The sequence below is a fragment of the Streptopelia decaocto genome, assembly GCF_964273445.1.
Source record: "Streptopelia decaocto genome assembly, chromosome: 13".
Taxonomy (NCBI): Eukaryota; Metazoa; Chordata; class Aves; order Columbiformes; family Columbidae; genus Streptopelia; species Streptopelia decaocto.
Genome location: NC_138668.1, coordinates 3,764,544 through 3,878,024, shown reverse-complemented (window position 1 = coordinate 3,878,024; position 113,481 = coordinate 3,764,544). Strand labels below are relative to the sequence as shown.

General features: G+C 51.1%; 2 protein-coding genes across 5 annotated transcripts; one reads left to right on the top strand and one right to left on the bottom strand.

Moving 5' to 3' along the window:
• The first annotated feature begins 226 nt into the window (after nt 1–226).
• On the top strand, nt 227–78,303 carry RNF216 (ring finger protein 216). 4 transcript variants are annotated; one of them, XM_082064364.1, is made up of 18 exons: nt 227–424; nt 10,796–10,892; nt 15,196–15,324; nt 16,473–16,603; nt 17,633–18,472; nt 19,751–19,827; nt 23,250–23,352; nt 24,239–24,403; nt 25,381–25,495; nt 25,773–25,912; nt 26,854–26,904; nt 27,896–28,033; nt 28,978–29,126; nt 29,567–29,645; nt 63,609–63,706; nt 66,156–66,378; nt 74,153–74,222; nt 74,829–78,303. In XM_082064364.1, exons 3-18 carry the CDS (start codon nt 15,258–15,260, stop codon nt 75,146–75,148), a joined length of 2,766 nt encoding a protein of 921 aa, XP_081920490.1. In that variant the 5' UTR covers nt 227–424; nt 10,796–10,892; nt 15,196–15,257; the 3' UTR covers nt 75,149–78,303. The 4 variants fall into 4 exon arrangements, with proteins under 4 accessions (XP_081920490.1, XP_081920491.1, XP_081920489.1 ...); XM_082064365.1 differs by having other exon boundaries at nt 10,796–10,896; XM_082064363.1 differs by lacking the exon at nt 10,796–10,892 and having other exon boundaries at nt 227–930.
• Nucleotides 78,304–79,682: 1,379 nt separating this feature from the next.
• FSCN1 (fascin actin-bundling protein 1) lies at nt 79,683–90,667 on the bottom strand. Its single transcript, XM_082064190.1, has 5 exons — nt 89,824–90,667; nt 83,105–83,261; nt 82,499–82,620; nt 82,057–82,224; nt 79,683–81,965 (listed from the first exon to the last, which is right to left on the bottom strand). Exons 1-5 carry the CDS (start codon nt 90,644–90,646, stop codon nt 81,763–81,765), a joined length of 1,473 nt encoding a protein of 490 aa, XP_081920316.1. The 5' UTR covers nt 90,647–90,667; the 3' UTR covers nt 79,683–81,762.
• Between the last annotated feature and the right edge of the window lie 22,814 nt (nt 90,668–113,481).

Here is a 113,481-nt window from a genome sequence, read left to right as displayed (position 1 = left end):
TGTATCAATAACTCCCGCTGCTGTTTTACATTCGGTGCTTCCCTCTCCCTTCCCTTCTCAGCCTTTCTTCGCTAAAACCGCAGACACCCCGTAGGGACCCGCACCCCCTAAAGCTCCTGCCCCCCCACGAGGAAACACGTGCAGCCCCTGGCCCCGCCCCTTCCCCAGGCCCCGCCCCCTTCCCCTGAAAACACTGGGCGCCCGGAAGGGGGCGGGGCGGGGCCGCCTGGAGGACCGCCCTCCCCGCCGCCTCTATGGTAGGTTTAGCTGAGACGGGACCTGCTCGGGCCGCCCGTCTCTCCCTCGCCGCGCTCCGCTTCCCCGCCGCTCCTCTCTATGGTGCGGGGCGGCGCGGTCACGTGGCGCGGGCCGGCCGGAAGCAGCCGGGCAGCGGCGGCTAAATGAAGCGGGGCGGCCGGGCCCGGTGAGTGCGGGACCGGTGGGTGCTGGACCGCGGGCCCGCGGCCCGGGCGGGGCGGCGGAGACCGGGGGGAGCCAGGCGGCGGGGGAGGGGCTCGCTCCGGACTCCGGGGTTCACGCCGGGGCTCCCCGCCTCGTCCCCCGGGCCTTGCGTGTCCCCTGGGCCGGAGGGCCCGCTCGCCGCCCCTGCCCCTCTCAGGGCTGTGTCCCCGCTCTGGGCCGGGCCCTCCCCGCGCTTCCCCTCAGCGCCGCGTCCTTCCCTCCTCAGGGCCGACACTGCCCTGCTCCCTTCTCCCCGGGGTCGGCGGCTGGTCCCGGCGGGCTCCCACCCCCTCCGGCCCCGCGGTCCTGCCGTGTGCCCCCTCAGGGCGGTGGGGACCCCCAGGTGCGGTTTCCCGCTTCCCGTGGACTCTCCTCACCGGCTGGTTCCAGGTGCCCCGGGCTGTGCGTTCGTGCTCGGGAAGGAAAGCGGCAGCGGTTCCGGCGCTTCTGGAGAAAGGCGGATACAAGGTTGTTCTGGTGCCTTCCTGTCTTGTTGTGGAAACACTTGGTGCCGTTGGGACATCTTGATGTTTCAGGCGTCTGCTGTGGGAGCTGCTGCAGAAAAGAAACCCCAAACACAGCTGTGCTCAGAGCTGAGGGATCTGTTAGGGATCCTCCTCCTCTTCCCCTCGATTGATTTAAGTGCTGGCTCAGCTTGGGGGCAGAGGGCGAAGGCTGCAAGCGGTAACGTACACGTTTGCGTAACGGAGGCGTCTGACGGGTGTTTCTGCTTCTGGTGCCGCGCTCATTCCCCCAAACAGCTGGAGGAAGGTTGGAGTTCAGCAAAGTGTTCCAGGGGTGAAGAACTGGAGGTAAATCCGTGTGCAGGAGGAGGAGCGTGAGGTCGCGCCCACAGCCCCTGCGCACGGGTTTGGGACGGGTTGGCTTGGAAAGTCACCGTCATCCTGTGGATCTCCTGGCTTTGCAGCTGCACTCGTTGGAGCCCTTGTATGACCCCTGAGAAGAGAACAGCTGCTTGCACCTGCAGATCTGGCCAGGAGGGCTTACTTTTCATCTCACCTTCACTTTATGACCTCAAGTGTTGTCTTCTAATACCTTAGGGTGTTATTGAAAAATACTTGTACCAGAAGCATGACTTTCATATTAATAAGTTTGTTTGTTAATGTTTCTATTCGGTTTCCTTCATGCCCATCAAGCAAGGTTCAGTTTCTTATGTGAAATGTTATGGTTTAGTCACTGTTTTGAGACCTCTGATGCTTTTTAAAAAAGAAAAGCTGACATTGCTGGTGTGCACTTTTATTTCTGTTATTGGGGTGTAATGCTGAGGAACTACAGCTTGGTCGTCCGTTGCGCTTTTCACAGCGTCCCTTCTTGTGTTTCTTGTCCAGCTTACCGACTGCTACACAGAGCAGCAGACGCTTCTTGCTTTATTTCAGGCAGCGACCCTAAAAGCAATAGCTAATTGCCGTGGTGGCTGAAAGGCACGGGCAGCGTTAGTGCTGAGACCCACGAGTGGATCCCCATTTCTCTGTTCTGCTCTGTGGTGGTTGGTTCCTCTTTCTTACCATTTTTGCTCCTTCGATCCAAGTACTTTGGAGCTGTTGTGGGTTTCCAGCAGTAGCAATGGAGGAGAAGGCAGGTGTCCCCATGCGGGTAGATAGGCTGAACTTTGCATGCTCAGCAATAAAATGGCCTCCTGCATGCAGAGAGGGTGGTATATGAGGTCTTCTCATCCAGTGGCTTCTTTGGAAGCTGAGGGGGGATGTTTGAGACCCATCACTTTGTAGACCCAACTCTTGAGCAGGTTGTGGTACATCCTTGGACATCCCACCGTGGGAATGTGCAGCACAAACCGTTTGGTGGGACCTGTCTTCTCTAGGACTAGTAGAATTACAGGGACAGCTGTTAATTACAGACCTGTGGGATTTACAGCTTTCCTCAGAGTTTTTCATTTCTAGGATGAATGCTGTGCAAAAATTCCACTGCCTTACATCAGGTCTTTCAATACTGTAAACATCTTAATAGATTTAACGTGCTGGGTGTCTGCATGGTGTGTCTGGATGTTAATGAACAATCGTCGCCACAGGAGTTTGTGCCTGGAATACCAAGACTTGGGAAAGCACTCAGACCCCAAAGAAGATCTTTAGAGATAATCAGCCCATTTGGTAGTGCTACATTTTGGTAAGGGGCTTTCTTCCATCTCTTTTGCTTTCCAGGATGTTTTCCTCTTGGCCTGGCTGCAGGAATCCTTCTCAGGCAACTGTGTCAGTCAGGGCACGAATAACCATTCCTGCAGGAGGGGCTGGGGCAGGTTTTACTCATGATAAGGTACATTTTGGTTTCCAGCAGGGCACCGGCAGCTTGTTCCTGCGCTTGTGTTTCAGAAGCTGCCTCGGAAGTCTAAATTCCTGGGTAGACCAATGCTCTGTCTGCCTGAGAATGCAGTGGGCGTTACTGCCGCAAGCAAGCTACGATCTCTGGCGGCGTGGCTCGTGCTTTCAAATCGAACACAAATCGCTAAAAAGTCCTGTGGCAAAAATAGGTGGAGCGAGCACGCAACTCTGGCGACTTCGGCGCTGCTGGAGAGAGGCAGAAAGTGCATCTCGAGGGCCAGGAGCTGGTTAGAACCCCGAGCTGCACAAACCCAAGTGCGAGAGACGTGGAGCCCCGTGGGTGTTTTTTAGTGCCGGCTGGAAGAAGCTCCCAGTCGTTAATTTGCAATGGGTGTCTTGTTATTTTTTTTTAAGTCATTGTGAGCGGTTTATATGTCGTATGGCCGGCAGCTCGGCGCGGCGATGGGCGTTGGGGCTTGTTGCCGGCCGCATTCTTTTTGGGACAGTCAGAACTGTGCCGCTAATTCCTCTCATCAGAAGCTTGGAGGGTTTTTTTTGCACGTGGATTTGGTCTGGAGATATTTTAAGTCTCCGTTTAAGTTATTGAAATCAGACATCTTCTTAACTACTTCAAGGAGAGGCGCTAGTAGTCTCAGATGTCTGTGTGTGCACTAAAATAAGTGGTGTGTGTTGCCTGCCTTGATCCATGGGTGGGCTTTTCAAGCTGCTGCGTGTAACTTTGGTTACTCTCAGTAGGATCCATCCTTGGTGGGGTAGGTGCCTTTTTTTGACACGGTGAGCAGCAGAAGCTGCAAAACACGCAGCTTGCTGGGCACACCAGCTATCTTCCAGTAACAGCCCAGGAGATAAGGCTATCTGGGTACTGACGTGGGAGTTTCTGTGCTTGAAACAGAGCTGAATAATGTGCTGATCAGCGTTGGTCTGATGAGGAGTACAGGAGTTTTCTTTTAAGCAGGTTACTGGGACAGGGAAATCTGGGAAATTGGGGAAGGGGTCGATGGAGAGAGCAGGAACGAGAGAAAAAGGCCACTTAGCGTTCTGGTGGCTTGAATAAGTTGTCCTTGCCAAAGCACCGTGATGTGAGATAAAAAGGGATGTTTTACTGAGATGGGATAATCTCTCAGCAGCCTTCATGTTGCTTTTATAGAATTTCAGGTTTATTTTGGAATATCTTAGGAGTGATATTTTTCCTCTAGGTCAGCGCTGGAGAACTTGTGGTGGTTTTAAATTCGTAACCATCCTTGAGGAAGCTTAATTCCCAAGGACTAGAAATCATATTCCTGCTGAATGACACCTTTCTCCCAATCACCAGCACTGCAGTGGTTCCTTCTCCGCGTTCGTGAGGGGACCTGGCAGTTTCTGATTAAATGGAAAAAACGTTGGGGAAGGATTTCAACACGGGGCAGCTGCTGCCCTGCGTCACGATGCCATTCTGCAATGTTTGTGACCCAGGCTGAGGGAGATTTAAACTAGATGCGGCTTCCTCACTGGCTTTGGGAGAGCTCAGCTCTTTTGTTGATGCTGACGGTGCCGGTCTCTTCGCTTTTGGAGGCTGTTGTTGTAATGAGAAGCAAAGCTGATGAGCTAAAATAAATTGAGGAGCACATGTAGGTGTCAGGGTGACCTGAAATGTTTTCAGTTGGCTTCTGAGGACAAACTCTGTGTTGCTCGCACTCCCTCTGCTTACCTCTGTAGGGAGGCCAAGCTGCTGTTTGCATTATTTTAGATAAACACTTGGACAAGATGTGTAGAGGCACCACGTGATATCACTTTGTAGTTTAAGGGGATCAGGATTTATAGTAGCTAGTGTCTCTGTTTGGGGAATATAAGGGTGGAAAATGGCCTCAAGTAATATACTTTGACGGAGCAGCACAGAAGAACTTTACACAACACTGTCCTGCTCTTACTGACCCGTGGGTGCTGTTACTGCCGTTCCTTGCCTGGAGAAAGGCCGACAGGCGTTTGCTTCTGCCTTTGCAAAACCAGAGTTGGGAACAGACTTACACTTCTCCTTCCAAATACTATCTTGGAGACACGATATGTTTTTATACTTGATGGAGAAGGGGGAGAACCTCCCTTGCACATCATTTTGCTTGGAGGTACCTAAAGGCCGGTAGCAGGAGTGCTCACCAGGTACCTGTGGCCAGTACAAAATGTTGTTGGGTAAAGGTGTTACCGTGGGGTTGCGAAGTGGAACAGGCAGCGATGTTAAAACTGCCTGCAAGGTTTTCCTTTTCTCCCTGCTCTGCCCGTACTGTGCTGTAATGCAATTTGGAGCAGCTGACAGCAGCAGCAGCATGGAGTGGCAGGAAAAAAGCCTTTTTCTCCCTTGCAGGAAACCAGCGGCGCGGGGTGTTTTTACCTCCCCTGCTGTTGGGATTTCCAGCCATGGATGAACAAGACTGGCAAGACCCATTAGCAGTAACTTGGCTAGTGTAAATAGTTCATGTCCTTTCTATATATTGTTAAACCGGAATCCTACTGTAGTGGAGCATTGTGTATAAACTGGGAGGTGCCCTTGGATCGGCCCCGACTCGTACAGACCAGATTGCAGTGTCTGGAACACACCTCCGGCTCCAACAGTGTCTGCAGAGTCCTCTGCTCAGTGTTTTTGTGTTTGTTTAGCCGTTTGTGGCTGCTTTCACTGACCCTGTGCCCCAGATGGTTAAATAATCTGTTTGATGTTGTACTGTTGCAACACCCAGGGAAAGAATTTATATTCTGCTATGTGATGGCTTAAACAGTGTTGGACACTTGACTACGATGACTAAGGGGTAGGCACATGAATTTGCAGCCTGAAAACATTAGTGTCCTTAGCGAACAGTCTGACTGCAGCCTGTGTAACCTCATAGCTGTGGCCAGTAGTGGTTTTTATAGTCTTGCACATACACAAAATATTTATTTCCCTGGGAGTGAAAATGTTGGGTACCTTGCAGTCTGCTATAGCTGCGTGCCTGTACCTGGAGAATTAATCTGCAGTGCTGCTTTCATTGCTTTTCAGCTGGCCAATTGATAGCTCATCCATTTGTGAATTTAGGGGCAGAAGAGAATTGTGCTGGATGTGAAGCGTCCCCGAACCTGGCCACGATCTGATTTCACTGCTGCCAGCTCTGATGTAGTTACCTCAAATGCAACCTCTTTGCTCTTCTGTTGTTTTGACGCGTTCCACTTACACCCTGTGACGGCCGCTGCCACGCGGCGTGGGTGAAGTCAAAGCGGACGGAGTCGTGAGCCTGGAAAGCTGCCCTGGGCTGGGATCGCTTGGCTGCGAGGCTGACGCGTGGCTGCAAACAAAACCAAACCCGGGCTTACAAAAGCAGTTGTTGGCCGGCTCTAAGCAGTGTTGTAACAACTGGTTATCTGCAGTGATTGAGCTGTAAGGACATGGCCAAGGTTCTTCGAATGGGTTGGTGGGAATCCTCCTTGTGTGGCGGTCGTTGGGTGCAGCTTGCGGCTTTTTCTTTTTCACTCTTTCCAGCGGGAATTGGTGCAGAGCGTGGACTTGCTGCTCAGCTATCGCATGTGCTTTACAACATTTCCACAGGTGTTTTATTCTCAGTACTTAAGGCAGTTTAAGACTCGCTTCAGTGCGGAATAACCTTGGCCTGTGGGCTCAGTGTTGCTCTAAGCTGGCTCTTGTACGTGTTTAAACCCTTCAATTGAAGGTGTAAAAGCTTCTTTCAAAGGCAGTGCTAAGAGCCTGTCCAGTTTAAATGTTAGCTCAGTGTCGGATGTGGTTGCATAGTGTCAACTGTTAGCCTCCAGTTTAACATTTTTCCCCCCTTCTTGCCATTTATTTCAGCATCTTAGTTCTGTTGTCCCACAGTGGATGTGTGAGGAGAGAAGGTACCTGACCTGAATCCTACAAAAACAGTTTTCCAGGGCATTTCTTTTCAAAGCTGTAACAAATGTTGGTGGAACTCGGTGTGAGAGGAAGCAACAAGCTGTGGTGCGGGAACGTGACCATCTTAAGTGGGTATTGCAGTGAAACCCTTATTAATATGAGGCCACAGCTCCTGACCACTGACCTTTGAAATGATGGCAAGTGCAGATGCTTAATATGGCTCAAAACCAGGGTACAGCTGTGACAGCCGGAATACATGACCTGTGAACTCATTCTTTTTGGAAGTCCCTAATTCTGGGTTGTTTGACGCCTAGAATGGTTGGCGGCAACCTTTTAAGTGGATACTTCTAAAAGTACTGTGCAGATGACACAAAACCCTTCCTTTTTGCTAAGGTGGGATACTGCAACAAGTCAGGGGCTTTTCTCCTTCTGTGCCACCTCAAGGTCAAGTCTGAGCTTTTGTGTTGTCAGCAGCTTTGTGAAATGCGGTGAGCTGCGCTTTGCAGGCTGCAGCCATCCTTGGAAGCAAAGTTTCTTGTGATAGCTTCAGGTCACATTTATAAAAAAAAAAAAAAAAAAAACACAAAATAAGAATTAAAAAATGATGCCCCCTTCCTTTGCTCCTGGTCGTGCATTATGTTTTTTTCTGGAGCAAAACTTCCCAAGTGCATTTTAAATGAATGTTTTCAGAGTTGCTCTGCTGGGCAGCAGCTTAACATCTAGGATGCCATCGCAACCTACAAATCCTCTGTGATTTTAAAGTCTTCAGGCTGTTACTGCGCTAAAACTGGCTCTTTGTGCTTTCCAGCCGGTCTAGTTAGTCCCTCGTTGCTGCTTCCGTAGTGCCGGTTGTATGCAGCCGGTCTCTGTTCTTGCTCCCGGTGTCCCCGGCAAGCGGAGCTGCTGGTTGCTCATCTCTGTGGATCCCAGTGCCGCAGCCCGTCCCAGGGTTACTCTAACCAGCAACCTTGCTCCTTTATTTTTCTGTTTCCAGTGAAAAACGGTGCCGAGATGGCAACCCGAAGGTTCTTGAAGATGCGCATCCAACTTGTTAAATAACTACTTAAAAGGTTGCGCTTGGTTTTCTTTGCTCTGTTATACCTTTTAAAGGTGACATTAAGGATCCCCTAAAAAAAAAAAAAAAAAAGGAAAGAAAAAAGGAAAAAAAACCCAAACTACTAAGGATTTGGAGAGGAAACGCTGTGTCCTTTCTCCAGGAGAGCTCTGTGAAGCACAGGAACAGGAGCGCTCTGATCTCTGTCCTGGGGCACAGAGGACGTTTCTCTGGTTCTTTTCTGTGTGGCTGCTGGGTTAATGGGGCAGAGAAGGCGGTTGCGATTAGTGTTCTGTAGAGCCGTGACAGGTACGTGCAGCACCTCGTAGTCGGTGGAATCTGGCTCCTCCAGACAGCAGTGGGGTTAATAATTGTGCTGCCTGGAGAAAGAAGCCTCTGCCCCTTCTTGGGGGGGTACATGTGGTTTTGGAGAAAGAAATCTGAAAGTAAAACTCGCTCTGGAAGTGGCAAAGCTGTAAATCACGTGGTTTCACGTGCTCTTTTGTTCATCCCCACCCTTGCACCACAGAATCAGAATGAAACGTTGCTTTAAAGCGATGGTTTGGGAGATGGGCTGGGAACCCATGGAGCTTTAGTCTGTGTGTGTGCTGTCCCGGCAGTGCTGAGCTGCCGGGCTCTGAGTTCCTGCTTGGACACAAAATGCCAAGCTGGCACTTACGTTTCTGATGTGGGAGGGAGGTTTTGGATTTTGGGGATTATACCATGCGATCTCTCACGTGCCACAAGTCTGAGGCAGGCCGAGTAGTAACCTTTACAGGAGCTAACTGCAGAGGTGCCTTTCCCCCCCTAAAGCCTTGAATTTTCACTTGGCTCTTAAAACAAGCTGCTCAAGGCAATGGCATTTACACCCCTTTCTAACCAGACCTTGTAAACGTAACCTTTGTTTCAGGACTCATTTTGATAGGGGAGGCAAACGACTGATCCAAAGCTCTTGTGCAGAGCGTGGGCTTTTCTTTGCGTATGTCAAAATTAGCAGTTTCATGCTGGTCAGCGATGTGACGATATGGAGCCCAGTTATTTAGCAGAAGGACTGACAGGGGTCATGGGAAGGCACTGAAATTTGGGCGGTTGACCTTGATGCCAGTGCTGGGGAACAGCTTGAAGGCATCAGAAACTTGTAGTTGGGTTGAATTAGTAGCTGTCCATTTTTGGAGAACGAATGTATCTGTTTCCAAACAGTCTTACATTTTAGAAGAGAGATTGGTTTTGTCAGGAAAACTGGGATTGTTGTAGGTGGCCAGCTGTTAGGTGAAGAAGATAAAACCAGGCACGTTTCTTTCCTCTTGTACTTTGTGTTAATAGATGCAATAAAACAGAGATTAGGTGTTTTTTTTTAAAAAAAGATTAAGTGATACTGTCACCTTAATGGAATGATGAACTGGAAGTGAGGTGGTTTAGCTTTGTGATGTACAACAGTCGAGGTGTTTCATCTAAGACCTGCATTGACTTGCAAAATAGGGAGAGTATAGTTAGAGATTTGAATCTTAGTTATCCCTAAAAATCTGCTCTCTTAATTGCTCCCGACTAAGCAATTTTCATTAAACTGCAGCAGTGACATATAAATGTAGCTTGTACCCTGTTAAACCATAACCTCTCTTTTCACAACATCTTCTGATGCATTCTTGGTAATGCTGTTGACTGAGAATTGACTGTAAAGGACACAGGAGAGCTCTGCACGGAGCTACAACAGCCAGCCCTGGTTCAAGCCACAAGCAGGGTTTTGGTAAAGCTGGACAGCCCCATGTTAGAGAGCTCATCGTTGATTTTTTTTGTCATTCTGGTTATCCAGAGCTCGCGCTGATGGTGTGCTGGGGTGGAAATGGCCATCGCTCGCTTTGGTGCGTGTTTCACGTGGTGGCTTTCCTTCTGTGACAAACAGGGAGCTTTCGTGAGACATCTAGAAGTTGTGGTTGCTGCCAGAGAAGTTTATAGACTTGTTGTCCCTGTGAATAGCGCTCTGTCCCGGGGCACCGTTGCTGGAGCGGGTTAGGATGCTGATGTGGCCGCAGAAATAGCGGTGGCTCTTCCGAGATGCTTTCCAAACAACGTGTGTGCTGGCCATCTTGTATGTATGGGGAGGCAAACATTCAGTTTTGATTTATTTGCCACAAGACGGTTCCAGTGTTATATATCGTTTTATGTTTTAGTGTGATGAAACCAATTCTCCGGCTTTCTGGAGTAGAACTGTGTTACCTGGCTCTTAATGGAGACAAAAGTGTTCAGCTTCAGTTTCAGTTCTTGATTTTTCTCAGATCTCAGGAATCGTGTCGTCATCGTCAGGGGCACGTCTGTCTGAAGTCATTTGGTAAACCAATCCAGCCGCAAATGTCTTGCGAAACACTTAGGGAGTGTTATAAAACTTAAAAGCCAATTCTGTTATTAGATGATCTTCTGGTGTGATGTTCCTCTTCAGCACAAGCTACGGGTCCAAACCTTGGTGGCAGAGCTATGGGGGATGCAGTTGTGAGTTCACCCCTGTTCTGTGCTCCTGAGAGGAGCTTTTGTGTGAGATCTGGAGCCAATTGTGCTGGTTTTCGGAGCAAACAGAGTGGCTGCTGGAAACCAGGTGGTGTTGCCTGTGTGTCTCTGCCCACACGCTCCCGCCTTCAGGAGGCCGGGGGAAGGTTTTTGGGCTGGGGCTGGTGGGTTTTGGTTTGGTGTGATTTCCCACTTTTGCCTGAGCAGAAGCTGTGCCGCAGGTCCTCGTTTTAACCTCTGACTTTATTCCTTTGCGAGGTGCGATGCAGCGGGGGTAGATGCCGTGTGTATAGCAAATAGAACCCTTTTGTGCCCGGCAGTTCTTGTTGAGCTTATGATCAGGGGATTTCTAATTTTCAGTTGGGCTGATGCCGCTTAAAAGGGCCAACCGCAGTTAAACTCTCCCTGCTCTTGCTAAGTGACTGTTACAAGGAGCAAGCCCCCAGCAAACCGTGAACCCTTTGAAATATTCCGATGAAATACTCAACAGTAAGTTGGACGGGTTTATTTCCCTTCTGCTGTGCTATTTTATTTTATTTTTAAGGGCTGAATTTTTAGCTTTTCATTTTGCTGCTTGTCACCAGCCATGCATTATTTAAGCAGCTTCTCTTTGTTTTACAGCTTGAAACGAGCCAGCGATTCACCTTGCTCGCAGGCTACCAGCAGCCACGTTTGCTGCCCGCAGGCAGAAAGTAGGAGCTGATGCTCTTCTGACAATGTAGGTGAGCAAAAGTGGTGTTGCTGAATGGGGGAGAGGCTAAATCACACGATCTGATGTTGCTGACATCTCTTTCAAGTTATGTTATTTTTTTCTTTCCCCCCGATTCGATTGGGATTTCAATTCCTACCTCTCCTGCAGTGCTTTCTATCTAGTGCTGTTGCCTTGAGCTAGAGCCAGAAAAGAGCACTTTGAGTCTGGTCCCATCTTGGGTATGTGGGAGTTCAAGATTTCTAATGCTGTAATTGGAGGAAAAAATACATTACGCTGTGTCCGGGAGGGGGGTCTCCCCTCGCCTGTCGGATTAAATTCCAGCACCGTCTGAAGATGCTCATTGCAGCACAAATGCGAGGTGGAGGGAGCGGATTTGAGTTCTGCTCCAATTACCGCAGTCCAGAAACGCCTGCATATACCAGGAATTTAAATATAGGCACAGTACCAATGCTTGCTATTTTTAGGTCAGGCTAAAAATATGTAATGTGGTGTTTGCAGGGATTTTGGGAAGGTTTTGGAAATCCTTGTGTAAGCGTTCTGGCTGCACCTGAGACCCACTTTACCTCTTAGCAGCAGATCTGTCAGCTGGTTGGGACCAGTGGTTTTGTAGATTATATTTTTGCATGTATGAGAAGCTTGTTTGGGAAGTACATGCGACTTCGACTGTCAGTCAGAGATCTGGTCAGTCCAGAGAACAGTTATACATAAGTCCCCGATGGTCTCTGACTTTTTTCCAGTAGCTGTTCTGTTAATGGCTTGTTCTCTTTTCAAGTCATTGTAGCAAAAACCTTAATGGGGAGGATTTTATTGCCTGTGCAGTGAAACAACTTGGATGTGCAGAGTTGTGAATACGTGGAGTAAAGTGGAGAACGGAGGGGAGATTTGGTGGTCTTCATTGTGTTGTCAGCATGTGGCTTCGAGATCGTGACAAGGGTTTTGTGTCACCCCGATGCTGCACAGGGATTCCAGTCCCAGGTTCAGTTTATGGGCTGCAGTGCAGGTGGGAGTTCTTAAGGAAAAGGAGAGCAAAAAAGAAAGAAGCCTGCAAAGTGTGTATCTATCTGCTGCCAGGTCTTTTTCTTTTGGAACTGTTCTGGTATCCTGCCCTTGACTGTATTGCAAAAAAGCTGATGGTCATTGTTAAGCTTGGTTATAGGTAGCCTTATTCTTTACCTATAAATGAGCACTAAAATCACAGAGATAGTGTGGGGCAGCTTCTTTGCATCCATCTTGCTTGCTTTTTATGATATTGTTTATGTAGGGCAAGACCCCAAGGTGCCTTTGATCTTGTTATTTTGCGTTGTTGGTGGCCTAGTGCTGTAAGCACGAATAAACTACTTACTCATGCCACTAGATGGGACTGGCCCATGCTTTTAGATATTTGTTCAAAGTTGAGCTCTGGATTGAGTATTGACAAAAGGAAATGCTAGCTCTTGGTGGAAGCTTGGCCCTTACCCTCAAAGCAGTGCTTTATTAAGCTGCTTGGGTTCTTACACAGCATGTGTTATCTCCTGTACCTCTTTCTTGATGCTCAAGTTTGAAGTTTGCAAGTTCTGCTCTGCAGGAACCTGAGCTGCCTGTAGAGAATATGGTCTTAACGTTGGTCTTGTGGCTTATCCCTTGTTGTTGGATGTGAATGGCTATGGTTTAGCCAGTGCTGGACAAAGCACTGTTTGAGCTATTTGAGAGGTGTGTTTGTGGTGTGAACCCGCCCGCACGTACGTACAGACCCAGCTCTGCTAACGCATTGCACGCACCTGACGGGAAGATATATCCAACCCACTTAGCTTTGCTCAGAGCAGATCTGAGCAGACACCTGTCTGGCCTCTGTCCGCACCGCTCCATGCTGCGAGGGCTGATTTGCGGCTTTCACGAGCGTTCCTGAACCATTTTTCCCTGCCAAGAGGTTCCTTGGAGCGTGAGTCTGCGTGAAGGCGGCTGAGACGCGGCGGCCGCCAGCTGTGCAGGGCTGGTGCGTGTTGCTGTGGGTGGAAATATGCTGTGTGGGACTCGGTGGTAGCTGTTCGTGAGTAGCAGGGAAAATACCACTGCAGTAATGTGGATGTGACCTTTTCGAAAGGCCGGGTCGTCACCCAGTATGCTCACAGCGTCCCAGCTTCTGAGCTGCCGTTCCAGCACCTGTCTGCAGCGATGCGAACTGCGCTTCATGCCGTTCTGCCAAATGAAGATTTATTTCTCCTTGCTTATGAGGCAGAAGCTGAAGAACCTAGTGGAAGCGTTCCCAAAATCTTGCTTTTGAAGTGTTTCCGAAGCATCGATATGGCCGTGATACTCTTGGAGCTGTTTACCAGAAACAGAGTGTGTTACTGAAGTTTTAGGGCTCACATATAGGGGTGGTTGTGTATTTGTAGTGATGCTGGTTAGAAGAGGTGCCTGCAGTTCTCTAGCACCATGTCCCAGTAAAATCTGAACCATCACCAGTGCTGGGACCAGCTGAGTGTGGCTGTTTGTAGCCAAGTCTTGAAAACCTTTATGGTGGAGGTTCTGTCTGAGGAGGCTGATTCAGGCAAAGCTGTGCTGCTGGCACCTATTGTGTGTGGTGGGTGAGTGTTCTGCCCTGCAAATGGGAAAGCACCACCGTCTTCCTCGCGTGTCCCGCCGTCTTCCTCGCCCACAGAACAAGGCTGCAAACAGTGTCTGTGAAGGCCGTCCTGCAGCAGGAGGGTGCCCTCCTGCCCAAAGCCACTTTCTGGGAAATGTGACTTGGGTTTTGGCTTTAAGTGCTAAATTACACTTTTATTTCTTTTGTTCTATCCTGTGTTAAAATATTTTGAAGATGGTAATGTCTAGTTCCTTGTAGAAGGGATACAGATATGAGTATGCAGTGTGCATCTGAACCAATTTCATTTTGCTGTCCTAGCTGCAAATCCTGCTCCCTGCAGAGGAGGTTAAGTAGAATTATCGAGGAGGAATTTATACTGCTCTTACATACTAGCAAACAGGATTTTATAGCAGACACATCATTTTCCTCCAACTTAAGCATCAGTAAATATTTAAAAATGCATATTCTTCTGTGTTGTAATAATGAGATGAATGCTTCTCAATAAAAAGACCTTCCTCGTTCCAGTGATCAAATTGTGGTCGGAGTTCCCGTATGTATTCAGCTGCTCTGCGATAGCGGGAATTGAGAGCTATAAGCTGACAGAGCATAAAATGGAAACCTACTGTTCAGGTTGCAGTGATTCCTCTGATCTCCTAATCCTGTTCGGGAGCCTCCAGCTGGCTCATTGTGCCTCTCCGAGAACAGGTGGGGGTAGCAAATTTTAGTCCCAAAAGCTCCGTCCTGTGAAGGAACTTGATCCCTCTTGTGCTCTCGTTTTGGTTTGAGAGCAGGTGGCTTATTCTGGAATTTGTACCAAACCCTCGCTGAGGAGGGAAGGTGGTGTAGATCAGGGAAGTCTCTTAAAAATAGCAGGTGGTGGCAGGAAAGTGTGCTCTGTAAATTTGATTTGTTCCCATTGTTCATAGTGCAGACACAAAACACACACTTACTTAATCCCCTGCCAGGGGGTGCAGCTTCTGACATGCCAACAACGTGGACGTTGTAGAACTGAGCTCGAAGCATCTCTGGTCCCTCTCGAGTTGTGCTTCTGCTTGGCAGCACACGAGGGAATTTGGGGTGTGATGCTGGTGTCTCCGTTTCAGCAGAGTGGCTCATTCCGCGGTTCAGCTCCTCAACAGCCAGGCTGTCAGGTCTGACCCGTAATATTGGCTTTTCACCTCAGTGCTGGCGTTTCTGCGGTGTTTGTGCCTGGTATGACTAATGGTATTAAGTGTGGCAGGGGATGGTTGTAATGACATCAACCGGTAGGTCTGAGATGCAGGTTACACCATGTTGCCCCGTGGCAGCTCAGGCAAGTGGCTTTTGCTCCTCTCACCAGTAGATGGTGGCAGAAACACCGGAATGGGAGTTCGTGCAGCAGGTTTTTGACTTGTTGGAAACAGAAAGAGATCCACATCTGGGGAGGGTTTGAGTCCTGGCCGGACAGAGTTGTATCTGCTCATGGTTTCTGTGATTGCATTGCTATGAGCGTCTTTGTCTTCTCCACAGAGGCTTCTCAGGCCTGACTGCGCTCTTCAGTCGCCTGTCTTTACCGTTGAACAAAAGACAACAGAAACATGTCTGATTTTAGGCACTGAGAAGGTGGTACAGAAAAATATCCTCACAGAGAGGCTGTGCTGAGAGGGCCAGGAGAGCCCCCAAAATAATGGAGTGGCTTAGTCTTGGGAAAGATGGATTAGGGTACTGCTGAGCTGAACTTACCTTACTCCTGTTTTTGTCTTCTAGTTTGTCCTGCAAGCCTGACTGCCATGCCTGCACATTGACACTTCTGGATACAGCTGTTTAAAATGGCAGAGAGAGGTAGGAAGGAAGGAGTAATTAACTTGAACAGCTTCTGTAATCACAGAGGCAAAGGTGAGTACTGATCTGTGTGTATTTCTGAAACTCTTTGTAAAACTCTGCTTACAAACAGCAGGATTCATGGATACTACACTTGCAAGAGTGTTCTTAGTTGGAACCTGCTCGTGGTCTGTTCCGCCGTGTCAGACGCTGCTCTGTTACACTTATTTCACAGCCGCCCACAGAAAATTCTCTCCTTTTATGCTGACGTGCAAAATATTTGGTTCGTCTTTCTCATGTTGTACTGCCTTAAGGCACACCGCGAACTTCCTGAGAAGACCATGTAAAGGTATTTCAGCAGATCGGAGGAGCTCAAGGAGAGAGGCTGGTTCTGCATTTGTATCCTCAGAGGGCCATACATGTTGGTACCTATGTCTCTAAGAGCGGAATTCAAAATGATGCTTTCTGTGTATGCCTGAAAAGTGATAAATAAATACTCATGAATACTTATGCTAAAGCGTAAGGCAAAATGTTGTGTTAAATCATAGGGAAAGCACGATTGTATGCTGTCTCTGCAGTACAGAAACCCTCTGGTTCTGGCTGCAGTGTCTCTCCTGAGTTCCAGCAGCTGCACTCAGTAGCCTCTATATTCCACTCTTGACAAGCCTTGAGGGACAAGCTTGTCATCTAATAGCAGGATATCTTCTGCACCCACTGTTGGCCCCATCTGAGTTTTGCATCAGGTACCCTGCAAAGTCACACTCTTTCAGAAGAGACTGAATGGCACAGGGACCCTTATCGCTCCTCTGGAGCGCACTGCACATTACTAGAAGAAAATGTTTTATCCCTGAGATCCTGAAAGTTCAGGACTTCTCTGCAAAAATTAGGAGCCCCTCTGTACACGGCTTCGTCAGAGTAATTTTTGCAGCAGCTTGACTCGTGCTGAAGTTTGGGACAGAAGAATCTCTGCAGAAGTGTCAGTGACTGTTTGCATGTGCTGTTGTGGTGAGCTGTGGTTCGTGCAGCTGTTTTGCTCAGAGAAGGGGGGATGTAGGAGCGGCTGTAACAGGAGCTTGCAGAGGCACCCATGACCTTTGAGTGCTTCTTCCCTCTTGCTGCAATGCCAATGTGAAGATTGCTTTTTCAGGCGTTTCGGTGCTCTTGCCCTGTAATTTTGGTTATTTCCCTTTAGCAAACAGCTAACTTTACTCACTTTACTGCAGACCGGATAAACCGCAGGGACGAAGGTCTTATCACGATATCAGATTCCTCAGATGAAGAATCACCTTCACTGGAAACATCAGCAGAGCAGCAGCATGAGGAAGATGACGATGACGTAGTTGTCTTGGCAGAGGTAATTTTTCATTCTTGTACTTGCCTTGCCTTATTCATGGCCTTTCCAGTCAACTCCTGTGTAAATATCTGATACATTCCTTTGAGAGTCCCGTCTGGTTACAGTAATTTACTTAGGATGTGTGAAATGAAACTTGAAATGATGGCATTTTGCTGGCTTTAAGTGTTTAATTTTGAGCACAAGAGGTGAGAACTAGACTGTTAAACTGCATTGTATTTAAAGTTCTTTTTAATGAAAGTTGTAACTTCCATAAAGTTATCTAAATCCAAAAAGGTGGAGTGCTTTGTAAGAGGATTTGATGTTGCTCAGAAGGTGGGTTTTCAAAACATGCCCTGTTTTACCCTATATGCTTTATATTCTTCCATGCTATTTGGACTTTGGGGCTGTCACAGGCCCTTACATTTTTGCAGTTTTACAAAGCCAGCCCACCTGATAAATCTCTTTCCACTGGCTCAGGCACCCACACGGAGGAAGGCCAAAGGTTTTAGCTATATTAAGAATATATTTTACTTTTCCGTTAAATTAACCAGAGGCATTGAGAAAATGGGTTGCGAAGCTGACCTTTCTGTTTCTCAGTTGAAAACAGTAGCAGAGAATATTCAGACTCTGGCATACAGCAGTGTGTCTGCTGGAGGCAAAAACAAGGCCAGAGATTAATGTTTTGAGCTTTGATTCTTGCTTGTTTGTTTAAATTGGTGAGAAGGCCAATGTGCCATCAGTTAGTTCCTCCTTCCCAAAGTGTTTTGCTGGAGGGGAAGGGGGTACCAAGGCGAGCTTAAGGACTCTGAAAGTCCTGTGCATCCCCAGTTCTGCCAAATGTTCTCTTAGTACGTGGAGACAGACTGAGGATGGAGTTCAGTGAAACAAAGATACATGGATGGCAGTTTTATGGCTTATTAAGCACTTTGCTAAGCAGACTTTTTGCCTTTTTCCCATCAGAAATTTGATTAGATGCAAAAGATCATCTGGAGCAAGGATTTTGACATACAGACCAAAATTCTTCCTAATTTTTGTCTGTCTTCTTTTTAGAACCCAAAGCATCAGCAGCTTCTGCGTCCCAATGTCATCAGACCTGCTGCTCAGTGGCAGGGTGCAAACACTGTGGGAGAAGGAGGATGTAAAAGCACTGTCAAGCCCTTGAGGAGCATGTATCTGCAAGATGAGAGCTCAGCTCTGCGGTGCCAGGGAGACCAGTATAATCTCATGGGGGAAAACAGTGCTGGACCAAGCAGGGGTGAGAATATGAACTTTGCCTTGCAGCAGCCTGGACTATCTGAGCTTAATGGCCCCAGGTTTGAACTTAAAAGTAACCAGGAGCCTGGCCCAGCAATAAAGACAAATCCACAGTCTGTTGTTAACAGAGACACCGTTAGTCTGGAGAAAGCAGACCTTCCACCACAACAGGAGGAGAAGGTGGAAGCCCAGGAATGTCAAGAAGAGGACTTGTCGCCAGAGCAGCAAAACCTCAGAGGAACAGCTGCTGCAGCTACTACAGAGCAGGAGATCCAGGAGAACAGCCAGCTCTCCTTCCAGCCGCTGGAAGGTGAACCCCACGCTGTCATCAGTGGTCGTGCTCCTCAGCAAGGGCAGCCTGAAGCAGATCTGGGATCGTTGAGGGCATTTGGAGAGGAGGCTCCCGGGCCAGCCTTCCCCCGACCTGACCCGCAGCAGGATGGGATTCCAGGTCCTGCTTCGCCCCAGCCGGCACATCCACCAGAAGAAACGGGTCAGCAGGCAGCGATAGACAACGAGCAGCCAGGTCCAGCATTCCCGGCTCAGGGCTTTCAGGAACTTGGCTCTAGCAACGTGCCGGAACAAGGAGCTGCTGGGCAGGACCAAGAGCTCATTGCACTGCTCATCAGAGAGACAGTAAGTATTCCCAAGGTTTGTTTGCTTTCTGTGTGTATGTTATTTTCAGACAGGTTTTTCAAGGTGTGTAGTGTTTCACATGCTCAAAGCGCAGCCCTGTTGACTTCAGCTGCAAATCCTCTTTGTTCTGGCTGAACCTTGGATATGCACCAGGTGAGGAGCTGCAGTGAACTGTCTTGGAAAACTCTCGTTTGAGAGACTAAGCCCAGCACTGCGGCAGAAGTGGTGAGAGGATGCAGGTCTTGAGGGCACTGTTTGCTTTGGGATGGGCTCTTGGCCAGAGAGATTGAGCAGAACTGATTGCAGGGTCTCGAGGGCACAGTGAGGTGCCATAACATAGGTCTCTTCACTAAAAGGCTACTTACTACCCTCTCAGTAGAGCTGGTTTAGGGATGGATCTAAAGTTTGCCTTATGAAACACTTTTTTGCAAACAAGTGTATTTTACTGCGTCTGTATCATGCACCACCACCCCCACCCTCTCCAAGTCTTCTCTTCACATCCCAGATCTAATTCAATTTGGGGAAAACTACGGTTGAGGAAAATACTCTTTAAGAAGCAGTCCAACAAAATTCAATTCTTTCCAAGTAAGACTGTGTTGATCAGTGACTTGCTTTGAGATGGGCAAGTAGATACTCTTGCATTGTCAGGGTTGCTTGACAACCATGACCAGTCCGGTCTTGCAAAGCAAAATATGATATGGTGCAATCAATTGTGATACCTGTACAGAAACCCCAACGAGAGAGCAGCAATTGGCCCCCTTTGCTATGTGGCTAATGCTGGGAGAGCTTGCACAGCAATGCCAGTAAATGTTTGTTGTCTGTTCTGATCTCACTGCTAGTCTGTCTGGGCGCTTTGGGTGGGTATGTGGATTGTTGGGATTTTTTTGCTTTTGCTTTGGAATGTTGTGTTTCAGCACACAATCTGGAACTCCTTCATCTTCTGTCTGAAGGTAAATATTAGCTTTGCTTGTGTTGTAAATCATACCTATGTGCCTCTCCTCTTTCCAGCCTGAATCGCTCGTTAGGCCATTCTCATCACTGCCCATATTCTTCCTGGCAGAAAGAGCTGTTAGCAATCATCCTGTGGAGGAAAAGAAAGGCAGCAGCTTGCAGTATCCAGGCTGGGTGGATATAAATGGTCTTTTGAAATCTATTTTGGCCCTTGTCTCAGGAGAATGCTAGATAATTACCTGCAAATCTCTGGTTTTGGTGCTGTTGCTATGTTGTGCTACACAACTACTCCAATATCTATGTCACCTTTAGTGTTTCCTACTACAGGAGGCAAGATTCCCAGATGTGGAGAAGGAATATATTGAAGAGTTAATCAGCCTCAAGAACTGCTATGATTTAAATGTGTAAGTATGGAGCTCAGAGGCAGGTGTATCATGCTGCAGTCACATTTCCATTTCCGCACCTGCTAACGATGCTGTTCTAGAGCACGTCCAGGCTGGGAGGCAGCACCACATTGATAGTACCAAAGAGCAGAGAGGTTTTTTTCCTACTAGTAGAGCTTTTCTTAAATCCTCTCTAATTCTGATGTTGTGCTGTAGCTTCTCTGCTTTTAAGATCATTTGCTCATTTAAAGATATTGCATATAATTTCTTCTTAACTACTTCTAAGGTTCTTAGAAAGGGCGAGTAGCAGGATTAGGGTGTTGAGATGACTTCTATAAAACACAGCACAAAGGTGGGTTGGTGAGTTTTCAGTTGAAGAAAATATTTTCCTACCTCTTCATTTCACTGACTTTTAGCTTTTTCCAGGTAAAGCTGACACTGTTTTGGACTCCTGTATTTAGTGTCATAATGCTGGTGTTTATCCCCTTAATCAAGTAGCAGTGGTACTGTTTGAGTTCTCTCTTATTGCCTTTTGCAGACAGACTAGAACAAGCACATTTAAGGGCTGGTAGGATTGATTCTAGATACCAGTGGAGGGGCTGATTTGGGTCAAACTGAGCAGAAGTGTGAGCCAAGAAGGGAAGTAAAAGGAATGGGACAAATAGCGTGAGGACTGTTGCTTTCCCGTTTGAGTTAGCAGCTCCAGAATACCGGAGTGTGCATCATGCTGGATATCTCTGGGACTCATGTTAGAAGCAAAAATGTTTTAAAAGTCATTAACCTTAACTCTCTACCCTCTTGGGTAAAGCTTGCACAGCTGAAGAGCTGTGGAGCACCAGCAGCACAGAGGAAAGTGGATTGAAGTAAATCTCTTGTGACTTGCCTGGTGCAAGGTGTCCCCTCTCTCTGCAGCCGTCACTGCCATCGCAAACATATCGAAACTACTTATTATGTGATACAAGTATGAAGAATAGGTGTTGGTTGCCAGAGTATTCACTTTATCTTGTATGAATCTGATGGCCTTTCCAGTTAACCAGGGCACTAATTAAGCAGTATTTAAGTGTGTGAGGCTTAGAATTAGTTATTGGACCATAAATAAGTTAACTGGCAAGGAACTAAGGACGATCCCATCCATCTGGCATAAGTTTCCTATTTTGCTGCCATTGCCTGTGTTGTGAGTTATGTCTCCATAGCAGGGCTGCTTGGTTAGAAAGTTCTTTCTTGTCATTGGAAAATTCTTTCCCTGTGGCGGTGGTGTGGTCAGTGGGAGAAAAGCTTTTGGGTGCCCGCACCACATACTGGTGCACCTCGGTGTGGATGGTTGCGTTGGGAGAGTAGAAGACACTCCTGGGGGCAATTGGGCCATTGAAGTTGGGCATCTGGCCACAAGACCCTCTCAGGGGTTGTGTGCGAAAACTCAGTATTATGTCCTGCAGGGATTTAGCGAAGCCTGATAAAATTCAATCCCAGTATTGGCTTCTATCAGTCTTAATGTGTTCCTTCCCTTTTTGCTCCCGAAATCTCTTCTCTCCCATTGTGTGCCACAGACACATGGAGATGAAAAGGTGCTTACAGGCTTCCCTGGAGGCCATCTACAGTGTCTGCTCAGCGGTGCGTTACCCGCTCACTGGATGATAAAGATTTCTTCTCCATATTTTTATTCTTTTAACCAAACTATCTTTTGAGTTGTCACTGCGTCTTTTGTATGAGAACAAATGGGTCAAAGCGCTGGTCAGCCTCGCTGGCGGGGTCTCTTTGATCTCCATGGTGTGTCAAGCCGAATCAGGCTTGAAATATAATAAATAAGGGTGGCTGGGTTTGGGTAGGGATGAGGCTTTTAACTGTCTCCGTGTCCTGCGGTGCAGATATTAATGAACAGGGCTGCAAGGGTGCGTGTGGTGCGCGCTGGGACCCACTTAACTAATTGTCAGGCATTGAAGGTGAACGTCTCCGAAAATCCCGAGCATTGAAATGGCAACATGCGGAATAGTTCAAATGTATTCTGACTGCGCCCCAGCTGAAACCCTCCCCTTAGAGCTGCACTGATTTGAGCTCCTTGAAGTTTATTTTGTTGGATTAAAACAGGGGGTTTTTTAGTGGGGTGCATGGGGACTGGAAGCTATTAAATGCTCAGCGCCGAGATATTTTGTTGTTTTCCGAAATGATCTTAAAACTTTTGAACTGATGTGAAAGATAAGATGTGGGAGCTCCTCTTAGCAGGGTATCATCTATTCAGCTTTTGTGTGCAGAAGCTTTCACGCTCAGTCAAAAGCTTCTGGCTCAATATGTCATTACCTGATTAAACAAAAAGAAATGCCTCTGCTTTGAATGTGAAAGCAGGGCTAAAGTAATCATGCCTCGATAGTGGATTAATGCTTCAAGCCAGTTCAGATTTCTTAATTAGGGACTGATTTCTGACATTAGGAATGTAAATTAGCTGCAATTATGTCTTTGCTGCAACCTAGGACCTTCTCATTCAAACAGTTTTACAAATGTTAATTGCTTGTCCTGGCTCCTTTTGGAAGGATGTTATTCTACAGCTGGGGAAACTGAGGAACAGCTTCTGTTACCTGACGCAGGCAGCACAGCTGGTTAGCGGTGGTTCAGAATAAGCTGGAACAGTCGGATTCCAACCCAGCCTACAGCAAGACGAGGCTTCCTTTGCAGAACGGCTTCCCAAGGATTCGTGGATCTCCAGCAATGGGCTATTCCGGAGCTACTTGCTAGAGTCTTTTCTAAGCTGAAATACTCAGTTAAACTAAATTTACCTGAACAAGTTATGGTTGGTTGTAGTAGGACCTCACGTATGCTGCATTTACAGGCTAGTATGCATTTTTTTCAGCAATTTTTCTCACTAGACCAGTTTCTAGTGGGAGTTGGACACTGCTGGTGCCATTTCAAGCTTTATTACAATGAAACCTGTGTTCAGACTATATATTGTATTTAACCACAATTTAAACATCTTTCTGTCTCTGCTGTAAGGTGAAAGTAGATCAAGACTGGAGCCTTTAATTCAAATTTGAATCTCTAATCTTCTGTTGAGGAAGACGTAACTTTTCACAGGTTTTGTAGGGGTTTATATGCTTTTTCTTTTCCATAAATGCATTTGTATTAGCCACAGCAGATGACAGCTAGATTTTAATTAATGCTGCTAATATTATGACTGTTGCTTTTTGTATGGTCTTCCTAACGTTAATTCTGGAGTAGCAGAACCTTAACTCTTAGTCATGCAGGATTTGACACATTCTCACAGGAGGTACCACCTTACATGGTGTTTCATTGTACACTTAATTCTCAGTTGCAGTTTGCTCTACTCTAGGACCTCCCTTGGTTCTTACAGGGCTTGCCTGCCCAGCCTTGTAATTATAGAATACTAAAAACTGGACAAGTGAGGAATAAACCTGATCTCCCAAACCCTGAAGTAACTATATTTATCTTTTCAGACTCTGCAACTATCTTCTGGAAAATCCAGATTACCCAAAGAAAGAAGGCAGAATGGTTTTAAATCCCAGCAGCAGCCTGCTTGCCAGCCAAGATGAGACAAAGGCAAGTGAGAGTATTCTCATCTACAGCATGTCTCTCATCCAGTCCGTTCAACCCAAGTGGACCTTGGGATGTCTGGTTCTTAGTGCATCTTGGTGGAGTGCCTGGTTGAGCCAGGCTTTCATAGGAGGCCTCTGGGTGCATTTAAAACTGTTAAATAGCACTAGTTAGTTGCTTGGAAGGTGACTTCCAAGTCTTTCCTGTTTTGCTGTTGCGTAGCTGCACCGTGTCTGGTCTTTTGCCTTCAGCGAGACCTTCTGCCCTGCCTGCCTGTCAGCCGCCCCCTCTGAAATGTTCATGTTGATAATTGATACAAGAATCCCATGGTCATTCAGTCACCTGAAGTAGATTTGGCCCTCAGGTCTCTCTTGTGTGGCCTTTAAGCATTGCCTTTCAGCCTCTTAACTGCAAATCTTCCTGTCGCTTCTTGGTTTATTTCTTTTTAATATCCGTTTGACAAAAAAATCCCTCTGAGCTGATTTGTGTATGTTGAACTAACTGTGCATGGCCTGAGAGGGAGAAAAGTTGAATACCTCCATCTACTCTTGGAAGCATCTCTCAACCTCAAGCCAGTGAAGTCTTTCACCCTTTATGGTATCATCTCCTCGCGGTCTCGTGCAGCCACGCACAACAGTTTGAACGTCGCATTGTGCGTCCTGCAGTGTGGGGCAGCTCGGGGCAGGTGACCCGCACAAGTGCAGACACCAGTTGGCTTTGCACCCAGCTGCGCTCTGAGCTGGCGGTCAGACACATGCTCGGAACTAGGTGCTGTGTAACCTGAATTTTGGGTGGTGTTTCAGAAGGCCCTGGTCACTGAAAGAGTGGTTTGGGGTGTTCTTGTGTGTATTAATAGCAGCCTCTTTTAATATATTTTGCGTTTTCTCCTTAGGCGCCTAAAGTGGACTACTTTGACTTCTCCAAGCTTGCCCCACTCGATCAGCGGTGCTTTATCCAGGCAGCTGACCTGCTCATGGCAGACTTCAAAATGCTGAGCAGCCAAGACATCAAGTGGGCACTACATGAGCTCAAGGGACACTATGCAATCACACGAAAGGTTCTCCAGCTCAAGTCTGTTTTCTTTCCTAGGGTTATCTCCTGTGTCTGTGGAGAGCAGTGTGATGGCTTTAGCCTTTCTGTGTCATCTGCTAGTGTGTGATGATACTTTTTTTTTTTTTAAATATAATCTTCCTTTTAAGAAGTATTGATCCATTTAGTAGAGACTTCCAAAATTTATTAGTCAGACAGAACACTGCAGGAAGTTTTTACTCTAATAGGAGAATGGGGGAGACACGAGCTAGTTGATGGTAGGCGATGCATTAAACTGAGAAGTGTTCCTGTATGTTGCTGCTGAAGTGTGGTATAATTGCCAATAAATCCCAGACATTTTGCTAAATCTTAAAATATTTAGCTACTGGTATTAGTTAACTGACTGCATGTAATTGAAGAGAAGCCAGAGTCTCACTGTCCTGTTTCTTCTTGCTGTGACTTGTAGAATGAGTCCTGTATTCCTCATAAGAGTGCAAAGACACTTGTTTTAAGTATTAACAATGTAAATGTGGCTTCAAGCTTTTGAATTGGATCTCTGCCCCTCTGATATGCTCCTCTTGCTTGAGCTTCTTTCTCTGCTATTCCAGGAGTTAACTAAAACAAAAACTCCTTGTCTATTCGCTTGCTTGATTGAGCACTGAATATTTGAGCTTTGTTTTTTCATTAGATAAAAAAGACCCAACAACAAACAAGAGCCAAACCAGCTCTGCATTGGAATGGACACAGGTTGTATTAGAGTTAATAGCTGAGGTGTAGTGAAGTATCATTCAACTGTTTTGCTTTTATGGAATGATTGCTTTGTTGAATACATAAAGTAATAAGGTGAGCGAAGGAAGGAGGTACATTTGCCTCTATATGGGGTGTTTGGCTTTCTGGTTTTGGATCAGTCTTATGCACATGTTTGTACTGTACTTTGATTTGAAGTATGTGCTTCTGCTTTCTTCCAGGAACAGACACGATTTAAGTCTGTATGTTGTTTTCTAGACCTTTTCAGATGCTATCAAAAAATGGCAGGAGCTGTCTCCCGAAACCAGTGGGAAACGAAAGAGGAGGAAAGAAATGAATCAGTATTCCTATATAGACTTCAAATTTGAGCAAGGTAGACACCAAGCTGTATGCATTGTGTCCTCTGTGTTGTTATTTTAAGCGGAGCTGGCTTGTGGCAGAAAAGTACTATTCTTGAAAAGGGATGTGGTCCCAAAACAGTGATGTTTCTGTCACTGTCTGGTGTCTGTTTTGGAGATATTTTTCATTAGTACCTCTGCATTCTGTTTGAGATGCTGAAGCTACGCAGCTGGTGGTGCGTGGAGGAAGAAGGATTGGAGCTTTGTTCTGGCTGCTCCATCCCATGTCATTTGTCTTTAACTCTGCTTTAGGGGATGTGAAAATCGAGAAGCGCATGTTCTTCCTGGAGAATAAGAGGCGTCACTGGAGGTCCTATGACAAACTCTCTCTTCTCCCACCGGTGCTACGGGAGCAGGAATTCTATGAGCAGAAAGTTAAAGAGATGGCAGAGGTGAGTGGTAGGAGCTGCTTTGATCTTGTGGTGCAAACATCTTCAGCTATGGTAGAGGTCTTGCCCCAAACATGGAAATCTGCCTCTTTGAGAAATTAAAGTTGAACAAAATATTGAATAATTTACTATCTCTGCCGCTTTACTACCTGTTAATGTGTATGACTTTTCCCAAGTAACTCCTTTCTGAAGGAAAGAAAACAAGCTTGGAGTTTCATATATATTCAAATAAATAGCTGCTACTTTTGCGAACACCGTTCTGGACCTTTTTTACTACAAAGCTGGAAAAGCTTTACTAATTATTTCCTCTAATTGTTAGCAAGCTTCTCTGCTGCTTTAGGGCTTTGTAATTGTGGCTCAGTGCTGGTGGTGAGTAACAACCAGGCCCAAGGCAGCCTGTCCGCTCCCTCCGCCTCCCCCAAGCTGGTGGTCCTGTCTCCAGAACGTCTTGTCCCGTGCTGAGGACCACGTGTTTCGCAGCAGAACCCTGCAAGACCCGCTGCTGTGTTGTCTTCCCCGTGTCGTCTGAGGCAAGACTGAATTCACAGCTCTGCGCCTACAGTCTTTTCTAAAGTAGCTTCTTAAAGACTCCATCTCTTCGGCAGATGGATGGTGTCTCCTTTTAAACACAAAGCAAATGTTCCTTGGGGCTTTCTCTGGAGGGCCCCATTGGGTGAGATCATCTCTGCCTGTGGAAAGCTGAACCAGCAGCCCTCCATAATACAGAATTTGGTTCTTTGTTCTTGTTATCTTTGCTTCTCCCATCTGTTTTAGCTGAATCATAAATGGCTTAATGGATTGGAAGGATGGGCTGAGTGATGCTGTAAGCAGACAGTGAGGCTTTTATAGTGGTTTGTGAGTCCTGAGATAATGTAAAAGAGTGGAGAGGCTGGAAAATTGCTTTATCTATTCCGTAAATACAGATGTACATGTCTCTCTTACAGCATGCAGACTTTCTCCTTGCTCTGCAGATGAATGAGGAGCAGTATCAGAAGGTCAGTATCTATAGTGTGGTCCCTTGAGTTCAGCTTGCGCATAGGCACTATTTTGCACTTACTACTTCATGGACTCTTCTGGCTTTGGGAACAGAGCTGTTCTGAAGCTGTGTTTGTACCGTGCAGCTTTTGCTGAGCTGGCAAAACCTGCAGAGTGTTGGCTGGCTTTTAGAAAAGGTAGACGAGAGCTGAGTCCAGCAGTATTGATGCACGTAATGATCTGTAGTAATTCAGTCAGCTGCTGCTTGTATCTTTACTGGCCAGAACAAACATTGCAATAGAATAGGACCAGGTTTGCTCTTGCCGCCACCATCACGGCTGTTGTTGGAGCTCTGCCAGTGGAAAGGCGTTCCTCGTTTGTAGAAAGGACTCTTTAAAAACCTGAAAATCAGATCTTTCCCTTTAAACAAAGAGAGAAAAGTTAGAGGTCAGTTCAGCAGCTGTGGATTACCTTTTCATTCTCAATGCCTGTTTCTCTCCAAACATTGGAGAAGATGTTGGAGTTTTGAAGAAGTGGGTGTACTTACTGTTTAACAGTGACAAGCTTTTCCACCCCTGCAGAGAAGAGCCTGAGACAAGGTCTCTCCAGGCAGATGGGTAAATGCTCCTTTAAAGGGCAACAAATCTGAAGGTTGGTTTTCCCCAGATGAATGGTTTGTAATTTCTGCTGCTTCCCTGCAATTGCAGTTTCCAAAACCTAAAATGCTTTTCTGCCTGTGAACTAAGAATTATTAGAACACTGTGTGTTCTGTAGCTTTTTAGAACCTGCCAAGCAGGACATGCAGGTATTAAGTTACTTAAAACTGAGTTTCTCGTTGGTCTGAGTTTTGACCACCAAATAGGATATCTAATGGAATGGTATATATCTGTTGTTCTTTTTTAGAATAAATGCTGGCATTGCTTGTGGCTTGCAATTATAAGTGCCCGTATGTTGCTATAGTTATCAGTGCTTTGATGGCGATGATGCTGATACCTCTGTTTATGGCTGCAGGATGGTCAGATGATAGAGTGTCGCTGCTGTTACGGGGAGTTTGCATTCGAAGAGCTAACCCAGTGTGCAGATGGTCACTTGTTCTGCAAGGAGTGCCTGATTAAATACGCTCAGGAGGCAGTCTTTGGCTCTGGGAAGGTAAGAGTTTCCCAACTGGACAAGGAGAAAGTGGGTCAGTTGCTCTTGGGAGATCACATTATGGTTTGTGTAGTGGTGTTGCTTAAATCAGATGTAACTGCGCTTCCAAGGAAATATTTGAATGGACTTGTGTCCTGAAATCCAACAAGTCAGTCTCACTTCAAAATGGGATATTTGCTAAACAGGATTTTAGTTTTGCCAATGTCTGTCTTTTGTGCTTCATGCCTAACAATGTGGATGATTAGGAAAACTTTCTACAGCATTCATAGTAACAACAATAACTTGGGCTTTTGTGGTTTTTATTTTCTACTTAATAAACCAATGGTATCTGCACAGAGAACACACTCCGACCTCTGACTTGCCCAGTCTCCTCCTAGCTAAGGGTGTTTGTCCTTCGAAATGTGATCCAAACTGAATTTGGGGATTGGTTCCTCTGTGATACAGCTAACCTTAGTTGACAGTTTAGCTTCCAATTATCCTGGTGCTTAGCTGAGCTATAAATGAGTAATTACTCTGCTCTGAGGTCTGCATGCTCCTTTGCCTTGAGCTGTGGTGATCAAACTGTGGGATGCTTTTGTACTCTGAGATCTCTATTTCACATAAACATATAAGCCATCAGCTGTATTTATTACCATATTGACAAGAATACAATGATCTGTTTGTGAGCAGAGACCACAGAGTGGTCATGGGCTGCTATGTGGTCTTGGAGCGGACTGTGATCCCAGCTGTCAACAGCATCTTCATGCCCAAGGTTTGAGGCCTGATCTGTTTAAATTGTCTTGTTCTTGCCCTAGCAAACCCGTTCTCTGGCAGTCATCTGCTGACTTTGGCTTTATTCTCTCTAGGCAAGGCTTTGCACTGGTTTATATGGAATTGTTCTGAGAACTAGGTCTTGCTTTTTGCTGGTGCTGTACTGAACCTGAGCTCTCTCCTTCCAACCCTAGTCAGAGCTCAGCTGCATGGAAGGCAGTTGCACGTGTTCATTCCCCACCAGCGAGCTGGAGAAGGTGCTTCCAGAAAACATCCTCTGTAAATACTATGAGCGGAAAGCCGAGGAGGAGGTGGCTGCTGCCTGTGCAGATGAGCTTGTCAGGTACGTGTCCATCCCAGGGTGCAGACTGCACTTACTGTTGTAAAAAATTGTTCTCTGAAACTCTGAATGTGTGCTGACTATGAGACACAGAGCTTTCAAAGAGCTATGTTATAAATTCAGGCTTCTGCCTTCCCAGGTCTGTTTTTATTCAGATTGGTCTGCCTTTGACTAGGAGCAGATTAAAATTCAATAGACTTGTCTCCCCCAAGACTTGCTTGCCGGCTCTGTGCTGATCCTCTAAATTACATAGTCAGAAGCAGTGCTGAGCGTATAATATTTTGATTGTGAACAGGGAAGTGATTGAAGAAATATGAGCAAAAAGGCAGTAGTCAGCACATCCTGGTGGCAGGCGTTTGGTTGGCAGCCTTATTAACTAAATCCGCTTTCAGCAAAGATATGTTTGACACTCTGCATTAATGGCATCTTATTTGGGGCTGCAGGTGTCCGTTCTGTAACTTCCCAGCTCTACTGGACAATGACGTGGAACGGTTCAGCTGCCCAAATCCCCGCTGCAGAAAGGTAATTCGGAGCTATTTGCTGTTTGGTCTCCTCTGAAGTGTTGGGCAGGAGAGCTGGGAGGACAACTCACGCTCTCCTGGCAGGTGAATGAATATCTAATGTTGCTGGATGGGGGCAGCAGCCAAAGTATTTGCTGCATCCTGCTGATGTTCTATAAAATTGTGTGGCTGGTCAGGACACTGTTGATAAGGAGAACACCAGTATATGTATATATATATTCCTTTCTTTCCATGGAAGATGTTGGCTAAAAAAGGCTTCTAGATGCCTTAGCTTGCTGTCTTGCATATACAGAAATGTTTTAGGTGAAAGTGGAACTGGGTGTTTAAAAGACATGAAACCAAATTGTGATTCTTTATCTAATGAAACTACTGAAACAACCTTATGTGCTATCCCTAAAAGAACTGACATCTGCCTCTTTCTTTTATGCTGTCACCTGAATACAGATTCAGTTTGAAGTGACAAAAAAAACTGTTTGAAGAGCCCACTGAAATGTGGCCATTCAAAGGGCAGAAGATCTTTGTGCTTCTCTGTTAGCTAATAGCGACAGCAGGAGAATCACCAGGCGCAATGGGGGACAGGGTGGGGAAATCTTGCTGCTGCTGCTCCTGCACCAACTTCTAGGGAAAGATGGAAGCATAGAAATGTGTTTCCCAGTCTCCTGAATGTTTGCAGAACCCTATTTACACCTGGTACCAATGAGCAGAGACCAGTACGGTATCAGTGTTTAGCACTGAAGCTACGAGGTGTCTTGTGTAACTTCAGCCACAACAGTGGATTCTTGTGCAATAGGCAGGGAGCTGCCTGTCCCCCAGCAGAGATTTCTGCTAATCACTGAAATTCTTCTTGAGTGCATTAATTTTATGCTTGTAGCTGCCGTAGCTTTGGGTTCTCATATTGACGTGATAACCACTGTTTACCTCTATAAGAAAGTAATACAAAGTCAAATTCTGTTGTCTGGAAAAATTGAAGTTGCCAGCAGTGAAGTTTGCATTCCGTAGTGAAAATTGAACTTACTGGTGGGGGAAAGAGGCTTATGAAAGAAGCATGATTCCATTTTAGATCTCTAATCTGCAGATAACATTTTGTTATAACAACATCCACCTCTAGCATTTGGGAAAGAGAGGTGATTGTGACGGATCATCCAAGTGTCGTGAGCAAGGAGGTTTGCTGGTCACTAGGTGGCAATGTTGATTCGTGTGTAAAGATTCATGTGTAAATCTTTTTTTCCCAAAAAGCGAGTTGTTTTCAAAATGTACATGTGTCAGCACCACGGAACAAAATTCAGGCTTGAAGAACACGAACGCTTCAATGTGCAAAACGAATTGAAGTAGCTTTTTCTTTTGTAAAATGTATATTGTGGCACAGTAACTGTGGTAAGAAGGGTCATTGCTGAGGTGTCCCTTTCCTTCTGGTGTGCTGTTTCGTTTCCTTCCTAGCGTACTGCCTGTCCCCCTTCCCCGGCCTTGCAGCATTCCAGTGGGCTGGATTTCTGGTTTCCTGGACAGCTTGTGTTGATTCATTAGCTGAAAATCTGCTGAGTAGCTTTGTGCTCTTCTTAGAAGTCTTGAATGACTTCAGGATTTGAAGTGGAGGGTGAGGAATTCGGATAGCAGGATGTGGTGTTTCACAGCAGCAACTGCAGTGATTCTTCGTCTTCCCGCTATCTCGCCTCTCTCCAGAGTGAAGGATTTTGGTTAATGCTGTTGCTTGCAGGAAACTCTTGCCCTTAGGGAGGAAAGGGCTTATCTGGGGAACTCTGTAGAGGTTGGAGAGGATGCGTTGGCTTTACTAGTGGTGCCTCTGGCAGGCTCCGTGCTGGTGATGACTGATCCTTGGAAGGAGTCCCTCCGGGTTGGAAGGACTGTACTTGCACAGCTGAACCTAAAGCGAGGGGAAGCGTGGAAAGGGAAAGGTCAAAATGTGCCTCTCCTGAAACCTCCGGGCTCCTCAAGAGTGGGGAGAGGAGGACCAGATGGTGGACCTGTTGTGTTCCTGTGCTCCATCACCTGGATCCTTTGTCTCGCTTTGAGAGTTCACGTTGATACTCTCAGGCTTTCCTTCACATCTTGCAGAGAGGTTGATTGATCATTTAGGCCAGCTCTGGATGAGTTGTAAAGTGATGGGAACCAGCTGGAAACCTTCATTTTGGCTGTATATATGTGTGTGTTGGGCTCAGTAATGAGAGTTGTAGGCATAGCCAGGTCATTCTTGTGCATCTCACCTGTGGTTCAAGTAATTTGCACCTTGCAGGGACCAAAACGTGGCTAATTGTAACCCCAGCAATGGGTAGAGCTGCTGGTCCGTAAGCACATGTGTCTGCACCATCTGCCATGGCCACTGCGGCTCCAGCTGCCTGGTGTCAGCTTTGGCTCCTAGTTCAGTGGCTGGGGCTTGAATCTTAATGTCACAAACTGCAGGGTGGAGAAAAAGCTTAATTAGCCAAGGAAAAACTTTTCCCAAGGCACCCTACAGATGCATTCCCCTGTGTGTGTGTGTGTGTGTGTGCGGTCAGAGCTGGTGCTTGGGGAGATGGAACTTTTGCTCAGACCTGTCTGAGTTTTGGGGTTTTGCTCTATAATGGGGCCAGGCAGCCCTGTGACAGTGCTCTGCCAGCCCGCTCGGTCACCCTCCATCTTATTCTGCACAGGGATCCCTGCGTGGAAGCAGCTCTTGAATTTCTCATCTCTAATGATGTGCGTTTCTCCTCCCTGTACTTTGACCCAGCAAACCAAAGCTGGCAATTCTGGTAAAACCAGGCAAGGCACATGCTGCTTGTTGACTTGCGCAGCGCTGGGAAGTGAGTTTGCACTTTTGCACATTGGGGGAAGTGCTGTTTCCCACCAGAAAAGGAACTCTGTGTCTTTTCTGCTCTGCCTCCCTCCTCCTAAGACCCCATATTGTTGGTGAAGACAAGGCTTTTGTTCCCGGCCGGCTTGCTGCTGTCCCCGGCGCCGTGTTGCGGGTGGGGGGGAGATGGTCTCTCCCCTCTTTGCAGTCTCAGCACAAAGCACTGCGGGGCTTTCAGCCAGCACGAAGAGATGGGGAGGTAAAAGCTGCAGTTGCCATGGAAATGATGCATGCACAGAGCAGCGCTGTCCCTCGGTGCACAAAACCCTCCGCACGCATTTCATAGCCAGGCCACGTTGCAGGAGCTTGCATTTTCAAGAGTTTTTCTTTAAAAACTCCTTTGCATAGCTTAACTTTTATTTCTTTTACTTAATTGCACTGGGTTGATGCAGGCTGGGCACCGAGGGGCAGCAGCGTGTGGTTGTGCGGTGCTAAATTGCATCACCCTTAGACCGGGGAGATGCCGCTCTTGCTCATGGTCCTTAGCACATCCCATTAATTGGGGCTGTGTGTGGGGAAGGGGTTTGGCTGCTGGGCGTCTGAACTATCACGCTGGAAAAATCCATCTGACATGGGCATGTCAATGCTCATAAACTCTCCTCTCTTTTGCTTTTTCATCTTCAGGTTAGGCTCTCTGGCCACAGCAGTCCTTGTGTGTACTTCTCATTTGCAGGACTAAGACGTGGTGGTTTAAGGGGCTTGTTTTTAAGCTGCTAGAGTGTCTCGGGATTGATTTCAAGGTGCTGGCTAGGAACAGATGCACCCAGCTGCTTTGAAGCTTCATTTTTCTGTTAGAAGCGAGGCAGGTTTAAGCTTGTACAGAGTTCTGCCCGGCAAGCCGTGCCTGAACATGGCATCTCTTAGCAGGGTGCTAATGCTGCATCCCCAACCCATGTTAATAAGTGCAGGTGGCGTTGTACGATTTGCAGCAACTTTGACGTGAGTGACCTTGCTGAAATAAATAGTTGTGTGATCAACAAGACCTGAAGTTAAAGAAGCAACTGAGGGGTGTGCTGCAACGCTGCCATCTCCGTGCCTGGTGCCGTGATGGGGCGCGGAGCTGTTTGTGCTTCAGAGGGAGGTAATGAGGCAGCCCTGGCCACCTATGATCCAGTTGCAAGTGTTTTATAGGGTGCAAGGGGAGATGTTTGTGTAATCAAGTCTCCAGCAGCAGGGGATGTGTTGGGGATGACATTGGCTGCCAGGGATGTCATCCAACACATACCACAGGGCGCATCGTTGTGCGAGGGGCTGCCCGGAGCTGCCCTTCCTAACTCCAGTGTGTGGTGGTTTTAGGTTTAAACTACATCAAGATTTGTGACTGGCAGGGTGTGTGTGCAATGGGGGAGGGGGGGAATTGTTCTGGCTGGAGAAATTGAGCTTGTCCAAAATGCCTTGGAGTAGGATGTGCATGTGGAGAATTACTTAATTCTCCTTGTTTTGCAACATGTTTTCCCAGCTGTTGAAGTCTGCTGTCTCATTCAGCTTCCTGACAGCAGTGCAAACATTTTGAAGGTCCCATGGCCCCGTCTCATTCTCTGTTTAGCCATTTTTATTGCTGTTCTCTGTATGCTTTTCCTTGGGCGTATTTATTTGGATTTGATTGTTACTTAGAGCTTAGCCCCACAGCTTTAGTGGAGAGCGGAGCCAAAGGTGGCACTTACAGACCCCTGTAATTTCCTTCTGATGGCAGTGACCTCGGGGCCCAACTCCCAGTTTTAAATTCCCATCCTCTTGTGTCTGTGAATGTGGCTTAGCAGAAATTTTTAGGATGGGGAAGAAAGGGAAACGCAGTGTGGGGGACCTTGCTACTTGTGTTACTGGGTGGGGGTTAGAAATGGAGCACTTATGCCTGTGCACACTTTTGTCCTGAGATCTGTGTCCTGCTTGCCTGAGCTGGCAGAACAGTCTAAGCCACCTTTTCATGACTCTGCCATCTTCTTCCTTTGCGCTGCATCCCCGAAACCTCCTGCTCCGGACCTCTCAGCTTTCTCCTCCCGCTCGGTGCCTTCGCTGCGCCCTTTTTAAACGAGCGGTACGCATGGGAACACGCTCCGCTCTCTTACTGCCAAAACCACAACAAATGGCAAGTTTCCGTCTGTCATCTCGGCTCTGAGGCACTCCGCGGCCGGGCAGGCGATTTTCATTTTTCTTCCATAAAAGGACATTGAAACTCGTCGGCAGCCGCGGCGCTCGGTGCCGCGGGCAAGGCGATGCTATCGCCGGCAGCGCCGCTGATTTCCGTATCTCCGCTCAAAGGGATGGGCAGGAGGGCGGGACCAAGGCCAAAGGTGGGGTTGAGGTGATTGTAGGGGGCAGATAACACCCCGGTAGGTTTTATTGCCAGGTCCTAAAGGAAGATAGATAACAGGAGGGCGCTCCTGGTACAACAAAGCCTTAAATGTACAGTCCCATGTAGGAAGAGGATGCACGTGCTAAACCACGTGGTGCGTCCCGTTGAGGTGCGTAGGGTCAAAGTTGTGCAGGGAGTGCTGAGAGTTGGGAGATCTGCTCGTCCCCGTCTTTCTGCTGGGCAAGATACTGATCTTTTGGAGGGGGACGAAGGGAAAGCCACATGCTGGGCTCTCCTTGCTTCCCTGGAAGCAGGGTGGTCCATGCCTACAGCTTGCTCCCTGGCTGAGAAGGAGCATCCAGGAGTCATTTGTGTCCCGGGTAAATCCTTTAGCTTGCTCTTTGGTGTGTGCTTGGGCTGGGCTGAGAGCAGCTACAAGAATTGACTGGTACCAGCAGTAACTTGCTCCTAAATGCCCCTTTCTAGAGAGGAGGCACAATGATCAGCCCAAAATTGCTCCTTGCCTTGTCTGTGTACCTGCCAGTCTTCCTCGGGACATGTAGAAAGGGGCTGTAGAAGCTCCAAAAGTACCTCACCTGGGAAGAGGGCAGGAGCAGGCTGGGTTCATTGCGGTGGTGGGGTGGAGAGATTCCATCGGGAGCTCAGGTGCTGCTGCTTTTACAAGGTCAAGTCTATTTATGCAGTGGTATGTGGAAATGCTCCACTTGATAAATGAGTCTGACAGAGGAGGAGAGGGTAAAGCCCAGCCTGGAAATGGACCTGAGGAAAGAGGTCAGTTTAAATGGGGTATCTGTCTCTTAGAGGGGAAAAAAAAAGCTGCTGAAAGCAAGAACTCAAACTAGTCCCTTTAAAAATAGACTGTGTTAAGTCAGTGCAATTTCAAGCAACAAAGCTTACTCCTGTGCTTGCTTTCTGCCTTATATAGCAATATCCATTCAGTGAAAAAGGCAATTCTCCCACTGTTTACTGACCAGTGAATACCTCTTTGTCAGGTCCATAAGAGGTAGCAGTGCTATCTTCCCTTTGTAGCTTTGTCCTTTGCCAAGGAAAGGCCCAGAGGTAATAAACTGAGCACAACTTCACGTGGGGATGGAAACTTCAGCCTCGAGAGTCTCATCCCACCTTCCCTCACTGGGCACAGCTGCAGTTGTTTGGGAAAGGAGCAGCCCAGAGCACTGCAAACCTGTGGTGCTCAGTGCAGATGTGTGATGTCTTTGGAGATAAACTGGGGCAAGTCTCTTGAGTGGTCCTGTAGCCAAACCAGACCCTGAAGGCTGTAGTTGTGCTGAGGGTTGAGCAGAGGTTGAGCTAGGCTTTGCTTTTTATCCTAAATCCCTTTGAATGAGAAAGGGAGGAGTGGTGGTCTTCTGTTTCATGCAGGGAACAAAAGGAGGGGTAACATAATGTGATCACCCTAATATCAGGGAGAAACCCTGAGCCTCTGTATGGACCAGAGTGCTCACGCTGCCTGATTTGTTTGAATTTGAAGCAGTGAGGTAACTTAAGCTCGGTCACTTGTCTGTCCTCGCAGCAGGTAGCGATGCCACTGAGCTGCCCTGGCACCGCTCTGGTTGTTCGGTACCTTCATGGCACCAGGGACCAGTTTAAGCTTAAAGCTCTGCCTGGTGCTACTTGCATTTGCAAAGCATCAGAGCAGGGTTATCATTTCACTGCTGCAGTGGAAATGGAGGTTGGAGAGGATGGAAAAAGGCTGTTCCCAAGCTAAATTAAAAACGTCGTTCTGACCTTAGTCAAGAAGCTACGTCTTCCCTCTCTCTTGCCTCCCCCTCACATTCCTGTCGTAGTAATCACTGATCTCTAACCTCAGCTTCATCTGCCACAGCTAACCACTTTAAAAATGTGCTTTAAAAACCCCAAATCTCTGCGTACACCTCATCTCGCTGTTACCTTAGCGCTCCCGGGGCAGAGTTCTCTTTGGAGGGGATGTGAGTCAGCAGTGGAGGGTTCGAATAGTTTTGTGTCAGGGCAGCTGATGACTGTCTGCTGCTTTGGGCCAGAGCACTGAGATGGCCTAACCTGGTGTGTGTAGCACAAGGAGGTGTTTTTGCTTCTCCTTTCTGTTTGCACATAAACAGATTTCAGCAGATGACACAGTCAGCAGACTTCCTGAGCTAATACAAGGCTGGTGCAGACCATGTCCATTTTGGAGGCTGTCAGTAGAATTTGTTTCCTAATTTGGTCACAGTGTGCTCAGGGCTGGCCTGCTTTCCTTTGTCTTTTTTTTTTTTCTTCTTAAAAACACTCATCCTTTTATATAATTGTCGCAGAGGGGAAGCTGTTTGCATCAGAGAACCTCCAGCTCCTCTCACTTCCTCACGGCAGAGGAAGTGATACTTGAAATGTCTCTTTAAAAAAGCAATGCAGTTCAAGCTGATCTCTTCCAATCCTTTTTCCACCTTTGCCACTCTTTTTGTGAGCTCATCTGAATGAGCCTGCTGGATTTTTATCCATTCTGGGTCATCATCTGAGCCCTTCATGCTGGAGGACTTTGGAATCCTTCTCTTAAGGGACAGGGGAAGCTATGCTGCAGTTAAATAATAACATTGATAAGCTGATACGTTGCAATATATACTGCAAGAGGGAGAGGCGTGTGTGATTTCAGCTAATGGAAAGAGCATGTGTTTCATTTTGGTTCATACATCACCCCTAACAAGATGCCTGGTACCATGTGGAAGCTGTAAATGCCAAACACCAGGAGAGAAATAGCGTGACTGGTCAACTTTATTAAATGACCTTTAAAAGTTAGCTCATGTGTCTTGCAAATCTTCAAGAAAACTAGGGAGCACCAGCCCCTTTAGGAGGTGCCTGCTTTTCGGTGTTGGACCAGAGTCAGCCCCAAACAAGCTGCAATCCTGGCCTGCAGGAGACAGTTTTAGCCCTTCCACCCTCAATGCGAGTTTCCATTCAGCAGTAGGAACAGCTGAGGAATCAACACCAAACCTGTAGGTTCCTTTGTTTTTTTCCTTTATTTCTGTGCTGGACTTAGCAGAAAAAGGAGTGGCAGAGGGAGAAGTTTCAAAGCGATGTAGTCAAGTACGCAGCTCCAGTAGCTTTATTCAGTGTAATTATGTGGTGGTGAAGCTGTTGAAGGAGCTGCCATCTGTATTGGAGAAGACTCCCTGGCCTTGGAAGCACAAGGAGATGCTGGGTTACCTCCTCAAATCCGGCACCGTTTTGGGTCCAGAGTACACGTCATAAACAGCAGAGCCTCGGGTTAAGGTGCACCAGGAGCAGCTTGATTATGGGCGTTGAAGGTTTGGCTGCAGATGGGCAGGTCCGGGCTGGTCTCTGCGGAAGTTTCTCCGGAGAGGTGAGACCAGCGTGCGTCATGTGTCGGATGCCAGGTTACCATTGACCTCTGAAACATGAGTAACGGAGAAACAGGAACACGAAGTGGTGAGGCAGCAGGTTCAGAGCGGGGAAAGAGAAGGTGAAACAGAAGTTTTCTTCTAATATAGTGAAGATCACCTCTGTGTGTCATTCTTATTTGCATAGTATCTTCTAATTAGCCGTGACTGACTCACCCACCACTTCCACCTGAAAGGAACAATATGTTTTGAAGTGTATGGTTTATAATCTCAGTAGGCCAGCATTTCTCCTCCTCCTCCCTCTCCCCTTCCAGTGCCCCCCAAAATGCATTTCCTTATTGCTTTTAACCTTCAAGCCTCTCTTCTTCTGCTCTCTCTCCGTTACTACTCTTGCATTATTAATGGGGCTGTAGCAATCCAGCCAGAACACTGACATTACTAATTACTGCTTGTAGCAGAGGAATGAGGAGCAAGATAAAAACTGGGTCAGGAAATGTTGCCATCATAAAATGATAGCATCAGAACCGGGGAGCAGAACTCTTTGTACAAGCAGGTTTGCATTGGAAACAGGCTCCTTCACCTGGTATCGCACCTGCGCGCGTTCACCATGCACGTCCTCCGTGCTTATTTGCTGCATGCGGATGGGAAAACCATCTCGCACACACAGAAAGGTTAATGGACCCGTAATTTCCAGGAGCGGAGAGATGGAGTGATACGTTGTGTTCTGCCTGATAGCTTTTCAAGCATCACAAAATTCATGTGCTCTTCATTGTTGGCACTGTAGTATGAAGCCCCTTCCCCTGTTGGTGTCAAAAGCTGAGGAAGCGTAAGCGCCTGCGTTTATTTTTGCATTCAGCGAGAGCCTGTCACGCTCGATGCGTTCAGATTGTCCTTGGTTGTACCAAGGGCATCCTCTAGCAGCAAACAGCCTCCGTGCTCCATGTGAGAGAATACGTCTGCTATGGAATCAGAATGAGAACATTATTTGGGGGATGCAGCAGTTAACCTGTGAATCCTGGGCTGCCGTAAGCATAAGGAACTGCCTGTCTCTCCTCCTTTGGGTTAACGGAGCTCAATTGGGCAGAACACACGCTTGGGAACCTGGCATCCCTTGGAGACCTTGCATGAACAGCCATGCTGTCGTGTTAACTTGCTCCTTGAGAGAGAAGCACGTGTGAAAAGGGAAGTGTCATTTACTGCAAAACGTATTGACTCTTATGGTAAGCGATGGTTAGAGAAAGTAACCTCTTTAAACACCTGCTCTCTTCTTTGAAATAGTTAAAACACCTAAAATACACGGGTCACAAAATACAAGAAAACGCAGGTACAAAACTGATCAGTGTGTGCTGGCAGAAGTCTGAAGTCCCCCAAAGAGATGCTTTAAAAGAAAAGACGAACTGAAGTAATCTCTGCCAGAGGTATCAATTTTCTCACTCTTGATGAGGGGACAAGTGTGTCTCTGGGGGAGATGGTGGGCTCAGGGGACACACAGAATCGCTCTGTGATTCTGTGACTCCTTAGGAGCCTCTTGGACAGTGTGTTTCTTCCCTCTCCTTGTAACTGGTCTGAGTATGTGTGACCAGTGTGTGCATCAGCTGGGTGACCCTCCTTTGGGTGAATATGGGGAAGCATCAAAGCGATTTGTGCTCAGTCCCTGCTAGGTGGTCGTGCACCCAGATAAACCAGTACCGTGCTTCGCTTCTATCCTTGGCAAAGCCACAAGGCCAGCACACGAGCAGCACGATTCCCTCACAAGTCAGACAGGCACGTGCACCAAGCAAGCTGGATATTTAGGCTGGGCAGACTTGACAATATCCCCTTTCAAAGATTATCCTTTAAACTGTCCCGGTCGCACAGCGCCGTTGGCGCCGGCCTGAGTGTTTTGTAGGGATGAACAGTATTTAAAAGAGAGGCTGGCTACTCTAATCTCTACTCCGTGGGCTGAAAAAATCAATCATGCCCTAGCTAGCCAACTTTACTTCTCTAACTGATTGTTGTAAGTGTAAGGCTCTTAAATCCTGACTCATATTTTATCTGTGGTGTTGGTGGGGCTGCCTGTAGTCTTGAAATGAGCCCAGAGCAGAGCTTTGCTGGTGCAGCTCAGGGTGTTTGAGGGAAAGCAGACATTCCCATTAAATGGAGCTGATAAAGACACTAATTTCTACCACCTATTTAATAAAGCCATTGCGGAGCTTGAGAGGTCTGAAGTTTACGAGCCCAGTATTCTTTTTTTCACAAGACAAGTACTGATTTGCCATTAAAACTGCGCATTGTCAGTAAGGCAAAAATCTGTCCAAAATTTCCTGTGCACATATTTAATTAAAAGGCAACAGGGTTAATGAAGCTTTGAGTGCATAAGGCCTCGTTCCCTGAATTTAATTTTAATTGCTGCAGAGATTGAAATTCCCAGCTGTGATTTTCCCCTAACGTGTGAATTAAGGCACAGGAAAGGGACAATTTGAGTTGTCTCACTCTGTGCCAGCTTCTTCCTCTTCCAGTGATTTTTTCCATCTCTTTGGTTGAAAGAGGATTAGGCAAAAATGCTTTTTAAGTCAGTTTTTTAGCTTTGCGGTGGAATGGGCAAAACCGCGCGCTGCTGACACCTTGGACATTGGGAGCGAGGTGACAAACAGGGACCGTTTGTGCAGATCGTGTCACTTGTCCCTGACGTATTACAGAAGATCAAGAGCAAATACGGTTTTTATTCTGTTCTCAGTACCTGCCATCGTATTCTGCATCAGTGAGGTTGGATTGACCAAATTGCCAAACCAACCTTCATTAGCATGCAGTTCTAGGGGGGGTGAAAGTGTTTTGGGAGTGAATTTCTTGCCTTTTTTTTACAGGGGTGTTTAAATTGTTGTTTTAATGCTTAAGACCGCTGTGAGAATCAAGGTCTTTTTGTGGTCCTCTGGTATTAACTGTTATGCTAGCTCACAGTCCAAGCTCTACAAAGCTCTGCGAAAGGTTAGAAATGTAAAATGCAGCAAACCCATGTACCGGTGAAATGATAGTGATGGAAACAGCTGATTGTGTTCCTGACTTAATTATAATAAAAACTTACGAGCCTTGCTGAATGTCCCCATATGTGGCATGCTCTATCTCCGTTTGTGACAGATGCTGTCAAATATTCCAAGGCCACTGGATGTTTTTATGTCTCCTGATGGGCTTTTTAGCAACTACGGCCTTGACTAGATGGTTAATAGAGAAGAAAGCTTCCAGCAGCAACAGGAGTCATCGGGTGTTAATTTAATGCATATCTAACAGTGGGACAATAGGAGCAATGAGTGTCTTAGAGTTTTGCCATTTGGAGGTCTTGGCTGTCAAAGATCCTGGGGAATATATGTAGCAGCATCCCCTTGATCTGGTGGAGACTTGTCATAACCGTCTGGTGTGTGGTACTGATAGGAAACCATCCCCAACATTAATGGGTATTTCAGAGCTGTCAGGATTTCCCAGTAAGAGGCTGCTGGTGAGCTGTGGTGTATGAGGTGGTGCCTGGGGGGATGGGTTTGGATGAGCTCTGATTTGATTTCAGAAGGTATAGACTCTCCTCCTGTTGCTGTGGAAGAGCCGCCGTGCCGGTGCTGCTGCCCTGGCCGTGGATCTGGGGGTGCAAGGGTCTGTTTGGCACCCAGCACCCCAGTGGGGTGTTTGGGGAGGTGGCACAAAGAGAGGTGCCCTCCCTGTCTGAGCTCTGACCTGCATTAATCAGCCATGGCCATTGAATCTCTGCCTGAACATAGGAATCCATAAAACCATCGGGGTTAAAAACATTTCATTATTTTCTGGCGTTCTTAAACCTTCCTTATTTCCAGTCAACCTATTCATCTTCAGCTAGAGTCAGCACAAATTCCTCTCTCGAGCTTGCCTGAAGATAACCACTTTCTTTGCTACTACATAACACCTCTCCTACACCTCGATGGTTTAAGCAACCTCTGCCCTGATGAATAACTAATGGCCAAGTCGTGGTGCTGAGGACCAGGAGGTCCAGGGCCTGGCCCGTGTGCGGCTGCTCCTCCTGCCATGGGTTTGGGGACCAGAGGTGATGCTTAAGTGGTCTCCGTGCTGCTACCAGTGTAAACAGAGCAGATGTTTCCCCGAGTCGGGGGAGCATTAATGGAATGTATCAGCCCTGGCTGATGTAAAACATCGCTGCAAGTTTTGGGAATGAGGTCAGCGGGACTGAAAGCTGATGGGAGTTTAATGTCGAGTTTGCTTCTCCGAGCCGAGGGGTCAACCGAGAAAGCTGCGGCTAATGGAAACACAAGTACACTTGTCATAAATCAGTGCCAAAATACTGAACAGGCATAGCTGTCGCTGGATCCCGCAGCCAGCGAGGGTTCTGTAACCACCTATTAGCTATTCGGTGGCTTCTTTCCTCGCCGGGTGCTCTTCGTGTTGATGTTTGACTTTAGAAGGGACGAATGGAGGCTGAAAACAGGGTGTGGGACAGGTTTCACCTCACCAGGGGCTCCTGTGCTTGCTGCTGCCCACCCATTTGGGGAACAGCAACAGGGCAGCCGGGACCTGTTTTTAAACAAGTCGTCCCTCTGCTAAAAAGAGGTAGGTTATGTTTTGCTGCAAGGTTGCTGTAAAGTGCCGAGGCATCCAGGAAAGCCTCGAGACAGGAGGGAAAGCAGGCTTGGCAGCGCTTAGGGATCATATGGTTATTTTAAAAGCAAACAAATCTTGTAAAAAGTAAAGAGCAGCATTTTTCTAGACAATGAAAAGGCAGTTTGCCCTCCTGACCAACCAGTGTATTTCCTGTGAAGCTGGACACTGTAACATACCATTTGCCAACAAGATAAGATGGTTGTATTTGTTCAGTGATTTATCCTCTGTGAAGCTAATCTGAAAGAATGCTTTATTGCTCTATTTATTTTTTCCAAAGAAGCTTCTTTGACCTCATTTTTCGTGTTGGGAACATGCATGCCTTGGAGTGAAATCTCAAAGCCCAGTTGAAATTGGGGTCTGTCTTCAGGGTTGCTGCTTAAAACACAATATCCGTGTGTCAGTGGCAGAGATGCCATTTGGAAGCCGAGGTGAGCATCATTCCCCGAGGCCTTTTCTGTATTGAAAAGCCCCACTGTGATATCCAGCTTCATGCAAACCAACAAAGCCAGTTTGTGGCTAGAATGTGTTGGGTTTTCATCCCCCTTCTGGGTCCTCCTTAAAGGACAGAGGTTAAAACAAAGCAGATACTCTTGGAGGGTGTCTCTGCTCTGCTGACACACAGTTGCTCTAAGACACCTTGCCTTGGCTCCCGAATTGAGGATGCTACCTCCGATTTGCAAGTGGATGCCGAGCTTATTTAAAAAACAATCTGCAAGAGCCAGGTGATCCCCCGAATTGGGGTGAGAGAGAAGTATCAGTGATATTATTGCATTGTCTCCACCCTAAAGTGCGTGTGTGCGATTATCCGGGTAAGTAGAACCCCAAGGTGCTTCCTTACGGCACGTTCTCCCCAAACAAGGGAAAGGATTGCAGCTATCGGAGCAGCCTGCGAAGAGAGGGGTGGATCTTGCAGGTAGCTGGAAGCCGTGCCAGTTCGTGTGTTTGCTGGTAGCCTGCTGCTATATTTAGTTTCTCTTGGCCTCCCAGAATTGGACCTTTCTAGATATGGAGATAGGCACAACCCCAACCGGCCTGGAACAGCAATGTGCCGCCCGCTCGGCTTTGTAGCTGTTGTTTTCAGCCTCTGTCCTTGCCTTCCCGTGTTTGGGGTGGAGGATGGTTAGATGACGTTACGTGAACCAGAGTTGTTTTTGTAGCTGTTCTGTCTGCACATGAAACCTGGGGTATTTTTTAAGAAAAGCTTCTTTTTGGAGTCTGTTGTTTTCCTGTGGCTTTAACCCTTTGTGTTGAATTTCTGGCGTGCAGAGCAAAGAACAGGAGTCATTAGGGAGCTTTTCCAGTTTTGTACCACAAGCAATCATACAGATACTTTGAGGCAACTTTGGTTTACTGTAAGAGATCCCTGTCTTGAATAATTGTGACCTACCCATGTAATTAAATGAATTTTTTTCTTCCTGGAACTTTATTCTGGCTGCAGCTGTTGTACAAGCTATAGATTTCTAGATTTGTGTCAGAAAACCATGACTTCAGACCACTGGGATTTTTGTGGGTGGGTGAAAGTGATAACAGATTAATGGGTTTTCCTTAGCATCTCCATCTGCCAGACTAAACCACGTTCTGCACAGGAGACTTAATGCAGCTGTTTTGAGCCGGTCCTCTGAAAGCAAAGCACCCCTTACCTAGTCAAAGCTGACCCCGATCTAAAAAAACAAGCTTTGCTCTTAAGGTGGCCTTTTGAAAGGCAGGACTTGATATATAGTTATGTTTACTTTCCTTTTCCTGATGATGAACTCAAATCCTGTAAATGAGGAAAAGTGATGATCATACGGAGAAATGCAGCGAGCCCCGAAGGACCGGGTACCAACCTCACATACTCCCAAACACGTGGATCAGGTTCTTTGTCTGAAATTTGAACTCTTATTGCCGTGACACTTGCAATTGCCTTCCTTGTGGTTTACCTCAGTAAGTAGATAAGTTAAAACGTGCAGTATGAGTTATTTCAGTCCCAATGCAGGCAGCTCGTACCAGAGGAAAAGGAGCAGCGAGCAATAGCTGTGCATGGCCATACATGTAAAAGTGTACACGCTTTCTCAGATTGCACTTGGCTCAAATCTCTGTCGCTGCGAGGGGCATCCAGCTGTGAGCAGAGCCGGGGGAGGAACCAGCTGAGCTGATCAGGCAGGAGCTGCTGTGCATGAGCCGCCGCTGTTGGCTTTGCTGTTCCCTCCTGTGAGCTCTGGAAGTTAAATGGGAATGAAGTAGCTGCTGAATAAGACACGTTATCCATTGCCTGCATCCATTTATATGTAGCAAGTTGCCATGGCTAGGACACCGATTAATTATTATTTTGAAATTGAGCATTGTTCTTCAGCTTTTTGGGCTATCTGTCATTTCCAGTGTCCAGAAAGTATCAGCAAATGCATCTATGTTTGTGTGTTGTGTGTGCCTGCGCATACACACTCCTCTGCCGTTCCCGTATGCCCTTTCTCTAATTTTTTTTCATGACTTTAAGATTGGATCAACAGCCCCAATGCTGGGGAGCCCAAAGGTGCTGGGGAGCGGGATGGTGTGGGGACAAGGCTGGCTTGGCTCATTTGGCTGCGTAAAACATAAAAGCGCATTGGGGGGACTGTTCTTGGATGTGATGAGTTGTGCAACCGCACAGCTGTACCAGAACTGCCCAAGATCTTCTGACTTGTCTCCCGCGTGGACTCTTTACAACTACCTGTCAGGAAGATGCACAATTCCCATGATCTGTTGTATGTGTCACCCCAGATTCCTTTGGGCTCAGAGTGCCCATTTTGTGCCTGGAGCATCAGGGGCTTTCTTGCTGTTTTTTGTGGGCTTGGTGACATGTCGTATCCTTAAAATTTGGACTGGATGGTTCCTCTGAAGTACCCCACATCACCATGGAGAAGTGAAAACCAGCAGTGCAATTACCAGGAAAGCTGCTGCAGTCCTTGGTCTTTTGTGCTGGGGACATGTAGAGTTGGAGAAAGATCTTATTTTCTTTATATTATGACGTTAGTGACACTAAGTGTTTTGTTCTGATTCTTAGTCAAGAATGGCAGGAGGCTAGAAGACCCTTAGAAAAAGTTTAAAAGTATTCTCTGCAGTCTGGAAATTCTGCCTTACGGTAAGATGTTAAAGTTAACTCTTTATAGAGAAATGTTAAGAGATCACTTGATGAGCCTGTAAATGTGCACCTTCAGAGATGTATGTAACTTCTTAAATGTAGCAGGTAATGATAAGATGGTATTAAAAATCTAAAAGGCAAAGCTGGTTGAAAACCTGTGCTTTGAGTTGGAACTTTTGGATCAAGTTGGATATCTTGACTGAGAAGGAGGAAGGAAGAGGTTTTTACCCTTAGTTGTAAATGGAATTTTCTGTATAGGGAATAGATGCTTTTATAGGACTCGCTACTTTAATGGTGACTTTTGGCTTCATTCTGGGCTGAAGTCTATTGCTTTAACATCATTACAATCTGCAACCCCACCATTTCAAGCTGTGATTCAGCTGGATTGTCCAGGCGAAGCCAGACGAGGTGTGAACAGCCGCGGCTGGCTGACAACCAAGGAGCTGAAGAACCGCAGGACGCGGTAGCCTGGATTCAATAGGTAATGCCCTCCCGGGGATCGTGTGCTGTGTTAATTAGCGCTGCCAGGGGAGAGACAACCTTGGAACATGTGCGATTCAAAGGCCGCAGGACAAACTCAAGAAAAATGTATAGGGAGCCATTAGATTAAGTAACACTGATGGTGCAGAAAGTCCCTGGGCTGTGCAGAGCAGAATGCCTGCCCTATCTGTGTGTATGAATATATATATATATTTATACACACACACACACACACATATATATATGTACAACTGCCGTCTGTCTTCCTATGCAGGAAACAACACAGGTCTAGATGGACTGCTGGTGATACCATACTGGATCATGCTAATTTTGCTGGTGGACAAAACTAGCACTATCTTGATATTCAGGAGTAAGAGATGTGGATATAGCTGGCTGTAGGTAATCACTGCATCTAAAACTCTGCTTTGGGCTTGAACTCTGCAAAACCAGCCTTCATTTTGGCACACTGGTTTGTTAAATGGTTATTGTTCCAGGGTGAATATGTTATTTCTCTGTGTATATACTGAGAGAAAGGTTCTGCTTTAAACTGAGGTCCCTGGATTTCTCCTGCTACTGAACCGATGCTTGTGGATTGGGTGTATGGGAAGGTCCTGGTCTGGTTCTTCTCTGCGTGTTTCTGTTTGTGGCTCTCCACTTAGTGTTGAATACGGATGTTTATGCACATACTGAGAAAAGGCTGGTCTGGAAATAAACTCCTCTTTGCACCACTCCACCTCCCACTTCATATTTTAAGACTTTATTCTCTCATAGTAATTTTCCAAGTGGATTAGCGCAGGTCACCAAGGCATCCACCTCAGTAAAATACAGTGAGATGTTCCTGTCATCTCCTGAAACACTCCAGCACTTTACTCCATTGCTTATCAACCCACACTCCAGTAATCCTAATAGCTGTGTCATAGCAAGATTAACAGGCAATCCAAGCAAATATTTATGGTTTCCTTCAAGGTATGTATTAATGTAAAAATAGGGATTCTGCTAGGCTGAGGAAGCTGCTGCTGCTGGTTTGGGGAAGAGGCACATGGGGCAGGTGATGCTGCTGTGGTGTTAGTGGGGGTGCAGGGGGGACCAGGACCGGTGTCTCAGCTGCCCTTGGTGCTACAGCAGCACCACACAGCATCTCGGTGATGAGAGTCAGGGAGAAGAAACACAAAGGCAAAGCAGAGGAGGAGCAGCTTGAGCCTGGAATAAAGCAGCAAAAGGTGACATCTGGTACTATAAATGCTTGGGCAGTCAATATTGAATCATGTTGAAGACTTGGTTCCTTTTAGCCTGTGTGGCTGTGCAGGTTTCTGGAGTTTGAGTGACATGAGAAGGCTGATGAGGTACCGCAGCTTCTTCCCCCAGAGTACAGCTGGTCCCAAGGGTGCCAGGCTCCAGTCTAGCTAATGAGGATTCTCTCCTAGTTTTAAAATCCCTGTGCTCATAAGAAGGTCTAAGCTAAGATTTTTTAATAGCAGCATCTCAACACTGACCAGAACCATGAACTCAGGAGCTCCTGCAATGGGACACCTGGTGAGGAGTGTGGTAGATGTTGCAGCTCAGCTAAATTCAGGCAGAAACTGGTCTCCAAAGGGGAGAAGTGGAAAAAGAGGAGGCTCTGTGGGTGTAGCTCGAAACTCTAGGAGATATCTGTAATGTCCTTACTGTACTGTAGTCAAAGAATGCTTTGTGGCTGGCAAGGCCGTTGTAATCGCTAATGCTTATAAATATTGTCCCCTCTTTCCCACACAGGAGAAAAAGCAGAATTCCTTGTAGTTTGTGTGGGTTTAGGGAGTTTTATTCTGAAATAGCTGCAGGATTGTGACACCAGAGGGAGCAAGTGAGCCTGAAATAGTTGCTTTCAACAAAAACCAGCAGCAAATAATCACAGCCTTTGCAAGAGGTAAATTAAAACCATCTCCAGCCTGGGAAACATGCACAGCTCAGCATCTTTTCTCCATAAATATTTCCCTGCTGTTGAATCTTTGTAACCCCTTCGGAACCAAGCAGCTGGGCTCCCCCTGCCAGCAGCAAACTGCTTCCTCCCATGTGCTCCTGGAGCATCTGCTGGGCACATTTTCACCCGTTGATAACCGAGCTCTGTGGCTCTGTCAGGCTTTACTGGACTGGAGGAGTCAAGAAGGGATTGGGATGAAATGAGTCTGGCACTGGGCAGCCTGACATCCCTGTGGAGCAGATTTAGTACTGGAGCAGTAGATTTAGTCATTTCCTTAGCGCCCTTCATGCATTTCTGTAGCTAAAGCAACACTTGAGCTCAGGAGGAGGTTGGTCGCATCCTTTAAACATGAGAGTTTTCCAGTCTTTGCACACACATCGGGAGCGGTCGAGTAGCTGGAGGTGGGGGTTTTCGGTGTTTATTAAACCTCCCTTGCAGGCAGATGATGTTCTTTCCTGCGCTGTCTCCATGGCGTTGCATCCTTGTGGACGCAGATACAGCGAGGCGTACCAGGGGTTTTGCTGCAAGGCAGCTGAGAGCGAGCTGCCATCAGAGGGCTCCAGAGCCCTGCTCTTCAGTGCGCTCCTTTGTGGAGCGATCTTCCCCTTTCTCTTCATCTGTTTGTCCAAGCTGCCTTAGCAAAACCCTCTTACACCTGCTCTGAATATTTTTTCCTTGTATTTCTCAGATTGGTTGTGAACCTGCTCTCTTCACTTTAACCAGTATAGTTGTACGTGCTACGAAAAAAATGCCTTGTATTCATCAAGCCTATTTCTTTGTCTGAATAAAGAAATTTGACTTAGTAAGACTCCTTCCCTGTTGCAACCAGACCTCTGTAGCAGGAGCTGTGTCAAAAGAGGCCTGAGACCACTTTGAGGGGCATCGTTCATCTGTATGCAATGTACTGTGTGCCTGTCTGGTAACCAACACAATGAGCCTTGGCGCTGGGGTTTGGGGCAGGGGAGGGAGTTGTGTTGCCATGACAATACATATTGCAATAAATGACTCTTTATCTAAAAGCATCACGTTTTTCAAAGGAGAGAAAGGGAAAAAAAATGGTGTAAAATAACAGCAGTTGAAATACGGTGTGAATTCCAGCTTCAATAGATGTGGCTTCCTAGAAAAATGTGGGGCTGTAGGTGTTAATTCTGGAAATGTTCTTCCCCTTGGGGTGTTGAGGGAGCGTTAAGATGATCATGCAGGAGCCAGGCAGCCTATGACTAAGTATCCAGCAAGTTTTCCATGCAAATATTTGGATGTGAGTTCCAGTACTAGCTGACTCACACCATGGGACGTACTGGGAGCGCAGGGACCGCACACTGGTCGCCACTCCCCGGCGGGGACACAGCAGCCAGGCTGGCACGTCAGGCGCCCTGCAGATGGCCAACTATTTATATTTCTGTTGTGCCTGGAGCAGATTCCTCCGATTTATCGCTGTCTGGGGGAAAGTAAATGTCCCCTGGAAGCCAGAAGTGGTAGGGATGTATTTATAGGAAAGACAGCAAAGTCCAAGAGATTTAGTCCCGCTCTAGGGGATTTTTAGGCATCTCCTGTTGATCCTGTTTAGGTGGAACATTTCTAATCCTGCTGTGAATCCCTGTTAGAGACCGGGTTTGTTTTAGGCAAGGCCAGTTTAAGATCTGTTTCTACTCTGATCTGGCACCTCCCCGTAAGCTTGTCTGTTTTCAACATAGATTCCAAAGACCAGGCTCTTTTTTAATTGTCGTTCTCCGAAATCGTCCACAAGAAGAAACTAAACTTATCCAGTTGCCTGTAATTCAAGATGTGTGATGATTGCACTGGTGTCGCAGCCTGTTGTGTCTTGTTAGGCACAAATAGAAATTCCAAGGAAGTGTGGGATAATTAGAAGCAATCCAGTGATTCTTGTGACTGTATAAAAGTAACAGGACTTTTTAAGGATGGGTTATTTTTAGCAGCTTCATGTCAAAAAGGTTTTGCATCAGAAAACAGTAAAATGAGGTATTATACCTGGGTTGTCTTGTTTTGTCTTTTTCTCCTCTAAGTATGATCTGTGGTGAGGCTCTTGCTTCATAAAATAAATTGGTTTTGGAAATGGTTGGGGGTAACTAACGTAGCCCACTGGTTTTCATACAAGGGGAGATGAGCACCAGGTTTAGCAGTGGGACCCAGAACCAACCAAACTCTTAGTGAGTAGTGAAGATCTGATTTAAAAATAGTACGTTTTGAGCAATGCACCCAAAGAAACCTTGCAGCCTGAAACTGTCTGATGTCTATCTGATCTGTATTTAGTTTTGGTGGTTTATTGTGTCTCAGGGAGGTTAACTTTCTTCTGCTTGCCTGTCCTGTAACAAGACTCTTGTGTAAGACAAGGTGTTTTTCAGGCTTGTTCTGAAAAGCTGCTCTTCAAGGGAGAGGTTCCAGATTGGCAGCCAAACCCAAAAAGTTATGTTTTTATGGGTTTTATGTATAGTATATCTTCTTCCTGCAAAGTCAAGTAATGTTTATATATTAAAAAACGGGGAAGAAGGTTGAGAGTCTCAACAGCTGCTCGCTCTGGTTACCAGACAGAATCCATCCCATGGCACTGAACCATTTCAGAGTTGCTCCGTTGTAGTTTGTGTCACCAAAGGTTAAACTTTTGCACCTGAGCGCAGCGAAATGAAATTCAAGGTAAATACTGGAAGTGCTCTTGGGCGCTGTGCCGCTGGGACTTTGGTTGGAGAGCAATTGGTGGCATTTGGGCTTGTCCTGAGGTCTGGTGTGGGATAAAGCAACATTTCCTTCGGTGTGAAGAGGAAGGACACAGATCTCTTAGTGTTGTCTGGCTTCCTTCTTGCTGAAAGTCTTCTGGTTTGAGAGGCTGGTGCAGGGGAAGGGGGATGCACGAGTCACGCGTGTGGGAACCACGGTAAAGAAGAGACTTGGAGACATCGTGAGTACGAAGCGATGATGTTTTCCCGTTCTCTAAAATGCCTTTTTAACACAAAATTCCAGCTGGGTAGATAGTCTTCTCAGTAACACCGACCTCTTCCCAGAAAACTCTGATAGATGATGCTTCGGGATCTTAACAGTGCCCTATGAGCATTACACTGACTTTTCTCCCCAAATGCCATCATGCAGACATCATCTCCCTTAATAAGACTTGACGAAGCTCGAGTTCGTTTTCAATTCTGGAGTCCTCATCAGTTTTGTGGTTTCCGCCCAACGCTGCTGCGTTGGTTTGTGAGACTCTGAAAGTGAAACTTGCACCAAACAACAACCAAGAAAATTGTCCTGTCGGCTTTTGTTGGTGATGCATTTGAAATGCGAGGTGTGCGGTGCTGATGGTGAGCGGGGAGGGATTTTAAGTGTGGAGCCATTTGGCCTTTGTGTAAGCGGGTTTAAGTACACTTGTGTTTGATGGTGTAAAGGAAGAGAATACTTTTTCATTAAAAAAAAAGGCAAAAAAGCAAAGTTACTGTTCTTTAATAAAACAGTTTCTGACTGCTCCTATTTTTAGATTGAGCATCTCTGCATTTAAGCTCAGGAATTCAGAATAATATCTGATGGAAGAAATGTAGGGGTTTGTTAAGCAAACATAAACATGTCCTAACTAAAAGGCCAGATGCCTTCCTGATTTCAGTGAAATTCTCAGCTTGATAAACATCATTTTCCAGCAGATGCGTGAGTGGGATTGTGCAGGAGGGAGCATGTTGTGTCACCTGGTAAACAGAGCATCGTGCATTGGACCGGCACGGGAGCCTGGAATTCTGCTCCATTCTGCCCGTTTGCTGCCATCTTTTGTTTTGTTTTGTTTCTCTCCCCTTTTGTCTCCTTTAAAACAAGCCATCCGTGCTGCTCCATGCTCAGCGTCGCACCCACGTGCGTCCCTGACGGAAGCGGGAGCAGAACCTTTAATCCTGACCGGGGGACGGATGGTGGTTTCTCTGGTGTTTCCGCAGTTTTAAGGAAGTGGCTGAAGTTCCTCCTGGTTGACTCTCCTCTGCAGAAATGGGACAGATGGGTCTTTTCCTTTTATGGCCAATAATGCTGGTTTCCCTTTGCAATAAAATCCCGGGTCAGAAGTGGAAGCGAGAAGTCAGGCAGAGCGAAGGGGCTGGTCCTGCCACCTCTGAGTGGGTGGGGATGGGATTTGCGACATAGTAAATTCCAGGCTAAAAAAAAAAAAGCAAATTACAACATCTACCCGGAGGCGCTGGTTTTGTTTGCTTGAGGGGTGCCTTAGATTTCCAACCGTGTTGCTTAAGACAGCAATTAGGAATTGTAAGTCTCCTTAATTTCATGGGGTGAAGTTTATCAGGTCCAAACCCAGGATGGATTTCTGCTAGGGTCTAGATAACTCTGAATCTAGATAAGCATAGGAGGACAATACCCAATTCTTTTTGACAAACGCTTTCAGTCCTTTACACCAAGCGAAATTTCTTGGCCTCTTACGGATGTACCAGAATAGTTTTCTTCCTGGACCCTAAGGAGCCATTTTTCACAGCAGTTTTTGTGATCCTGGTGCCTGACACTTGGCACTGGCTTCACTCATTAGATGAAACGGGTAATGTCCTTCTGCGTGGTAATTACCGATGGGGTTGGTGAGCCAAAAGCCAGCTTTGTCAGCCAATAATGTCTTCTACAAATCATCCCTGGCTGCAAATGGTTGGGTGAATTTGAACCTTAAAAGTATTTTTCTAGTAAAGTGAATCTCCTGTTTCTTGCTACAAAGTGCTTCATATCCTGTTTTCACGATGTTAATGCAAACGGCTTGTTTGGCAGTGGGCTAAACTTCTCGGTTTTTAAGCGGTATAGCTTGTGTTTCTTCCCTGCAGAACTTGCTGGATGCTGCATTAGTTTAGCTTCTTATTTAGCCCTTAAGTTCTGAAATTAGAAGGAAAAAAAAAGAGCAACTGGTTAGGAGAGTCTGCTGTGATGTTCCTGCGACCGTCCCTGAGCCTCCTTTGCTTCCAGGAGCTGCTGACCTGAGCAAAATGGTTCATTGATGGGCTCCCCTGCTCCTTCCTCAAGCAGGCAGCTGAAAGACTGTTTCTTACCCTGATCCAACTGGTTATTTCCCTACTTGCACCTTTGAACAAATGAGCTGGACGTGGGCTCGTGCACCCATCTCGGTACATTATGGATCTGGGGTTTAATTCCAGCCACCCCTCGCTAGATCACCACTTCCAGCTCCAGCATACGGTTGGGGTTTCTCTTTCGGAGAAGGTGTTGGGAAGATCTCTGTTCCTTGGTGGTTGACACTAGGATGGGCAGCAGGTTTTGCTGACATAGTAACCCCAGGAAGAGGCTTTTCCAGTTGGTCAGTAGGAGCTAAAAGTTCCTATTCCCCAACATGTGGGGAAGCAGTTTAGAAATAGTTTTCAGCAGTATCTGTGTGTTCTTCAGTTCTGTTTTAATGATGGTGTATTTGTGATCACGCTTTTTTTTTCCTTCCTTCCTTCCTTCCTCTCCTCGTCTTTACAATAGAGATCCCAGGAAAATGAGAACAGGATCTGTAAGTGGCTCTGGGGCTGGGGAAATGGCCGAAACCAGCCCTGTTTCTGAATGCTTCACTTGTGCTGCCAAAATTGTTGATTTAATCTTTCAGTATCCCACAATCTGCATTTTTGTCTGTGCTTGTACTTCTCTGAGGGTATCATACTTATTCCTTGCAGAGGAACTGCATGTACAGCGTAACTTAATAATCCACCCTTTTGATAAGGTAACCCCCAAGCACCAGTCTCAATCCTCACCTGCATTCAACCATAATAAAGCATTCCAGACGTGCAGCTCTTTTTTCTTCCTACTGTACAAGTGTAGAAGGGGGTAGATGGTCTGTGTGTGATGAAGGTGAGCACCCCATTGCTCCCCATTTAGGAATGACAGCCGTATTCCTCGCTGGCCCAGGGTAGGATGGTTTTCCTTCTCCCGAACCAGCCAGGATTCTCCCCCCAAAACCAAGTTGACGTCAGTGATACAACATAAAATATTCTGGTTTGTTTTGCCGTTGTGGTTGGGTTGTGGCAGAAATGACTGTTGGTACTTGGGGGCGACTGCTGGGTCTAAACTCTGGAGATGAGGTGGGTTGTGGTTTGGGTTTATTTTTTTGGCTTTTACAGAAAACAGGCTTGCAACATCTCTGGTTCACGCACAAGTCGTGCCACGCGAATAATTGAACAGTGCGCTTAATTAAAATTAAACTACTGAAGGAGCGGGGAGAGAGGGGAACCGATCTTTTGGATCAGTGTTTTTAAGTGTAATAGAAAGGGAACCGCTCGGCCAGAGATTTCACAATGTCAAGGGTTGCAGCTTGCTCTTCCCGTCTCGCTTCTTTTGCTGTTTTCTGCACGGCGCTGGGACCTCACAGATGTTTCAGGGTTCAAGGAGTTGTTTCGGTCTCGTTTTCCCTGCTTTGTGCCTGATCTCCCGTGACTGTGTGGAAGCCAGCCTGTCCTGATGGGTCACCAGCTTTTGTTTCAGAGCTGGGGTGGGTGGAGAGGTTCTCCTTGGAACTGCAAACTTGGTTTAGCTTCAGTGTCCGCAGATCCGAGATGGTCTCCCTCGTACTCCAAAGTGTTCCCAAGCCCCGCATTTTTCTGATACTATTAAAAAAAAAAAAAAAAGTGGATTGAAAGGGATTATATGAGTTAAACAAAAATTATATTACAATTTAAACAATTCATTGAATTAGAAGACAAGTGTGTCCTGAATTGCCCTGATTTGGCAGGATACTGCAGCACTGCTGTTATTAACCTGCCCGGCCTCTCTCGGGAGTTAAGGCGGCCGATCGGCTTTGGTCAAGATTAGGCTGGTCTGGGGCTAAGCAGGCGCTTTCAGCAATGGCTTTGGATCCCTGGGTCCCCCTGCCAGGGCCAGCAGGTTTGTGGGGTGTGCGCTGTGGTTGTTATTTCCAAGCCTCGGGACTGGTACAGTCTAAAAGGAAAGCTTGCAATGGGGTGTACTTCAGGTAGGAGACACTTCTGATCGCTGTAGCCTCTGCCTGATGGTTTTTGGCCGTCATTTGTGCTGTGTCTCCTCCCCAGTGTCCCTCTGCTCCCCACAGCCCTGGGGAGCCGCTTTGAAGCTGTGGGGCCAAACGTGTTGAAAATCCATCCCCAAATGGCAGTTTGGAGGCTTCTTTGCCACCTCTGCACAAGACAGAAACCCAAGCCTAGTTAGGCTGGGCTGCTGGGTGCTTTAGGTATGGGAGGGAATGGGAACATCATCTGGGGGCTCTGAAAGATGAATTAGGGAGTCGCCGACACATCTGTTTCCCTGATTAGTTTTCAGTATTTTACTCTGCTTTATTTTTGTTTGTACTCATTTGCTTGATATCTTATTATTATTATTTTGAACAGGCAGTTGAATCGTTTTTGTGGTGTGGGATGAAATCCAGTCCGTGTCTGCACTGGAGCTTCGCATGTAAACTCTTCCATCATGCTGCACTTCTCGGTGGTTTTGGCTGTTTAAGACCTCGCTGGGCGCTCTTTCTCGCCGGAAGGTTTCCGCAGGCTGCTGGTACAGCCCGTCAGCTTTGGTTTTACCGCTAACTTATTTCAGCGTAGCAAACGAGCTGCAGATGACTCAGTGTCATGTTGGTGAATTTGGAAGATGGAGGTTAGCAGTTCAGAGGGCCGTTTTCGGTTTATCTGACATAAATGTTATAGCTATAAATATACTATAGTTACGAGGCTGTCGGCTGCAGCTGGTTCAGGGGCTGCAAAGTGTCCTCTTAGTGTCTGCAGAGCTCGTCAGGAGCGGTAGGAAAGAGGTAACTGTACCACGTAGGCATTAAAATAATAAACTGTCTGAATTTCTGAGGTTTGAAGGAGGCCAGGTATCATTTTGTTTTTGTTTTTCCTACTTCCCCAGCATTTTATTTGATTTTCTTTTTTTTTTTATATGGCCGTTATAAAGCTAGGGTCAGCTTGCTTGTGGGATTTGCCCTCGTTTGGGTTTGATTTCCCTGGCAAAACAAGCCGTACTTGCCCAGTTTCTGAGGGTGTATTTGTACTTAGAAGCTGTTTACCAGTTCATCTTTGCTCATCCCTTGCTGGTGTTATAACGACCTGGAGCGTTACATTCTGCTGTAGGTAGACAGTATAGTTAGAAAGGCTCTAAATTAGGAATGAAGTGTGTTAATGCTGCTAAATTACCCTGAAAATTGCCATATTGCAGAAGCTCATTAGAAGTGGTCGTAGGTGTGTTATATAAACCTGGGTCTCCACGCAACTGTTGATGGAGGAGAGGACACCTGTAACCGCGCTCATCGGGTGATCCGTTCGTAATACAATCGAATCCACGAGACGGCAGGGGGAGAGAGAACCATGAGAAACACAGGACAGGTTTGGACGAGCTTTTCTCCAGTTCTGCCACCCAAAGCTCTGGGCAGGGATTTGTCTGGGGTGGGGTGACGGGATTTGTTTATCGCGTTGGTGGCGTAAGAGGGAAGTTTCAAAATTAACTTTGGTAATTGTTCCTCCTCTCAGTCTCACAATGCATCGTTAGCTGGTACCTCTGCAAATAAGATACCTTGATTCTGTTAGACCTTAACCTTCTTGATGTCGTTGGGTACAACCCCTTGAGTGACCTTCTAGAGTTATCCTTTAAAAATCAAGTTGCTTGTCTTGAAATCTAAATCTGTTCTTCTCCTAAGGCCTCTATTGTTACCACCAGTTCTGCAGTTGCTGCCTCTGTTATTTAGCCCTGCTAGATTTCATCATTTAGAGTTCCAGCTAGTGGAAGCAGCATTCCTTTTCATGTGAGGTTGTGCGCGGGATTAAGGGGATTTACCTCTTAGATCTTCTCTCCAGAAGGGGTAAGGCAATCTGCACTGGGGGAGGTGGAAGAGGGTCAGCTGCCGAGCGCTTTGAACCAGGCTGCTAATATTTAATTATTGATGTTGGCTGGGAAGGCATATACCAATTAACTGTAATCAGCCCAACAGATCTGAAAGTCATGGTTAACAACTATAGATGTATTTCTAGTAGCATGTACTGAATTCCTCCTTCATTCTGCCTTGAGAAGGAGCAGTGTGACCTCAGGTATGCTGATTTTGACATCATCTTCAGTGTGGGGTACGGACTGTACTGAACCTGCCTTTATAAAGTGACCAAGCGGTGGTTTCCTGGCTCAGGTTGGTGGGTGAGCACCTCTGGGTAGGTCACAAATCGTGGCTGTACCCAAACTTCGTGCTGTGCTGAGCTGGAGAGATGCTGTGTGTGTATCAGACTGGCTTCTTAAAAATATTATTTTAGGGAGAAAGCTTATCCTTATGAGAAACCCTTGTTTCTCTGTTTAGGAGAACGGATCCTGGTGAGATGTATGTGTGATGCAAGTATTCCAGTGCTCAGTTACGCAGCTGAGCTGCTGCCTGAAACTTTCGATATCTTCCTCACATCCCTGGAGCTTGAGAGGAAGTGACTTTGAAACCATCCCAAATAACGAAAAAAACTTGAAAGTTTTGTACAAGCTCAAATTAAATCACGATCCTTCTCACATATTCTGATTATACTGTGGCACGTGAGCATGAGAAAAATGAGTAATTTCTTCTGCTAGCTCTGTTTCCACCTCTGACCAGCCATAGGGTGATGCTGGTGCTGAGCAGCACTTCTGTGTGAAGCTGCAGCTGGTTTTGCTCTATAGGTCTCTGAGCCCTGCACCCAAACCAGCAGCTGAGCTGGCCTTTTAAAGTCAGGCTCTGGGGAGGGGAAAAGCTTGCTCTGGTTTGGTGCATGCGTTTCGGGAACTTCTGAATTACAGATATGAGATAATCCTACTGAGTTAGGCAAGCGTGGGGTGGGGGTTACCGCATTTCTGGTTTTCAGATTCTAACGCGGGTGATCCAAACCTGTGTGGGAACCAGCTTGCCAGGGCGTTTCTGGACGCAAAAGGGCATTGCCTGTCTCTAGTGTCTTAAATATGGGGAGGGAGAACAATGTGTTCAATTTAACACAACATGGAAAGCAGGAGACATTGCTTGGGGTCCTAGTTTTTGGTAACGGGGTTTAATACATGGCCATAAAAACTTTAAGCAACCCTCCTGGTGGGTGTCAGATAAAAATGCGTATTTTCCTTATCCAGCCTTTAACTCATCCAGCTTTAAACAGAGACCTGTGAGGGATAGGAGAGTTAATGTTCACATACTGACACGTTCTTAAGCCTAGTCCAAGGCTTGTGCTTTTGCTTTATTTCTCCTTGCAACCCCTCCCCCTCCCAGAATGAATCACGACCGTGCTAAGGAGAGGAAACTCGTGTTTTTCCCCGGGTTTTCCTCAGCTGCTCGTCTCCTCTGTTCATCCTGAGCTGCAGCTGCCGTGTGGCCGACAGCCGCTGAGCGGCAGCGCTGCCCGGGGAACCGCGAACCCCAGCACCCACCTCCCCAGCCCCTTGTTCATGTGCCCTCGCCCATCTGAGCCAGGCTGGGTTTTTTCTCCGTGTTGCGTGGATTTTGTACATTAGGAACTGGGCGTTCTGGTACCTGCGGAGCCGCGGTCCCGCGTCCCCGCTCTGGGTGTTTGTACATCCCTAAAGAAGGCGCTCTCACCAAAATGGATTGTCTTGGACTGGATTATAATCTCTTTATCCCAGCTTAACGTATAGGAAATCCCAGAAACAGCCCCGAAGGAGTTTGTTCGTGAGAGCTTATCCGTGCTTAAAGGTTGTATTCATTTAGCTACTTCTGCATCCACTTTTAGTTAAGATCAGTGCAGCTTTATGGACAGTGGAGATCTTGTGGGGAGGAAGACTGTGTGGTTCTTTGTTTTCCCATTAACTCATCTGGCTGGGAATTGCAGCCCTTTAATTAAACCAGAGCAGTATGGACTGGCCCCGAGGTGCTATTTTTAAGACTATTGCATTCACATCTGCTTTTGGGTAAAACTTGGCCTGATTGAGTTTTAGCCTGTGCTATTGTCTGTCTGAAAGCAGGAAGAAGCAGAGAATCAATCACGGGGGCTCCGTCCCAGTGAGCATCGAAGGGATGCACCGTTATATTTTGCCTCCCTCTCTCCTAGCAGCAAATGTCCCCGTGTGTGCAATCAGCAGAGGTAGCCAGAGCCAGCAACGCATCCTTCCTCGGGGACCAGGGGAATCGCACGGTGCAGCAGCAACAGGATTTAATTAAGCAGCATATGGAGAGCTAAGGCGAGCGCTGGACTCCGCTCAGAGCCACCACTGAGAGCTGGAGGGCGGCGATGACAGCCTGGGCCCTCGCCTGTCGGTTGAGCTGAGCTTCCCCTCCTCCCTTTCGCATTTCGCTCCGGCGGTAAATGGTTTCGTGTGAACTCCTACAGGAGGAGCGGGCATGCAGGAATGCCGTGGGCAGCTGGTCAGTGATCTGTGCGTATCATCTGATGTTTTTGTCCGTGTGGCATTTGCTTGGGTTGAAACCAGGAAAGCTGGTGCGTCTGCATTGCCAGCAGTGTGTACAACAGCCTGACTGTCCAAAAGGACGTGGAGACTGGCAGGGAGAAGTTTATTTTTTGCATTTTTACCCGTTATGCCCCAATATGTGGGCTGGACCTTGGAGCGTTATTTTTAGTAGATGGCAGAGTGAAAAAAGGCTTGATCTGTGTTTTAAAACTATAGCATCCACTGCAAGTGCCAGTAGAAATGCTGAGGAAGGTGGTAGGTTCCCACAAAACACTCCCTTTTACCTTCATTAGGTGCTGGGGCAGTTACCAAGGATGTTTAAGGACCACGATGTCCATGCTGGAAGCAAACTGGGCACCCTTGGCCAGGCTGGCCCTGAGCACAGAAAGCTGCGTATCCGCACCGCTGACCCTGGGAACAAAGGATCCTCCTGAACCCAAACATGTTTGTGTTAATCCCGGCTGCTTCCTGGCGGCCAGCGAGAGGAAACGGAGCTTCTACCTCCAGCAGATGTACAGTGAGGAGATTACAGCCTGCGACTAAACACCCTCTCCATCACATCCTCCTCTCCGCCGTCCCAGCCTGGAGCATTAATGGACTGTCCCAGGCTCTCGGCCAAGTTCGGGCAGATGTAACAGGCAGCAGATACTTAATCTCCTCCATCCGTGCCTGGTTTGGAGCTGTTTGCTGATGCCAAGGGTTCTGCAAACACGCCTTCCCTTGCACCAAAAGTGTGAGCTGTGTTAGCTGTACCTGCCTGCAGGGGGCTGGCGAAAGGCAGGAGAAACATGGGGAATTCAACCATCCAGAAATGACTAATTTAGCTAAAAAGCTGTGGATGAGGTTCTCAGGGCCAGGGTTGGATTAACGGTTGGACTTGACGATCTTGAGGGTGTTTTCCAAAATTATTCTGTGATTCTAAAACTAAAACTGTGCTTTCCTACATCAGGTACCGCTAAGCGAGTAAACCAGGGTTTGCTAATGGACAAGGTGCTGAAGAAGTTGGGCAGGGTCTTGTTTTTGGTCAACTGACTTGCTTTTTGGCTGCTAAACTTGGAGCAGAAGCTTTCAGGACTGGGAAGGACTCATTCCCTCTTTGTGTGGGGTTAGGCGCTGCCTTATATTGTGGTAGCCAGTCTTAGTGCTAAGTGCTGCTCTTAAAATGGAAATAATATAGACTGTTTGCAAAAAATGAGCCATCCTACTGTTTAGGTTAATTAACATGGTAGTGGCAGAATGTTTCTTTATCAAACATAAAATAAAAGAAACCTCAGTGGAAATTGTAGAGGTTGGAATTGTCATCATGTGAGATGTTCAAAACCCTCATCAGCCAAGTGGGTTGGATTTGACTAAGAGTAAACATTTTAAAATGACGCTTTCTCAGGCAAGAGCTTTGATCTCAGTTAGGGTGCTGGAGCAGTTGTCTTTGTCTGAACCATGAGCCTTCTCCCTGCTTTTGTGTAAAGGGGTTCAACACGGGTTCCTGTAACTACCAACAACGTACCATTGTCCTGGATAGAACAAGGAGTTCTGCTAGTGGCATGCGTGTTGTCCACTTTTCCCCTGCTTTTGTACTGGAGAGGATGTGGCTTGGTCAGAGGCAGCACCAGGTGACGCTCAGAGCTGGGAAACCCTGGGGACATCTGGGAACAGGTTGGCCAGAGAGGTGGTGGATGAACCATCCCTGGAGACATCCCAGGCCAGGCTGGACGGGGCTCTGAGCAACCTGAGCTGGTGAAGGTGTCCCTGCTCATGGCAGGGGGGGCACTGGGGGAGCTGGGAAGGTCCTTCAACCCAACTATTCTATGATTCTGTGATCTTCACGGTGTGCATTGGAACAGGCGGAGCTGCTGGTGGGTTTGCAGCTCCCCATGGCAAACACATCTTGGCCTCTTCCCTTTCTCCTCGCCTGCACAGGAATCCCTTTTCCCACATGTAGGAAACAACTGTTTGGCAAAAATCAACAGCCTCAGCTCAAGGGACAGTATTGTTTTTCAATAGCTGTAGTGCACAAAGTGAGGACGGTGGCAGTAACAAAAGGCAAAGGGAACGGCTTGGTATGAAATATAAGCAGCACCATCTGCTTCAGAAGGGCAGCATTTCTAATTCGGCAGCAAAGGAGGCTCCTGGAGTTAAGTAATTTGGAATAGTAGGCTCCTGGCTGGAGAGTGTGCCAACCCTTCTGGCAAAGAGCTGATAAATCTTTGTTGCTGGCGTGTGAAAGTGGTTCTGTGTGGCAGAGCTCCAAAGGCTGTTTTTAACCCTTGGTGTACGTGAAAGAAAAAAATTAAGGGGAAAAAAGAAACAACACAACAGCACTTTTGATCTTGGAATGGCACGTGGCCAAGTGTCAAGGGAAAAAAGGGAGGTGGATCCTCACCGAGGTACGTGAGCGGCTCCAAGTGTGATCCTCCCATGCTGACAGCAGCTGGACCCGGCCTGCCAACAAATGCACATAAAACGGGGCCTGTCTTAACAGCTTTAGCAGGAGAACAGTGTATGATGAATGAAGTCATGAGGATCAATAGAACTGAGGCACTTACTGCCCCTTAAAACTAGTGCCTGCCTGCCAAAGGGTGCATTTGCAAGGTGAGCGATCGCAAAATCCTCTGCTGAGCTTTGGGACACGGTTACGCACTTGGCTTTCCTCTTACTACAGCCCTTTACCTGCTGTCCGGCTCACCAGCCAGGATGAGGAGCCTTTAATTCTCCAGATGAAAGTACGCTGTTACGCATCTCCCAGCAAGCACCAATACAAACAAGTTAACATCTTGCACCCTCTCCCGGGGTGGCTTCCTTGGAAGCTTTGCTCTTCATCCTGTTTGTCTGATTCGCCATCAAAAGCATCTTGCTGCCTACGTGTGTCTTTAAGCAGTTACTTCTATTGTGTCTGATAGAAAAGTCCGATTTCTTCATGAAAGTAAAATGAAGGTAATGCAATCAAAAAAAGATCTGTCCCTGCAGTTGTCGTCTTTCTTTGATAGTGCCACCAGAGCTGGGCAAAGCTCTTTTGGGACCTTTATTTGTGTGGAGGGGAAGAGGATTCTTCACAGCCATGTGGGTTTTTCTGCCAGGGGGGAAGTTGGATTTAAAAGCCTGAGCCCCAGCCATCCTGAAGATGAAACAGTTGGACTGTGAAACCTGTGCTTTTTCCAAGTTTGATTTGAATGTTTTTTAATCTTCCTCAAATTAAAGGAAAAATCTCTTGTTTGACCCAAAACAAAGTTATGTTTTCTTTGGCTAGCCAGCCAAAAAATGCAGCTCCATCCCCACTGTGAGTCCATGTTCCCTTGCCAGTCGCACCACGCAGCTTTACCAGTCCCAGATTAGAGCCTGTTTGCTGAAGAGTTTACAAGACCAGGAGAGTTCAACTTGCTCTAAGCTTAGTTCAGCTATTCTGTTTAAATTCATGAATATTTGTTCATATTCTGCCTCTGGTTTATGGACATTTGTCCACATCCTGCCTTTTTAATCTGTTTACTTACATAAACTACTCTTACTTTATTTTGCAAGGTTTTACAAAGCATAATGTGGATTTGCTGTACGCACGGTGAAGCAGAGGTTTTGATGCAGCTGCGAGGTTTCCAGCGCCTGTTACCCAGAAACCTTTTATATGAAGGTGTGAGGGATATTGGTCAGAAAACAGATGAACTTGGAGTCCTTTAGCACCATGTTTTCACCTTGATAGTTTCTTTGGGGTAGTAACCAGAGAACCTGGTATCTGTTCCATGAGTTTTAGGTGAACTAGCATTTACAGATTCATTTTCTATCTGTTTTTTTTGGAAAAACCCTTGGCTCCCATTGTTTGAGGGTCTTATTCTGGTCTCCAGTGGAGGACAGACCTGCTGACCTCCACACTGCACTGCCAGCCCCATCCTAAGAACCTGCAGCGTGGTGGGGGAAGAGATGGGGAAGTTTTCCAATTCCTGATGCTGTTAGTGGTGTGCTGGGTCCTCTTTCTCTTTAACGCTCGTTATCTCCTTCTCAGGAGACATGTCGGAAGTGCCAGGGGCTGTGGAAGGAGCACATGAACCTCACCTGTGAGGAGCTGGCTGAGAAGGACGACATCAAATACAGGACGTCCATGTAAGTAAACTCCACAACCAAGCGAAAATGGGGAGGTGGATGCACTCGTGACAGCAGCACACAGAGCAATACGCTGACATGGAGGGCATGAGAAACCCTCTGTTCTTCTGAAGGCCCTGAAGTTCTGCTGGGTGTCGCTACCTTCCGGCAGGGAGGTCGTAGGGATGTCAAAGCTGAGGGGTCAGAAGACTCCCAGGATGGGATTTCTATCTGTGAAAGATACTTGGCAGCAGATCCAGCTGGAAATTGGAGAATGTGGGAGAATTGTCACCAGCCCAGCCTGTTCCTCTGGCTGGCCCGGTGTCTCGCAGGCTGGCACCTGGTCCTTCCCAGAGGTGAGAAACCCCCATCAGTGCTTTGGGGGAACAAGGGAGGTGTCACATAGAGCCCAAGTAGTGGATTGAGTCACAGTATGTTGTTTATTACCCTTGGAAAATCTAGACTGGTGACGGCACAGTTTGCTCAGCTACTCCTTTCTGGCTTCATGGGAGGGGGGGTGTGTTCTTACAGAAGCTTGTCTCTGTTTCTAACCAGTTTGTAGGAATCGTTACAGAATGGAGGCACGTTTTGAAATACGCAGGTGTAAATCCTGAGATTTTTCCCTAAAGTGTTCTGAAGTTTGATCTCTCTCATTGCTACAGTAAACTACAAAAATCCTCTTCCTTTAGGAAACGAAGGTTCAGCCACGGAGCTGCATGTCCGGTGCAGTCAAAGGGGACTTGCCCATGTTGCCCAACCCATTCCCCTTAGATTTAGAGCCCATCTGGCACAAGCAGAGGCTGGAAAGCTGCACCGCCGGGAGGCTTAAAGGCTGCTGCTTGCTCATCCCACAGTCCCTAATTTGAAACACAGTCTTTACAATTTGATGTGACTCTTTCTCTGCCACTTCTTTTGCTGTAAGAAAGAGGGGTGAGAGGGAGGAGGAATGAGTTGTCATGTCCCTAATAAGGGAAAAAAACCCAACAGTTTCCAAACATTTAGCAGGAACGTTGCTGTGAATAGATGAGTCTCACTGCCCGATACAATAAAAACTTCCTTTTGAAGGCCTTGTGTAAGGAAAGGGAAGCACAGCTGGAGTTCAGGCCAAACTTCCTGCCTTGCTCAAAGTTTCCAAAAAAAAAACTGCATCGGCAGCATCCTGTTGAGTAGTGGAGGGAAGAGCAGCTGCAGCTCGGAGGACAATCAGTCTCAAGTTGTTTGGGGTTTTTTTTCATCTCTATTATTAGAATAGCTCCAAATGCCTGGGTGCAGGTTGTACCAGGTGTGACTGCAGGAGTTGGGATGGCTGCACAGCAGCTAAAATTCCCACCTCCCTCCCAACCTCCCCTGCTTTGTGGGGCCATGCTGTAGCTTGGTTCGCTGCTATGATCCTCCTCAAAAATACCTCCCTGTCCTCTCCCAAACATACATTGACTTTGCAAGTCCACTGAAGTAGCTGGGTGGAGATGCCTGGAAGAGCATTCCCGCTGTCAGGTCAGCCCAGCCAGAGAACTCTGCTTCCCTCCATGAAAACACAGTCTCTTTACTCTTCTGTCATCAAATTTCACTTCTAGGTTGTGAATTAAATTGTAACGTGATCTCCAGTGGTCACAAAATTGGCCCTTAGGATGACAACTTATATTCTTAAGTCTTTTAATTAAATGACTGAGCTTTATTCCATTTCTGTGCCAAAATAGTATCGCTGTGAGCTGAGCGCCTGTCGCTGCCAGGATGTCTCTTGGGGACAGGGACTGTGCTTTGTCCTGGGCTCCCATTTGTGCTGCATTAGAGTAAAACCCATCTCCTGAACCTAAAGCAATAACCTCTGGAAAATGTATGCAGGGAATCTCAAGAGAAGGGGGAAAGCCCAGTCTCTGTGGGGGAAGATGTGATTATTTTTCAGTTACTGATTTAAATTTAACAAAAAACCCCAAATAAATCTGGAGCGTAGCAGCTGGAGTTGGAAAAAAATAATGTATGGTCGTGGCAAGTTTGTAGCTGGAGCAAGAGGCAAACGTAAAACTAGCTAGCAGATGACAGCCAAGAGTTTGCTCTTCCTGAACTTTATCTCCCAGGCTGTATTTCTTCACAACCAAGTCAAGCATCCACGTGCCCTTTGGCCCTTCGACTTTAGGGCTTAAATTCCTCCCAAGCCAGAGCCTGGCGCTGCGGCATTTTGGCTCGCATGGAAACTGGGATCGAGTCTGCAGCGTGCAGCCAGTGATTGACTTTCTTTCACTTAATTTGTTCTTGAGTTGTCATGGGTTGGCTCCAAGTGGAGCTGAGCCCAGACCTCCTTGGAACAGCGGTGGATCGTGGGGATGGCGGAGGAGGAAAGAGGAGGGGGAGAGAGGCGCTGGGGAAAGGTGGGGGTTAAAGCATCGCTGGGATAGCGTAACAGTAATTTTATCGCGGGCTGGTGACTGCAAACATCCCTTCTCTAATTCTTCTTGCTCCCCTTGCGTTGCAGAGAAGAGAAAATGACAGCCGCCCGGATTAGAAAATGCCACAAGTGTGGGACTGGCCTCATTAAATCGGAGGGGTGCAACCGCATGTCGTGTCGTTGCGGTGCTCAGATGTGCTACCTCTGCCGCGCTGCCATTAACGGGTACGACCACTTCTGCCAACACCCCCGCTCGCCCGGGGCTCCCTGCCAGGACTGTGCAAAGTGCTCGCTCTGGACAGACCCCACAGTAAGTAACGAAGGACTTTTGTGAATGATTTGCACCCTGATTTCAATTACCGTCCCATGCCAGCGTGTTGAAATACCAGAGGAAAACGGCTGTTTTTAGACAGCACAACTTTTTCCCTTTCCCAAGGCAGCTAAAAAACCACACTGGAAGCCAACATCAGCACAGAGTCACATCTGACCGCAACTTGGAAGGAACGGGTGTTGCTTTAGGGGAAAAAGAGCTCCTGTTAGACGAGGGCTTTGGCTGGAAATGCTCTGAGCGTTGTTCTGGGGAGCGGGGCTGTGGAAGGAGCTGATGGGGAGCGTGTGCTGGCACCAGGCGCGGTCGCCAGCACTGGGATTACTGGGACTCGTTCCTAGTTTTGCAGCTGAGCTGCAGTTTGGTACGGCTTTGTGTCTGGAGGAAAGGGGAGTCACATCTTTTTGGTTCCTGGTTTATCTGCTCACCCCACGAGTCCCTTTGCAGAGATGGAGAAAACTGCCTGGAAACTGAATGGCCCGAAGTTACGGTTGGGTCCATTCTCATGGCTGTTGTCAACAGCTGCAAAGGGAGAACTGAAGCGTGGACTGAGCTGTAAGGGAAGCTGTAGTAACTTAATACAGCTCGTAGCTGTGACAAGCATGGGAAAACTTAGCACAGCGTCTCTGTAAATAGAGGTGACTGTCAGAAATCCAGAAAGAGTGTAGGTAGGAGCAGGAGTTGAATTCCCTGGTCTCAGCCATCAGTGGAGCAATGTGAATGTGGATTTGCCTTCCCAGAGCTTGTCTCAGCTTTGTCCCGACGCACAGACCAAGGAAAAGCTGCTCTATACCTGCATGCTCCTGGGGATCTCCCACGGGGTCCCAACCAGGGTAAACTTCATCCTCTGCTTCCCTGCCTTAATTCTCTGCGTTGTGCTTTCAACGTGTGGTGTTAAACTAAACACAGACACCTTCCAGGCGCCCCGTAGCCTTTCCGACACCTGGTTATGTGCTCCGGGGATTCCTGTCCCGCTCCTCCCCGTTTTCCACCGGGATGCGATTCGGGGTGCGCTGGCGTCCTTTGTCCCCGTCAGGCTGCTGATTGTGCTGGTCGATGGCATTTGTTCGGAGCCAGAGAAAACATGAGGCCTCTCAAAAAAAGCTCGTGCTGTACTTTAAAATAAATAAATAAATAAGCAGCACAAAGAGGCCACTGTCACCGGGCCTTTTCCAGCTCTCTAATTAACCAATGTTGTGGCAAAGAAAAATTTCCCACCGTCAGCAGAGAGCTGGCACCGCCTGCTCTTTTCTCTTTATTTTTTGGATGACGGAGCACTGGTGGGCTGGGGAGGTGAAGCTGGGTGACTGTCCTTGCTGCGGTGCAAAGAATAACGTGAAACTCAACTGTTGGCTTCTAAGGGTGAAATGATGGATACGTGTGTGGATTGTCCCCTGTGATAAAGGGCTTAGTGACACTAACCCTGTCCCATCCGGGTGATCTGTGCTCCCGTACGGGACACGTAAACAGGAGTTAATGTAGGTGTGAAGAGGGGGAACAGAATCTTGATGTGAGGATGTGAAAAAGCAAAAGGCCACTCTGTCAGTAGTGTCTTGTCCTTTATTAGGGACAATGTCCATCCAAGGGATTACCCCGTCCCATCTCTGCCAGCAGCTGCATTGGCATCTTCTTGTGCCTTTCTTCATTTCTGTTTTCTCTTTTGGCTCCATTTCTTCTATTCTGTTGAAGCCAGTAGACAGCTGATGCTACACAGGGAGAGAATATCTGTTGTGGGTTTGCCGGTGTTTGCAGCCGTGTGTGTGCAAGCACAGAGAAGACAAGGCCGGGTAGTCCCATCGCCTGTAGCGTTATTAACCCATTGCTTAGGACCTGCAGCTCCTCTCCCTGGATTAGGCTCTGCTGCAAAATGGGGAGGGCACATGTGTGACAGCAAAGCCTGGCTGCCAGAGGGTGACAGGCTGCTTTTGTTCTGATTTCTGATATATTCGTGTACACCCTTAACTTATAACCATCTTCACAGCAGAGCGCTACCATGGGTTTGTCCATTTGTGTTTCAGCTTTCTGTCCAACCTGGATAATTTCACACCTATTGAAGGGTCTGGTTTAGGTCCCTGTTATTTACAGAAAAATTCAGCTTTCTTTAAAATAGGGAACATTTGTTCTTTTTCAAATGTTTAACGTTTTCTGAGTATGAAATGGTTCTTGAGAAAATACAAGTAAACCTGTTCGTTAGCTTGGGTTAAAAACAAATTAAAGACAGTCCTCCAGGAACTGCTGCATCTGTTAGTCTTTGTCTCAAATGATCTTGAAGAGGGTAAAGCAGACGCTTCAAAAATTCCCACAATGAAAGGTCAGTTAAAATCTTGTTCCTATGCTGTAATCAGACTCGAGCCTAATTTAAAAGCGCTCGTGCAGCGTTTGCTGGCTCAGAGACGCGCTGCAGCCGGGCTGCAGTCCCCAGCTCCCCGCGTTCAGCAGACGTCGCTTCATCGCCGCGGTTCTTCTCGAGCCGATCGCTGCCCTGCGCCCCGGAGGCTCCGAACACGGGCCAGGAGCTCTTGTCCATAAGCTGCTTGGCCAAAACTCCTCGTGCGCCTGCCGTGCAGCCCGTGCCAGCCCTGGCTGGGCTCTCGCCGGCTGCAGGAGGGGCTGATGCAATATTGCCAGAGACAAAGCACAGGACAGAGCAGTGGGAATTGAATCTGCAAACAACGGGCTCTGCGGCTCAGCGGGGCTGCGTTTTCCCTGATTTTCTACCTATCTGTAGCAAACCTGAGGCTGGTGTGTGCGTTTTGTACAAATCCTGTGATGCAAATTCGTTTGGACTGTTTTGGTAAACCAGCTTCTGCTCTCATATGTATTATTTTAAATTTAATACTCATCTTTGGACTATCAATGATATTACATAGCGGCTTTTTTTTTTGGCTTTAGAGTTTAAGATGTTTTCAGTAAACTCTTAAAACGCTCCCAAATGCCCATCGTTAAAGTTCAAAGCAGAAGACTAATCATTAGAAGGTGTCAGCAATCATCCCTCCTTCTAGCGTTATGAACAGAAGATGTTGAGCGAAGACTGTGTAAAACTTCAAATGCATTGAGGAAACGCATGAAGCGCACAGCACTGCCTTTAGGATTTGGAGGGAGGGAAGCGCCATTAAATTTAGGGTGTTGTTTTATTTTTCTTTAATGCGCTATAAAGTGCCTTAATCATAAGCATACGGTTAATCCGTGGTATTCATGGAGAGCCATCAATATGGAATGCCTGTTGCTAAAATAACTCTGCGTTTCTCAAACACCAGCGTGTTCTTTGTCCCTACCCTGGCCCCCCTTTTTTTCCTGCAGCCCTGCGGATGCCCCGTTCCAGTTAGACCAGTTAGAACACAGCCCGCTTTTATCCCCTGCTTCCTGCTGCATGGAGGAACACGGCCGAGACAGCCGGAGCCTGTTCTTGCTCAGCCTCTCCGCAGCTGATCTGGGAATGATTTGAAACAAAACCCCTTAGTCCTCTGGAAGCCTCCGTCGTGAAAAAAAAAAAACAATCATTTCAAGTTTATTGGTAACGGCTGCGAACGCACATACGTGGAAAAAGAAAGCAGTAAAAAGGCAGGAAGGGGGAGGCAGCGGTGGCGAAGCCACTTTCTAAAAGCCCAAAAATAGTTACCAGGTCTCTTGTTTTCCCTCTTTCAGCCGTGACACTTAATAATTAAAGATAACGAGAAGCGCAGTAGATAAAAACAGAGCTTTCAAAAGCTTTTGTTGGTGGCACTTTTGTTCTGGGCAGAGGAGGTTTTATTTGAGGGGAGGTTGTCTGTGTGTGACTGGCGGAGCTTTTATCTCCTTTTCCTGCTGTATTTTTCTTCTTCCCAATGGGCTGTTTGTTCCTCTGGCTCTTTCTGTGTGTGTGCAGGGCCCTGCGTGGACGTGGATTCTCTGCACCAGCATTGTTGAAACCTCCCTGCCATGAAAAGGTGCCCGGCTTAGTCCCCCCAGCCCAGCTTTGAGTTAATCCAGCCCCGCACCAAGCCAGCCTTCCTGCTGCCATCGGCTCTGTGTTCACCACATTCCCTGTGTTCAATGGGAGAAAGGGGCTGAAAAGAAAAGCCTCCGCCATCCCAAAATCCTTTTGCAGGTGGGGGATTGCGGGGACAGGCTCTCAGACCAGCCAGGGACAGGCACGATTTTTGGCAATGGGACTGGGGATGGTCCCTGCAAAGACCATCCTGCCGTTGGGTTTGGGGCAAAGCCGGGTCCTGTTTTGCCACATAAACACAGCTGCTGTTGACAACAGCCTTTGCTTCCTGCAGCACTTACAGATAAGAAGGATCTCATAGATCCTTTGCGTTTTTCTCTCGGCCACCTCCCTTCTCCTGTGATGCGATGGAGCGTGGGGAAGGGCCACATTACAGCATTGCTCTGCATTTACTCTCTCAGGAGGAGAAAAATTACCTCGTTGCTCAAAAATCATGTGGGCAGGCCAGTGCTGGGACCCCCCCAGGGTCCGAGGGGTCGCTTTTCTTCTTTTTTCTTCTTTTTTTTCCTCTTCTTTCTTTTTCTTGCCATAGGCAAGGCAGCTGACAGGAAGATGACTGTTAACTTGACAAGATAAATCCCTTCAATCCACACAGCCTGTGAGCAGGCTATTAAAATTATAATCTAATCCTTTATTAAGGGACTTGAACCCGCTCAGGGAAACGGACACAAGAGGCTTTTGAAATGGTGCTGCAGCCTCCGCCCCACGTGACGTGAGATGTTTTCTTACCACAGCAGTCGCCCGTAAGCGTGCTAATGGAAACTTCATTTTTGGTGCGGATTCTTTACCCCTGGATGAGTCTGTCACCTCCAGTTACTGTGGAATCAGAAACCAGCCTTTGCTTCTCAGAATGAGAGGTGCTTTGCAAAAATCGCTGTTGTACATGGTGAATATTTGCAGCGCTGAGACGTCTTTTCTTAATTCTGGCCTGTGCAGCATGTAATAGGCAGAACTTGTGGCATCAGCTTTCCTTCGCGAATATCCTAAAATTAACTTGCTGTGCACATATGTTTTTTTGTTCCATCTGCAATGTGGATCTTTGCTAAATACTGCAGGTATTGAACTGTGCTGCGTATTCATCACTTGCCAAATTTAATGTCAGCTTCTGAAGTAGGAAGGTGCATATTGTGCTGGGTGTTTCTGTTCTTTCTATATTAATGGACAACAGTTTTTCAGAAACACTGATGCAAAGAAAAAAATCTAAGCCAAGGCTTGGTATGTGGGATTAGTTATAAATACTTCTTAACCTTCCAATGTGAGAATATACTTTTATCAGCAGAGAAACAATGAAGCTGATAACTTCTGGTCTTGGAGATGCAGTTTGTTATCCCTCTGCTGTGATTTGCAGTTGTAGAACTCGTCGGGACCTCGAAATGCTGCTCCGGGTCTGTTCTTGGCAGTTGTTTTTGCACCCAGGGTGTGCTGCAAGGTCTTGAAGACCACAAGGGGATGGGGTTGAGTAGAGATCTCCGTATTTGACGTGACGTGGTCGCTGTCGTCCTTGCGATCCGGGCGTCGATTTGGAGACGTGGCAGATGGGATTTGCTGTTCCTGCTGTTCCCTGGTGTTGTGCGGGATCGAAGGCAGCATCGCCCTGGCTGCGCCTGCCCGGGGCAGATGGCCTCGTCCATCCATCATTAGCCCAGGGTCAGCCGCAGTTTAAACCGGGGGGGTCGAGCAGCCCTCGCTGCGGGGAGGATCCTGCAAAGCCGTGTTGTCCATGTGGCCCATTCCCTGCACTTTTGCAGGACCGAGCGAAAGCAACAGTGGGTTTGCAGGAGCTGCAGCATCACTCGTAGTGGCAGGATGGTGGAAAGCTCAGCTTCAGAGGGTTAATCACAGACCTAGCCTAAATAAAAGCTTTATTTTTTGAGTTAGAACAGACTTCTGCAAGTTTCTAGGATTTAAGTTGAAATTTATGCCTTCATATGAGTGAAGGAGATCCGGTGATCTTGTTCAGTGGAGCTTAAAATAATTTCTTGTCGTGTAACTAAAATAAAACCTTTGGGTGCATCTTTTCCAGGAAGTGGCAGTAAAATGGGAGAGGGTGGCTATCTCCATTTACAACAGCATTGCCAAAAACGTTCCGAGAATAAATAAATGGAAGCCTTGAAGGTTTGGGGCCACCCTTTGAGAGCTCAGCTTGGGCAGCGAAGGAGCGGAGGATGTTTGGGTGCCGTTGTGGAGCGTGACCAGATTGTTCTCCAGCCGGGAACATCGCAATCTGATACTTGGGGGGTAATTTGAAGTTCTGTACAGGCTCAGAAGAGCCATTCTTCAAGAGTTTTTATGATGGTAGGCTGTAATTAACAGTCCGTGGAAGCTGCTGACTCTAAGGGCATTCAGGAGGAAATGTATGGGTTTTGACAGTACTGAAATTAGGATGAATAAAACAAAGCGGAGTCTTGTGCATCTTGGGGCTTGGGGTTCCCTTCCTGCCCCACTGCTTGCACTTGCAGATGAACTGCTGAAGCAAACCAAATGCTCCTTCTGTGCAGGTAGACCCCGAGCGGCTGGTGCCAGGTGTTTTGTGTCACCCAGCAGCTCCTGTTCTTGGCCTTTTTCCCTCATAACTAACACCCAGAGTACAAACACTGTCCAGGAGGCTTAGCTCTTCTCCGTTTGTTTGCTGGAAGTGTCAGGTAGCGTTTCATCCCAACGGACACGAAGCAGCAGCAGATGCAGCCCTGCAGAGACCAGAGGACCTCTTGCCATCCCTGCACACGTGGCCAGCAGAAACATCTGCCGCCTGGACTAAAAGGGAGTTAGTTGTCTCTTGAGTTGTTTGGTGTGATCTTTATTACCCCGGTAGCTGTTGCGTGCTGCGGTGTGGTGAAGAAACGCGTTTTTCACAGCTGCTCTTGGGAGTGGACAGTCGATGCTGATGTATGGATCGAGGTGATTCTTTGGTTTCGTGGCAGATTCTTTGGTTTTGTGGCGTTGTATAAAGCCTGAGAGCTCCCTGGACCTTACAGACTGTTGGTGCCCACGACCATCTCTCCAGACAAGCCTCTCCTAGCTCAGGACCTGCATAGTCTTCTTCAAGGACTTTGTCCATCATGCTCCCTTGCTCTAATAAAAGCTGGCGTCAACACCAGATACCTGCAGCTTCACTGCGTTGTTTGGTCTCACTGCTGCTACTTGGGTTGAGAAAACAGAGGATGATGAGAGGCAGAAGGATGCTTTCAATTTCTGGCTTGTTCTTGTTGAGCAGCAGGTCTGAATATTCTTGCTATAACCTCTAGATAGACATTAAAGAAACATATCGCGATTTATGCCCTCCTCAGAGTTACAGATAGGATCTAAATGGCCTCGTCACGGCACCGTTTAGCTACTAGAGCCAGGATTTAAGTCGTGTTAATGCCAGCTGTTGGGCCAAAAACTCCAGAAGTGCTAGCATAATGTAAATATTTAATGGACTATTGCCATTTAAAAGATTAACAGCTCTCCAGCAACTCTTGAGCTGGGTCGCAGCTCTCTGGTTTCCATCAAGACAATGAATTTTAGTGCTGATCTCCCTGGAAAGCTGATCTAAGCCTCTTAGTCGTACTCTGTAGGGCAGGCTTGGCTCTGTGCAGGTTACATGTGCTTCAATCCCCCATCACAGCCTCGCTCTTAACTAAACATAGGGCAAGCCGAAATGAGGACAATTCACCCAAATTTTACCTTTTTTCCCCCCATGTAAATGTGCTGAAAAGACAAGCAGCACTGAGAACAGCAGGTTGCTGCAGTAGGAATTAGCCCACTGACTCTCGCTGTGATTTCCAGGAGGACGATTCGAAGATAATCCAGGAGATTCAGAAAGAGGGTGAAGAGGAGCAAAGGAAGAAAAATGGAGGTAAGTGGCAGCCTGTACCTGTGCTTTGAGACCAGCCTGAGGATGACAGGAGAGCAGAGCCTTCCCAGCTGTGACATCTTCTGGATTTTCCCTGGATTCTTCCCATGGCCTGGCTGTTTGTGGGCTTCTCCATACGTTGCTGTGCTGCACCAAGCGTCACCCAAATGTTGCTCCAGGAACAGCCATCACCCTGTTCCTGCTGGGAGCTGTTGTAGCTTTAACAAGGTGTTGCCCCCAGGCCCAGCTGGGACCGTGGGGAGACACCGGGCTTGTGTCCAGCTCTCCCTTGGGTGTCGTGGATGCACAGCCCTGTCTCCTCCGCCTGGCAAAGCAGAGCAGCCTGAGCTCTGTGGTGAGGGGTGCGTGGGTATGCAAGGGGCTGAAAAACGAGGTGCTCCCCCTTTGTGGTGCGTTATTGATGGAAGGAGCCAACCTGGGAAGCTGGTGCTGTGCTCTGTGGTGCCTGGAGCATGGAGGGGGTGGGAGTGATGCTGGAGGAAGAACGCTGGGGATGGAGGGTGCTGGTGGCAAGTGTAGGACCTTGGGCCAAGCCTGGTGAGGTTTTGTTTGTGGGATGACTGGTTCTTCTCTGTCCTCCCTCCGCAGAGAACAGCTTCAAACGGATCGGCCCGCCCGCGGAAAAACCCGTGGAGAAAATCCAGAGAATTGAAGTCATCCCCAGACCTGTTCCTCAGAACCTCCACCAGCCCCGAATGCCCCCTTACCCCTTCGTGCACCCCCCCTTCCCACTCCCTCCCGTCCGTCCCATGTACAACAACATCCCCCTCAACATTGGCCCTATCCCTGCCCCTTACGTCCCCCCGTTACCCAACATGAGGGTGAACTATGATTTTCCCCAGATCAATGTCCAGCTGGAGCACAACTTGCCGATGCACTTTGGCCCTCAGCCGCGACACCGGTTCTGACCTGGGTCAACCAGCACTTGCCGTAGAGTCACTGCAGGGCAAAGCCACCCCAGTAACATCACCCCATCCCTTTCCTGCTCCATCCTCTCTCAGTTTAACCAGCCGCAAGGGGAGCTGCTCTGACTCGTGTGTACCTGCCCTGCGCCCCTCTCTAGAGCTTCTCTGAACATCTGCCATTGAACATTTCAACTTGTGCTGCAACAGGGCTTGGTGCTGTGTTTCCAAGGGGTCTCTTTCTGTGTTAATTTTGATTTTGACAAAGCCCGTTCAGGCAGCTGTTGGGAGTGAAAGTGAGACTTTCTGGAGCTCAGGGATACAGCCGTTCCCCGGGGACTTTCCAGAAAATCCTGCCTTCCTGCTGGCCAGAGCAGCTGCCACACGGTCGAGTGAGTTTTGGGGGAAGGGAAGGGAGATTTGGCATCTGGGTAAGACCTTTGGGAAGGAGGTAACAGGAGTCGGCTGCCCCAGCCTTCCGCCTGCGGGGGGCCGTGAGGCTGGGGGTCCCGTGTTCTCCAGCGTCCCTGTCATCTCCCAGCACCTCCCAGCAGGAATAAATTGCTGAAAACCAAGTCAATGTGATGTTTTTAGCATTTCTCGCTCTGCAAGCAGAGTGAGGGGATGCAGCAGCCATCTCGTTGCTGAGATCTCGGTAGGAAGCCCAGAGCTGTGTCTGTCTCAGGGCTTTAGCGAGTAGCAGACAATTTGGGCACCCTGATCTTTGGCTGAACTGAACTTGCCCCCTTTGAATGGCTCAGGATTTTTCCCCCCAGAGGTGGGCGCTTCTCCGTTTCCAAAACGTGGCCTTTGCTTTGCCGTTCTCATCTGGCATCCCAAATCTCCCTCCTGTTTCTCCCAGTGGTTGTCAAACAGCTGGTAGAAGCACCCAGAGCATCATTTGCAGCCTTCATTGCAACAACTGCTCGGGCAAATGCCTGGTTAGGTGTAGGCGGCGGTGCGATGTGTGCTGTGACAGTACAACCAGGAGCTACCCCTGTTGTGCATGTTGGTGACGGTGAGACAGGACCCTTCCCCGCGGAATGCCGCTGTGGTGCTTAACGACTTCTAAAAATGCGTATTTTAGCTTAATTGGCTTCAGAAAAGTGTATGAAAAGACAAACACAAGTGTTGCTGCGATTAGGAAGCGAGGACTTAGGAAAAGCAAAACTTGCCTGTGAGAAGCAGGAGGCGCAGTCGCCGGGCTGCGGGAGCGGCGCTGGCACGAAGCCCTTTGCCCACAGCCCTTGGCTGGCACAGGCTCCCTTTAGAGGAGAAAATGGTTGGAGTGTAAGATAGAAAACCCTCTTGGCAGAAAGGCCGGGCTGCCTCTCAGCAGCCCAGTTGTGCTGTCGCTCCCCGAGCGGTTTGTTCAGGGCTGCGTCCTACTCTGTCCCGCTGGGAACCCACCGGGTTCTCTCTTCTCCTTTGGGTTCTTATCTCTTCGGGTTCTCTCTTCTCCTCCTGTTATTCCCCCTGTATTTGAACATCCAGGTGTCTTTTTGGTTTATTTGGGTTTTTTTTTCAGGTAAAATACTCTGTTGCTGCCAAACCCTTGCAGCTCTCCATATGGGCTCCCGGCACAGCATCCCCTGGGCGTGCGGTGAGCGATGGGTGCGGGATGTCAGTGGGATGCTCCTGGTGGCCTGGGACATCCTCTGGGGACTGTTGTCCCCAGGAGGGGTCTCCCAGAGGGGATTTCCCTGCATTTTGAAGCCGAGTCAGCAATTTATCCCATCTCAGGTGTTGCCTGTGGGTTGAACATACCCTGCGGAGCACTCTGTTCCAGCTCCGTAGTGCCGTGGTTTCTCTAGCATTAATAACCAAGCAGTATTCCCTTGCTGCTGTCGTTTTCTTTAACTTATTTCTGGAAGTAGTCTGGAGACTGCAGGAGCTTTGTGCTTGTTGTTCAGCTGAGCTTTAGCCAAGTTTCAATCCTCCCTTGCACCGAGTGATTCCTGTGGTAGCCAGGAGCAGTGTGTCCCGATGGCTTCGGGAAGGGCTGGTGTTCACAGCGTTAGCAGGTGGTGAGATAAGGGGATAAAGGTCAGGGAAAGACCCTTAGAAAGGGAAACCTGGGCGTTTAACAGCCGAGATGTTGTGGGCTCAAGGGCCGGTTTGGATGAGCCCTCCAGGGTGGTGCTGCTGGTCCCCCAGCCTGTGCAAAGGGGGTCAGGCGGGCGGGCACAGCTCAGCTGCCAAACTGACCCAAACTGCGAGGGACACACGATGTGTCGCACGGTGCCACGTGCCTGGGAGCGCTAGTGCAAAATGACCGTCTGATCCCATCTTTTGGTGCATGTCTAGAGACGTGTGGGTGTGAAGAACTAAACCTCGGCGAAGTGGTGAGAGGGATGGAGAAGTTTCGGCGGGAGGTCGGTGTCCGTATTCCGTCCTGGTTGTGTCTGTTGCCGTGTCGTGGTCCTGGAGGAGCCCAAGAGTGGTAGAGGACCATGGTGCCCCTGTCCCCTGCAGAACCGTGAGGTTATTTGTGTCTGAGAGAAGAGGAATTGATGCTCGGGCAGTGATGGGGACGAGCACCCAGCGGCCCTGAGCGATGGGTGATGGGATCACGCTGCTTCGCCCCCGAGGAAACACCCATTTCACCAAAAATGCCTCTGCAGCCCAAGCACGTGGCTGCTCCTCCCCCTAACCCGAGAGACCCCGAGTTGTGGTTTCCGATAGCTCTTGGGTCTGTGTCGATTTATTTTTGAAAAAAATAACCCAAAATCTACTGCACAACCTCCGGAGCCGTCCGTGACCTGGTCTCTAACTCCTGCATCCCGGTTTCCTCCCACCCCGCTGTCCTTGAAACCATAAAGGTGACGGGGAGGTTGCTGTGCCCAGGCCGATCCCATAACAGGTATTTCTTATGGTTATTTGCAGTGTCCCATTTTACTTGCCTTAAAGATGAGGAGAGAAACTTAGTATTTGCACTTAGCAAAACATATTAAAAGAAACCCTGTAAAGATGTGCATGTTCTGCAACTTTGTATAACAATAGCTGAAAAGAAATAGGTGGTTTATTAAAAAATAATTAAAAAATTTAAAAAAATATTTTTCTTTACCTCCTGGTAGTAAACCGTTCTAATATTCTGTGTGTAAAAAGTTCCTGTATTATATTGTAATTTGAATTTTTGTAAATAAATTTTGTGCACTCTGGCTCTTCACCTCTGTGCTTTCGTTACAGCCGAAGCATCATCCGAGCGCCAGGCAGGACTGTTGTGCCGTGTTGTGCGTGGTTGGAAACGCTGTGAGTTGCGAGGCACAACCGGCTTGACCCTCCTGGAAAAGCTTAATTCATTCCACATGCTCCCGAGTTAAAACTGGACGGGATAGAAAATGGTTTCCAGTCCCTCCTTTAAATGGAAACCAGGATGCTCGTGTTGTTGGAAGGGAAGGCTGGGGGGATCTTCCCCCCCTTCCAGGAGCGATGGCAAATATAAAATCTGGCCGCAAAAGCAAAAGGAAATGGGAGGGATGGGAAGGATGAGAGTGCAGCCCTGGGGAGCCCCTTCCACACATGGTGTCACGGCCGGTTTGCTTGTGCACACACGGATGACACTGGAGGGACCAGGGCAATTGTGTGGCAACCGGAGCTGCTCAGCAGTTCCTGCACAGCTTTAATTTTGCTCTGTTTATCGAAAGGAAAGAGCATCCATCCTTCCTTCCTTTGGCCCTTGCTGCAGTGCTTGAACTTGTGTCTGAGGTTTAGGTCGCGCCTGGCAATGCCCTCCTACTGTCCGCTCAGGTTTAGGTCGCGCCTGGCAATGCCCTCCCACCGTCCCCTCGGGATGTGTGTTTGGGGGGGAGCTGGGCAGCCCCAAACTTTGTTTTTACCACACCAGCTTTAGCTTTTAAAAGCCAAACCGGAGCCCATTCGGATCTGCTGGTGCTGAGCCAGGCTGTGGGAGGTGGAGAGCAGCCAAAGGGCTGGCGGCTCTTGGTGGGGGGATGGAGTTGGCCCCTGGCCCTTCCGTAAGCACGTGCTGCACCCGAATTCACAGCCAAGACTGAGGGGCTGAGAAGAGTTTTGGGGCTGGTTTTGGCTGTCTCAGGAGCGCTGGGTGGTGAGAGCCTGGCCCAGGTTGCCCAGAGAGGTGGTGGATGAACCATCCCTGGAGACATCCCAGGCCAGGTTACGGGGCTCTGAGCACCCTGAGCTGGTGAAGATGTTCCTGCTCATGGCAGGGGGGGCACTGGGGGAGCTGGGAAGGTCCCTTCAACCCAAACTGTTCAATGATTCTAGGGCCTGTGCACAGCTCCCCGATCCTCAAAGCTGCCCCTGGGCTTGGTGGCTGCTCCGAGCATCCTGAGAGGTGACCCAGACCCCAGCTGCTTTGGTTTTAAACCTGCTCAATGGACATGAACCTGTTGGTCGCTGTTCCCTTCCCAGCAGCTCCGTGAGCCCTCTAGAACCAGCTCAATCTTCATGGGAGGCATTTGACCCCCAAAGGCTCCACCACCACAAATGCTCCATGCTCAGGCTCCTGCCTCTCATTAAAAGGCTGTTGCAGCCCCAACAGACCACACACAACCGCTTGTATTGGAATGCAGGTTTTATTTTTTATTCATCTTTCTCCATTTGAAGCTATTTTTTTAAGTTATACAAATGGCACTTACAAAAAAAATAATAATTAAAAAAAAAAAAAAAATGACAAACCCCCAAAAAACCAAACCCAGAACTTAAATTTTCAGAATGAGATGTTTTCAGAGTCACGACACCCGATAAGAGGAGACAGGAGAAATGTTGACCTAATGTCACACGGAAGAAGCCGGAGTGGGAGTCACGGTTCGAACTGCGATGGGGGACGGGGAGGAGGCAACATGGAGGGTTTGTGTGTAGGGGGGTGAAGGCCAGCGGAAGGTGTGTGCCAAGTCACAGGGTCACTCAGGGCTTCATCGAGACACTGGGTCCTTTGAGGGACATCGCGTGGCGCAGCAGCCCCTGGATGTGACGCCGAGCCGAGGTAGAGCCCCAGCCGGGATCCCCTGCGCCGGCCAGGGACCCCGGCCCGGGGTTGTCCCCCTGGCAGGGGACAGGTCACTCGCTCTCCCAGCTGAGAGTTTAGCACCAAGCTCCTCCGGAGGGTTTATCCCTCCTCATGGCTTTAAGGCTGACGAGCCCCTGGCCTTGTGTCCGGCGATAGGGACCGGCCCTGGTTTTGGCACGGCAGCGATGCCGCGAGCACCCTTGGTGTGGGGCTGGGGGGGGGAACCGGCGCTCCCTCCCCAGCAGGGGAAAAGGCTCCTTGGTGTGTTTGCAGGGAGCAAATATCGGCCCCGGGAATGCCCCAAAGGATAAAGTGCCTTTCATCACCCTAACGAACACGTCAGCATCACCCGTTACAAACAGCGTTAAACTCTAATGCAGACCTAGTACAGACAACAGCTGGTAACACAGTGCCATGGAGAGCGTATATAAATAGAGACTAACAAAAATACTGTTTTGGTCTTTTTTTTTTCTTATTTTTTTCCAGTAGGGTTGAGATGGCCCAAGAGCCAAGCCCGGGGGCTTCCTAATTCAGCATTAGGTGTTCAGCGATTTGTATCGCTGCTCCAGTATTTTATGAGAAGAAGAAGAAAAGAAAAGAAAAAAGGTACTGAGCAAATCTCACTGTGCAAAGTTTGCTAAGGAACTTTTCTATTCTGTAAACCAAAATCTGCAGTTTATGCTTCCAGCTACCACCCAGGGGAGGTTCCACCCGGCTCCTGTGGGGACCAAAGGCGCTGGAGGGGGTGGATGGAGCCCCCAGCACGGGGTTCCTCTGTGTCCCCCCCATGCCACCCCCTCCCAGGCGCAGCAGCAGGACCAGCCGGGCTGGACCCACCAGCAGGGTCTGGGATGCTCCTCTAGAACCAGGAGGTGCAGAGGGACACAAGGAGCACAGGGCTCTGTGAGATGAAAGTCTGAGGCTTTCCAGACAGGATCAGCCTAAAAAATCGTTTCCAGTGGCATGGGGGGGTTGGCTTGTTGGCCCTTCCGTGGGGACACGTGCCAGCACACGGCAGCCCCGTTCCTGGGGGTGCTGTGATATGTAAGGTCACCTTTTTTGGCTCAGCTGGGGGTGAATCCTTCCCTGATAGCCCAGAGCAGAGCGAAGATGCAGGGGGGAGCCAGTGCCATCGCTCTGCCCTGGGATGGGATGGGATGGGATGGGATGGGATGGGATGGGATGGGATGGGATGGGATGGGATGGGATGGGATGGGTGCTCCAGGGAACACTGGCAGCACAGACCAAGGTGGCACCGGTGCTTTTATGGCAGCAGTTAGCACAGAGGTGATCTTATTCCCTTTTTTTCAGTCGAGGAGAGGAAAAGAAACTACCTAAGGGGCCAGGATTGGGGGTACGGCAGTTTCCAAGCCCAGCAAACCTAGAGGGAGGTGGTGGGGTGGGGGGATAGAGACAGACCCCTCTACAAAGCTATAGGCCGCCCCATCACTTTTCCAGTTCTTACAGAGATTTATGGGGACCCACCTCCCATATAACGCAGACTCTACGGGGGAGGGAAGGGTGAGCCGGTCTGAAAATCCTGTTACAGAGAGGAGAAAAAACCCGAAAGAAAAAAGGACGAAGGAGGGGAAAGAGAAGTTGGCAACGGGAGGAACGCTAAAGTGCATTAATATTCCCAGAGGGTGGAGGCGTCAATGGCGTCGGCCGATGCCTTGAGGACCCCGGCATGGTCACCCTTCAGGTATTTGCCATTGATTTTGATCGCCACTTTGTTATAGTCGCAGAACTCAAAAAAGAAGTCCACGGGGGTGTCGCTGCTGCTGGTGACGGACGACTCGCTCCCCACCATCCAGTACTTCCCAGTGGCATCTGCGGGCATAGGGAGATGGGGATGAAGTGGCCACCAAGGGGACCCCAATGGCCACCACCCCAAAGCCCGTAACCGTCCCCGGGGACTCACCCTTGATGTTGTAGGCTCCGTCATTGAACTCCAGCTGGAAGACGTCGTAGGACGAGCGGTTGGAGTCCAGGGTGCCCGTCACCTTCCGGCACCCGATGAAGCCGTGCTCGCCGCGCAGGACGATGATGGGCCGGTTGATCAGCTTCATCACGAAATGCTCCGTCTCACCTGTGCCAAAAGAGAGAGGTTTGTGAGAGCGGCCCCGGGGGGCTGCAGAACCCGAACCCCACAGGAGAAGAGTGGGCTGTGCCCCCCACCCATTTCTCACCCACCCTATCTGTCCCATCTCCAAGCACCTGAAACAGTCATTAAGAAAACTTATTGTCTCCATCCCTGAGCATTACTTGGAAGAGGAACCTGGTTTGGGGAATGGGGGGTGGGGTTTTGTCTGTCCCCTGCTGTCCCAGTGTAAGGCACAGGAGTCCCAAAGGGGATCCCTTACCCGCTGTCTCCATGGATGCTGCCAGCTGCCCGTTCTTCTTCGCCGTCACGTACTTGCCGTTGGCGGCTTTCAGGGTGATGCGCTTGTCACACCATTCGATGTCGAAATAGCAGCTCGCGTTCCTGCAGGGCGGAGAGGACGGGTCAGTGGGATGTGACAGATGGGGATGCTGCTGGTGACACCCCGCCGGCTGGGAAAGGGCCACGGCTGGATCAGGGACGCCAATTCCATCTGTTTTTGCAGGATAAGCCACACTGTGGTGGCCATCCCGGTGGGAAGCCCTTGCCTTGCAGGCAGGAGGCAGGCAGGCTGCCAAACGCACTTTTTGGGTTTCCACCCGGCTCTGGGCTCGTGTAGGGTTGAACTGCAGGGTAAAGCCCTTTGACAGCCCCAGACGGCCAGGAAGGATTACATGGCCCGAGGGACTTCCTGAGCATCATGTTCAACAAGCCCCAACCCGGCTCCCTGGGGAATTCCCTGCATTCGCTGGGAAGAGTTTCAGGGTGAGCTCCTAGGCTGGAAAATCCCCCTTGGAGGACCCTGGGAGACACAGAGTGGTTCCCAAGCCCAGGCATGGCCCAGAGCCACGGGGGACAGGGGACTCACTTTGTGGAGGCGGTGGACTGGATGCCCCCGTTGGAGGTCAGGGTCCAGTACTTCCCCGTGTAGGTCCTGAAGGCGCATTTCTTGGTGTCCTTGTTGATCTCCAGCTGGTAGGTCTCCTGGTCACCCTCCTCGTCCTGGTTGGCCGAGAGGTCCATCCCTGCGGGGCAGAGGGAGATGGAGGTGGGGAACACCGGGGGGACCCCAAACAACCTCCAGCAGGTCCTGCTCCCCTGGGTGAGCTTTGCTGACCCCCAAACCCCTCACACGTGGCTTCCCTTACAGCATTTGCAGTCGAAATCTAGATTTTTATTTGGCTACTCAAGCATTAAGGCCATAACTGAGGGTTCAACTGAGCTCAGGCAGGCACGAGCTCCAGCTCAGGACTCTGAGGCTCCACCACGCTTCAGCACCAAAGACCAACACAGATATTTCACATGGAAAAGGGCTGTAGTTCTTTTCCCCAGAGCTGACAGCCGGGTTATTCAATCCATTAGCAGAGGCCGCCGCACCACCTATGAATCCCCAGCTCACGGCATGTTAAGGACCATGGTACCATTTGTCATCCATAAATTGTCACAGCCCATTGAGGTGGTGAGGCTGGCAGGGAAAGGGAGCTCAGGAAAGCCCTGGGACAGCCAAACCCTTCCCTGGCTCCCAAAAACCACCAGCACTAGCCCATCCCATGGCTCTGCCAGCCACGATGACCCATCCCTGCACCAACAGGGTGTCACTGTGGCCACAACCCAGCAGTCGATGGCCATTTCCATCCCGGGCACCAGCCTTGGAGGTGGATGCAGCCAGTTCCAGGGCCACCAGCCACAGTCTTGTGGCCATCACTGGCCCCCCTGGGCCACATGCACATCCACCCACAGGCACTGAGCCCAAGCAAACCTGCTTAGTCAGGACTAGCAGGGCCAAATCCTCTCCAGAGCTCTCCAGCTTGGTGGATTTCTGCCTAAAAATGCTATCAGGGATGCGAGCCACAAGCTGTAGCCTGGAGCCAAAGAAAAGCCGTGCCGAGTTTTGGGGAGGGAGCCGGGGTGCGGTGCTCAGCCGGGACAGGCAGAGATGAGTCCCAGTCCCACCAGTGGGACACGGGTCCATAACCCGTGCCAGCAGCCCGGGAGCACATGGTTCAGAGGAACCAGAGGAGGTTTTCAGCAGACAGCAGCCACGTCCCTGCCCCACTGCATGGGTTCTACAGGCTCGAGTCCAACCATGCCCCTGGTCCTGGAAAGGATGCAAAGCATGCGTGCAACCTTTCTGCCCAAATCTGCCTTCTCCTGGAACCAAGAACCTGCCCGTGGGGCCAGCAACATGTTCAGCCCCTGGCACCCGCGTTGCCTCCCAGTTTCTTGGCTGCTGGGATTTCGAGGGTTTCAGGGACTGCAGCCTCAGAGGCCCTTCTGCACTGAAAAGCCACCAGCAAGTCCAACCAGCTGCACCCAGCGAGCGCTGACCCACCTGGGGAGGGACCATCCACCTCCACACACCAGCTCTGGGTCCTGGAGCGGGAGATATCCTGCAGACACAGCCAGCTGGCAGCTCCCATCGCCCCATCTGCATCTCCAAACAGGAATCCACATCCAGCCCCCCCAGGGAGCAGCCGCCTCTTTGCGTCTCAGTCTCCCACCTTTCCCAAAGGGATCAGGCTTTGAAGGCTTCGCTTTGTTGGCTGTGATCTTACCTCCCACACCTAAACTGTCCTGTTGCTGCCACATCATTGCCTGTTCACAGCATCCTCCAGCACCTTCTGTATCTCTGGATGGACATGCAGCCCCCCCCGAGTTTTGCTCCCCGGGGTATTTGGGGCAGCCTGGGGGGAGCTGCAGGGCCACCAACGCCAGCCCCACCGGCCAAGGTCTCGGCTCGTGTGGTTACCCCACTCTTGCCGCCTCCCAGGGCTGCCGAGGGCTGTGCCAGCGGTTGGAAGAGACATTTGGTTTTGATTTGGTACCCCTGCGGGCAGCACCGCTGTGCGGGCTGAGCGTACAGCTGCCTGCTCAGCGGGGATCTGGGGGGCTCCTGGGGAGGGACTGGGCTGTGGGAGGGGACACTGGGAGATGCAGCCCAGCACCCAGGCTGCTGGCACCCCTGAGCGCCCCCAAACCTGCAAGAGCTGCTGCTGCTGCAGTTTTCAGGGTGGAAAAGCGGGCGGCAGTGCCCCCTCCTCACTGCAAAAGAGCTCCCTGAGCTGCAGCACCAGGACGGGGGGAGCCGGGGGGGATGCTCTGTGCATGGGAGGGGCTGGAGATAGGACAGTGAGTGCCAGGACCCTCCTGACACTGTCCCATGTCCCCCAAAGAACCCCAGGGCAGAGCACAGAGAACCCACCACCAGTCTCCCCACCCCAACACCGAGCAGTTGCCCGCGGCCCTGCCGTTGTGCAGGGGTTTGGCTTTCACAGGGCCAGCGCAGGAGGGTCTCCCACCGCCCCCTCCCCAAAAGCGGGGCTGGGTTGGGTTACACCGACTCAGCAGAAAGGAATGCAGTTACGGCTGGGGCAGGAGGAGGCTTCAAAGGGCTGTAACTGAGCTGGAGCGGGAGGTCTGGGGGGGTCAGAGATGGGCAAGTCGTGTGAAACACTGGAGGCAGCGTGGGCTGAGGGGTGGTAGGACCACGGCGGGTCCAAGAGAGATGTCCCCATGGTGGAGCCCAGCGGTTGTCCCTCCAGCCACCCCCCCAACCACCCCTGCTTTTTGCAGCCCAGGGCTGTGGCAGGGAGCTGGCATGTCCCGCAGCGCCCGACCGAGCCGCTCCCGCTGCAATCACGCTTTAATTACCGCTCTTGGTAAATTTACAGTCTGGAGCCTGCACGACTATGCCTGACCTTGACGAAGCTGCTAATTACAGCTGGAGGCGGGAGAGGAGGGGCGGTGCTTTGGGAGGGGAGAGAGCAGACCTACGCCTGTGCCCCCAAAAATTCCCTGCATGGGATGTTCTCCAGCTTTGTCTGCAATGCGGGTTTACTACAGGGGTCCCAGGGATGATGCAGATGATGCTGGTGGGAGCTGGAGGGCTGAGGCGTGTCCCCCCAGGGCTTTCTAACACCAAGTCCCCCCAAAGCCTTTCCCATCCCTGGAGACATCCCAGGCCAGAGCTCTGACCAACCTGATCTGGGTGAAGATGTCCCTGCTCATGGCATTGCATGGGGGGTTGCATTAGGTGACCTTTGAAGGTCCGTTCCAACCCAAACTATTTGATGATTCTATGATTAGGTTGATGCAGAGGGTGTCCTATGAGCCATCCTGGTGAGACCCAGTGGGACACACTTCATGGAAGAGGCCAAGGGCCTGGAGGACCATGGCCAAGGGGTGGGACAAGCCACCCGGAGCAGCCCCCACGCCCCAGGGGACAGACCCCACCTCAGGAGCTGCCCACAAAAGACCCAGTTTGCTCCCCCTGCGGGAGCGCCAGCAGCACCCTGCAAAGCGCCGAGCCCCCGTGGGTGGCAGCGCAGGATTCTGGGTTCTCGCTCAGCTCTGCTCACACAGGTCGGGTCTGGTCTCCCCGCAGGGCTCTGGCACCTTCACTCCACGCTGCAGCCACACATGTGCCCCAAGACTCATCTCATCCCCTCCTTGCCCTTTGGATGGGCTTATGTTGCAACAGCCTGGAGCAGCCTGGAGCAGCCGGGGACTGTGCGGCTCCTCTGCTGGGGGTGCAGCTCTGCAAGGGGGTGGAGGTGAAACACGGATTTCCTAGAAAACCCACCCCTCCTTCCCTATGGATTTCCTGTGGCTTTGTGTAATTGCCAAGATGCCAACATCCCACTTGGCATCTCCAGATGGAAAACCACAGCCGAGCACACACGTCCCCAGCTGTGTCCCCCGCCCCGGAGCTGCGTCTCCCCCCCTCACTAAGGCACCGAGATCAACCGAGGGGAGAAATTGGCAGCGGTTGTAGCCAACACCGACCCACCCCATGCTGGGGGGCTCCTGGCCCCGGAGCAGAGCTCCCTGCCGACAACCCAGCGCGTCTGGGCATGCTCCCACCATCGTGCTGCTCGCTCACCGCGCCCACCCGGACCCCTCTTCCCAAAATGCCTCTCTCCCGAGCCAGCCCATCCGCTCCCCATGGTGGTGGGGGGCACACCTCTCCGGGCGGGGGGCTGGCGGGGGCCCAGCGGAGCAGGGAGGACTCCAGCACTCTGCCCCTGGGGACCCTCGTGCCCACAAAGGGCCCTTTGTTGCGGCAGCCAGGGCTAGAAAGGAGCCATTGAGCCGGGGGGGAGGCTGCTTTCTGCCCGCAGCACCCCGACGCGGCTCTGCTCAGAGGTGCGATGGGGAGATGGGGGCTCTCATGGAGTCCAGGGCTCCCTGTGGACCACATCCTTCTACAGCTGGAGGTGGGGGAGAGAGGCCAGCGCCAGCTGGTGCAGAGGGAAGGCTGGCATCTCCCCGATACCCACCCCCGGATCGCCAACCTTGCGGTCCCCAGTGCCCTGCATGCAGGGGACGGTGATGCCGGGGCCATCCCAGGGACAGGGATGAGGCTCCAAGCCAGGAGCTGACTCGGCATTCACAGAGCTGGACCAGCTCCAGCTCCCAGCCAGGGGGAAGCCACAAAAGCCCCGTCCCCAGGGCAGGGGGGGAAGAGCCACTGCCATCCTCGCTCCCTCCCTGACTCCCTGCAGGAACAAGCCGCCTTTTCCCAGGAGCCTGCGCTGAGCCGCAGCCGCTCCCTGCCCACATCCCACATCCCGCATCCCCCATCTCCGGCGGCCTCCAGCACATCTGCCAGCAGCGCAGCGCTTATCAGCTCAGCAGGGGGAAAGGGCTGTCTGCAGCCGCTTCCTCCGACGGCTGGTTTTCGGCTGCCTTCTCGGTAACCTTGGGACAAGGCGCTTTTCCCGACGGCAGAAGGGAAGGCGAGTCCCAGAAAGTGGCAGCTCCCATGCTTTCCCTGCTGCCGGGCAGGATAAACCGGGTGGAAACGGCTTCTCTGGCCAAAACGGACCCAAGCGAGGATGTGCAGCCCCAGCGCACCCCTCCCCACTGTGTTTGGCTTGGAAAGGGGCTGGGCACAGCCCAGAGCCCCCTGTTGCTGGGGAGATTTGTGCCCCCCCGCCACCTTCCCACCTCCTCCATCCATTCTCAATCACACAAAGCCGGCGAGTCCGCCAGCAGCCGCACCATGGCGGGGGAGATGTTCGGGATGGGGCAGCGGCAGGGGGGTCCCCCCCCCATCCCGCACGTCTCCCCCCACATCTGGTTTTCCCATCTCCGGTGACAAAGGGCTGCAGCAGCCCTTCCCCCACAGCGCTGCAGCAGCCTCCCACCATCCTCCCGCCATCGCCATCCTCCTCCTCTTCCCCAAACCCCGGCGCCTGGACAAATCATCCCGCACTGCCCATCTTCGCAGGCGTTTTGTTTTGTTTTGTTTTGTTTTTTGTTTTTTAAGGGGTTGCTTTGCGGCGCAGGATTGATTTGCTCTCAGAAAGGAGAAAGGCAGCGAGCCGCCTGCAAGGAGCTGCCCAGGCACAGATGAAGGTTAAACTGCAACCTTGGAATATTATATATACACACATAAAAAATTCCCCGCTGCTTGCTCCTCCAGGCTTTGCTGCAGTGAGACGTGCTCGCACCCATCCCGCGCCCGGCGTGCGCCGGCCTGACTTGGCACGCCGGCGATGTGCCCCGCGGCTCCCACGCCAGGCGGCCACGCACCTCCAGCACCGCCCTGCCCACGGAGCAGGGACCCCCGTCCCCCAGCAAGCACCCCTCAAGCCAGGGGGGCGGGATGCACAGCGGGTGCTCGAAGGCGGGAAGGCAGCCATGTGCCCCGGGAGCTGTGCCGTGCGGCCGCAATGCTTGAGGCTGGTGACACGGTGGCCTCTCCAGCAGGCGGAGGGGACGGGGATGGGCACAGGCGAGGGCCTTTGTGTGGGTGGATGTAGGTCACGGCTCGACGCGGGCATTTTGGCGAAGCCATTTTTGTAACGCTGCCAAGGCCAGGGAAGCGGGTGGCACTCACCCCCCCCAACCCACCCGCCAGGAACTGCAGCTCCATGGCGGGGAGCAGCCCCCCAGAGACCCCCACTGCAGGGCATGTGGCTCAGGGATGCTCGGGGAAGCTCAGGGAAGGGGGAGTTTGGCGAAGGCTTTGTTGGGTGAACAATGAGCTCTGCAGGTAGGAAGGTAAGGGATGGCAGCCCTGCCTCCTTCACCGCAAGGGTAGATCCCATCCACACCCCCAGCCATCTCTGCACCCCAAGGCAGGCCCCTCGCCATTCCTCCCCCGCCCAGGGCACCCTGCAGAGAGGATGCTGCAGGGATGGGGGTGCTGGAGGGATGGGGCCCCCAGGCAGGGGGATGCGGGAGGGGGAAGGGAGAGGGATGTGGGAGGGGTGCGGGGGGGATGATGATGGAGGGACTGGGGGAGGGACCGCGGGCAGCCATGCTGGAGGAGTGCGGGGGGGTGCCCTGGGGAGATGGTGCCTCCCGGGGAGCGGTGTGTGAGAGAAGGGTTTCAAGCAGGGGGGAGAGACCTTAGAGAGGTGATGGCAAAGGGATGCAGGGGGGCTCCTGTGGGGTTGCTGCTGCAGGGAGGCAGGAGATGCTGGAGGGACGTGGCCACCGGCTCCCAGGGGGGCGATTCTGGAGGGATGCGGGGGATATGGAGGAGATGATGCCAGAGGGATGCGGGAAGAAACCCCGGGGCGGCGACACACCAGGGACTTCAGGGCGGCCGAGTTTAGCCCCAGCATCCCCTCCTACCTTGCCGGGTGGAGACATTCCTGTCGTTGCCGGCTCGAAGCACGACCTGCGGGCAGCTCTGTTCGAGGGCAAAGAGCTCGTCCTTGCCCACCTTGGTGCTCTTGCCCGCCTTGAGGGTGCCGCTGGGTCCCGAGGGGGCCAGGTACCGACCCTCCCCGTCGCGAAAGGCCACTTTGCCGCAGCGAAACTCGAGGGTGAAGGCGGTGCCGGGCTCGGCGTCGGGGACCAGGCGGCCGTCGGAGCGCAGCAGGCGGTGGTCGCAGCTCTGCAGGCTGTACCGCTGCTCCACGAACAGCAGGGTGATGAGGGCATCCACGCCCCACGGCACGTCGCGGTCCACGGCCAGTTCGTCGCGGCGAGGTCCCAGGTGAGCGTAGCGCTTGCGGGCCAGGCTGTAGAGGTTGGCCTGGGGATGCATGGCCAGGTGGACGCTCCATTTCTCGGTAGCCGAGACGGAAGGGGCGAAGCAGGAGAGACGGTCCTCGGTGCCGCCGAAGAAGCGGCGATGGGGCTCGGACTGCAGCGACCAGCGCCCGTCGCCGTGAGCCACCACTAAGAAGCGACAGTCGGGACCCGGCTCTTCGCTGTCGCAGCTCACCCGACCGTCCTTGTCGGCTGCCAGGTACCGGCCCAGGTGGCTTTTGAGCAGCACGGCGCTGGAGTCCTCCCCGTCCTGCTCCAGAGTCCAGATCTGCTTCTTCTTCATGCTGGCGGCCGAGGCGTTCACCTTGAAGCCGAAAGCCTCCGCCGTCAGGTACTTGTTGCTGCAGTTGATGAGCCCGAACTGGATCTGCACCGGCTCCGCCGTCCCGTTCGCCGTCATCCTGCCGCTGCCGCCGCCACCGATCGCCGCTGCCGCCGCGCCCGCCCCGACGCCGCCTTTATAGCGCGGCCGCCGCGGTACCGCCCCCCCGCCCGCCGGGGCCACCCCCGCCGCGACCCCCGCCCGTCCCCTCCCCGCCGCCCCCTCCGGCCGCTGCGGCCCTCGCCGCTGCACCCCCGGCCCCCCCCGCATGGCTGCAGAGCCCCGCGGCGCGGCGGGGCCCCTCCGGGGGCAGAAAAGCCCCCGTCAATTGCAAGACACACCCCCGCTCCCCCATTGCGAGACTCCACTGCATTGCAAGACCCTTCCCTGCCTTACAAAAGCCCCCTTGAATTGCAGGACGCCCGCATATTGCAAGACCCCTTCCTGCACGACAAGACCCCTCCAGGCATAGGAAGAGCCACGTTGAATTGCAGGATCCCCCCCCATAAATTGCAAGACCCCTTGGCATGGCAAGACCCTTCCTGGCATCACAACAGCCCTCTTGAATTGCAAGACCCCCCCACACACACATTGCAAGACTCACACTGTATTACAAGGCCCCTCCTTACACAGCAAGAGCCCCATTGATTTGCAAGATCCCCTTGTACACAGCAAGTCCCCTCCCTGCGCTGCAAGGCCACCCTACCCCCTCTGCAAGAACCCCTCTGCATTGCTAGACACCCCCCACATTGCAAGACCCCTCACCTGCAATGCAAGGCAACCCCCACTCACCATTTTGAGACTCCTCTCTGCATTGCAAACTCCCTTGGCACTGCACGGCGAGAGCCCCCTTGAATCACAGGATGCTCCCCTCATTGCAAGAGCACCCCCACATTGCAAGACACCCTATGCATTTCAGGATCCCCTCACAATACAAGGCCACTTCCCCCATTGCAAGATACCCCCTTGAACTGAGAGTCCCCCCCTTGTTTTGCAGGAATTCCTTCTGCATTGCAAGTCCCCATCCCATTGCAAGAATCCTCCTACATTGTTGGCCCCTCCCTGCACCCCTCTGCTGCTCCATACTGCAGGACTGATGGGGAGGGGGGTGAAAGATCCCACCACCTCTGAGCTGTCCCAGCACCCTGTGCCAGACACCAGCACAGCTGGAGTATTGGGCTCCTGGGGAATCCAAATGCCCCCACCAAAGCCAGAAGCAAAACACAGGCTCTCCTGTGCAAAGCGGGTATTTCGAGGCCGTTTCTCAGGGTGTAGGTGAGTGGCATTGGTGTGCACACACAAGGCCATGCGCGTACAGTAATGCTGATCCTGGTATAGGGACATACCACAGCCTGTGCTGCGCACGGGTGCTGCCCGGTGCTCCTTGGGGACAGGGACACTTCTCATGTCTGTAATGTGGACACAGATAAACAGGAGCATGTCTGGGGTGGCAGATTCGGAGCCCCTGGGCTGTATACACGCTCCTGCATGCTGGCTGGGGGAAATGAGCTGTTTGCCAGGGAAATGTGCAGAAACAGAAAATCAGAGAAACAGAGGGCTGGGAGGGACACGGGATGGTTTCCAGTCAGATCAGGGAGCTGAACCGCCTGCCCCGGCTGAAGCAGGACAAGGAAAGGGCTGGAGCATGAGTGCGGGTGGGAGGGTGCGACAGGGCGCACCGGGGGCTGGGTGGCACAAAAACCTTCCCCAGGCTCACACAGCCCCCCGGACAGGGCTGCATCCAGCCCCCATCTCCCCAGGCCCTCCAGGCTCCACTGGTTCTGCACTGGCCGCACTGGTTCGAGCCACCGCTCCACCTGGGGCTGCAGCACAACCACCCACCCCTGCCCCAGGGGTCGCTGGCACAACCCCCCCAGGGCAAACCTGCCAGCTCAGGATGGGGTTTGTTTTCTTGGTGCCTCAGCCAGACCTGCTCTGTGCTTGTCTCAGAGAGACAGACAGACAGACAGACAGGCCATTTGCAGCCAGAACCAACCCCACAGCCTCTCAGCTGGGTTGGAAATAAACCTCCCCCAGCTCCAGCGAGGCACATCCGCGTTTGTCTTGCAGACCCTTTTTTGCTGAAGGCACCCGGGCGTTAGGACCCGGCTGCGAGGCCGAGCAGCTGCCCAGGCCCACAGCTGCCGGGATCTGCCTTCTCCTGCCGCAGCAGGCAGATGGTGCCGAGGCTGGGAAAGAAACGGCTTTTCTGCTTGACAAAAAAATAGCAATTATGCAGGGAGAGAAAAAAAACACCCTGCTTTCTCCCCACTGCCCAGCAGCGCGGCGTGGATGCTGGTACTGCCTGGCTCAGCAGAGCCTGCCCGCACCCTCTGCATGGGGGGACGGGAGAGCCCCAAATGCTGTCTGAGATGTCCCCACACATCACTGCGGTGGCAAAAGGTGCTTCCCAGCGTGGGGATGCAGCAGCCAAAATCTGTCTCCTGAGTGCATCCGTGCGTGCCGGCTGCGCTGGAGCAGGAAGGAAAGCGCTGGGTTTCCCTCTAAATATTGCATTTCCCGTTGTCTTTGCAAGCTGCCGTGACTAAACGCTTCTGAGGTGCCCCTGCCCCCTGCAGCCCTCCCACCACTGCTCCAGGCCCTGGCACACAGCATCCATGACAAGGGCTTTCTGGAGCGTGGCCGTGTCCCCTCCGGAGGGGCTGCGTGACTCACCCGCTGGGACTTCAAATAAACCCCGGCTCCAAAAGAGAAAACGCAAAGAGAAAAGGAGCCCCCATCACGAAGTGACCCTTGTCTTGCCTGCCTCGGGCACAGGAACGCCCTCAGATTTCATGCTTGCCTGGACGCTTTTTGTTGCCGCTCGGCATCGTTTGTGAGCGGTGCCGGGGCAGAAGGGGCTTGGAGGGGACAGAGACGGCAAGCGCAGTGTACAGTCATGTCTGGTGAAGAGTTGTAGGAGTGAAATGAGTTGTTTCATCTCTGTGGCCCCCAGGAGGAAAGAGGAGACGTCCCAGGCCAGCAGGAGATGCCCCCAGGTGAAGGGACAGGATGGCAATTAGGGACAGAGATGGAGGCAGCAGCTGGGGATGCTTTGGGCTGCGTGTCCAGCCCTCTCCTCTGGGCACGGCTGTGTCACGGGGTGTCTGGAGCCAGTGCCACAGGGTGACCCCAGTGTCCTCTGGCTTCAAGCCACGTCTCAGCTGCCAGCCTGGCCTGGCGCCTCCTTGTCCTTGCTGGAGCAATTTTGGGGCACACTGGAAGGGGCTGCTCGCAGGTTGTCATCCCAGCGGCACTGGGGACATGGACTAGTATACGACCTGCTTCCCCCGGGACCCCCACATGCTGTGAACCCTGGCGTGGTGTCACCGGCACATGCTGACAGACACCCCAGGGGTGTTGATGTCCCTTGTGGTGGTGGTGATGGCTGCGAGATGGCCAGGGCTGGCCTGGAACCCCCCCAATGTGGTACCCCCCTCACCCCATAGCTTGGCAGAGATTGGGAACTGCATTGCTGTGTGGCCAACATCTCTACAGGCACCTCCGTCCCCGCGCAGGACGGTGCTTGGTGACAACAGGAGCCCTTGTGCAGGAGGGAGTGACCCGGTGCAGCCCAGCGAGCTGTCCTCTGGCAGCATAAAGGGCTTTGCCAAAACCACCTGGTGATCAGGACTGCTGGACCAGGGGTGGGAATAAGCCCTGTTGCGGACCCACCACCGCAGCTGGAGGCTGCATCTCCCTGCGGTCCCCATCAGAGCCCTTGTCACTGCTGGGGGCCACGGGGGACACCCCGGGGTGCCCGGCTGCCCCAGCCTCGCTGCCATATGCCGCCAGACAGCTCGGCAGAGGTTCTCCGGCGGCTCTCCCAACAGTTGGCAGGCGCCCCGGCCTCATTAAAATTGTATTAGGCAGTATTTAAAAAAATAAAAGAAAAAAAAGTAGCAGCACCAGGGAAAACAAAGGGCAGCCCTGGGATAGGAGAGGGACTGGAGCAGCGGATGGTGCTCCAGGGGGGGTTATCCTGTCCCAGGGGATGCTGCCCACAGGGGGTTTGCTCAGCCCCACAACCCCAGCAGCAAGGGATGGCTGTGGAGCATCATCGGGGCTCAGACGTGTCCCCGCATCTCATGGCTGTCAGGAGCGGTCATGGTACTGGCCGCGGTGCTTTATTAGCCGAGTTTATCCTGTTATCCTAATTTAATTGTGTCTAGAGTGTAATAAGGGAGGGAAATGCTTGAAGTGCACTGTTTAAAGCAGTTTGTGTGTTGAGCACAGGCGAGCCGCGAACAAATGCAGGAAGAAAGCGGACGGGAAAACTCATACAGCTGGGTAGTCCTGGGCCCGGGTTGGGACTTTGTCCCTCTCTTCCTGCTCGAGCTTGTTTTCTGGTGTGTTTTTTACATTATCAGAAGCTGAAGCAAAAACCTGCCCCTTCCTCCAGCCCCCCCCGAGGACCCCACGTAAGTGGGATGGAGGATGGAGCCCAGTTTATCCAGCGGGAGAATGAATTTTATTGGGAAGGCTTAAAATACCTTTTGTGTGGCGGTTATTAACTGCAGTGTTGGGACAACGCTCTTTGTCCCAGAACAAGCACCCTGCCTGGTCCCCAGGGGCTCTGCCTGGGTGCCTGCAGCCCCATGGAAGTGCCCAGGAGCAGCGGACGAGAGACACGGGGCATTCTGTGAGCCAGAATAATTAGGTAGCAGGGGATGCTTTCAGGCCTTTTTTTAAAAAAGACACACATACACACACACACAAAACCAAAAAAACACAAACAAACAAATAGGGATGTGTCCATTCTTCACTGCCCATCTTGCAGAAAATGCAGCACATTCTGCGAGCAGAGGGTACAAGAGCCTTGGGGGTTTTTCCTAATCCCTTAGGGTGAAAAATAAGCGGAGTCCGTGTGATGGTGGCTGTTCCCACAGCGTCTCGCCGACCCGTGGGTGACGTGGCAGCAGCCCTGCTGTGAGACATGGTGGGGGTGGCTCTCACTGGCCAGCACAGTGTGTTTGCCTCTTGCTGGCCGCCCACACGCAACCCAGCGGTGAATTTTGGCCCCAAAACCACTTCAGAGGAGCCTGCAGTGCCGGCGATGCCGGCTGCCCTCCTCCCCGGGCTGCAGGGGTTTTGACCGTGGCCGGGTTTGGGTCAGTTCGTGGCGGCAGGAGGGTGATGCCAGGGGAAGAAGCCACAGTGGTGCCGCTGCCCAGAGGTGCAATGAGTGTGCCCGTGCTCAGCGCTGCTGCAGCTTGTACCCATCAGCACAGAAGCCACGGCCGTGGCCCAAACCAGGCGGCCAAGAGGAAGAGCTCAGTGCCAGCCCCATCGCCCGCCACGCGTCCCTGCTTCTAATTCCCCGCTGCAGCACGGAGTCAGCGCAGAAGAATTTGCAGGGAAGAAGAAAGTGTGTTATCAGCATCTGCCCACGCAGCTCTCCAAAATAACCCGGCCCCAGCCACTCGGCAGCGCCAGGCGGAGCAGGTGACTCAGCTTGCGACAGCAGCTCCTTTCTGCTCTGATTTTTGTGCTCGATCATGCCCAGATCCATGTTTCCCGCTGCGGCCGGTGCACTGTGTCCGATGCACAGCTCCAGCATCACTTCTGCTCACGGCCTTGTCCGTGGCTGTCCAAGGGTTTGGTGGGCAGAGGAACAACCTGAATCCCCAGGGGACTGCTGCTGTGCCAAAAAGCTGGTCTGAGCATGGCTGGGATGGTGGTCCCCATCCCTGTGTGACACTGCTGCGATGAGATGCAACACAGTGGCTCCATCGTCACCTTGGGATGGTGCAACCCAAAAAGGACATATGAGGGATGGAGGAGCCTTGGAGTAGCTTGAGATGAGTCAGAGGGTGGCAGGAGGGACATCAGGAATTGGGGATAAGGCAAGCAGAGCAGAAGGAAGCCACCTAGGATGGGGGATGAGGAGGATGAAGAGGAGGAGGGGGCAGCGCGTGTTTTTGTGTTTGCGATCATCCCAGCACCTCACTGTGGGCTTGAGGTGCAGCTTTGGGGCTGATGCACCTTTGTAGGATGCTGTTGCAGGGGGGCTGGCACCCGGACCATTGTCCCCTCGGGGTTTGCATCCTGGGGATGCAGGAGTTTGTGTGCAAACCCCTCTGGTGGGGTGAGAGGGCTGAGGCTCAGCCTAGAGAGAAGCCAAGGCCAAGCCCCAACAGATCAGGGGATCCCCCAGCCACCCCCAGAGCAGGGGAGCCCATCTATTTAAGGATGAGGTAGCAGTAAAAGGAGCAGTAATAGGAGCCAGCTGGGAAGCCCTGGGGGGATTCTTATAAAGGGCTGGAGAGGGGCAAGGGGGTGTTTCTGGTCTGTGGCTTGGAGAGGAGTTGAGCAGGTTATTTGTCTCCTTTGTTGGGTTATCTTGGGGTGGGCTGCAGCAGTGCATGCACCTGTACCTGCAGTGGGGAGCACTGGGGTAGGTGGGGGCTGGCATTTTGGCTCAGGGAAGGAGCTGGAGGCAGCGGTTTGGGGCTGGGGGGAGGTCAAAGCTCCCTGCCGAGGCATGGCCCCCACCAGCTGTGCCTTCCTGGGCCGGGAGATCCCCTTCCAGATGGATAACTCCATTATCAATGGTGAAAAGAGTCCATTAGTCAGGATTAGGAACGGGGCCTTTGGGGATTAGCCCTGAACCTCCCACCCAGCCCTGCCCAGCTTCCTGTGGGTGTTGGGCCGGGGGCACCCACCTCTGCTTCCTTGGGGCATCCTCTCCACCTCTCTTTTCAGATGCAGGAGGGAATGGAGCTGAGAAATGGGACAGCTGGCAGAAAGAGGTGAATTGTGTCCCTGGGTAGTTTGATGTCCTCTTCCCTATCGCATTTTCTCATGTGCTTGCAACCCCCGCAGCAGCAGCACCCCTTGGGTGGGGGGTCTGCAGCCCAGGGCACTGCACGTGCTGGTGGCACCGCTGGCAACTGGTGCATGGGACTGTGGCCTATTGTTCAGTGACCCACTGGTGTGGAGCGGCTGCTGGAGGGAGGAAGGAGCCTTTGGGGCAAACAGAGAGCTCCTTGCTCTAGCCAGGTTGTTCTTTTATGGGGTCAGGGGCAGCAGGGGGTGTGGGAGGGAAGGGAGTGTTAGAGCAGAATTATTGCTCTTGGAGAACCTAGGAGGCTTTGCAGCCCCTCCTTTCTCTCCTTAGGTACATCCATGCCCATCTGCTTTCAGTGTCTGAGCTGCTTTTCAGGCTGAGAGAGTTGGGGTTGTTGAGCTTGGAGAAGGCTCTGGGGACACCTTACAGCAGCTTTCCAGTATTTAAAAGGAGCCCATAAGAAGGATGGGGACAGACTTTTTAGAAGAATGTGTTATGACAGGACAAGGGGTGATGGTTTTAAACTAAAGGAGGGAGATTCAGGGAAGACATGAGGAAGAATTTTTTTACACTGAGGGTGGTGAGAGCCTGGCCCAGGTTGGCCAGAGAGGTGGTGGATGAACCATCCCTGGAGACATCCCAGGCCAGGCTGGACGGGGCTCTGAGCAACCGGAGCTGGTGAAGATGTCCCTGCTCATGGCAGGGGGGGCACTGGGGAGCTGGGAAGGTCCCTCCAACCCAAACAATTCTATGACTGTGATTCCTGTGAATCTTTTTATAGGGCCCCAGTGAGGCTGGAGGGAGTTTTGCACATGGGGAAACTGAGGCAGGGGCAGCCCAGCCACGTTGCCATCTGGCATATGGAAAACCACATCTGGGATGAAAACGGAGGCTGTCCTTCCTGTGGGATCTGCAAGGAGGGGCAGCAGGCCTGGGGTGGGGACACACACACAAAATTCGGAGCTGCTTGTTGAGCTGAGCACGACACCCTGTGCTCGGCAAAAAGGTGCTGGATCCAAACTCCAGCTTGGCAAACCCGAGGGCTCCTGGTGTGAAACCGCTGGCAACGGGAGCTGGGGGGGGCTTTCACCTCCCCCATCCCACCCGCTGCCGTCGCTTCCCATTACAGGCGCTGTCAGAGCGGCTTGATCCGCGGGCTCCGGGGGGGCTGCGGCCGCGCTGGCTGCAGGGAGGCCCGGGGGAAGGCAGGAATGCGGGGCGGGGGGGCGGCCACTGAAACCCAAAACCTCCGCGCAGGGGCCCCGGCTCTCGGTATCCGGCCCGGCGGCGGCTGCAGCCGGAGGCCCCGGGGCTGCGGGCGGGGACGGGGCTGCCGCACCCCCGGTGTAGGAGGCCGTGCCTGGGGGGGTCTGGGGTGTGTGGGGGGGTCTGGGGTGTGTGGGGCTGGCTCGCCTGTACAGCCCCCACTTCTTAGTGAAGGTGCTGGTAGCCCCCTCCCCAGTCCACCCAGGGTTAAGCACTGCGGGAGCTCCCCGGCTGGAAATGGAGGCGAGAAGGAGAATAAACCCCAGCGATGTGGGGCTGGAGGGGACAGAGGGTTCCCCGGTCCCAGGCATGGGTGTGTGCGCAAAGAAATGGGCTGGAGACTGGGTTTCCTGTGCCCTGGGAAAGACACTGGGTCCCCTGTGCAGAGCCACCCAAGGAGCGGGGATGGGACAGCGACAGCGGTGGCTTTGCAGGGCAAAGCACTTGGAGAGGAGCAGGGGCTGTGTCGGTGTGGAGGGGCTGGGGCTGGAAGGGGTCCTTGGGCAATGCAGAGTCTCGTGTAGCCTGAACAATCCCACACGCAGCTCACCGCGTGTAATTTATCGTGCAAGATGCAGGTTGGTGCGTGTGACCCCAGGTGCAGCGTGCACCCTGGTGCACACGACGCCATGGGCACAGCGCACCTTGGTGTGCATGAACCCATCTGCGGTGTGCACTTTGTGTGCACCCCCATGTGCACTTGCGCAATGTGCACGTCGGTGTGTGCAATCCCACATGACGCATGCAATTCCTTGTGCAGCATGCATATTGGTATTGCAATCCCATATGCAGTGTGCACCTTGGAACACTTGATCCCACGTGCAATGTGCCCCTTGCTATGTTCAATCCCATGTGCAGCATGCACTTTGGAGCGTGCAATTCCTTGTGCAACGTGCATGTCGGTGCGTGCTGTCCCATGTGCACCTTGGCATGTGTGACCCCACATGTGTTGGGATTACGCACGCCAAGGTGCAGCATGCACCTCAGGGCATGCAATCCCATGTACAGCATGCATCTTGGCGTGCATGATCCTGTGTACAGCGTGCATCCTGGTGTGCGCAGTCCTGCGTGCAGCGTGTGCCTGGGCGTGCAGGCCCTGCGTGCAGCGCAGTGTGCATCCCAACACTGCCACCCAGCAGCCTGGCTGTGCTTTGCAGCAGGCTGGACGTGTGTTTCAGCTTGTGGAAATCCTGGCCAGGGTGAACAATATGGAGACAAACAAAGCGGTCGAGGGGAGTGAGCGTGGAGGCTCTCCTGCCAGCTCAGACCCCAGCGGAGTGTCTCCGATCCCCTCTGGGGATGCTGCATCTCTCCAGAAGCAGATCCCTTGCTTGTGCAGTGCTTGCAAACACAAACTGGGAGTCTGCAGTGGTCTGGCTACTGGTGCTGCCGGATTTAAGCCTGTGTGGCAGTGAGCATCATGGCAGGGGGAACCAGGTGCCCCAGCACCAGCTGATCCCCGCTGGTGTAGCTGGAGGCTCAAGTGGTGGTGAACTCCAACCTGATCACTTGGGCTGGTTTGTCTGGTGCTGTGATTTCACTAAGTGATGGTGTAACAGCTTGTTCCATCACGGCTTAATCCAGATCGTTATACCCAGCACAGGGATAGGGAGGCTGGGGGTCCCCCAGTTCTCCACTCCACGTGATGCTCTTGGCATCGCCCCCACTGCCGCTCCCTGGGGCAGGTGAGACGGGGGGTGGCCCAACACGGACCCACTCACCATTTATCAACACATGCAGGAAAACTGTACTAGTAAAGTGCAAGCTGCCCGAAAGCAGCCCTGGCCATCCCTTGGGGCTCCCTTCACCCTGCGAAACTGCACACCCCATGGCCCTGCATGCACCTTGGGTACTGCGGGACGTCACCAGAACATTTCCCAGGTCTTATCGCTGGGTGAATCATTTACCGGGGCGGGCAGGCTGCCTGCGAAAGCCTCGTAACAGCCGGTGCCAGTCGAGCTCGGCTGGGATGGGGTGATCTCGCTCCCCAAGTGAAGCTGAGAGCTGAGGGGTCATCACTGGTTCCTCTGCCCTGTGCATGGAACCAGTTGCAAAAGGGGAATTTAGGAGACAGGGCGGACGGTGGGTACGTGGCTGAGGTCGCTGCCTGTCCGTGGTGGTTTGTTTAGCCAGGATTTGGGAAAGCTCTGGAGTGAGAACCCAGCTGCAATCCCACTGCTGGACTGGTTGCAGGGTTGGCTGTTGCCCCTTTGCAACTTTGGCCACCCCATGAGTATTTTTGGGTGTTTGCCCCATGGTGCAGATGGGGATGTGACCACACCAATCCCCTCCCAGACCCTTGGTTGGGGAAAAGCTCTGAGCCGCAGGGCACTGCGATGTCCCCACGGTGAGGTGACAAGGTATGTGCAGGTGACATGACCACCCAGACCAACACCTGGATTTCCTCCCTGGGTGATGGGAGAAAACGCTGCTTCCTCCCTCACACCCTGGGGCATTTCCCCTGTGACATAATCCCGGGTGAATGTGTCACACGGGCTGTCCCCAGCAGGGATGAGCTGAGCTGTGCCAGTGCTTGAGCACCAGTCACTTATCGAGGGTTTGTTAAACCACCCCAGGGCGGAGCAGGCGAGCAGCCCTGCTTCCTCCATGGGGAAACCGAGGCAGCACCGGGGCTGGAGGATGTGGCGTGGGGTGGACACGGTGCCCGTGTCCCGCTCTGGGCATGGCTGGGCTCAAGGTTCACCCTGGGAGCCAGCGGAGCACTGGGATGGGACCAGGGTCCAGTCCCTGTGCTCTGGATGGGCTGGAGGATCTTTACATTAACGATGGGCTCTGTGATGCCTGTCCCATGGGGGACAAACAGGCTTCACCCACCAAACTCCAGGTGCTTCAAGGTGCTCCCAGGTGCATTTACACTTCTGTGCCTCTACACCGAATTCTTCACAGAAAGTGCTGGTTTGGTGCCTGACTGCACCAGGTGCCAAGCTTTCTGCTTTCCCCAGGGTGTGCATTTCTCCCGCAGACCTCACATGGGACCACGGTACCATCTCCCCGAGTCCGGCAGCCGCCCTCGGCCAAGCCCGTCGCATGGCGGCCGGTGCGCGGTGCTTTCCGCACGGTGTTTGCCGAGGCAGAGCCGCTCCTCCCCGTCCCCCCCGCGCAGAGGGGAACGCGGGGAGGAAATTGCTGCTGACGGAGCTGCGAGCGCTGCCGGACTGGGGATGACTAAGTTTGGCAGTGCTACCTGCCGGCTGTTTTTCCTTTTATGGAGGATTTGAGCGAGCCGCTGGAGCAATTCTCCGAGAGAACCCAACGGGATCCACCCCGACCTTGGGGACAGGGATTGCTGGGTGGGGGACAGGGTGGCTGGAGAGCAGGGTGGGTGGCGAGATGCTGGGGCAGTGTGCAGCTGGTGGACCCCCCCTCCCCATCTGGATGGGGCACCCAAGTGTTTTCACTTTCTATTTTAAGGAGCTGGATACTTGCCCCAAGCAGAGGAATGGCCCATGGTGCCAGCTGGAGCCACAGCTGCCAGTACCCTCTGTGTCACCCGCCTTTGAGGCCACTGCTCCATCCCACCTACACCCCGGTGGGGTTTTCCAACAGGCTGGGGGTCCTGTGGGTGTTGGGGTGAAGGGGAGGATGCAGGGGGGTGTGTCTTTGCAGGGGGACATGTCGCTGCAGGGAGACACAGCTGCAGGAGTGGGGGCATCATCTGCACAGGGACACACTGCAAGGTGATGGCATCGCAGGGGACACAACGCTGCAAAGGGACACCCTCGGGTGGGGGGGCACGCACTCTGTACCCCAGGCTGTTCCATGGGGCTGAGGTGGAAATGGGGCAGCCTAGCCTTGGAAAGTCCCCAGCTGGTGAGAAATGCAGAGAAAGAGAAACAAAACCAGCACCTTTCCTGCCAGCAGCGGGTGGTTTATGGGGCCAGCGCCAGGCTTTGGCCGGGCTCCCCCAGGACGGCCGCCCCCATAGCCCCCAGCCCGCGCCGGGGGCCCAGGACCGGGCTCCTCTCACTGTGTCCTGCATTCTTGGCATTATTCTCCTTTTTTCTCCTCCTCCTCCACCCCGGGGACGCACTCAAACCTCTCCATTTATGGCCAGGAGGGTAGGTCAAGTGGGAGGGCGAGGGGACGCCTGGGTCCCTGGGGTGGGACAGGGGTCCCTTGTGGGTGACGGGGACCACGGCCACCCCAGGGGGTCACAGCAGCGATGGTGTGTGGAAAGTTGGGGGACACCCCAGCATTGTCCCTGGGTCCCCACCATGATGCCCTGTGCCACTGGGGCCCCCAGCCAGGGTGGTGGTTTGGGTCACCCCCAGGCCACCTAGATGCTGGAGCACCCCGAGCTGCTGCAAGTGCCTGGGAAGAGGTTTCTCCTTTTGTTTTATCGTTTTCTTTTGAAGCCAAATACTGCTGGTTTTGCGGTGAGGCTGCAGCAGCCACCTCCCCCCGGAGGAAAGGCTGGATGTGTCCCCAGCCCCGGGCCACCGAGGAGTCACTGGGGCAGGGTGAGATGACTCCAAAGCAGCTCTGGATGATGAAATGTCCTGATTCATTTGAATCATTAATATTAAAAAAAGGAAAAAGATTGAAGAGGTGACTCAGGCAGTGGTACCCAGCCATTTGGTGATGACGGAGCAGCTGCTTGGGGCCAGGCTTTTGGGATGGATTTTCCCCCGGTCTATAACAACACCTTGGGGTGTTGCTGAAGGCAACGAGCTGGGGTGGGGGAAATACCCATGGAAATGTGCTGCTGGGACAGCCCTCTTGCTCTGCCATGTGAGGCAGGGCTGAGGATGCTTTAAAGGGGGGCACATGAGAACCCCCCCAGCACTGGGATGTACCGGGTTGTCACCAGGGTGGGGAAGGACCTCAGCACCTTGTTGGGAAGGGGGAGATGGATGAGCCTTGGCTGACTCTGGGGTTTTAACCAGCCCTGCAGACCCTTGGCCAAACCCTGCCCCTGTGGGTTGGGGGACAAAGCGGGGGGACCCCCAGGACTCAGCCCTGCACCCCACAGGGGCCCATCGTCCCCTCCCCAGCTCCTGGCTGACTCAGCCGGACGGGATTCCCACAGTTTCCGTCAGGTGCTGCCTGGAGTAAATGGGGAAGAGGTTTCACAAGCCCCAGTAATTAATGCTAATTACAGAGCAGCAACATGGGAATCATTTCTTCCCCAGGTGTCCTTCCAAAAATGGCTTTCTGTAGGTGTGGCACCATCCTTCACTTGTCATTAGGTGCTGCTCCGCCTCGGAGAAGGCGAAACCTTCGAAGGCTGGGACTGTGGGAACGCTGTGACGGAGGACGGTCCCCATGGTCCCCGCGGGCGCCCGGCCCGGCTGCGGCTGCTGGCAGCCGGGTTTGGCTCGCTCAACCCTGGGTCAAGACAACCCATGGGGAAAAAATACCATCCAACCTCCTGAGCAACATGACTGCTCCTGGCAGCCGCCAGCAGAAAAATAACGCCATGTAGAAAGGTCTCAGTGTCCTTTATTTTATGGCTTGGTTCTGCTGCCTGCACTGGGGGGACAGTGATGTCCTCCCTGGACCAGGAGCTCACACCAAAAGGGACTGAGCTTCTCTTATGCTTGAAAAAGATAGGCTGAGGGGGTTTAAAAGACTTTCTCAGCTTTGTTTTAATTCTCCTTGCTGAGCCGGTCATGTTCAAACTCCCCGTGTGTGAAATGTTAGAAATCAAGCAGGGTGGAGGTGGGCTCTGATGGGCTGGCCAAATCCTCTCCTGTATTAGAAACATGCTGAGCATCCCCAGCTTGGGCTGCAGAGAACATCCCTTTCCCCTTATCTGTCTGGAGGAAAGAAGATAGAGGAGACACAGCTGGGCAAGGTGGAGAGGAAGGAAACACCTTGTCCTCTGTGAGCGATGGCAGAAATCCCAGGCTGAACCATCAGTGGCAATGTGGGCAAGAGGTGAGGAAACCCTTCCAACGCAGACTGTGGGTATCTGTCCTCAGAGCCTGGTTCTATGGGATGTTTTTCTGCAAGTCTGAGCAATGGGAAGCCGCTCGGAGGTGACCCAGTGACGCAGGACAGCAGCCAGCTGCTGGTGGTGGCATCAGCTTTAACGGTAAAAATCACCCACCCTGGACAGTAAAGTGCTGGACGGCTGCAGAGATCGATCGCTCTGCTTGTCTCCTACAGCCTCATTTTGTTGTTTAAAATTGGTCTTAAAATTATGGGATTTGGGTCCATATCCAACAGGGATGGCTGTGTCCTATTTAACTTAAGCCTCAGGACTTTTGTAGCAGAGGGAGATGAAGGGGCTGATGCTTCCCTGTATGATGAAAAGCGTATCCCAGGCTGGAAATATCTCTTTTTATTTAGGAGTGGAAACAATTTCAAAAGACTCAGGTGAAGCTCAGAAGAGGAAATCAGACGGGATTAAATCCACCTGGAGCCAGTTTCCAGGTCTTTTACATACTTCTTCTCTAGAAGGAAATGCTCCCAGTCCAGGGGCTGTGGATGCTGAGACTCCCCGTCCCCCAGCCAGCCGGGGTGGGGACCCTGTGACAAAGCGGGGCTGGCAGGCAAAGCTTCATCCCCACTGGGCCGGCAAGCTCGGAAACCGGTCCTGGCAGAGGAGAAACCCATCTCGTCTGCAGACTGAGCAGGAGCTGCAGGGAGGTGACTGTCTGTGTGGTTTTTAAATAATCGTGACTTTGCTGAGATTAGTTCTTTTTGATGTGTGCAGACTTCTCCCTCCAACTTTCCCTTTGCAGATTTTTTCCCTGGCAGCAAGTGGACTTGCTGTGTGTATCCCAACGGATGGGGCTTGGTCCCTGCACCCATCTGAAGGTGCGGGGGGGAAAGAGCAAACCCAGCGCTCCTGTGTGCGAGCCAATTTCCCCAAGCAGCGTTGCTTTAATGAGATGTCACAGCTAACGAGCCTGCTGGCAGAGGCGCTCATGGAGAAACGTGCTGGGAAATGGTAACGCAGCAAGTCTCAGCGCGGTTTTCCGGGATCCCTGCCCCGTCCCAGTTCCGTGAATCCATGGGAGCAGATGAGCGAAGGATTTCATTCTCCATCCCAGTATCAGCCAGGAGCGGCTTGGTGACGGCCCGCTGCCGCGCACTATGAGGGTGGGATTAGACCAAATGTAAGAAATACACTCAACCAAAAAAACAATGGGATGGCAAATAAACCAGCCAAAGCAAATATTGGGAGCTCCTGACACACTGGGGTACCTGAGCAGGGTTCATTAGGTGGGACTGGGCATTTATGGGAGGAAATTCTTGATCCCTGTGGGCTTGTCCTGCCCTGTGAACCCCCGCCTTGCCCACAGCCCAATGGAGAGCATCAACCCTGCGGAGGGGCTCAGGCTGCCACGGATCTGCGGGTCTGCTCCACGGCACCTGGACTCCAGGGGACACCTCGAAATCCCCAGGAAATGAATGAGTATCCGAGCTCCGAAACGTTTTCACTGCTGAGTGCAGAGTTACCTCAGGAACAAGCACATCCCTGCAGCACTTCAGCAGCTCATGCATCTGCTGGATGCCAACAGGCGAAACCAACAACTGGGGGTCCCGGGGACTCTTGTCTCTCATTGTTCCTGAAGGTGATGCACAAGGGAGGGGAAACATGGAGACTTCTTCCTTTCCTGTGCCTGCTCCAGGAACAGAGGTGCAGGGCGATGCAGGATGATCCGGGGATGCAGAGTGGTCCAGGGATGCAGGCTGATGAAGGATTCAGGATAATCCAAGGCACCCATCTCACAGGAGGGCAGCCCCCACTGCTCGTACGGGGCAGAGGAGGGAGAGAAGCATTTGTAAGGTGTATTTCTGGGGAATTTAGGGTTTGTGAAGCGATGGGGGGGCGGTGGCAGGCCTCAGCTGCTCTTTGGTTTCCGGTTTCCGCTGCCTCTTTCTTTGTCTGGTTACATAGAGACAGGGCCAGGTTTTGCCATTTATGGCTTATTTCCCCAGGCCAGCAGCTGTGCTGAGAGCTGCTGGGTGGGTTGGTCCCTCAGTCACTCTGTGTTAATTAAAATTTGTGCCCAGAGAGGGGTGGGTGCTCGTGGATGAGGAGGGGGGACCCTCACCATCCCGACCTCCATCCTTCCCACATTTCCTTTTGCCAACATCTGCAGCAGGGGAAGAAGCCGAGGGCAGGAATCCAGGTCTGGCTGTGATGTGCCCTGTGTTGGATAGGCAGGAAAAAAACCTTTCCTCATCCCCCCCCCCGACCTCTTGCAAAACAAGGACAAGGGCTCCCAGAGAGCAAAAGGTGCCGTGGAGCCATCTCGCAGCCCTGGGGAGTGGTGCTGGGACCAGGGGGGCTCCAGGCTGGGCTTGTCTCCTGCAAAGTCCCTGGAGGAAAATCACCCCCTGCTTTTCTGTGTGCTGACTTGCCTTTTCCTCGGGCCGTGCAGAAAGCTGTGGAGACAGCAGCCACCCTTCATGTCTCAGCCTGTGCTGTGTCTGAGCCCCACTGTGGCCCTGGTGGCCCCTGTACCTGCTTGGCTTCCTCTGCTGCCCATGGTGCCCCAGCGATGGGGAGGCCTGGAAGCCACCTCTGCAACCCCATACGGCTCTGGCTCTGGCATGGGGAGGGGAAAGGAGAAGGAACATGAATGTTTGAACCCCATTTATTGCTAAGCGGCTGGAGATGGGGACACCTGGGCCAGGGCAGGCGGGGAGTCCCCAGGGTGGTGCCATTGCTCTGGTGAGTGCCACCTGCCAGCCCTTGAGGTTTTAATGGGATTTAAGTGCATTTTTCAAATATTCTCAGAGCTGATAACACCTCTACCACTGCAGAGGAGCTAAACGCCCACCTGTGCACACATCATCCACATGGGACAACAGAGAGGGCACCCAAGGGTGGCAAAGCAACCCTGGTGCCAGGAGAGAGCTGAGGTCTGCCGTCCTCCTTCTCAGGAGCAGGAGGAACCTGACAACTCGCAAAACCACCCAAATCCCATCACACTTTCTCCTTCTGGATCTCCATCCCATGGGACAGCCCATGGTTGGCTGAACATCAGGGTGTCCCAGGTCAGGGCCGGTGGGGAGCGGACAGGGCAGTGACAGTCAGCACATGGCACCCATGGCTGGTGTTTGCCTTTCTCTTGAGATCTTATCTCCCGCCAGCAGGAATGTGTGAAATGAGCCAAAGAAAGCACAGGCGGAAATACTGTCTTGAGTGATGGATGGAAACTTTGGGGGCAACGGGCTTAGAGAGTAATAAAGTGCAGTGGGGAATGGTGCCTCTGCGCCCAGGTTTTTTTGGCGATGGTTTTCTCTTGTCCCCAGTTCACATGGAGAGTGGCCTCTATATGATAGTGGAGGAATTAGCAGCACCTGTTATGACAGGATGAGGGGTGATGGTTTTAAACTAAAGGAGGGAGATTCAGGGAAGACATGAGGAAGAAATTGTTGCCCCTGAGGGTGGTGAGAGCCTGGCCCAGGTTCCCAGAGAGGTGGTGGATGAACCATCCCTGGAGACATCCCAGGCCAGGCTGGACGGGGCTCTGAGCAACCGGAGCTGGTGAAGATGTCCCTGCTCTTGGCAGTGGTGGCACTGAGGGAGATGGGAAGGTCCCTTCCAACTCAGCTTGCAAGTTCACCAGCTTGCCCCTGAGTTTTCTGTGGATCTCAGCAGGAGCTGGACCAGAGGGGCTGGTTGGGAGCAGCATCATGTCGTGGAGCACACGGGCTCTCTTCTCCACTGCACCCACGCCAGCGAGGAGCCAAGCTGGTGTGAGATGGACAGCAGCTGGGTTTCATTTCTGGTGGCTTTAGTGAAAGAGCTGAGTGCTCCATCCAGGCTGACTCACCCCTGAGGGTTTATTTGAACCCAGAGGAGCATGGGGAGTGGATGGGGCATTGACAACAGCAGGTCCCACTCCTCCATCATCGACTCCCCGCCTGGGGCGAGCCGCTTGTGTCAGGGCTCGGCAGCAGCTGTACAAACAGCGCTGAGGGCCAGCTTGGGCAGGGATGGGGCTGGGATGTGTGCCTCCGCATCCCTCCTTCTAGGAACAGGCAAACCCCACCCTGCCCCGAGCATCCTTGTTCCCGTGGGTGGGGGAGCTGGGTGTGGGTCTGGGACCACGGAGGGGCGGGGGGTCCCTGTCTGTGGGTGCTCAGGGCTGCCCAGCCACAGCAGCACAGCTGTCCTGGACCCCTCTCTTCCATGTAACCATTAAGCCAATGTGACCATCGTTGCTGGGCATAAATGGGGATTACACCCCCAAAGCAGAATTGCTGGCAGAGTCAGAAGTGCTTTAATTACCTGGCATGGGTTGGAGAGCCATCCCAACGAGGGGCAATGAGCATCCTCGCTCTCTGCTCCTCCATTTCCTACACAGAAATTCAAGTCAGCGCTCTTCCCTCTCCGAGGTGAGACAGGTCACTTCTGCCAAAGGCTTGAAGCCCCCAGATGGAAAGTGCCATTAGCCCAGCAGAGATCAAACCCAGTTTCTCGGCATGCTTGAGCAGCCCAGGATCTGTTTCATTTCCTAGAAACGGTACGAGCGGAAAACTCCATCCAGCTGCCTCCCTGCCTTTATCGTCAGCCACCAAGAAAAAATCAATTCTCAAAGTAATTAAGAAGCAGTTGAAAATACACCATATGGCTCAATATTGTGCTGTGTAGCATGTGCAGGAGGCTTTTTTCAGGCCAGGTAACCAAACCCTGGGGAGCATCCTTTGCAGGAAAGTCCCCCCCAGGGCTACATCACAGCAGAGGGGTCATTCGGTGGCATTTGGGAGGCGACGGCGGAGCGGTGAGCAGGGCCAGAGGGCTGAGACTTGCAGAGAAAGCTCAGGGAGAATCCGCTTTTTCTCTTCCCCTTCTGTTTTTAGCTGGAGGAAATACCCCCTGCAGCTGACGCCGGGCCTGGCTGGACGGGCAGGGCTGCTGCACCGCTCTCCATCCCCACAGGGAAGCTCTCCAGCGGGGAGAAGAGGCCAGTGCAGGGCTTAGGGCACCCCAAAGATGCGTGGGGCAGCCGGGAGGGCTGAGACTGGGACCCACCCCAGCATCGCCCCGAGGATCTGACTGCACCAGCGTTATCGTGCTGTGCTGGGGAATGACCTTGGGCTAAAAACAATTCAACACTTGGGCCTCACCGGCTCTTGCTGTCAAGGTCAACCAATACAACACCAGCCGCACATTGAACCGGTGGGGGAAGGGAGGGCTTCGCTCTGCTCCAGCCGAGCAACTACGGCTGCTGGGGCCGGGATGGAGCCGGGCAGAGGATGCTCAGCCCAGCGACCGGCTCATTTCCCCACCAGCACAGTGTCCAGACACTTTTGGGGCTGCCTGCAGGGCTGGGAAGAAAGCCCTGGTCCCCCACTGCCTGCATGGGCTGGGGGACCCTGGGGCCAGCATCACCATCTGGAGATGTTGGTGCAGGGATCAGCCCAGGGTTACACAAGGAAGGGGCTGGGGAAGGGAAGGAGCATGTAGAGATGGGCTGGAGACAGTGAGGACAGGCAAGGCTGGGGAAATAGGGGGAGAAAAACCACTCCTCAGGGTTTCAGTCACCCCTGGAGCAAAGTCCTGTTGCCAGGGACAGGCTGTAAACCAGGTACATGTCCCCTTCCACCACCTCCGCTACCCAGGTAGGGCTGTCCCCTTTCCAGCAGCCTCAGCAAAACCTGGCATGGGATGTCTATCCATGGCCTGAAGATGGAATACAGTGAATTAACACAGCTTTCCAGCGTGATACAATACAATGATTTACATCCATTGTGGATGGGAGAGATGCTCGATGCACTGTTAGCCCATCCATGCAGATGCAGTGGATTGAGGGAGAACGGTGCCTTGCACATGGAGGTCTGCATAGCGAAAGCTTTCATCTCCCTCTGCAAAAGGCACCGATAAATCAGAGAGAGCTTGAGGATCAATACAAAGGAGCAGGAACCTTGGGGGAGGGATGTGTGAGAGTGGAGAGTGATGCTTAAAGGGGGAGAGGAGAGTCTGTAGCTCGCTGGAGATGAGCTGGCTTCGGGGATACAACACGAGTCAGGAAAATGTCAGGGGATGTTTTGCTTCAGGTTTTAACGCTGAACCTGTCTCTGTGAAGGGAAAGGTGTGGGCTGCGGTGAGGGCCCCGAATACCTCCAAAGGGAGAGATGGGCCTGGGGTCCCTGCTTAGATTTTACCTCCAGCAAATTCCCGTTTGGAGCTGATGCTGCAAGGAGGGAATTGAAAAAGAGGAAGGTGCTGGGATGGTCCCTGTGCCTGCGAAATAGGGGATGTGGCCAGCGCCTTTCCCTCTTCCCCTTGGGGAGCAGGAAGGGAGAGGAAAGGCAGTGCTCCGAAAAACCTCCGCAATTTTTGCAGGAGGGTGATTTAAAGCGACTGGGCTGGTTTCAGAGGTTTCTACCTCCTTTCTCATTGTCACGACAGCAGGAGTCCCGAGCTCATGGCGAGGGCAGTGATGGAGGAGCTGGCGCTGAAGGGGATGTGCAGAAATCCCAAAGCTGCCAGAATTATTTACCCCCCTTGACCATTGTCTCCCCAAAAGTGTGGCAGACACCATCCCTACATGGGCAAAGGGCTCTGCTCTGGGGAAAGGGCGGAAGAAGCAAGTGGAAAGGAGAACTCACATGTTGTTCCAGAAATTCAAGCCCGGCTGTATCAGCTAGCGAAGGGCAGGAGGATCCTCCCCTGGATAGTTTTGTCCAGAGCTGAGCACCAAGGACGAAGAGGGAGAAATAAAGCAAAACAGGGGAACTGAGGAGCCTGCAACGTGTGCCCCAGGGTAACACGACAGCCAGGGAGCTCTTTGCTCAGTTCCCCTTTCTCTGCTCTCGGTTCTTGCAACACCCCGGGAGCAGACGGGAGCAGAGCCCTGAGCCGTGGCCAGCAGAGCCGGCTTGGTCTGTCACACTGTGCGTGGTCCAGGTGGTGAACACGGTGACTGGCTGGTGGCTTCGTTATCACAGTATCCTCAGGCCGGGAGGAAGCGGCGGCGCCCGGCTGTGTGCTGCGGGCCACATCCTGCCGTGCCCCCCGGGGCCAGACCCGCCGTCCCCCACAGCCAGGGGACGTGGTGTCACTGCCCGCCGGATGCTGGCGGGTTGATTGCTTTCTGATTCAGTCCAATAATCAAGAGATGCTAATTGCCTGGTAGTTCTCCTCCCCGGCTAATGGGCTGGCTTGCATCCGTGGCTCCCCAGCCCCGCTCCACCCGACCGGCTCCCCGGGATGCAGCAGGGCTTTCGCAGGTTCCTCCTGCCGCTCTCTTCTTTGCGTCCCTCATCCAGCTGACCGAGCCCCCACGAGCCATGGTGCCCTCCCCACCCAGTCCTGACCTCCCGCTGACGTTCCCCATCCCAAACCCATCACCCTGGTGCTAGCGTTGCACTTTTTCCTCCTGCTGTTCCCTGCAGACCCTTAGTAGCGCGTTCGTGGACCGCACTTTACACCTGCAAGGGCCATCAGCCGTACCCATGCCTTGTGGCTCCCCTTATTTGACGTCTAATCTCCTAATTAATAATCGGCCTTTTCAAAGTGGAACGCAAACATTAATTAATTCCCCGTGAGGTAGGTAATTAACAGCGATGACTCCCATTTTACTGCAAGGGAAGCTGTGATACAGAGATCGTGCACGATCCACCTGCGGTGGCAGGGAAAGGACCGTGCAAAAGTGGCTCTGCAGAGACCCCGGCTGTGTCCCCTTCCACCAAGACCTTCTCATGGGGACAGTCCCTGTGTGCTGGAGTATCTCTACTCCATCACTATGGCCATCTCCAGCGCAGAGGGGATGGCACAGTCCCACAGTGGCCCAGCAGGGCAGGTCCATCCCCGTGGCCACCTCTGCCCCGCAGAGCCGCTGGGGCTCCCGTCTCTCCACACTGTCCCTTCTGAAGCACCCATCTGGGAGCAGCCATGGTGCTGGGTTTTGGGGCACTTCCACCAGCTCCTGGACAAGGTGCTTCTGGGGAAGGGGATGTCCCATGAAAAAGGGCTGCTCCTCCTGTCCCCATCCATCCCTCATGTCCCATCTTCTCCCAGGTAATTGCAAGTCTCCATTTTGGGGGCTTTTGCAGGTTCCTTCTGCTGCTCTCTCCTTTGTCCCACCGCAGGGAGCGATGCTGGGGGGGTGATAACACCTGGGTCCCCCACCTCAGCCAGAACCCCCACTTTGGGAAGGGGGCCCATCCTCCATGTCTCATCCTCATCCTCACCGTGATCTCTGCAGCATCCTGCTGACAAAGAGCTCGCCCACGGGCTGCAAGACCCCGATGGCAGGGCCAGCTCCCCCAGCACACCCTCTACGATTCCGGGCAAGGGATGCTCCATGGAGAACAGGCATTTTGAGCATTTTTTCCCCCCGATTTTAATTTTTTCTCCTGTCATTGCTGCTTTCAAACCGCAGAGATTAGACATGCAAAGTCCCCCACGCCGAAGTCTGCGTGCTTCCAACCGGTAACAGATTGCGAGTGGCTGCTGCTACTTTACTTACAGGGCTGCTTAATTAACTTGATTAATCAGCCCGCGTTCGCACAACGCCGTGGAGACGCGAAGCCCTCTTGTCGCTGCTGCTCCAAGGACGCTGCCCTCGCCTCTATTTCCAACCGATATTTGAACGGAACAGCCAAAGAGGGAATTGCAGAAAGGCAGCCCGGGCGGGAACAGCCACGTGTCCCGCTCCAGAAAACATTGGATCAAAGAGGACAGAAACAAATATTGCCCAAATCTGAGCAAATCACTGCTCCTGCAGTGACCCCCGCCAACCCGGGGCAATACGGGGAGCAGGGACCGGGTCCCCTGCTTGATTTGGGTCAGAACTGGAGGAGCAATTCCTTCTCCCAGGTATCACCACCGCCGTAGGGACATGGCCTGGAGGTGGCCGTGATGTCCCCTGGGTGGGTTCAAGGGCCGCAGGCCTGGCAGGGCTGGCAGCAGCCGTGTCAC

Excerpts from the sequence above, each read along its gene's own strand:
- FSCN1 (XM_082064190.1), bottom strand. The coding sequence starts at position 90,646 with ATGACGGCGAACGGGACGGCGGAGCCGGTGCAGATCCAGTTCGGGCTC. Across the intron at positions 82,621-83,104 it reads CAGTCCACCGCCTCCACAAA|GAACGCGAGCTGCTATTTCG; the intron begins GTGAGTCCCCTG and ends TCCGCCCTGCAG. Across the intron at positions 82,225-82,498 it reads AGCATCCATGGAGACAGCGG|GTGAGACGGAGCATTTCGTG; the intron begins GTAAGGGATCCC and ends CTTTTGGCACAG.
- RNF216 (XM_082064364.1), top strand. The coding sequence starts at position 15,258 with ATGGCAGAGAGAGGTAGGAAGGAAGGAGTAATTAACTTGAACAGCTTC. Across the intron at positions 23,353-24,238 it reads CCAGCCAAGATGAGACAAAG|GCGCCTAAAGTGGACTACTT; the intron begins GCAAGTGAGAGT and ends TTTTCTCCTTAG. Across the intron at positions 28,034-28,977 it reads CAGTCTTTGGCTCTGGGAAG|TCAGAGCTCAGCTGCATGGA; the intron begins GTAAGAGTTTCC and ends TTCCAACCCTAG.